This window comes from Culex quinquefasciatus, chromosome 2 (genome assembly GCF_015732765.1).
Source record: "Culex quinquefasciatus strain JHB chromosome 2, VPISU_Cqui_1.0_pri_paternal, whole genome shotgun sequence".
Lineage (NCBI taxonomy): Eukaryota > Metazoa > Arthropoda > Insecta > Diptera > Culicidae > Culex > Culex quinquefasciatus.
This window is the reverse complement of record NC_051862.1, coordinates 87,246,922-87,390,152: the sequence shown is the minus strand read 5'-3', so window position 1 is coordinate 87,390,152 and position 143,231 is coordinate 87,246,922. Positions and strand designations below refer to the sequence as shown.

Below are 143,231 nucleotides of genomic sequence, written 5' to 3'. Positions count from 1 at the left end.
TTAAAACATATTTTAGAGTTTTCATCGCACTTTTCAAAAACTAAATTTAAAATCGATAGGTAAAAGTAATTTAATCTGTAACGAAATCTTCAAAATTTTATTCAAAATCCGAACAGAAAACAAACATTTTCTTAAAATTTCCACGCGAGCCATCCTCCCAAATATTTAATTATCGTGAAAATTAAACAGGTGAAATTTTATTAAAGGTGACTTTAAAGATAAAAAAAACTGAATAGAAAAAATAACTAACTAATAAATATTAATTTAATGTTGAATAACCAAGCATGAATCTTTGATCATCTTTTAAAATTAATGAAAATATTGCTAAATTAATTTAGTTTCCTTAGTAAAATTTATGAAATATTTTTTAGAGTATCAAATAAAGAGCAATCTATTTTCTCAATATGTTTCTTTGCTCTGATGAATTAGAATTTTTCTATCTATTTTTTTGCTCCTCCGTTTACTCATTGACCGGAGGAAAAGGGAAAGACTTGGGAAAGACGACTTCTTTCACTGAATGTTACTTAAAAAAAATGTTTGCTTTTAATTGATTTCTAAAAAAAATCAATAAAATTTAAAGAAAAAAACTGTGTAATCTTTAAAAAATACCACAATTCACTTGTTTAATCGTAAAAAAATGCGTGAATTTTTTTTCCTTTACTGATTTTTGTTAACATTGTTTCAGTTTTCGCAGCATTCACTTCTTAGTAAATGTTGTGTCAATTTCATGTTAATGTTGGTTTTGCCAACATTTTTTAAATGATTCATATCACATTTTTCAATTGAAAACTAATAAAATTTAACATTTTTATGAATGAAATTTTGATTATATTATTATTTTAAAGAATTTGTTTGAGAAAAATTGATAAAATCACGGGATTTCGCGGAAATCTTCAAATTTCACGAATTTCACGCTGTCCGCGAAATCGTGAAAATTCACTAACCCTAGCAATTTGGAAAGATTTTCGCCAGAAACTGATGGAAATTTCACTTGGTCTTGTAGTAAAATTACACAGTATTTTAGCCACAAATATTTCATGTTAAACATATGTCTAATTTTACATCAGGAACTGTTGAAATTTTCATCATTTTTGTTGCAATATTTAGGTGAGAAAAGAAAAAATGGGGTGCAATTTTCTGAAGTTTGATTTTGGAAGGTTGAAAATTTACTCATTTTATATGGTTTTATGTGAATAGGTTTGTAAAAGGTAAAGTATTTAAAATTCACCAGTTTTAAGCGTAAAATAATACATTTTTGGACATAAAATCATTCAATTTGCTGAAATTTACATCAAGTCTACAGAATTTCACTTTTATATAAAAAACCGTCTTTACGAATTAATTTAATAAAAAAGAGTGTCGGCATTTGGCTTTTGCTGTAATTATATTAAGACGAATTAAATTAAATTAATTACTCAGGATTTTCGCAACATTTTTTTGCCCAAATCAATTTCAACTTCGGCAAGAAAAAATTGCATCCACCTGTCCGCAAACTGATAACAGCCCTGTGAACCTTTCAAGTATGGTGCGGTAAGACCTGAAGTTATGAAAACTTCATTATGGTCCCTTTTTTGTGTGCAACTTCCTTGACTTGACCGGGGCCCGGGTTACACTACCGTTTCGTTCCGCCACGGCACGGTGTCTTCCACCGACGATAATTTATCAATCGAAATTTATTGTTGACATACTTCCCCACGCCAGGCCCGATTGCACCACGGGGCACTCGTCCACTGAACTGTACAGAGTTTTTATTTTGTAATTTATCTCCCCAACTTCTTCCGCGACGAGCTGTCGTTACAAACTGAACTCCTCGTATAAGGATCTTAATTTGCGATGTTTTCTCAGCAAAGGTCGCCCGCGGATCCTCTGCCGCCGCCAACTTTCGATTTCGTTTTAATTTCGCTTTCCTTAACATGATTTTCCGTTTCTTTTTCGGCTTTCATCGCTGCATTTTTTTTTTTTGTTGGCCAGATCGTTGGAGCTGTCTGGTGGTACTACTTCTCCAAGGTACTGGAATTCATGGACACGTTCTTCTTCATCCTGCGCAAAAAAGAAAACCAGCTCACGTTCCTGCACGTGTACCACCACAGTACCATGTTCTCGTTCTGGTGGATCGGCATCAAGTGGGTGCCCAGCGGAAGTAGTGAGTATCTTTTTGATTATCTTACCAAAAACCACCATAATGGTATTCGTCCTAACATTATATGGCAAACACAAATCTGGTAACACGCATGCACTAAACTATCACTTTCGTCACTAACCCTTTCACTACAGGTGGTAAGTAGCACGGTCGATAGAAAGCTAATCCTAAAAATCACACCTATCTTAAACACTTAATGTAATCGGAAATAGATGGGAACTAGTCTGGTACGGGATTTATAGGACTATCAATCGTAAAAAAATGATCTGAAGTCAAATTATGCCTTAAGCTTACTTCTTAATCATGATTTTAATATCATTATGTCTTAAGGTCGTAGATGGTGTCATCCAAACTTGGAGCAATGATGGTTCTGAATTCAAGGTCCACAAATAATAAATTAAAATGAAAGATTAAACACGATATCTACAAACAATACGAAGAAACCCATATTTTGATAGATACATTTTGAATTAAGATTTGAATGTTTTTCTAAAACAAAAATTATCACCAAATGGCCAACCGGGAAAGATACCTTTCAGAAGCTTACAAAATTCTACCAATTCCAGCAAAAAAAATCGCAAAAAATAATAGTCCCTACACACACAAAAAAATCATGGTAATATTACATCTGGGAAGGGGTACATCTTTTATGTAAGAAAAAAGGTGTAATTTTACCACTTTTCTAGTGTAATGTCACTTTTTCAGTCTAAATTGAGGTAAAATTACATCATAAAAGAGGTAATATTCAACCTTCCAAAATTACAGCTTCCAAATTTACATTATTTTTTACTTTGACAATGATCAAAACAAATAGAAGAGTTTAATTTTCCATTTAATTATTGTATTTCAGAGCATTATGATCACCCTATACCGTTTTAATAAAGATTTGTATCTTTTTGTCAAATGAATGCCAACTATTCAATTGTTTGCATTTTTTAAATGACATTGTTGCATGGTCATTACGCTTTTATCCCATGTTATTATTCGTAATGGATCATTTTTAGTAATTTATTACTCAGTCGTGGCCTGGACTTTGATCTGCAAAGTTATCATTTTGGCGAATGTCGATTTTTCCCACAAAGTAGCTTAATCAAATAGTTGTAATTTATGAGAAAAAAATAATATCAATGAAATATTTGGGGTGCTGTCGTATCTAAAAAGGCAATCTTTTGTTTCATTAATCAAAAAATATAATTGAACATTAAAAAAGATAAATTTTTATTATACAAAATTCATGGCTGCTTATCAGTCAGCCTTTTGAATGACTGACCCTGATCGACAAGAAAAAAAAAATTCAATTTTGCCTTTTTGCTCTTTTTAAAATGATGTGTTTTAGAAATTTCAAAAACATTTTCAAAATGAAAGATCACATATTTTTTATTTAAAATTTGATTTGAAATCAAATATGAAAACGAATATTTTCAGACGTGAGCAACCGTGGACACTGTTGAAAAAAATCGGTAAATTGTAAAAAAAAATCTCAAAAATCAGTGTATAAGTGGATTTATTTCGAAAACGATTTTCTTATCACAAGTTATGCAAAGAACTTTTCTAATCCAATTAAAAAAAATATTAAAATATTATTTGGTCATGTTTTATAAAACGTTAAAAAATCATAATATTTTCAAAAAGAAAGGCAACGCTATCAAACCATATTTGCTCTTGATGGGCTTTTGGACAAAAAAAAATACTTTTTGTTCCTCTGTGTGTTTTAATGAACATTGTTTCATATTAATTTACTTTAACAAAGTTTACAACTTTGCCGAAGACACTAAATCAGGCGTGACCAATATATGGCCCGCGGGCCAAACGTGGCCCGCGAACCTATTTTAGATGATCATGTAAAATATCCCTAATAATATAAAACTTATGATTTATCCGCATTTCCGACTATACGACACAAATATTTTGATCAAAAATCTATCTCATTGAAACAAATTCACAAGTTGTGAGAATGTGATTCAAAATAGTAAGTTTCGCTGTCAAAAGCAAACTTATGGGAAATTGGACGAGCTTTCCGGTAAAAATATTTTCAAATAGTCAAATAGTCAAATAGAAAATGTGAAAAACCACCAAAAAAGCTGTTTTTTCGACATTTTTATTTTTAAAACCGCTGTAACTTCGCAAGGATTGGACTTAGGACAATGGTCAATATGGAGACTTTTATGTAAAATTGTTTGGAGAATCGATTCCCACTATCGGTTTTTGAAAATTTTGACGTTTAGACCACTTTAAAAAAAAAACAGGTTTAGTAAATGATTTTTGTAGTTTTTTAAGGAAAGACATACCATCCTGCATTTTTCATGAGTCTTTTTGTAACATTTTAGGCTATTTCTTCAAAAATTTCGAACGAAAAAAAATCGTGACTTCACCTTAAAATTTAACTTTTAAACATAAAAATTGAAAAATCCCATAGAAGTGGCGTGTATTTTTCTTTCAGTGTATTTTTTTCAGAAAGCCCGTCCAATTTCCTATGAGTTTGTCTTTGACCACTTTTTTGTACGATGCAACGGCTTCGAGATACAGTCATTTTAAAATTACAGAATACAAAAATATCTAAAAAATTTACGCCCTTCTCAAATGTCATTTTCGAGTGCAATTGGCTCCATATACACAAAAATGGCTTATATAGGCCTAGGATAACATGTCTACAAAGTTTCATTGAAATCGGAGAGGGTCGGGTACAAAAGTACCAGAAAAAATCCTGATTTGAGCTGGAATTGCTCAATAAAAAGCTTATGAATATTATTTTTCTGCTTTTTTGAATTTGTTGATTCAAATAAATTGCAAGATTAAATGCTTGATTGAAAAAAAAATAGTTGATAAATTTTAATTTTCTGTTTCAACATGATGAAAATTCCAAAAAATATCTGAAATATAGAAAACTTCAACTGATAGATGCTTCAATAGTCTAATAGAACTTAATGTTATTTTATTATTATAATAATCAATTTTCCACGTTTGGCCCGAAGCTCATGTGAGCTTCAAATGTGGGCCGCCATTTCAAAACTCAAAATTTCAATGCTTTTAAATTTGCATGACATTTTTTTTGACGAATCGATTATGCAGAATGACTTCTTTAGTAAAAAAATACAAAATTGTCAAATCAATTTGTTTTTCATTGGATTTAAACAGTTCTTGTGCAGGATATTGTATTTTCAATTCATTTATTTGATTAACATTTCAAGTTTAGTTTTTGCTAGCAGAGTGCTCTTTCAAGGAAAATAAATTTGCTAAAAGACCACTAACCAAATATTTAGATAGGATATTTTTATAATTGTAACTAAACATGAGCATCTTAAATGTAAAATATAAGAAAAATACGAAAAAAACATGAGATTATATGAAGAGAGAAATCTGTATCTATGTAAATCGAGCCGGGTTAGGCAAAAGAACAAATAAAAATTGATTAACATTCCAACGCCCAAGGCCCAAAAAAAGTTGGAACGGTAACTTCAACTCAATGGTTCTCGGACATAACACAACAAATCAAGATGATTCTTCTTTCCAGTGATTTGTTAGGATGTCTAGATGATTCTAGAACTTTGCAGAACTTAATTTGAACAAATCTGTAATTTATGCGATCAAAAACATCGTTCCAACTTTTTTTTCGCGTGTAAAAAAAATTCGCCAAAAATTCCGCGGAGGCAGTCTTTTTAAAAAAGGTGGAACGATGTTTTCGGTCGCAGAAATTACAGATTTGTTCAAATCAAGTTCTGCAAAATTTTAAGATCATCTAGACAATCGAACAAATCACTGGAAATAAAAATCGTCCCGATTGGTTGAGTAATGCCAGAGAACCAGCGAGTTGAAGTTACCGTTCCACCTTTTTTGGGAGGCGCGTAAAAATTGAAAAAAAAAAAATGACCAGCCAAATATTGCTGTTCCTGATCATAGATGTAAATCGACCATTATGCCATATGAGGTAGGGTAGGGTAGTCATCAATGAGACACTTTTGGTTTTCAACTTTCAACGATTTTTCTAATTTTTTCATCAGCATGTTTTAATGAGCTTTTTGTTGCATTTTATTTCTTTTAGTGTGTTCAAACATTGACCAAAATATGAGATCGAACCGACATCTACAGCCAGAGTTATTCAACTGTCTCATTGTAGACGCACTTGGCAGGAACAATGAGACAGCTGGGGAACAATGAGACACTCTACGAAAATCAATACTTTTCTAGTAAAACATCATGTTTTTGTATTGTTCCATTACAGTTGACTTGCCTTGAACATTTTAGAGCAATTTCGCCAACATGAAACTTTAATTAACAAAAGTTATACTAAAAAGTATTTAAATTTTGTAAAATCCATATATTTATACCAAATTACTTTGTATGTCTGGTTAAATGAAATTGAAACTCTATAAATATGCCAAAAATCACTTTTAATTCATGTTTTGAAAGATTTACATGGATTTTGAAATGTTTAATGAAGAAAAATCAAAGTGTCTCATTGTTACCCATTGGCTAACATGAGTGGGGAACAATGAGACAGCCCTGGATTCTGGGTATATTCTTAATTTTGGTCAAATCTAATGAAAGGACATTGTAGCCCAACTCAATCCCTATGGAACGTCGAAAGAAATTTGAAGAAATATTAGTTTTGGTGTAAATGGCAGCCTACGAGCGAAAAAGTATTTTTTGTCCATAATTTACTTTTACACCCCAGAATCAAACATTTATGAATAACTTTTCAAGGGAGCGTCCATAACCAAAGCCACTAATATGGCAGACGTGTATCCCGTAGACACACCTTTCCTCCAAATATGAGCCTGATTGGTTGAAACTACGACTTGTGAGAGCCATTTGATCATTGTTCCCCGTGTCTCATTGATGACTACTCTACCCTACACTATGTTTCTGGCATTTTTCTAAAACTCTCATGAGCCAAGGTAAATATTGAGTCTATCCCCCTCTCACCAAAAGTCAACCATCTTAAGGAAATAATATTTGTTCAAAAGTCGTTGCAAAATCATTTCAGATAGATTTAGTTCCATCATCTTTAAAATATTTAGAAAGACATATAATGTGTTTTTAATTATTTGATGAAAGCTTTCGGAAACAAATATTAAAATTGCTAGAAATTGATAATATGTAGTAGAATGCATAGAAATATGACGATTCAAATTATAACATGATTCACGTTGACGCCTTGCCATTATTTTCTCTATATTCGTGAATGAGAAAACTAAAGTGGACATCACCAACATTTTTAGTCTTCTTTTTATTACACAATCTTGCAACAAATTTTAATCAAATCAATATGGTATCTGAAATTATATGTCGTAAAGGCAACAAGAACATATAGGCTTAATCTAATTCTAATCCTCCTCAATCAGATAAATCTCATCATATCTGGAAGTGAAAGGGTTGCTCGAATGTTTTCTCTCTCTTTCTTTCCTCTTCCAGCCTTCCTTCCGGCCATGGTCAACTCGTTCATCCACGTGCTGATGTACACGTACTACGGACTGTCCGCCGTCGGACCGCACATGAACAAGTATCTCTGGTGGAAGAAGTACCTCACCATCCTGCAGCTGGTAAGTCCATTTTGAATCCTCGGTAATCCCACTCCTAATTCTTGTTAATCTTCCCCCTCAAAATCCAGATCCAGTTCACGATCGCCCTGGTGCTGGGAGTCAACGGAATCGTGACCGGCTGTGAGTTCCCGCTGTGGATGCACTACACCCTGATCGGCTACATGATCTCGTTCATCGTGCTGTTTGGCAACTTTTACGCGCAGGCCTACATTAAGGGGCACAAGATCAAGCAGTTTGAAATCAATTCCAACAGTTTGGATCTCAAGAGCAAAAACAAGGCCGAATAATCGATGCGCCCGACGACCCGAACCCCACCAGCATCGATTTTCAACCGATCGATTGTAAAAAAAATGGAAGCCGTTGGTAGAATTGTGTAAAATGCTTAGGTCTATCTTACTTGTCTATAGAGCTACTTTATATTGCACGGATGTTGGACTGGAACGAATTGATACGATAAGTAATATTAAGCCGATCGTGACAAAGATTTGTGGATTTTTTTACCATTAGTGGAAGCGTGAATGTTTATGTTAAACACTGTCAATAAAATTAATAAAATAAAAGATAACTAGTTTGATTTCTTTGCACTATCACGTCATTTGAGGACTTTTCTTAATTTTCTCAAAGAAATGGAAAGCAAACCAAACCAGTTAAAACAAAATACGATTGCACGCATCTATACATAGGCTAGGTGATAACTGCTGATAATCAGGCTTTCATTTTTTTTTTTTTTCATTTTTCTAGCTTAATCTTTGAAATAATGCGTGCGCCTTAACGGACATCGAATGCATGGAGTTTCTAGATGTTCAAATTTTGTTGAACTATTGATATCATAAAACAAGTTAAAATCTAGATTTTAAACCAAAACGAATCACACTATACTTTTGATACCACTCCAAAGTTTCACTTTTTTGGTGAAAATTGTGAAAACCTCAATACGATAATCCAAGATTCATTTTTAAGAAAAATTGAAAAATCGATTGACTCAGTCATTTTTAATTTAAAAATAGTTTTAGTGTGTGTTGCGTAAATGCAAATTTGATGATTAATTTTGACCAAGCATAGTTTTGACCTCACTATCGCGTTCCTAAAAAAAATATCTTGATTTTTTAATTTAATTATGGTAAATGTTTTTCTTTCAATTCAAAAGGTAATGAAATTTGAAGGTTGGTAATTAATTACATTGTTGGACTATTGAGTTATCCATTGTAATCCAACAACATAAACGTAACTTAATCCACCTTTAGGTAGTTGGTGCCTTCCTCGCATTCATAAAGTGTTTACACTACACAGCCTCAAAAAAGTGTATAATAAACATTTATTTTTATCAAAATATATGAAATCTGGTCTCAAAAAAGTATATAAGCAACACTTAAGTAATTATAACTTTTGATAGGGTTGTCAGATCTTCAATCTTTTGGGCTCGTTGGAAAGGTCTTTTGATTACCTATCTAACGATGGGTCGCATGATAGATCCGGACGACATCTTCATCAAAATATGTGAGATCCGGCCTGAAATTTTGAAATTAAATATGTCTTTATTGAACATTCTTATAATAATTACATTTCTTTTACATGATAAGTGGTATGGCCTAATGCTCTTCATCTTTGTTGTATTTTTCGTTTTATTAATAACTGATCACATTTATTTATTTGCTTCAAATTGTTTTCCATTATTGCATTGAATTGAATACATTTGGTTAAAAAAAGAAAAAAAAAATCACTTTAACAACTAATCCTAACCTAAAACAAAAAAAAATCCATTGAAATATTCAAAATCACTAGAACGAGTAAACTACGAACTGTATTTTAAGAAGAATGCTCCAAGAGTTCTTACTTGTTCCTGGCGAGTTTTGCACCCACGCAGAGTTGTTGTCATCTCGATGAAAATGTTCAGAAGTTCTTGTGGTGAAAACAGGTCACTACTTCCTTCACCCGTTGATGTTGGTTGATTTTCCCTTGGTTGCTGACTGAAGCCAGGAGGTGTTGTATTCTCTGCAACTTTTTGCCGTTGATTCAACGGCAATGGCTGCAGATTTGGAACCACTCGAACAGATCCCGCTCCAGGTGACGCCAAAGCAGGAAAATCCACGTCCGTGAAAGTTGGTGGTGTTTTGCGACGATTTGGTTGGTGCCTCGTCGTCGCTTGCTGCCGAATTTTTACAAACTCAGCTCGTTTTGGGCAGCTTCGATTCTTGGTCGAATGGTCGCCGCCGCAATTGAAGCATTTCGCTTCGATGTTCTCGTTGATTGTTTCGCAAGCTTGAGTTTTGTGCTCACCTCCGCAGGTTGCACAACGACTCTTGATGAAACAGTTCTTTCCACCATGCCCAAACTGCAAACAGTTCGAACATTGCGTCACGTCACGGTGCACTGGACGATAACGTTCCCAAGTCACGATGATGTTGAAAATTGCCCGAACTGCTTTCAGCTCAGACGGCGTTGTCGATCCTTTCTCGAGATGAACCAGGTACAGTTGATCACGATACTTGATGTCCTTGTTGTGTCTCGTCATCTTGAAGACTTCGATCACGTTCAGCTTAAGAGATTTGAGCTCTTCTTTCAGCACACTCACATCCATGTCGTACAAGCCACGGAGGACCTGTTTCATGGGACGTTTACCTGGATCGTCATGGCTGTAGTATTCAATCTTTGTGTTGTTCAGGAAATCCCGAACGTAGTTGTAATCCTTTCTGCCAGGTAGCAGAATTTTGAGTCCATCAGCACACAAGCGAATGGAAGCTCGTAAAGCACCAGATTTGATAAACCCGGTCAGCCACTTTCGCACCGAGTCCGATGACGATGTTTTCACAAAAATGGGTGGCGTTCAAATTCTTCCTTCTCGCTCACGTCCACAGGGAGGGTAGCGAACTGGTTTCCAGACAATTTTTGAGCGTCCTTGCTCAAACTGCCTGGCTTTGCAGGTAGCGCTTCGGCATTCTTGAGCTTCTTCAAATCTGCCGATCCTGCTGGTGAGGACCGCCTCTTTTTCTTGCCCTGAGGCATTTTGCCCTTTTTAAGCACTTTTCAGGAGCTAAAATCCAGGAGTACCTCACTGAATGATGGTCCACAAAGGAATGAAGAGATCCGGCCTCAAAAAAGTGTATAAATAACACTTAAGTGGTTATAACTTTTGATAGGTTGTCAGAACTTCAACGTTTAAGGCTCATTGGAAAGGTGTTTTAAATACCTTTCTGAAAATGTATAGCATGCATAGCACTTTTAAACAATCTTCCAAAGTTTAGCTAAAACCGTTTTTTAGCATAGAATGAGACCAAAACGGTCCAAATCGGTTCAGCCAGTCCGGAGATAATCGTGTGCATATTTTTCGATGCACGGACTTACAGGCATACACACGCACAGCCATTTCAGAATTTGATTCTGAGTCGATAGGTATACGTGAAGGTGGGTCTACGATGTCGAATAAAGAAGTTCATTTTTCGAGTTGTTGTTGTTAATTTATTTATTTCTGGCAGCTTTAACCTTCTTGGTCTTATTTTTCGAGTGATTTTATATTTAATTAATGTTAAATTTTATTAGATTGAAGACTTCGATACTTGAATAAGTTTTGCAAAAATATCATTTACATTTTCAATAGAATTTCAATTAATCTTTCTACAACAAACATCCAAAGGGTAATTCTTATGCAAAATTGGATGAACTTTCCGGAAAAAAATACTTTACCAAACACAATTGAGTTTTAAGGGTTAAAACTTCTTAAAACAGTTAAAAATGGTCAAAATCAACACTTTCTCAAAATAAAAATAAAAACAAAAAATCAGGTAACTCTTAACTCTTGTAAAACTTTGAAAAAAAACTCTGCAAAATAACAAGCAACACGTAATTTTAAAACGAAAGAATTTGATTTAAATGAAAAAATACCTCTCGGGATTATTAAAGATTTGAAAAGTAGGGGGGATTAAGGATGGACAGGCTTGATCCCCGGGACACTTGATCCCAAGCCTGTACCTCTTCAGTACGTGGGTAAAAAATAGCTTTGTTCTGGAATTTTTTGCAAAATTGACTCAAACTCATTGTAGAAAACTTTTTTCCTTGTTTTGATAGGTATAGAAAACACTTAAAAATTATTCAAAAATATGTTTAGGGACCATCCATAAACCACGTGGACACTTTAGGGGGGGGGGGGGTATGGCGATTGTCCACGCTCCATACAAAAAAGTTTTTTTTTGTATGGACAATTGTCCACGAAGGGGGGGGGGGGTGAGATTTCCAAAAAAAGTGTTCACGTGGTTTATGGATGGTCCCTTATACGTGAATTGTTTGATAAACTTATCAACTACAAAACCCTTACGCATTTGACGTTAAATTTATCGTCATACTATTGTTACAATCAATTGTTTAAAACAGTTCGTTTAGGGACACTTGATCCCTGTATTTTTACAGTCACTGGAATCAGCCTCAAGCTTAATTAATTAATTTGGTTTTTCGTACGTGGTTTCCTTTAGTATAATTGTATATGACTTACCGCAGTTGAAACCATTTTTTTTTTTGTGAACAAAAATAACCAGTAAACATGCTCAATTTTGGCCTAAAATAGGACTTCATGCAACAAAGTTACAAAAAGAAGATTTTTTCAGCACGAGTCGTAACGTCATGATTCGAAATCCGGACACTTAGTAGCATTTCATTATTGTTATAGCTGGCAAAAAAATCATGTAATAAGTTGGAAATGTAGAAACATAATCAGGATGTAGTACACTCAAACCCCGATGGTTTGACACCAACTGTTGTCAAACGAACGGGGTAACGTTTTAGTTTGACACCCCTTTTACACGGAGTTCACACACACTACCAATCGTTTGTTTTGATAGTGTGCGTGAGCGCCGTGTAAAAAGTGACAGTTCGTCACTTTTTAGTTTGACTTTGACCAACCAACGGGGTACAAACTAAAAAAGTGTCAAACGAAAAAGTGACCAACCACCGGGGGTTGAGTGTATAAACAGTTAGTTTCAAGAAAATGCTTGCAAAATATGTCTTTTCTAACAATTTTTCATCAGAATTTTAAAATTAAAATGATTTGTTGTGCTTCGAATCCCGGACACTGATAAAAGCTGATTCGAAATCCGGACACTTTTGCTTCGAATTCCGGACACTCGATTTTACTTATGAATCGCACAAATTTGGACTGAAATGTTAATGAATGGCATTCTTTAGGTTTCAAATAAGCTGTTAACATCAAAACAATCGATAGTTTATATAAAAATTTGCTCGAATTTAAGGAAATCGAAACCATAAATTTCTGCTTTGCCTTCCCGGTGTTTCGAACGCCTATGAAATATTTCAAGTGAAATGTTTCACAATTTTGGTAAACTTATAATTTTATTGTATTTAATTGTTTTGGCATTCACTACAGCGTTCAAACAAACTTAAAATGAAAGTAGATGTTGAAATTAATCAAATAACACAGTTTTGACATTCATAATTCGAACTTATATCCAAATAATTGATAAAACAAGATGAAGTTTCCGGGTTTCGAAGCGTCCGGGAATTCGAATCATGACGTTACATTCATCAAAAAAATGTTCCATACAATTGTTTTTGAAATTACATAAAACGCCCTTTGATTGAACTTATAAGTCAAATGTTCATGTATTTTGTCAGTAAATCGTTCAAATTAAAAATATGTTGAAAAAAAATACTTCCAGTGCTGAAAAGTAGAACATTTCAGCATTTATTTTGAAAAGTGTTGTTGTTTGATTCTGTTATTTTTTGGTACAGAAAAGTAGGCTTTTTCATCGTTCAAAAATGACAGGAAAAGTAAGTAGTTTCACGGCGGAATTACAAAACATACTATTTTATGTTTTTAAATATTTTACAAACTAAACTTGTTAACGTCATGATTCGAATTCCCGGACGCTTCGAAACCCGGACACTTCAACTTGTTTTATCAATTATTTGGATATAATTTCTCATTATGAATGTCAAAACGGTGTTATTTAATGAATTCTAACATCAACTTTCATTTAAAGTTTGTCTGAACGCTGTCGTTAATGCCAAAACAATTAAATAAAGAACATATAAGTTATAAGTTTATCAAAAATGTGAAACATTTCAACGGAAATATTTCAAAGGCGTCCGAAGCACCGGGAAGGCAAAGCAGAAATTTATGTTTTTGATTTTCTTAAATTCTAGCCATTTTTTGTACAAACTATCGATTGTTTTGATGTTACCAGCTTATTTGAGACCTAACAACCTTTCACTAACATTTCAGTCCAAATTTGTGCGATTCATAAGCAAAATCGAGTGTCCGGAATTCGAAGCAAATGTGTCCGGATTTCGAATCAGTTTTTAACAGTTTCCGGGATTCGAAGCACAACAAGTAGTTTTAATTTTCAAATTCTCATAAAAAATTGTTAGAAAAGACATATTTTGCATGCATTCTCTTAAAACTGACTGTTTATACTAAATCCTAAATGATATTTCTACATTTCCAACTTATTACATGATTTTTTGCCAGCTATAACAAAAATAATATGGTACTTAGTGTCCGGATTTCAAATCATGACGTTATATTTGTTATATTTGAACACAAACATAGAGGTTTTATGTGAAATTTCTGTAACTTATAGAAAATCAAAAGTTTGGATGAATGAGAAACATTTGGCTTAAGATTTCTTTAAAATGTTGAAAGGGGGATCAAGTTATTCCTAGCATTTTGAAAATACCGGTTTAAAATATTTTTTTTTCAAACGCTTGGCATACATGATTCGAAAAGTTCATCTGATTAAATACCGTTATCAGCCAAACATAGTTAAATGTTCATAGTTTTGTGACAAATTGACAGAGTTATGTGCGTTTAAAAAAAGGGGATCAAGTCTCTCCACTATCCCCTACATTAAATTTCCCCTTTAATGACATTTCACTCTTTTTTCGAAAGAAAATAGCAAGAAAATAGCATCAATTTTAAGACTTTTTTAATTTTTTTAAAGAAATATGTGTGTTTTTTTTATGTTGAGTACGTTATCAAATTGGGCTTTCAATTTTACACAAAAGTCCCTTAAACACCAAAGTTATATCCTTTCACGGTTTTAAACCACAAATCACGTAAATACTTGTCTTAGTAGAATTCCAGAAATATGAAAGTGGTCGTTTCGCCTCACCGTTAGAAGATATCTATAAAATGGACCTAAGTTTCGTGATCAAAATTATCCCATAGCGCAAACTTTTATGGAAAGCTACTTTTATTTAAATGTCAAATAAGGCCGTTGTAAATATTTTTTGAAGTTTATGTCCCTCGTTTCTGACCAAAGTCGATTAAGGGGGGCAAAAAAATAAAAAAAAAATAAAAATTTAAATAATGAGTTAAGGTTTTAACATTCAACATTCTTCTTTCCTAATGGCCAGATCGACTGCGTAAAGTTAACTGCAAAGATGTTTCGTTGAAATGGATTGAGGTTGAGTAGAAAAGTTCAAACAACAACGGTAGCTCTAAATTCTATTTTTTTTTCAGTAAACGAAAGAGTAAACTCATGAATTGATGAGTAATTCTGTAAAAAAAGTCAATCAAAATAAATTCTGAATTTGAATCAATTCATAAGAACAAGTAACAACACAAAGCCCGCTTTCACGACGCCGTACGACCTTTTCAAACTGTGATCAGTGTGTTGTGTGTGCTCGTTTTGAAATCAAAACCGGCTTCGGCTGTTTATTTGCTGCAGATTAGCCCGACTGTCCATCAGATGCTGATATGGCGCTAAACGTTCTTCAGTTGGCAAAAGAACGCCGTCGAGGGTGCTTCCAAGTTCTTGTTCTACTCTAATTTGCATTTAGCACTCTCTGGGCTGCAATCATGTTTCTGTTCTCGTTAGTTGGGTTCTGTGTCATTGTGTATTACATAATACAATTTTTAGTGTTTTACTACTTGGACTCCGATTTGGAGCTGTACTTGTTATCAAAGCTTGGCAAGCCTATCGGTGAGTTATTTTTGGAGGGTTTGCGGCGGTTCAACGACGGCTAATTGGTTGTGTTCTCAATTCGAAGATACTCTGCGGGGCAAGGTCGTCTGGATTACCGGAGCGTCCAGCGGCATCGGACGGGACTTGGCAATCGTACTGGCCAAGCATGGAGTTCGTCTGTGTCTGTCCTCGCGGAAGCAATCCGAGCTGTTCAAGGTCAAGCAGGAGTGCGTTGAGGCTTCCCGGGGATACCTGCATGCCAACGACGTTTTAGTTCTGCCCATGGATATGTTGGAAATTGACAACCATAAAAAGTGCTTTGATAAGGTCATCGATTACTTCAAAACCCTTGATATCCTGGTGAACAACGCTGGTCGGTCTCAACGTGCCGAGTGGAACACGATCCAGCTTAAGGTGGACCGGGAGCTGTTCGAGCTGGACGTGTTTGCCGTGGTGAACCTGTCGCGAATTGCGTTGAACTTTTTCCTCAAGAAAAACATCCAAGGCCACATCGCTGTCACGAGCAGCGTTACGGGGCTCGTCGGGTTCCCGAACTCGGCCACCTACACCGCGGCCAAGCACGCCCTGCACGTAAGTAAAGATCGATGGCTGGCGCGCTCGGACTTAGAACGACAGAAAAACCTGTTTGGCGCCAAAACAAACGCCGGATTTATTCAAATTTGCCTACGAGTTGTTTTCGAAATATCGATGGGCCGAACAGGTATTACAGTGATAATTGCAATTTTGGATTTTATTATGATCCAGGATGGCTTCTTGTCAGTTACCCTAATCAGGATGTTGATTCAGGGTTTTCTTTTCATGCGAAAACAAGTTTCCATATTATGATTGGCCTTGTGCTAGTTAAAGTTCTAGAGACAGTCAAAACTTGTTCAACAATTCCACATCAAAATAATCGAGAGTTCTAGGATTTCATCGAAAGGTTGTTGGGATGTTTTAAACGAACTAACCAACAAATTAGGCATCCAAAAAAACATATTGATGATTCAAGTAACAAAATTTATTCACAGGGTTACTTTGAAACACTCCAGAACGAGTGCTTCAACATTGACGTCACAATCTTTTGTCCGGGTCCAACTGCAACAAACTTCTTGCAAGAATGTTTCACAAACACGCCCGGTGAGGTAACTTAACCATATTATTACTAAGCTTAATATTTGTTTAAAACAACGCAATTTAACACTTTCAGAAATACAACAAACCGGTCAACGCGGACGATAAACGACTGACCAGCGAGCGATGCGCCGAATTGTATGCAATTGCATTGGCCAACAAAACGCCACTCAGCTGGGCTGGCACGAAACCGATGAACTTTATCTTCTACATTGGCTGTTACTACCCTAATGTTAAGAGATTGTGAGTAGGTTTGGTTCTTTATTTAATGCACAAAAATGCTCATTTGATATTTTCAATTCCCCTAGGCTTATCAAAACACTTGGAATTTCTAACATCGATAATCTACGAAATGGTCGTCCCCTTGGATCCAAATGAGAGCAATCAACAGTTAAAGTTTAAGCTATATTCTAACAAACATGTTTCGCTTTTACTAAAAGTTACCATAAATCATAGATATGTCATATTAATGTATTTTATTTAATGAAATTGACATCCCATTTTAAATTAAACCCTTTCTTTCAAAAAAATAAATAAATTTGGTCGTGTTCAGGAGGTCATTTTGTGAAAAATTTGTTTTCCTGAAAACTTGACTTCTCTTGAGTTGTATTTTCAATGTTTTCTTCGATACTATTCATCGAAATTTCACCAATACTGTCGACTAGGGCGAATCAGGACTACAGTCTGAATAGGGACAGTTTTTAGAACGTTGTTTTTGATCTTCTGTGTACCGTCAACTGGGGCGGATCGGCAAACCATTCAAACATGTTCAAACATTATGCAGTAGCAAGGCTAAAACAGCTGTCCCAATTCCCCTCAGAAGACGGTACAGTCTTCCCACATATTCGGAACACCCACAAATTCGGAACACTTTTGTGATAATTTGTCAATAGCATGCCAAATGCATTTTTTCTGTCGCCCCTGCTATTTTTAGGACCTTTATTTGGACATTCTTTTGCTATTTCACTAGTAAAAGTAGTTAATTTTGGACAAAAAACTGCATTTCGAGACTATTTTATTCAGAGCCAAAACACTGCCTCCAAATTGCCCGTTCCATAATTGTGGGATGTTATTGTGCCTCCCACAATTATGGAACACCTGGATTAAACTGATATTTTCACAAAAAAGTTATCAGACCATTCATAAAACATCACTAAGCTTGAGTTTCATTGATTTCAGTGAGTGAAGTCATTATTTTGTAAAAAATATGTACTCCAAGAGAGAATCAAAGTTTGTTTACATCCGTAAGAAAAAAGTGTTCCGAATTTGTGGTTTTCATGGGTCAATGTTTTTCTTCAAAAACTTGATAGAAAAGTTAAAATTTGCAGTTGTTCGATACAGCTTTCGAAAGATCGCAAGGATAGCTTTCAAATGAAGGTAAAAGCTAATCATTATGTTCTATTATCGATTTGTTATGATTTGCTGAACATTGGCCGATCCGTAAACTGTTCCGAATATGAGGGATGAGTGTATTAAAATAATAAACGAGTCCAAACATGCTAAATACAAAAATGACCATGAATCAAAAATGATCAGCCAATTATCGTTCACTGGTTCTAATCTAATCTAATCTAATCTAATCAGACCCTAGCGCAGCCAATCTTTCGAAGGGACCCTGGAGAGTGCCTTAGGTTAGATGACGCCTAGCACTCTTCTTGTCATTTATTAACATTTGTAGTGCGCCATTGCATCGGAATGCATTGAAACATCACAAGCGTTAAAGCGGCCAGGCCTACTGCGTAAATCCGTATCGCAGAGATGACTCGTAATTGGGTTGAGTTTGAGCACTGAGTGTTCGAACAACAACACAATTCTGAATCGACAGGGGAGAAAGAAGCGTGGGGACACACCACCATACGCTCCGAGATTTGGTTGTATTCGTTGGGAGCACCATGCTAAGAAGGTTTGGTACTCCGGGACCCTATGGGATGGGACATTGTATTTCCACGAATGCCCAGGACACTATTTGCCGTGGATATAGCGCCACAACTCGCTCTAGCCAATTATCGTTCACTAGTTCGCTGAAGATCTCTATTTGTTTTAGTCAATACCGGCGCCCTCCCAAGAAGCCTGCAATTCAACAAAAGGAAGGAATGTTAGTCCAAAACTTGAATATAAGACTCATCAGACATGGACTTTTCATAAAATTTTCAAAAGTTTTAAAAGTTAGTTAACTATAGGTAAGAAAATGTTGATGAAAGTCATTATTCAAAACCTCACAAAGTATCATGATTTTCTCAATGAACATGATTTTAAATCGGAAAACGGAATGCATTTTCGGATTCTTTTGACAATTTTCCACTAGGAGAAGGTTAAAAAAGTTGGTGAATAATAATAATATGAGAATTATGTGTTATTGAAACACAATTAAAAAAATCTCCAAATGTATAGGCAATTTCAGTTGAACAAATTTCATGTAAAATGTGAAAACTTGTGCTTCGAACTAAGTATGAAATGCAATTTAAATCGATAGTTTTATAAACAAAACTAGCTTTAAGAAATTTCAGAGAAAATTCCACTTTTTGACAATATTACCTAAAATTTAAATGTATTTTGTTAAAAAGTTTATAAACTTAGTTAAGGGGTTACATACATGTAAATCGATAAAAAAGTAAGAGGTTGGTGTAAGCACACACTTCATTTTAAATCTGTTTTCAGGGAACTAAAATATACATTTTCATCTATTATTAAAACAAATTTGAAGACATTTGGTTGTATCATTGCCGAGATATAGCTATTTGAAGTTGGTAGTTTCAAAAAACGGGTGCCACGATATCTCAACATTGCTTGGTCCAAATCGGCTCAAAGTTTTGGTGAAGCCTCGTTAATCCAGTCCTGTGTGCATGACGAGGGCCGATTTTCAAAAAAACTTATTTAAAAAAAAAATATATAAATATTTTTATTTTTGTGCTTTTCATATAAAAAATCGTCAGTTTTTGATTTTTGTATTTTTTTAAAAAGCAAAAATTTTCAATCGGGCTTCGTCATGCACACGGAATATGTCTTGAGAGTCTTCACTCCAAATTTCAGCCAATTTGGTCCATCCCATCCCGAGATATTGTGGCACCCGTTAATCAACTTTTTGTTTCGAGAAAAACGCTTTGAAAGATTGACAGTCCGCTTTGAGCACGGCAAAATGTTAAGGTTAAAATCGTCTATAATCGTTCATCAAGTCATATCATATTTTTATTGGTTTCAAAAACTTTTCTGTAATATGAAATTATGTGATTTTCTACGTGTATGTAACCCCTTAAATAATATTAAAAATTGATTTTTTTTTCTTTAAAACTATATCTACTTTAGTGATGGTACATTTAACGTACAAATAAAGTTTGAACATCTTAAATATGATTTTAACAAGAAAAACTATGACTATCAAAGTCACCCCGGAATTTAAACAAAGAATTTTTAACGTAACTATTTTTCTAAACACTATTGAAATTTTTTTTCCAAAATAGTGCATGGACTTGGTATGGCGTACCCCAGTACATGTTTTAAAAATAATAATCTTGAAAAAATTCTTTCCTGTTGGAAAATATTCTAAAAACAAATTGAAATCCTATTAAAGTCACCCAGGTTTACGGTATATGAAATAACGCATTTTAGGGTTTTTTAAATCGTATTCAACAATAAACGCAAAATTGTTTAACCCTCTATTTTTCAACCAATTGTTGATGTTTTAAAAGCATTGGAAAGAAGAACTCATCAAATTTTTAGGGTTGGAAGCAAGGGGTAGGACAGTGAGTGATTTTGAGAAAATTTGAATAGAATTGAGTAACATTGAGCCACGCAGGTTTTTCAGAGTTTCTCAATCTTCACCATGATTTTCACAAACGACGTAACAAGTTTTGACATTGACATTTCAACGATGACACTGACAACTTGCAAAACACAAAAACAGCGGGAGCGTAAATTTTTCCGGCTGTCAGAAAGGTGTTGAGGGAGGCAAGAAGGCTTGGTCACTGCCCCAAATACCGAACCGGCCAAAAAGGGATGAATGCTGCTGCTATCGGAAACGGTGCCGCTGCTGGCAAAAAGGCTCCGACAGCGGCTTTAGCCAAAATTGGCTGCTATTGCCACCGCCAAGACCAAGAACACTTAGGCCGTTTCCAAAGAGAGTGCCGTCAGTGCCGATGGTTCCAAGTATTTTCGTTCAAAACGTGGCAAAATTGACATCTTTAACGAGGTTTTGCAAAAGCAGAAAAAGAGCCCGCATCAAGAAGATACGACGAGGTGTTGGACAAATCGGTTCCCATTTACAGCTCCCAGCGGTTCAAGGCCGAAAAGGAGAAAGATTGGGTGGTAGAGGTGTGTGTGTGTGTGTGTGTGCAACCAATCAAACGGGACCACGCGGCCGCTTCTTACAAATTGAGTTGTTTCCATGTATTTTAGAATTTGACATTCTATACATGCAAATAACTCGCATAGGCATTTGAAAGGTGTTAGCTCTGCCGAGCTTCGGTGACCTATTTCTACGCTGGCTAGCCGAGCGCGAGGTACCTCAGCTTTATCGACAAGCCCCACCCTGAAGAACGTTTGCATCAATCAGATTCAAACGTTTTTTAGAACTTCCGAACCTTTGTCAAATGGACAAAGACCCAGCGCGTATATAGTTAGCAGTAACAGTATTCCTAATTCCAGTCATAGCTCATCAAGCCACGATGGACTAGTGGTTAGCCTTTTTGTTTATCAATCGAACCCCGCCTCGAGCAACTTTGATTTTTCGTTCATGTTCAGGAGTTTCACGAATTTATATTTCTTTAACTTTCTCGTTGGGAGCAGATGGGAATCGAACCCAGGACCATTCGCTTATAAAGCGAACACCGTAACCATTCAGCCACGGCCACTCCTTCTACGCTTGAAATTAAATAAGATGCAAAAAGGAAATTCCTCACCGGGTTTGAACAACATGATCTTGAACAGCCGTTCTATGCCGGAGGAAGCACACATCCAAATTACTGCCACAGGCGGCGATCCTGACGGATCCAAAAATTCAGACTTTCAGTTCCACGTAGTTGGCCAAATTCTAGTAATCCTCTTCAGACCAGAATTTGATGACTAACGCCACCCAGCACCGTCCGGTATAATTTGCGTCCGACCCGCCACGCGACCTACTTCGATCTTCGAGAAAGATTGGGTGGTAGAGGTGCCCCAGAATGCGGAACCCAACAAGGACGAAGCGATATTTGCGCATTGACAGATATGCCATGAACGAAATCGCCCGGATGAGAGCTGGTGACTGCTGCCAACGTCGCCAAGGCATCGACCGGAGAGTTCCAGGAGAAGCTGACCAACAAAGAACCACGTAATCGGCGTGAAGGAAGCAAAAGCGCGCTGCCGGGCGAGAAGAAACGCAACCTGGAGATTGTCAGCAAGGTGCTGAAAAAGAAGCCGCCAGTGACACTGGAGCTGCTGTCCACAAGAAGAAGGGAGCTGCCGGAGAAACATAGGCTGCCGCAAAGAAGCACGCCACAAAAAAGGTCGCCGCCACCGTGGGTGAGAAAAAGGCCATCGAGGCCAAGGTGCAGAAGGGTACCGCTAAGATTCATGTCATCACTCTGCCAAGGGTCTAGGTATGATTTTGGAGCAAAATAAATAAGTAAATACAAACACACAATAAAAAACGCCTCATTCGCTTAGTCTCTGGTCAAAATAAGAAAAGATCGGAGCGACTGCTTCAGATGTCCCCCTCTAGTCCCACGACAATTTTCTTCTCCTAGATCTAGAAGGGATGCAACCGGATGATACAGCAACTTTTAGAGATTTTCGTGACGACTACGATTTCGGTGTGCTGGCACTTTGCTGGCTTTTGGAACCGCTCAAACCTCCTGCTGCAAGAGCATGACCAGATCCGCCAGCGATTCGGGTCACTGCTTATCTCGACTTGCCGGAAAGACGAAAGACCTTCTCCTTGAACTCGCAAGCAATGTGAGCGGTGTGGCAATCCAGCACTAGGGTGGAGATCTGACCGGGGTGGTTCAGCACGAAGACCTGGGTGGTGAGTTCTTCGAGTCACCGGCGACGTATACACGACGCAGTTCCTTGACGGACACATTTTTGGCGTTGTCCAGCAGGGCTTCTTCGTACATTTCGACGGACTTGACCTCAGCGGTCAGGTTGCCCTGGGCGAAGACGATGGCGATACCGAGCTTTTTCACACTGGTTTCCTTTCCCGGGGGCAGATGCAGGGTTTGTCGGTGGGGTCCGTTGGGCACTTGTCGTCAGCCTGACCCTCTTGCGCTTGATGGCCTCTGCTTGAAACAAGTACATCTTGGTGGACAGTTCCAGCATGCCATCCGGAGATGGGCACGATAGTGAAGGCGGCCGGGTTGTAGCCGATCTTCTTGATGTAGGACGAAACTTCCTTGATTCCCCGAATTCACCGGTGCCGGCATCGACGATCAACAAGGCACAATCCGTATCAGGCGAAATCGACGTCGTCGTCGGGCAGAATATGTAGTTTGTTCCCGGTTTCGTTGACTGACTATACTTTAGCAGCATCGCGGCGTGAAAATATTTCTAATCTATTTGTAAACACGCTCTTCTGTCAACGTGGTCAACGTTTATTCACAAATTCCGCAACTCGGTGAAAACAAAATCATGAGGAAGATTGAGTAACTTTGAGCCACATTGAGTAATTTTGTAAAATTGAGTCACTCAGTTACTCTGTGTCCTACCCCTTGGTTGGAAGTTTGACTTGTTTTATGTGACCTTGACAATGTTTTGAAAAATTTCATGTTTTTGGGGGCCAACTTTGGCTGCGATTTTTACTAATATTTCTTATATTTTAGCTAAAAAGAAGTAAGCAGTAAATTTTAAGTGTCACAGACTATGCCTCTACGCATTTTTTTTACAATATAAATGATAATAGTGTCATTCTATAGCAAAAAATGTGGAAAACAACCAAAAAAATAGAAAAAGTGACTGTAAAAACATGAAAAAATTAAATAGGCAAAATGTAATAATAGGAGGTGGTAGAACAGGTCAAATACTACCAAAAATAAACATAAACTAAACAAGATAAATGCAAATTAAAATGTTAAAAATAAAACATGAAAAACATAAAACAAGAGTAGTCAAGTTTTTCTAGAACAAAAGATGCTCAAGGGAAAACTAAATAATTTCTTAAAAGAAATGTGGGCGTTAGAGGGTTAATTTCTATGCCCACTTAAGAAATGTTTGGTTTATTTAGGTTTATTTAGGGTTTTTCCAAGGTTTCTCGAAACTTTATAATAAAAGAAGTATTTTGGTCCAAATAACTCATAAAACGTCGCATAATTGAGCATGCGATGCATTTTAATTCAAATGTTTATTTCACCTATTTTGCAGCGAAAAAAAATGATTCGATTATCCTAAGTATATTTTTTCAGGGCCTTCGAAATATCGATTCTGGACTTATTACTAAATAAAATCTGAAAATTTAAGAATGCATCAACATTTTATTTTATTTTTTGATGGATTAGGATAACTACAGGTACGGTAAAGAGGGGAGGGGGGGATTACAGATTCCCAAAAAAGTGTCCACGTGGTTTATGGATGGTCCCTTAGAAAAAATACAGGTGTGCGCTTTTCTAAGAAATAATTTTTTTTTCAATTTTTGATCCCATTCCAAATATTTAAAATTGCAGATTTTTTTTAAGTGACGATTTTTCATATATTCTGAATAGTTTACTGTTGATTGTACATGTAATTTTTGAAAAAAAAAATTACAGTCCAGTCTCAATTATCCGAAGGTTTCGAAATTTCGGATAATCAAATCATAGACAAAAACATATTTTTCGTTTAAGGGTGCACAGCAACCAAGGAAGATGTTGTCTTCTTATACCAAAACTGTCAAACTTACGGACCCAATCCTGCAAAAATCTGAATGTAAAAATAGTCAAACTTTGTTGTAAATTACTGCACATTAGGGGATGAATCAAAAATTATATCGAAAGTTCCCGTAGTTTTGAAGATACTAAAATGGTTGTAACAAAAATCTTGGTGCAAAAGCTCTGGTTGATGTGCACCGTTAATTTCGTTTGCATTTTGTTTATTTTACTACTTTTTGCACATTTTAACGGGGAGGGGGGAATATTTGAGCTTGAAATAAAAATTGAACTGGTCCTGAATTTTTGTTTCCTAAATTTACAATTTAATCCTCTTACGCACATGGTAGCACCAGTACACCAAAACATTGCGATAGAATTTCTCGGAGATGTGTCAATATTTCCATATTATTAAAAATAAATTTAAAAACAATAAATAATGAACATGAAGAGCGCAAAAATGTTAAATCAATACAAATCATCTTTCGCATTCAGTATTATTGAAACTTTCATTTCAAAACAAAATATAGCATCACTTTCGGGCAACCCCCGTCTTCACTAATATTTTTTAAGCCAGCACTAGTGGCCAATCCCTCGTTGCGCAGCAGCAAAAATGACCGAACTCAACCAACCCTTTAAAAACACAAGCATACATCTTCATTAAAGTTGAATTAGCCACACACACAACTTATGCTGATTCATGAGATCACGCTAAACGATTCAAAGTTGTGTCATTCTAGCTACCGATTTGCTAGTAGTTATCAGTAGATTTTTGACTGTCTGCTACACCACATAGAAAACCATCGACTTGACCGGCATTCTGATTAAACCTGTACGAATACAGACGATGGTCATGACAGTGACCGTCCGTACTCATCATGCAAGAGCAACAGGTTGTTACAACTCTCTCTCCAAGCTGCGACTTATTCTCTCTCAACCAGCCTGACAGTGAGTCAGAGTCGATGATCAGGTAACTTTTCAGTATGAGCTCACCCGGCTGAGCCGAACCCTTCACCGCGTCGACGGATGCAATTCCGAAGAAAGTAACACCATTTGTAGCTGTAGACAGCCGAGACGGCGATTATATCAAAACTTCACACAGCCACGCGCTTGGGATGTGCGTTGGTATTGCTTAACTTTGATGTGTGGGAAGGTTAGGATGTCCGACATTGCTAGAGATTTGAAGATGTTTTATACAATTCGCATATAGACGGCCTTGTTTCAATTAAGTCACTAAGGATAGGAAGCAACGAGAAATTATTAAGCATACGGCTTGTTTTTTGGTAGGAAAAAACCTTGCTTACCAACCAATATCAACTCTGTGACAGTATTTGACGAATCAATGGAATTATGTCAATAATGATCCCCGTCGTTTCACAGAGATTTCACGAGATCGTATAGTCAAACTTTGTCAAGTTTCTGCCAAATTTGGTCTCAAAACCAGTTTTTCGGGTACCCTAACGCAACTGTTCATGTTATCTACGGTATTCGTCTACACACTTGTGGCTTAAGTCGTAAACATGTGTGCACGTTTTAATACGCATCAACCAGCAGCCGCAGCACCTTATTGTTATTGATAGTGTCGCTGCTTTCGCGTTCGTTCGTTTTGGGTCAGTTGGAACGTTGTCGTCGGTCGTCGTTTGTCGTCGCAGATTTTGAGAGTCGCTGTCGCGTCAGCTGAATCGCTGGGCTTGGAATTCTGTCGCCAGATTGGGGCGTGTACGGCCGCGCGCGATCATCATGGCGTTCTTCTTCAACTTTGTGGCCATCTGTACGATTTTGTACTTCCTGGTCCAGTTTATTCTGTGGTTCGTGCTGGACTCGGACATTGAACTGTTCCTTCGGTCCAAATTGGGAAAGCCAATTTGTAAGTTTGTGTCGAAAGTAGCGGATGGTCGTGGAAAGTTTTGAACTAATTTCTGCTCTCGTTTTATGGCGATCAACCAGCCTCTCTCAAAGGAAAGGTAGTATGGATTACGGGGGCCTCCAGTGGAATCGGTCGTGAGTTGGCACTCGCCCTGGCCAAAAACGGCGTTCGACTGTGCTTATCTGCGCGCAACATTTCGGAGCTGCTCAAGGTTAAGCAAGACTGCATCAGTAAGTACCTTAATGCGAGATACACCTCCGACCTCCCACCATGGGAACTAATCTCCAACTCCTCCCGCATCAATCTCAAAACAATAGCCCAGTCCAATGGAGCTCTCGGCCCGAACGACGTGTACGTGCTCCAGATGGATATGCTGGACATTAACCACCACAATGACTACTTCAACATGGTCATAGATCACTTCAAGTCGCTGGACATCCTGGTCAACAACGCCGGACGATCGCAGCGGGCAGCCTGGAATGCGATCAACGTCAAGGTCGATCGTGAACTGTTCGAGCTGGACGTTTTTGCCGTCGTTCATCTATCCCGGATTGCGCTCAACTTTTTCGTCCGAAATTCGATCAAAGGCCACCTGGCGGTCACGAGCAGTACTGCGGGGTTGATTGGGGCTCCCAACTCGGCGAGTTACACCGGAGCGAAGCACGCGCTGCACGTAAGTTGTTGGCACACTGCGGTGTGTACTTTTAATAGGAGATAAGAAAAAACGCTTGAAGAAGCTGTGCGCCGCTTAATAGGCGATAATAATGATAAACATCCGATATTGCGCGCCTAATTAGCTTCTGAATGTGCACTTTGGATTAGGTGATGGGAGATGATCTAAGGATCTAGAGGAACAAACGTAAACCATGCCAAAGCTTAAAATTTGTCAGCCATTGTGAAAGTTAATTTTAGGATTTTCAGAATGTTATACTGGGGATCTTAAATAATCTGAGCATTAAATTAAATGTAGGACGTTGCAAGCGATTTTGTGATCTTCGACAAAATTGTAGGTAACGATAAAGAATTTACAGAAAAATAAGTAACGGAGAATATCCGTAGTATAGGCCATTTTGGATGTTAAAAAATCATATTTTTTAGCTTTCTAGGTGTTTTGAATATGCCTGACTCAAGGCAATTTCAGAAAAATTTTAAAAAAGCAAAATATTAAAATATTGTTCATTTGGCCTTTTAAAAATTGTCCACAGTTTTTCTCAGTGTCATCTAATTAGCCCTCATTTTTCAACTAGCGATATTACTATTGGTTCATTTTTGAATGAAAAAAAAATAAATGTACAGGTTGCGAGCTAAATCTGGGTATGCTAAATTTTTTAAGTGTCAGCTTGAATAAAATAATTCAAAAATATGTTGAATTTTTATGAATTTTGGATACAAAAGTTTTTTGATCAGTGCATAATTGACAAAGGGAGCGCGTGGTCGTAAACAAAATTCGGAGTGAAAAGTGATTTCTTTTTGTGTGCCTTTTGTTTCGCATTTTTGTCGTGTATTGTGTGTTGCGAGGAGATTTCAAATTTGCTCGCGTTATCTAAATTGTAGAAACAGTAAAAATATACTGATAAGTCCAGCCCATAGCACTACCGCTCGGTTGGCACGCGTTCGATTAAAACAAACTTTTTAAATAATCAATTATTTATCTTTCCGCAGCCGGCTGCCTAAGATTTAAAATTTCAACCGATAAACAAAATGCTCATGGTCACATCACTGCCACTCGTGAATCCTGACCTCATACCCATCTACTAACCCCTCAAAACTCATGTGATACTTTGTCGGAGAAGCAGTCGATTGGGCGGTCTCTATCACTCAAGTATCGGACTAACATTCCCATCCACTTCCCCGTGACCCTACCACTGGTCGTGGCCGGCGCCGGTATTGATCAGCATGATAGGGGCCTTTGAGAAGTTGCGAAGCGAGGAAAGATAGCACCCACTCATCTTCCACGGCTCGTGGATGTAACTTCTGGAGGTCCTGGTCAATAACGGAGTAGCAACTGCGGGTGGGCACCTATGCTTATGCTTATGCTTATGCTTATTTTGGATACAAAAGTTTTTTCGCTAAAAATGACGTTTTTTCCTAATCTTTCATATCAACTGAACGGGTGGATAATGCATTTTCCAATGATTTTTTTCATTGAACTGATGACATTCTTGTAATTTCAATTATCATATTTTTTATAATTTTGTTGTCACCAAACCATGATGCATTAATATTTTTTTATGAAACTTTTATCTCATGCGCTACTAAAAATGTATGTATAAAACTGAACATATTTTTGAAGTTTGTTTCAATAACAATTAAAACTAGTAACTTAAAAACTAATTTAAACTGTTTTTAGTGTTAAGTTGTTACCGATGACATAGTCTTTTTTTATATTCATGTTAATATAAACACAAGTATAAACATTAAATTGAATAAAATGTTTGAATCTGCTTTGTGAATGCGGTACTGATACTCTTCATGGGTCACGGGAAAAAAAATTACTTTACTTTACAGAATACATCATGAAATATATATTTTTTTAATCATTACAAATATGTCAAATAAACAAGTCAAATTAAGTTTAGAACGCAATTTTGTGCCTCACCAAATGCCTCACCTTTTGATCTTCACAGATCCCCAAAATTTGATTTCAATCCTGAACAGAAAAAAAAATCCGTGCATTGTTGTCAGTTTTCATATGAAAGAAGTTTAAGTCTTGTCTTGCTATCTGGACACAGCCTTAAAATTGATGTAAGTGCGACAATTAACCAAAGGAATTTCAGGTCAGAACGCGTTTGACACAAGTACGAGATCGACAACCGTAGTTATTTTCAACTCGGGCCTTCGGCCACCAAATTAAACCAAACTTAAAGACAATTCGCAGAATGGTCAACCAAACAAAACGTGTTTGTTATTGTTTACATTGCGGGCTTTTTTTTTTGTTTATTCAAGGTCAAACATAAAAACGCGTTTTTCTCGAAACGTCAAAAAGCGACATACGACAAGATAGCACGACAGCGTCGAAGTACAGGTAGTTATTCTTGTGTAAAAATAACTGATTCTTCCGATAAAAATATTTTCAGATTCTCAAAACGTGACCTAAAATATGAAAACGTCCAAAAATGCTATTTAGAAGAATTGGAAATAAATGGGCCTTAAATAATTTGTTCCGTGCATGGGGTTATTTTTACTGGATTGCTGGACATTTTTACAAAAGATTAGTGCATTCCGGATGGCCGTATAAATCCTTCTTTATAAGCGAGTTTCAAGAAAAATTGTTGATAGATGAAGATTTGGAGCAAAATGGAACTTTTGCCGTGGATAAAACCATCACCAATCAATTTCCCTGATTTTTTAACATAAGAGACTATTTTTCATAGATAGGAACCAGCCCCGTTTAACTGAATGCGTAGAAACAATAGCTCAAACTCGGATAATCGAGTCTTGACTGTATTGTAAGCAGGCCAAATAAATGTGTTATTAAAATATAAGAAAATCTGTATTGGTTTTGATTTGGTTTCGTTATAACTTGGGAGAAAAGCATGTATGGTATAAGCTCGGACGGCGCTCGATTATAACGCACCAAAATTAATTGCAATTTTTTTCAAGTTTTTGTAATTTCGCTACCGATTAGCCATTTTTGGGCATTATTTTATTTTAGATGTTCTTAATTTTAAAATTTCATGTGAAGTGATCTTAGACTGTTTATAATATTTCCTAAAATATTTTCATTTCCCTCTCACCAGGGCTACTTCGAAACTCTTCGCAACGAACCTTTCGAGTGCAATGTTACGATCTTCTGTCCAGGACCAACGGCCACTAACTTCCTGCAGGAATGCTTCACCGACACTCCGGGAGCCGTAAGCATCCATTACAACTTGAAGCTATTTTTATTTATAAAAAACAAACCCTTTTTCCAGAAATACAACCAATCCGTCCAGCCGGAGGACAAACGCATGACCAGCGCGCGGTGCGGCTATCTGTACGCGGTGGCCCTGGCCAACAAGACCCACCTCAGCTGGGTCGGCAACTTCCCGATCAACGCGATCTGCTACATCGGCTGTTACTACCCGAACGTGAAGAAGCTGTAAGTGTGAAGAATTGTTCATAATTGGCCACAAACTTAATTATCATTCTTCTCTCGCTCTTCTCCTGTCCCGCACAGTGCGCTGAAAATTGTTGGCATGAGGCGTCTCAACCAGGTGCGAGATAGTCGATGATCGCGCTGTTTCACACTTTCAACTTCACCTACACTCCATGGAACGGAAGAAGCTGCGGGTTCGACGCCACGTGGCACGAGTGGAAGCTATACCGTTCGACTCGAGCACAACAACACTGCAAACAGCATGATTGCGTGTTTAACTAGAAGCGATTTATAGTTATTAGATAGCACACTTAAAAGGCACTCGATCGCCGTTTGTTATTAGAGTTCGAGATAATTTATATTGAGAGTAGTTCAGCTTAGAGAATCCGTCACTAATTAATTAATTGTTAATTGCTTAAACAATGCCATATTAAAACAAACAAAAATGCATTTTGTCCCAACTCATAAGCATTGAATGTAGAAACATCATCAACCAGCGTTATTGTAAAGAATGTAAGGTTTTAATAATTTGAGAGTATTTATTTTTGGAGCACCAAATAAATTGTAGTCAAGAAGCAGTCGCAAAAAAAACTTGTCTTTTTGCCTTTCATACTAAAGAAAGGTATGGGGTTTTCCATGGACATCATTTCCATCTTCATTATCAGATTCAGAATAAATCGTCGAGTAAATTTCGTCGAAAAAAAATGCAGGGTTGTTACGGACGGCGCGGATCTGGCGCGGATTTGCTGGCTAATTTTGCTCAAGCGCGGATTTCGCGCGGATAGAGTTCGTTTCGCGGTGCCTGTCCGTCGGGACGCATTTTTTTTTTTTCGCGTTCCGTTTTCGTCGATCGTCGTCGGTGTGTATTTCGGGAGAGTTCGTGCGTGTTTGTGTGAAGGTGCGGCTAGCTCTGGTTGTCATGATAACAGCAGAGCTGAGCCAGTTCATTTCGAGGTGCCTGTCCGTCGGGACGCATTTTTTTCGCGTTCCGTTTTCGTCCATCGTCGTCGGTGTTTTTCTCGTTAGTCATGTATTTGATACACATCACAGTCGGATTTCTTTGTTCTATGATTTGCAATTATTTCACGGGAAGATTCTTTTTAAATTGCGTCAGCAAAATATAAATTATCATTCAAATCGACCATTCGTTTCCCGCGAATCACGGCGACAAATATTGTTTCAACGCGATTGTTCAAGTCCTCCAGCTAACATCATAACTCTTCAGTCATTAATTGGTCGCTCATCTTATAATAATTTAAAAGTATAAATAGTCTCAGGGCAACTCTACGTAAATATGTTACGCTGAGTTTAATATTTCACCTTTTAATCACACATAATTTTGATTCTATCTTTCCACAGCCGGCTGTCTAAGATTGAATAATTTATGTTAAACTCAACACCAAATAACCGGGAACGGTCTCATCTGCATCATCCGATTGTTTGCCTTGAGAATACATAATACATCACCCTATTCAACAAAATTCATTGATTATTGGGCCACATCATCATCCTCTATGATGAATCCTGGCCATTACCCTTCCCCACTAACAAAATCCCAAGTAGAAGTAGTTTTCCGGCACACGCGGGGGTGTGGATATCGTATAGAACCCACCCTTGGTAGCAGCCTGTGCTAACTAACATTCCCGTCCCATCCCCTCGAGATCTACAAACTGACATGGCGGGCGCCGTTGGTGGCCAACGACTGTTTCCTATTCGCACCGGCTCTAGTTTTGATGATCGTGATGTTTTATCTTTTCAGCGCATTCATGCATGCTGTTGATAAGGGAAACATCATTTGATCGTTGAAGCGTGTGACCAGTTGTGCTGATGGGATATTACGGTCCTGTTCAGCAACGGAGAAGGACAACCATGGGTGGTCTCCCATGCTCATGCTCATGCTCAAGCGCGGATTTCGCGCGGATAGCTATTTTGATAAACAAAATAATTGAGAACGATAGAATTTCTTTCAAATTACAAAGAAAAATATTATTAGGAATTAGATAAATTCAATATTTTTCGTTGAGTGCGAAAACATCAATTTCAAGTTGTTAATGTAGAAAATTTTCTTTTAAAAATTATTGATTGTTTTTTTTTCATACGAAACTTTGAAATAATCTTCAAGGAGCGATGTTTTTCAATGTATTGAGATTTGTTATATTAATTTAACATAACATTAAAACTCATTATTTTTAAAATATCTGCTTAACAATTCAAATAAATACAAATTTATTAAAATCAAAATAACAAAATTCGAAAAATTGCAGAATTTAAAAAATGAAGCTATGAAACTTTTCAGATTTTTATGTTTTTTCAATAAAAAATTTAAATTTTTGGTTTATTGAAAAAATTAAAAATTCTGTTGCCACTCTGATTCAGGTAGAATTGATTCTAATCCCAATTATCACAACATGACGAAATGCACTTAGAAATCTGCTAAAAGCTCCGTTTAAAAGCGAAATGTAATGTTAAAATTAAAAAATAAGAAATCTGGAAATCAACAATTTGAAATTAAAAAAAAACAACAGAATTCATAACTTGAAATTGTCAAAACTTACAGACTCAAAAAACGTAAAAAAGTACAATTTTTAAATTGAAAAATTACGAAAATATTACAATTGATTTTTTTGGTAATTTTTAATTTTTTAAGAAAGTTTTTAAGTTATCAAATTATTAAATTTTTAAATTTTTAAATCATCAAATTATTTAATTATTAAATTATGAAATTATGAAATTATGAAATTATGAAATCATTCTGCGTGTATCTTTCAGAGCAAGCAGCAGTTAAGTGCTCAGAGCTCTAAAAGTTTTTTCGAATTTTCCGCCGTAATCGACTTTGATTACCCGCGAGTTTGCTCCACCAGCATGCCGAAGGCCGGCCGTGGCCGTGGCAGTTCGAGTGCGGCCTCGAAAAAACCCGCGAAGTTCGTCTACCGGCCGAGTGCAAAAAAGGTAAACAACACAACGCCGCCGCGTCGTCCGCCATCGCGCAGGGGAGCGTGTGTGCTGATGGATTCAATCCGGAGTTATTACACGCTAATTACCGTGTCCAGGATCGCAGCCCTATAAGAAGCAGACTCCGCTCAGGTACTTCCGGCAATCTGTCGACCGGTGGCGCATCAACATCCGCCAACATTCCCACCAGTAACAAGTTCGCGAGACTGAGTGACGAGGAAACCAACAACAACAACACCGACGGTAGCAGCACTACCGACGACGACGACGACGATGGACGTGCACGCAAAAAAGGTAGTACGACAAAAAAAGATAATTCTCCGAAGGAACGGCGACCACCTCCAATTTTTGTTTTGGATACGTTGGCGGACGATGTTGACGAGTTGCTGGAAGGCCTCCAATCTAATCTAATCTAATCTAATCAAACACAAGCGCAGCCAGTCCGAAGAAAGCATCCTGGAAGAACATGTGATTAGATTACGCCACATGTTCTTTCTTGTCAATATTAATGATTGTAGTACATTCGAGCATCCCCGAAACGTATTACACTCATAAAAGCGGCCAGGCCTACTGCGTTGCATTAACCGCAGAGAGGATTCTGTGAACGGATCACATTTCACAGAATCTACAGGGGGAGGAAGGATGCGTGGACATACCGTACCAAACGCTCCGGATCAGTTTTGATGTGGTGTGTGTTTTGTATGTGCAGTTTTTGTAAGTGTCGTGAGATTTTGCAATTTGATCATATGTAGTATAGGGGAAGGGTAGGATAAAGGAATCGTATTATGATTAAAATGAATCATATAGTGAAAAGTTATATACAATTGAGCATTGAATTTAAAAATAATTCCAGGAAGCTGCAAAATAATTCACTATTATTAAAAATCAAGTACTCCAGACGGTCCCATTACTGAAGTTGTAATTTTAATTAGATTATGCAATTTGATTATATTGATATTGAGGAATTGTAGGATAAAGGAAAAGGAGTAGGAGAGGAAATATGAAAATTATAGTAGAAAAATAAATACAAATAAGTAGTAAATTTAAAGTAGATTCCAGGAAGCTGTAAAATAAATAACATTGTTTTAATGGACAAATGTTTCATATGGTTCCATTGCTGAAATTGTAAAAGTCATTAGTTTATGCAATTTGATCGTTTATGGTATGGGTGAATGGTGGGATGAAGGAAAAAGTATTGGATAATGATTTATATGGAAATTACAATAAAAGGATTTATAGTGAATAGTGAATAAATATTAAGTGAAATAAGCATAAATAAGCATAACAATGTTTTTCAATTTACCATGAGTTATATAATAGATTACCTTCATACCATGCTGAAACATAAAAAAACAAACGTAAACAATAATAAGAAGGAAGGGAGAAAGGAATAGGGGCAGGAAGGGGATGCAAACGACGGCGACCAATCGAAAGTCTACAGACTTTTTTCAAAAGTCTGTACAAGCCAATTGTGCCCTTACACAAAATGACCTTTCGTCATTTCCTTCTGTCAAAAACCAACAGCAGAATCCCCCTCCTTCGCATGCGCATCAGCGCTACCACTACACTCAAATTTGTAGCGAAGCCTGCTTTGATAGCAGCGCGCTGAGATCGAACACAAATAGCCCGGGCCTCGTCCGTGGATGCTTCCTCCCACACCCGGCTCCGTTGCACTCGGAAAAACATTTGGGGAATCTGATTTTTTTCTTGGGAGAGAGCACAACTCCACAAACACTTTCACCGGCAAGCGGCCCATCGTCAAGCCGGTGGAACGTCAGAAGACGGCGCCCGTCCTAGTCTTTCTTTTTCTGTTCCTGTCACATCACTTCACCAATACCAAACCAGCGCACGCAAGCCGAAAAATAAATCGGCCGCCATGACATCACCGCGGCCGGCTCATCTACAGCGATCTCGAATCAAAATCACTTCAAAACAAATTTAAACGCGAATAAACACTGAAACTTCACAATCCCCTGTTTATCCATGATAAAACCAATCGATCGAAACCAAAATTGTAATTTTTGTTCAAAAAATCACGCAGAAAATGTATAAAAAGCACGGAGCGCGACGCGACAACGACCGAGTCTGCTGGCAGCGTTGCCAGCTCCTTGCTGGAAGGCCTCCAATATAGTCTGAAAATTGGAAAATCGAAAGTACAAGTGATTACTTTCAACAAAAAGAATTTCGACCTGGTGGTGAAAGAACTGAAGTGTAGCAACTTCAAGTTCTACACATTCGATCCAGTTGAGAAGACCGCGGTTAAGGTAGTCCTGCAGGGCTACCAAGACCGCCCAATCGCCGACCTGAAGGGACACCTCTCGGGTGCCGGAATAACGCCACGGGAGATAAAAGTGCTCTCGCGCAAGACAACAGTCACAGGTACGCACACTTTGTACCTGTTGTACTTCGACCGCGGCACCGTCAAAATCCAAGACCTGCGACGGACTAAGGCGTTGGACGGTTTTTGGGTAAACTGGCGGTTTTACTCCAAAAACCCAATGGACGTAGCGCAATGCCACCGTTGCCAGAAGTTCGGCCACGGCTCGCGGAACTGCAACCTCTCGCCCCGCTGCGTGAAGTGTGGTGAAACACACCTCTCAGAGAAGTGTGCACTGCCGTGCAAAGCGGACTTGGGGGACAATGCAGAGCACACCAAGGCGCGCATTAAGTGCGCCAACTGTGACGGCAACCATACCGGTAATTACCGCGGATGCGTCGCGCGCAAGGCGTACCTCGAGGAGCAGGAAAAGAGGAAGAAGAAAGCAGCAGCATCCCACCCTTCTCAGCGCAATACGAGCGCAACCGTTCCTGCAGCTGGACAGCGTACGGTTCCCGTAAACAACTCAGCGTTCCCTCCTGGATGGGGCGATCGTTCGCCAGCGTGGTCGCTGCCGGTAGCGGTGATGCGGCCCAGCAAGAAGTAACCGGGGAAGATCTATTCACCTTGCCAGAGTTTTTTGCTCTAGCGGGTGAGATGATGACGCGGTTCCAGACCTGCCGTAACAAGGCGGAGCAATTTCTGGCCCTCGGGGAGCTAATGATTAAGCACATCTACAATAGATAAAAAAAAACTGTGATCTAGTTTAAGCTTTTTCTATTTCTATCCCCTTTCCTTTGCAATTTCAGTAAGTTTCTAAATTTTTTCTTACTTTTGGTAATCTCTTAGTCATAAGCAATAATCGTTCCAAAATGGATTGAGATTTGACACACAGTTGAAAGGAACTCCAAAACTCTGTTATGTACTGCGAATGAACTAATTGTAACATGATTATTCACTAATAAAACCGAATTGAAAAATTGAAATTGAAATTATGAAATCATTAAAAACTTTAATTATTAAATTATTAAATTATTAAATTATCAAATTATTAAATTATTAAATTATTAAATTATTAAATTATTAAATTATTAAATTATTAAATTATTAAATTATTAAATTATTAAATTATTAAATTATTAAATTATTAAATTATTAAATTATTAAATTATTAAATTATTAAATTATTAAATTATTAAATTATTAAATTATTAAATTATTAAATTATTAAATTATTAAATTATTAAATTATTAAATTATTAAATTATTAAATTATTAAATTATTAAATTATTAAATTATTAAATTATTAAATTATTAAATTATTAAATTATTAAATTATTAAATTATTAAATTATTAAATTATTAAATTATTAAATTATTAAATTATTAAATTATTAAATTATTAAATTATTAAATTATTAAATTATTAAATTATTAAATTATTAAATTATTAAATTATTAAATTATTAAATTATTAAATTATTAAATTATTAAATTATTAAATTATTAAATTATTAAATTATTAAATTATTAAATTATTAAATTATTAAATTATTAAATTATTAAATTATTAAATTATTAAATTATTAAATTATTAAATTATTAAATTATTAAATTATTAAATTATTAAATTATTAAATTATTAAATTATTAAATTATTAAATTATTAAATTATTAAATTATTAAATTATTAAATTATTAAATTATTAAATTATTAAATTATTAAATTATTAAATTATTAAATTATTAAATTATTAAATTATTAAATTATCAAATAATAAAATTATTCAATTATTAAATAATCAAATTATTAAATTATTAAATAATTAAATAATTAAATTATTAAATTATTAAATTATTAAATTATTAAATTATTAAATTATTAAATTATTAAATTATTAAATTATGAAACTATTAAATTATTAAATTATTATATTATTAAATTATTAAACTATTAAATTATTAAATTATTAAATTATTAAATTTTTCAATTATTTGTTGCTTTATTGGATACGAAAACTTGTACTTTTCGTCAAGTCAAGGAAGGAACTGTAGGATTTTACAATAGGACCGTTTTCTTAGTTCGGATCATTTTCGGAGTCATATTTTTGTTTAGAGAAATTTAGAGAAGAAAATAATAGAAATTTCGTGTTTTGATTTTCCAGAGTAAAGTTTTGGCGCGAATTATCAAGTACTAAATCCCTAGATTTTATAATTTGGTGATGTATTTCATGGTTTTTATTTTTTTTAATTTTCCAATTTTTTTTTTCCAGAATTTGTTTTTAAAACAACGATATTAAAAGTGTTGCAAAAAATGCTAATATTGTTTCAGAAATGGTAAAAAATGGTTCCGTAGACCAAGGATTGATACCTAAGAGCATGCAATGGCATTGACCTTGTTGCGTGCTCTTCGGTTGACGTCCACGTAAGGAACATCCTGGAAGGAGCGCAACTAACTTCATCCGTAGTTCTGTTAGATCATCCGAATTATCTTGATCAGAACAGTATAGCTCTGGTTCCTTGCGAGTGTCCTATTTTCTTACCTCCACGTTGGCTTGGTTTTCATGATGACCTAGCTGGTGGCCTGTGGAAACGGATCGTAAACCTTTGACCACCGCGGGTCAGAGTCGAGACGGTTGAAAGAAAGGGCGCGACAATGTGGGAAAGGGAAGTAATTGTGATTGTAGACGGTATTGTTTTGATTCGCAGTATGTTGAATCAACTGCTGTGGATGTACCTGAGCATCGCAGAACGGGGTTTCTCTTCTCTTCATTCTCAGCTACCACCTATCTTCTATTTTTATTTTGCTCTACTGATTCTCAATTCCTAAAAATATACTTTTCCTTATTGTACTAGTAATATCAAGTCTATTTATCATTTGTCTAATCTTTTTTGATTTTATTGCGAATTTATTTATTTGAATAATTCTTTATCTGTCCTATAAAATATCATTACTATAATCTAAGCTTGTTTTGTATCTCTATTTATTAACTATTGTCTAATTTAACATCTAATACATCTAGCTTCTCATTTTTATTCTTCAAAATACGCTCATCATTCTCTTACTATTGATACTTGATTTTTATAAAATAAATTCTCTTTTACTGTCTATTGTTTTCAATCTTCACCCTTTTTTCAAACAAGTGAGGTTTGAGCCCTTACTCAATTTATGGAATGGTTAAAGGATTAACACAAATATTACTATTGTATTTTTGGTAAACTTTTATAACATGCTTAGGACCAAACATTGTAACAAAACACCGCGACAAAAGAAATAGCAACAGATAAACAGACTCAACAATAGGGAAGATTTCAGGAGAAAACAACACACAGTAAATAACAATAAGTTTTTGAATTCAAACTAAAAATAAAACAGTTTTTGCTTTAATGAAAGTCGATAGGCACACTGTAAATGGTTAGGCGCTGGGTGATGAATAGAGAGAATGCGTAACGTAATTTTCGAATGGTCCCACTTTGTTTACATCCACAAAGTAGGAAGCTGTTAAAGCACAAGCATGACTTTTTTCTTACTGGAAAATGAGCTGTTTTATAATCAGTAGCTTGTGTTTCATTTTTTCTAATATTTTACACATTTTCTGGAAAATAGTGTGTATTTTCAAATATCGATCGGTTAGAAGAGGTTTCTCTTTTTTACGGGTGACGAAGAACTGCGGCGAGAGTGTCATTCTGCGATGTTGCAGATAAATTCCCTGGTTGATTTTTTAATCCTGCAGATCTTTCTGGTCCAGCGAAAAAACATCGCTAATTCTAGCGAAACTGATCCAGCAAACAGAGAAGATTTTCAGTTTACCAGGTTTTCAAACGGAATCAAGCAATAAAGACAACTTTTGGATGGATAAAACCGCATCGACTCCATTAATAACTTCCATTCATAATTATAAAAAATGACGATCTCGCCTGTAACTTTCTCAAGATTTCTTGACTTAAACTCCAGGTCCTCAAAAGCCACACATTTTTTTCATTCTTCCAAAAAAAAAAACAAGCATTTTTTTATGATCGATAACAATACTCTTTACTTTTGGCGAACAGTAAATTGGTTCCACTTTGACAGTTCCAAATTGAGGCCGTTTTGCGAACCACTATTCCGCACCCAGATCAAACCCTACGTAATGTACCACCCCCGGCCGAGTTAAAATGCGTAACCGGAAAAGAAGGTGTGCATGCCTGGCACGAACACTCAAAGCGTGTTCTAGCGTGCTGCTCGTACTGACTCAGAGCAAGGGTGAGATGTAGGTGTAAGGGCAGTGCGTGTTCGTCGGGAACCTGGTGCATAAGATCGGTCAAGGCCCGTTCTTACACTGAAAATTGCTAATTGCGAATTGCGAGAAATGGTAAAAATGGTTCCATTTGGTACAGGCGGGATATGAATCCACAACTGATCATCGGTGCTGATCCAAATGCCTTGTGTATTATTCTTTTTTCGTTTAAAATTTCATTTATTATGTTACTCTCTTCTTAGTTGTCGCGATTTTTTTTATATGGCGCGGATTTCGCGCGGATTGGGTTTTGGGGTCGGCGCGGATCTGGCGCGGATTTTTTCTCGACTTTTCCGTAACAACCCTGAAAATGCAAACAATCACACTTCATTGATATTAGATATTAGATTGATATTAGTTGCACGTAAAAATTAGAACCCCAAATCGTGAACAAGCGTTGAACTTAGGAACCAAGAACAAAGAGTTCAATTTTGATGATTGTTGTTTATTTATTTTATTCTAGCCTTGATTCTGGCAGTTTTAATCACTAGCGTGCACAGGGTGGGGCAACATGGGGCATCTGCCCCATCATCCTTAGAAATTTGTTCTAAATTTGGTCAGGGGGTGTCCACAAATGACGTATTTTTCAAAACGTCCATATTATTGCCCCACCTTCCTCAAAGAGCTGGGCACGCTAGTGGTTTTAATCTTCTTAGTTATTCGCTGCCCTTATTTCATTGTTATCGATCTTTTCGAAAAATATACTTTTAAAATTTTTGAATCAAGACCAACATTTCAAAAGGGCAAAACATTGAATATTACGCCCTTTTACAAAGTTAGTCTTGATTTAAAAAAATGAGATATGTTTGTTTCTTTTTCTTTAAGCCGCTACATCTTAGCAACCAGAGGTCCAATCTTCAATGTCTCTTAGACAATTTTATAAAAAAAAAATTTGAACTTTGAAAAAAATATTTTTAGAAATGGTCACCCATGGTCTCTATTTTACAAAATTGAAAAACTGCAAATATTGCGCTAAAATCAAAATTTTCGGTAGCTATATATCTTGGAAACGGAGAACTTTCGCAATTCGCAATTTTCAGTGTAAGAACGGGCCGTGACCGATCTTATGCACTGATCGGTGATTTTTTATTTAACTTTTTGTCACTTAAACTTGATTTGCAAAACATTACAATTTTTCAGAAATTTCCAGGTTGTGCCAAAAATCTTTGACCGAGTTATGAATTTTTGAATCAATACTGATTTTTTTCAATAATCGGAAAATTGAACGCAAAAATTTTTCAACATTTTTTGATGTAAAATCAAAATTTGCAATCAAAAAGTACTTTAGTGAAATTTTGATAAAGTGCACCGTTTTCAAGTTAAATCCATTTTTAGGTGACTTTTTAAAAAATAGTCGCAGTTTTTCATGTTTTTAGATTAGTCACATGTTTGCCCAACTTTGAAAAAATATTTTTGAAAAGCTGAGAAAATTCTCTATATTTTGCATTTTTGAACTTTGCTGATACGACCCTTAGTTGCTGAGATATTGCCACGCAAAGGTTTAAAAACAGGAAAATTGATGTCTTCTAAGTCCCACCCAAACAACACATCATTTTCTAATGTCGATATCTCAGCAACTGATGGTCCGATTTTCAATGTTAAAATATGAAACATTCGTAAAATTTCCGATCCTCTCGAAAAAAATATTTTCAAAATTTTAAGACTAACATTTCAAAAAGGCCAAACATTCAATATTACGCCTGCATAGATCAAATTTGTTTTTGCATAACTTTTGAAGTACTTAACTAAACTGCATAATTTTTAATAGCGACTTATAAGACCCCAAGATGGATCGAATGACGCCAAAACGGACAAAATCGGTTTAGCCAATGTCGAGATAATCGAGTGACAATTTTTTGATCAACATCCCACCACACACACAGACATTTGCTCAGAATTTGATTCTGAGTCGATAGGTATATATGAAGGTGGGTCTAGGAGGTCTAATTGAGATGTTCATTTTTCGAGTGATTTTATAGCCTTTCCTCAGTAACGTGAGGAAGGCAAAAAGTAAAATCGAAATCAAATGGAGAATAATAATAAAAAACCGTGTTAAAAAAACAGTGAAACAAAATGAACAGAAGATAGGTGGTAGCTGAAATGGAAAGAAGAGAAAACCCCGTTTTGTAATGTTCAGGTACATCCACAACAGTTGACTTAACATGTTGCGAATCAAAACAATACCGTCTACAATCACAAATTACTTCCCTTTCCCACATTGACGCGTCCCTTTCTTCTAGCCGTCTCGACTCTGACCCACGCTGGTAAAAGGTTTACGAGCCGTTTTCACAGGTCGCATGTTCGTGATCAGATTTCGATTTGAACATCACCGTCAATATAGTTGTTGATTTCGGATCTACTTGCTGGTATCGTTGTCTGCCGTTACCAACAGTCAATTTTCTATCCACGGCCGACTACATGCCTTCTGGTTGGCGAAGCTAAGGAAAGGACTGCCAAAATCAGAAGCAACGGAAGTCAATCAGCACTCAAGGAATTTCTTTCACAGTGAGTCAACACTCGCACATTATTTCTTAAACTATTCACTTTTTATTTAGCATTTCTCTCTGTCGTAATTGTAATTGTATTTTTTGTTGTTTTCATATGTTGGTTTTTTTTTTTCTAGAAGAAGCAATACTACAAATTTAAAATTACTCACATTCGAAAAATGTAAATGACGACCAAATGAACTCGTGTAAGTTGTAGTAATCGGTAGTCGTTCCGGAACTAGTAATTCTGTGTAATTATAGTGTTGTAGTAGGTGCTGCTTCTTTTTTTTTTAGTGTGGGGTTAGTTTAATGTATTGCGCCTGAATTGCGTTTTAAAGAGTACTTTTTTGTTTGCGATTTCTGCGCTTTCCTACTGGATAATGTTCAAGCGCGAGGGTGGATTTGTTTTTTTTGTTCCTTAATATTTGCACAAGTTGCTCCAGTAAGAGAGTACGATCGTGATTCGGAGGAAGCATCAGAGGTTTTTGTTTCAGCAAGGGCGACACGATAGAAGGTGCTTGCCGAGGTTGTAACATTTGTTGTTAGTGTCAGGTAGATTTTAATTGGAGAACCTTACACTGACGACAATATGTGTGTGTGTGTGTTATCTTAAAGAGACATCGATCTCTACAATTAGCACAATCTAATCAACTTACATTTAACTCTAATAATTTGTTGTATATTCAATAAATATTTAATCGTGATAATTATTATAAATACCCTTTTTACTACAACTTCTTCTTCTTCTTTTCTCCATCTGTCGAGTGTATCAACTTTTAACACAATATTATGAGTGAAATTGATGCGTGATCATGTGTGTTTGTGTTGTCTCTAGATTTTGTTTACTTATCCTGTTGCTTACAACATAACTTAGCGTTACACATTCGGTAAGGAATTCCTTTTCAAAGTATTCTTTCTGCTTAAATTATACTTTTTCAGAATTTGTTCAATCAGTAAAATTATCATATTCGCATCTGTTTGCCACATTCCCACAACTACTAGAAAAGAAGAAGGAGAAACAAATCTCCACAAATCGGCGCGATTCCAATACATGCAAACTACGTTCTTTTCACTCAAAATCCTTACCTGTTCTCTCTCGCTCACTCTCACTCACTCAGGACACCTTTTCTATCCACCATAATTGGATATCTGTGGTGCGTCGTGCTCTTAGATGATCATCGGGTTGATGTTGACGCCGGGCAGTCCAACGGGACCGCCACCGCCGCCACCACCACCACCGGCACCGCCCTTCTTGGCGAGGCGCCGCCGGGCCCGCACCTTGTGAACGTACGCCTTGATGAGCTTCTGGATCTTGATCGGGTTGATCTCGCCCGTTCGGCTGTGGCAAATCTGTGGGAAAGGAGGGGAATTGTAGACCTAGACTTAGGAAACTCTTCGTAGTGGCGATGCTACATAGCATTGATGCTTGGGTGGCACGTCGGTGGTTTATAAAAAACAATCAAGCTTAACAATTTGATAAGGAAAGGAATAGAAATAGAAAAGCTTGAAACTAAATCACAGTTTGTTGTGATCTATTGACTTCCAAAAACACCACAGCACGAGCCAGCTTTGCAATTGTACTTCACCATCAACTAACTTAGAACCTGGAAATGTTGCAGCAGGAACGAAAGCCCGTCAGCAAGAACCAAAACCTCGGGAAGCATGGAGAGATCATCATTGCTCACATAAATTTGTCTTGAGGGATTACCGATGCCAGAAGCGGCCAACCTAGGCGTACGAGCCTGTCTTAGCTAATTGGTTCAATCACCAAAGCCACCAAAGATCACCCTAAGCACTCGCCGTTCGAAAACTTCAAGCGCTTGTAGGTCCTCCTCGAGCATCGTCCACGTCTCGTGCCCGTAGTGGACGACCGGTCTTATCAGCGTTTCGTACATGGTGCACTTTGTACGCCGGGAAAGATGACCAGACCCTAGGGTCTTGTGGAGTCCATAGGCACGACTACCGGTGATAGTGCGCCTCCGAATTTCTCTACTGCAGTTGTTGATCGACGTCACCAATGATCCGAGCTACACAAACTCCTCCACGACCTCGAACTCGTCCCCGTCGATCGTCACGCTCGGTCCTATGCGAGTCCTGAGGGACTCGGTTCCTCCTGCCAGCAGAAACATCGTCTTCGCAACATTCACCTTCAATCCAACCTTATCCGCTTCCCGCGTACTTCCTAACCACCTCCTCGAACGTCCTGCCGACAACGTCCATGTCGTCGGCATAGCAGATGAACTGGCTGGCATAACACCTTCAAGCGCAATGTTGAAACAGAGGCCGGAGATACCGTCGCCTTGTCGCAGTCTTTTACGCGATTCGATCGAGTCGGAAATAGCACCGGAAATCTTCACGCTGCACCGTGCTCCATCCATCGTTGATTTCACCAGTCTGATCAGCTTCCCGGGAAAGCCGTTCTCGTACACGATCTTCCATAGCTCTTCGCGATCAACCGAGTCGTACGCTGCTTTAAAACCAATGAACATGTGGTGCGTCGGGATATGATACTCGCGACATTTTTGGAGAATTTGGCGTAGCAGAAAGATTTGATCCGTCGTCGATTTCCCCTCCACGAAACCGACTTGGTAGGTCCCTACGAAATCCTTTGCTCGCTCCGACAGACGACAGAAGATGATCTGAGACAGCACTTTGTAGGCCGCGTTGAGAATAGTGATAGCTCGATAGTTCTCACATTCCAACTTGTCCCACTTCTTGTAGATCGGGCATATAACTGCCTCTTTCCACTTCTCCGGTAGCTGTTCTGTGTCCCAGACCTTGACTTTCAGCTGATGAAGACATCCTCACCCGCTGCTTTGTTGTTCTTCAGCTTCATGATGGCATCCTTAACTTCCCTCATCGTGGGTGCTGGCTCGCCCTCGCCGTCCACCGTTGGATCGATACAGCTGTTCCATGTCCTGGCACTCCAACTCTTCCCAGCGGCGCTTCTTATCCCGGAAGCGATGGGTTTGCTATCTTCGCAACTGTTTGTACGACTCCTTGTTTCCACGGGTGTTACACATTTTGATCAAAATTTATCGATCCACGATCGTAATTTTTCGGTGGAAGATCGAATCATATTATAGACAAATCTCGATCGAGAGTCGATAAATTACGAACAAGCGCAACAAACACCACGTTTATCTTTGGAGGCTTAACGAAGACGTCCGCAAGGTGTTTCTCCAGGTCGGAGACCGTACGGTCTTTGTATCCTATACGTACGATCTTCGCTGGGATCTTCTGTGCAGGATCAAATGTTTTCAGTGCAATCACTTGCAGTGACGATTTACCGATTTTCAGACAATGTTCGAGGACTTCAAGCAACTCGTCAACATCGTCGACACCCTGTTACTCACCTTCGGAACCGCGCGCCGCAGAATGTCTTTGTATTCCTCCTTGTTGATTTGCTTCTTGTTGTAGAACGGCTTGATGACAAGTTTCACCTCCTCCACGACCCGCTCCAAACGGTTCAACTTCCTCATAAACTGCAAGAAAAAGTAAACAAAAATCGTCACATTCTGAAGTGCAACTCCGAGTTGAGGGCTGAAACCCTCCCTCCCTACCCTCTCCTTCGTGGACAGCTTGGACACGTCTTCCTCGTCGTCTCCTCCTTTGGGTTTGCCTGCGAAATTGAAGAATTAATTAGCCAACTGAAAATCCACAAAAATAACTTCCCCACATACCTCTTCGCTTGTGACCGCCCTTCTTGCGTTTGCCAAAGTTGTTGGCCGGCGAGCCGCCAAACAGGTTGTCGAAGTTACCTCCGCCTCCGCCACCCTTCTTGGCGCCCTTGGTCGGGATCTTGGTCGGCTTGTAGGACTGCTTGGTCGGGGCCGGCGGTGGCGAGTCCAGTTCACCACCCGGCTCGAACAGGTCGTCAAAGTCGCTAGCCCCCGGCGAGTACGGCGAGTCGGTTGGGTTGATAAAGTCGCTGAACTTTTGACCGCCGGCGGCTCCCGGCGGCAGTGGCAGTTTCGAGATCAGACTCGACGAGTTGGCCGCCGTGCTGTACGACTTGATGGGATTCGCCGAGCTGGACGTGCTGTAGCCGACGTTGTTGCTGGGGGCGGGGGCGGACGATGAGACAAAGTCGTCAAAGATGACGTCCGAGTCGTCGCCGGTGCTGTTCAGCTGCTGGTTGGCGGACGACACGCCGGAACCGCTGACCACGCCCTGGCCGCTGTTCGAGGGCTGGCTGATGACAATGTTGCTGAGGATGGTGATTTTGCTTCCGCGGGTTGGCGGCGGTTCCTGGTCGCCGTTCATGGACTCGTCCGCGTTCTGGGAGTCGGCTTTGGGGTCACCGCCGGCACCCGAGTCGGGCCCATCCACTTTGCCGCTGCTCGAGGGCAGGACGGCATCGTCCAGGTCGGAGAGGCGTTCGATGGAGGCGTTGTCTCGGCGTGAGGGTGAAGGTGAGGGAGATTTGGTCGGTTCGAACGGGTCGTACACGTCCGGGGAGGGTGATTGGGGGGCCGGTTCCGGAGGGGTGTTTGGTCCGACCATGTTGTAGTTGGAGCTCTCGGCGTTGTCCATTCGCTCGGGCGTTTTGCCCTCGTCGAGTTCGCCCGGTTCGTAGAGTGGGTTCAGCGGGCGGAGGTTCGTCGACTTGGACTTGACTTGCATTGTGAACTTTGGCGCCGCGGGTTTGCCCTGCGAGGGTTGCGGTTGGCTCGGGAATCCGGGCGGTGTCTTCGGTCCGAACATGTCCTCGTCGTGTCGTTCTGCGGGTGATTTACGCTGGGAGGTTGACGCACCGCCGGTGGCATTCGCCTCCGCTGTGGATTGACCGCCGTTGGCAACTCCGGATGTGCCTTCGCGACGTTCCTTCTCCTTTTCGACGTCACTGTCGCTGAGTACGATGACCGCTCGAGGGGACGGGGTAATTACGCGGAACGGTGACCGGTCCAGGTCGATAATGACCACCGGTTTGGGCGCTTCACCGCGGGTCTTCTTGAGCCGCTCCAGCCGTTTGCGTTTGGCTTTTTCCGCTTCGGCGCGCTTCTTCGCAATGTCCTTCATCCGTTTTTGTGCCGCCGCGGACGAAACTTCTCCGCCCTCGCCGCCGGCAGCCTGCTGGTTCTCCTTATTCAAGTTTTTGTCGTTAAAACTAACACTAACTAATATATTATCACCTGATGTAAATACTTCCTTCGAGGGCAGATTTTTGTCCCGGGCCCGGTCTCGACGTCTCGCTTCCTTCCGCTTCCGCTCGCGCTCCTTGGCTTGCTTGGCCAGGGCTTCCTCGTTGGTTAGGATCACCGTCAGATTGGTGCCGTTGGTTTTGGGCCTGGTTGGCGGCGGTGGAGTCCACGAGTTCTGCTGTCGTACCTTGGCGAACCGCTCGGTCAGAACTCCCGTTGTCTGGCCCGGAATCGGCGAACCGGAGCGGGACCGCGAAGGTGACAACATCGGCGAAGTCGACCTTCTACGACTCTTCTTCTTCTTCTGTGCTGAACCTGCCGCCCCAGACGGCGAACCCCCGCGATGCTTGTTCTTCTTCTTGCGACTCTTCTTGCCCTTCTTCTTGCCGCCACGACCCTCGCTCGGACTGCGACTTCTGCTCGGCGATGCCGCCTGACGTCCCTTCTTCTTCTTGGGCTTCTTCGCCTTACCCCGTCCCAGCTGGGGCGACTCGGGCGCCATTACCGGAACCCGTCCGCCGTGACGACCCGGCGGAGACGCCGAACGCGAAACCGATCTCGACGGGCGATGCCGATGTACGATCGGTGACCGCGAACGACTGACCGACCTCATCCGAACCGGGCGACCTCCAGGCGGCGCTTCGGGCGATCGCGACCGTCTGAAGAATGTCGGCGGTGTTCGGTTCCGGGCACGGTTGAACCTCGGCGATACCGATCGGCGTCTGTTGAAGCGACGAGGCGGCTCCGGACTCAACGAAATTGACATCTCGCGGCGCCGCTCGGCTGGAGAACGACTGCGCGTCTTCGAAACCGGCTTCGGCGTAACATCTCGCCCAAACGGATCTTTCACCACCTTCGGACGCTTCTCGGCAATCACCGTGCGGACGTCGTAACGGGGCAGTTCCTTCCGCCGGGGACGACGGGACGACCGGTTTCGATCGCGATCTCTGTCACGATCCCGCGAACGCCGCGAATCGTTCTCCTTGTTGTCGCTACGATCCTTCTTCTTGCCGCTGTTGTCCTTGTCCTTGTCGCCGCGATAGTTGCGCTCTTTGCCCCTTTTGTTTACCTTCTTGAAGGTAGCGTCTTTCCTGCGGGCGGCGCCGGACGAGGTGGCCTTCGACGTGGACGCCGCTGCCGTTTCGTCTTCTTTGAAGGTATCTTCATCCTCCTCGGAGATTAGCTCCGTGTCCATGCCATCAATACCTACGGAAAAAAATGCTGTGAAGTTTACAAAACCAACACCAAAAAATCTACAAAACAAACCTTCTTTCGGCGAACCCGCCGGCGGCAGATCCGGAGTGTTTCCGCTGCGGTCGTGCTCGCGCCGTGCTTCCTGATACTTTTCGTCCAGGCAGGGTGTGTAGCTGCGATCTTCTTCGCCACCCTGGGCGGAACTGGCAATGGGACCGTTGCCTTCGTCGACGGAGGACGCCACCGAGGCAACCGTCGTTACGGCCGTGCTGGAAGTGACCATGGATGCCGCGACTGTCGTTGTTAGCGGAGGGGTAAGGGCTTCCAGCTCGGTCGATGGTTCCGGTTCGGGTCCTTCGACTTCTTCGATCTGCTTGAGCTCATCCTCCGAGTCGGAATCGAACGCATCGTGGTCGGGATCTCCGGTTGGCAGCTTGTCCGTTCCGTTGGGGATGCCTTCCTGCTGGTCGTGAGGTTTGGCCGGAGATGACTGCTCAACGGGATCTTCGTCGTCTAGCTGAACCAGATCCTCGTCCCGTTCGCCTCCCTCGTCGTCCGTCTTTTGTTCGCTGTCCAACGGGTCGTACGGATCTTCGCCGCCACCCGTATTCTTCGTGTACTCGAGCGTTTCCGACGAGTACATGGACATGTTTGGGCAGTTGTCGTTGTCGGGTTCGCTAGTCATCGTAAACTTGAACTTGCCGAATCCGCGGGAAGGTCCCGGCTCGGCCCCATCCGGTGTGGTCGTCGTGGAGATTTCCGGTGCCGGATTCAACGGTACTTGGGAAGTGGGCGGTCGCTGTGGCAGTGGAATTGGACTTTCTTTTCCAAACATGTCGAATTCGTCGTTCTTCTTCTTCTTATCCTTATCTGGCGCTCCAATCGGAGGAAGATCTACGAAAATGGACGTGTCCATCGGATCCTCAGTTTCGTCCTTTTTCTTCTGCGCTTCCTTTTCGTTCTCCTTGCCCTTCAACGGCGGAAGATCAACAAAGATGGACGTGTCCAGTGGGTCAAACAAATCGTTGCCCCGACCATTTCCCCCACTTTCACCGGCTCCTCCGGAAGAGGAACTGGCAACCGACGCCCCAGCCGACGACGAACTCGGCCCAGCCGTGCTTCCACTGCCACCAGCAGCGTTGGAACTGGTAGAATCAGCCGTACCAGCGCTGCTCGTCTCCGGCAGTGCAGCATTTCCACTCGAGTTCTGCCCCAGCCCGGCTTGTGACGTTCCCGGCACCTGGTTCGTCTTCTTCGAGGGAACTTCCGCTTGGAATATAATCTTGCCATTGTCAATCTTGATGTCCTTCGTGCCCTGCTTCGAATGCCAACGGGCCTGATCCTGCATGATGCTCCCCAGCAGATCCACCGGCCCGCTGCTCGAACTCGGCTCAAACCCACTCTTCAGCGCTCGTCTTCTGCCCAACGGATTGCGAATCGCGGCACGGGCACTCTGCAAGGCCGTCTCACCCCGACCTCCAATCGAAACATCCGCCTCCAAATCATCCCCGCCTTCCTCGTCCGAAAAGTAGTCCAGATCGTTCGCTCCGCCAAACAGCTTCAGCGTCGGAATGCCGGTGCTAAAGCGTTGCTGCTGCAAATCCGCCACCGCCCCCTCCATGCCGGACGAAACGCCGGCGGCCGACTTTCGCGTGCTGCGACTGCCACGAGACGTGCGTTTGCGCTTGGACCGCTTCTTGCTTAACCGCTTCAGCGTCTTGTAGATCTTCTTGCGGCGCACGGCAAACTTTTCGTCGTCGTTGTTGACGTCGTACTCGGAGATGATCATGTGCAGGATCTTTCTCCGGGTGCGACGCTTTCGCCGCTTGCGGACACTCCTCGAAGGAGCAGCCGCTGCCGCCGCCGTTGTCGGTGCTCTGGCAGTTCTTCGCGATGACGGACCCGGCTGCTGGTCGTCCTGGACCACGTTCAGCCGGACGGCCGTGCTCGTTCGGGTTAGGATCGTCGAACGGATGCGCTCGCTCTGGCGCGTACGGACAATCCGCGGCGGGCTGTACATTCGTTGGCGCAGCCGCGTCTGACGCAATCCACCCATCTCGTTGTCCAGATCGTTCAGCAGATCGTTGACCTCTTCGTCGTCCTCCTCGGAGGCGGACGCAAAGCAGCAGTCGCAGTACCACGACCCAACCGGAACGATCTCCAACGGTGGACTGAGGCACTCCATGTGGAAGCCCAGATTGCACGCGTCGCACAGCAGCATCGTGTCCTCGCGATCCGGACGTCGGCACACCTCACAATAAGTGAGCTCGTGGTCCTCCAGCACCGGCACTTCATCGGCGGGTTTGGTTTGGACCTGATTCTTGCGAACCAGCTGCTTCCGGTCGACGCTCTTGTACACGTTGATCGCGTCAAAGTTCTTCCGGTCAATCGGACACGTGGTCACGTTTTTGGCCCACTCTTCGATGCAGGGCGCGCAGAACATGTGGTCGCACACCTCCGGAACGCCCACCTCCTGGTCGTTCAGCGAGAGCAAACAGATCGGACATTTGTCGCCGTCGCCGCTGCTCGTGGACGAATCCGACGCGTAGCCTAGCTTGCTGACCAGGGCGGCCGCAGCCTCCTGGCCACCCTGCTTGAGCAGCTTCTCCTCGTCGCTGTTCCAGTCCGATTCCCACGCGGAGCTGTCGTTGTCGCTGGCTGCATTCTGCGAAGGGGGAGAGCAAAGGAAAAGATTATTGGTTGAGATCGGTTCTTCTTCACAGCTTTAACATTCTTGTAAATTAGATTTAAGAATTTCCAGAGTACCAAGGAGATTTCGGATAGTGCAAATTCCTAAATTACGTATTTGGCACTTTGAAAACATTGACGTTGGATAATGTTTTTCTTAAAAATGGGATGCCATAACCAAAAAACCAGAGGCCAGAGAATAATGCCTCAGATTTCATACGATTTTATATCTCTTTAAACAATTCAAAACGCCACGATTTTACACTATTCGATTGAAAAGTAAATCAGCAGTTTTCTATCAAACTTCCAACATCACCCCAATAGACTACTAGTGGTAGAAAAGACAGTTTTCCCATAAGGAATACATTGTTGTCTACAATTTGTAGATACCATTTGGCGAAGTGTCGTTTTAACCTTTTAAACCTCCACAAACCTCGCGTAACGTGGTCATGACCTTATCCCGGCAAATTTCGGCTTGCGGCATAAAGCCCTTCCGAGATTGACAGAGTATCTTGTATGTTTTTTTTTATTATTATTATTATTCTTTATTATAGAGTTTTTCAGCCGGAAACTGGTTCAACTCTTTTATCTTGTATGTCGTGGCACTCCAACTCTTCCAGGCGGCGCTACTTATCATAAGGGATGGGTTTACTGTCTTCGCAACTGTTTGTACGACTCCTTGCTTCCACGGGTGTTATGCAGCAGCCCAAAACGAAAGACATCCCTCGTCGAACCATTAGTTTAGTCGAACTCGGTCCGGGTTCACGAGCTCACTCTCGTATCCAGTTTTTGTAGTAAGGAAGATTTTCGAGCAGATATCTTTCGATAATTCTTCGTTCGAGTTTAGAGAGCGTCCTGTAATCTTTCTCCACTTCCGTGTATGCCCATCCGGACTCTCGTCTCAAGGCGCTCTTACAAATCCTATGTAGAGTTTTTTATCACTCAGATTGCATGAGCGCATAGGTTACTTTTGATCAGGTTTATCAAATGCGGCCCAAAGTGATCCCATGCGAATGCGTACCGATAATGAAGATGGCCGACCGTCATAACGTGCTCTTCCTCACAGTACCATCGTTGATCAGCACTTCTACGTCCGTTGCCGTACGAACTTCTTGCCGCTTCGTTTAAACTCGTGGTATTCTCATTCTCTGGAAGCTGGCTGTAAAGTTTAAATCCTTTGTAAAACAGCGAGTTTTGCGTGCATGCCTTTTTCCAGTTCTGCAATCTGAGATCGTCCGCTTCTCTTGGGTCATGCTCATGGATATCCCTTCCGCATGCCATGGCTTCCGTCAAGTATTGTGGCGCCATCCCTAATAGTCAAAGTGAGAAGCGATGAGCGAATTGTACACCTGAACTTTCATATCTGCCGTCAAGTAGCGATTGATCCTACACAAAACACCAAACTTCCGTGCTGCCTTCCGAGAAGTATAGTCAATATGTTCGTTGAAGTTCAATTTTTCGTCCAACATGACTCCGAGGTACTTCATCGTCTTATCCCGCTTCACAACTACTTCATCCTTCTATATCCATATCACAGCATCATGTCCGAGAAGTGCCGACCATCGATGAGAACATGGTCGATTTGCGTCTCCGTGACATTTGGTGATCTCCAGGTGTACTTGTAGAGGAGGATGTGCTGGAAGAAGACACTACGTACGACCGTGTTTCGGGAGGTAGCGAAGTCGATTAGTTGTAGGCCGTTCTCGGTAGTCTGCTGGTGAGCGCCGAACCTTCCAATAACCGGGCTGAACTCCTCATCCTGGCCGACTTGAGCGTTTAAGGCGCCGACGAGAATAGGTCGAAAAGCTTAGTCTGGCTATAATTTCCCTACCACATTGATGACACAAAAAACTGTGGTAGAAAAGTATTCATCGCGATTATTTTATACAGTTCTACCACGGTTGATCCAAAACAGTTAAACAGGCAGTTTTTTTTTGTAGATTTTGTTCGGTTTGTTCTGTAGATTCAGAAATCTAGAGTTTTTTCCTATAAGTATGTGTGTATGGGACCTATTAAAAAAAACTCTTGAAATGTATTGTTGTTTGAATATTCGTGCTCAACCCTAATCCACTTCAACGAGTCATCTTTGCGGTTAACTTTACGCAGTTGGCCTGGCTGTTTAGCAAAGAAGGAAGTAATCAGGGTTGTTACGGAGAAGTCGAAAAAAATCCGCGACGTCCCAAAACTCAATCCGCGCGAAATCAGCTCCATATTACAAAAAATGTTTCGCGACACATCACATACGTTCGAATAATGTAATGTAATGTAATAATAATACAATTTAAAATCCAGAATAGCCTCATGAGGCCGAATCTCAGAACGCATTATCTTGAAATGTCAAAATGTATGTGGACAAATTTGTTTTTGCTTGAATGAAGTAAACCAGAGCCATGAAAATAACTTTGAAAAAAGAAATCAAAACATTTGGAAATTTGTTTAGATATAAAAACTAAGAAAATTTTAATTGCAGACTCGCTTATCCGAAGGCCTTGGAAAAATTTCACTTCGGATAATCGAATCACCACTAAAGTGCCGTTCTACGCATAACTGTCCCATGTCATTTTTGAACGATTCTGACTTTTTCTGTCACGAATTCATGAGTCTTACGAAGCATTCTATCTTGTTTACCTGGAAGAAGATTACAAATAGGAGTGATAAAATGTTAACCGGGGTGATTTGGGACTTATAGGGTGAACAGGAACCCACGGCACAATCACAATGTCTGTGTCTGGACTGTATTCAATCATAGGTAATTCTCCACCAACTCACACAGCAGTTGCCCCGATCCCTCATCGACTTGCGTGAAACTTTGTCCTGAGGGGTAACTTTTGTCCCTGATCACGAATCCGAGGTCCGTTTTTTATATCTCGTGACGGAGGGGCGGAACGGCCCCTTTCATTTTTGAACATGCGAAAAAAGAGGTGTTTTCCAATAATTTGCAGCCTGCAACGGTGATGAGATAGAAATTTGGTGTGAAACGGACTTTTATGTAAAATTAAACGCCCGATTGGATGGCGTACTCAGAATTCCGAAAATAAAGTATTTTTCATCTAGAAAAACACTAAAAGAGTTTTAAAACTCTCCCATTTTCCGTTACTCGACTGTAAATTTTTTTGGATCATGTCATTTTAAGGGAAATTCAATGTACTTTTTAAATCTGTGTGTGAGTCGGTAGAGAATTAAAAAAAATCAAAAGTCTGGGTTTTTTTACATTTAAATATAGTTCGTACTCGATGATCCTCACAAAGTGACACTCTTAAAAATCGAAACACGCAGTTTGTTTTATTTTCTTCTCTAAATTTCTTTAACCTAAAATATGACTTCTGTATTTTTTTAATGGTCAAAAATTCAAGAATTTGAGATCTTAAGAATTTTTAAATTTTAGCAATTCAGAAATTATTTTTTTATTCTCTTGATGGTGTTAAATTTTCAATATTTTGATTATTAAAATTTGGACTTTTGAAATTTTTTATACCTTTGTATTTTAAAATTTAGGTCAATTGGTTAAAATTAGGTTGTTGGAGTTTTGATTTTTTTTTATTTTTTTTTTATTTTTATTTTTTTTTTTTTTGAAATAAGAAATAAGATTTTTTGAATTCTTGGAATTAAAAAACTATAAAAAAACCCCAAAAAGTTTTGATTTTTTTTTCAATTCCGAAATTTGGAATGCATTTATTTAGGAACCCTGCGCATCTCGTTCAGCTGTGGTTTGGCGCGCCGTTAACGGCGGATGGAAGGTTCGAGAAAGCAAGCAAAAAAAGGAAGGTTCAAGAAGAAGAAAAATCGGCGTTCATCAGCATCAGTCTTACTTTAACACGCGAAGCAAAAGGAAGAATAAAAGCGGAAGTTAGTTAGTTATTCCGGCGTGTTTTATTTCGTGTCCGTTCCGGGTTCAGCGACCAAGTCCAAGTTCTACGTTAAACATATGGTCCTTCAAGTCCGGATAGTCGGGAACCGGTGAACATGGACAAACTGGAACGGGTCCGAAATGCGCAGCTTGCGCAGGTGAAAAGGGAGCTTGCAGCGGCCGAAAAGCTCGGCGAACGGAAAGCGTCCATTGGAGAAGCGACGGATCGGCTGGAGCTGCTCAAAGAACTCGCCGGAAAGTTCCGGCAGACACAGGAGAGCATCGAACAGGAGCAAGAGAATCCGGAGGTCATTGCCTCAGTCCACGACTATCGGGAGGAATTTTACGAATCGTACTACGCCGCACGGAATCTTTTGGAAAAGTACATCGTTGACAACAATCCGGATGAAACAGGTTCTACGGATAGTGGCCACACGGTGATCGATGGAAACGGCGAACTGCGCGAAGCGATGCGACTACACTCAACCCCCGGTGGTTGGTCACTTTTTCGTTTGACACTTTTTTAGTTTGTACCCCGTTGGTTGGTCAAAGTCAAACTAAAAAGTGACGAACTGTCACTTTTTACACGACGCTCACACACACTATCAAAACAAACGTTTGGTAGTGTGTGTGAATTCCGTGTAAAAGGGGTGTCAAACTAAAAAGTGACCCCGTTCGTTTGACAACAGTAGGTGTCAAACCATCGGGGTTTGAGTGTACTGCTGAACACTCAGCGTACCATGATGGAGCGTTCGGGGAATGCAGGTGGAAATCTGGAGCCGGCGGGGAACAACGTACCGAATGTTAGACTTCCGGCGATCGACGTGCCAAAGTTCAGCGGGGAACGGAAGCACTGGAGCTCTTTCAAAGATATCTACACCACGACCATTCACAACCGGAACGATTTGAGACCGTCGCTGAAGATGCAGTACTTGGTCTCGTATGTGGACGGGTTCGCGCAGCAGCTAGTAGGCCGGTACTCGATCTCCGATGCCCACTACGAGGAGGCATGGACAGCGCTCACGGACTACTACGACAAGAAAAAGTTCACCGTATTTGCCTTGGTTCGAGAGTTCGTGGAACAACCGGCGGTGGAAGAAGCAGTTTCTGGCGAACTTCGAAAGCTCGCCACGACTTCCGATGAGGTCGTGCGTCAACTCAACGCACTTGGAGCTGAGTTCAACACACGAGATCCGTGGCTTATCCACATTCTGCTGGAAAAGCTCGACGACGAAACGCGTTCACTGTGGGCGCAACGTATTGTCGAAGTGGACAACCCCTCGTTGGACGACTTCCTGAAATTTTTGGGCAACCGGTGCGATGCGCTGGAAACCTGCTCAGCGTTTTCGAGGAAGGTGTCGCCGAACGTTCCCAAGAAGGAGACCACGAAGAAACCGCCGTCGGAGAAGAAAGTGCAGTCGTTATACTCGGCGGCGGTGGAGGAAAAGTGCGCGAAATGTTCCAAAGAACATCCGTTGTACCAGTGTGACGAATTTAGGAAGATGGACCTGCAGTGCAAACGGGATCTGGTGGCACAGGAAAAGTTGTGTTACAACTGTTTGCGATCGTCACACATTGCCAAGTCCTGCAGTTCGAAATCAGTGTGCCGGAATGCGGACTGCAAACAGCGTCACCACACGTTGTTGTGCCCGAAAAGTACGGTGAGACAAGTGGTGAACGAGAGCGCAACGGAAGAAAACTCCACGATCGATCCTGTCGTCACGATGGTGGCGCAAGTGCCAGCGGATGTGCCACGGAAAGCGTTCATTCTGCCCACAGCCATCATCCGCATTCGGGGAGTTGACGGCCGTCTGATTCAAGCACGGGCACTCGTCGATTCCGGTTCAGAAGCATCGTTGATCTCGGAGGCCTGCGTTAGCAAACTCGGACTGCCACGTGCCAACGGAAAGGTGGCGGTCACCGGTATGGGGCAACAAGCTGCTGGAACAACGCGAGGAGTGGTGAAGCTCGAAATTGCCAACCGGTTCGACGACACAAGTGTGCTACAGACGATGGCCTACGTCATGGGGAAACTGACGTCCACACTCCCAACGCAGCTCTGCCAGGTGCATCCAAGCCTCTTGGACAGAGATGTTCAAGATTTCCTCGCTGATCCGGCGTACCAGCGGCCGGGGCCGATTGATTTGATCCTGGGATGTGATGTCTTTCTTGCTCTATTGCGGCCGGGGCAAGTCAAGGACGACGGAGGGGTTCCTGTTGCGCAGAATACAATCTTCGGGTGGATTGTGTCCGGGAATCAAGCCATCTACACGCATCGTATCCAAGCCAACGTCTCGATAGTCAATCTTCACGCAGAGTTAGACATCAATCGCACCTTGCGGATGTTTTGGGAGCAGGAAGAGATTCCGAAACCGGCGCAACTTACTCCATCTGAAGAAGCTGCCGCCGAGTTTTTCAAGTCCACGCTTTCACGGGAGAAAGATGGACGTTTCATCGTACGATTGCCGTTTGACGAGTCGAAACCGGCGCTTGGGGAATCACTGGGTCCAGCCATCAAACGATTGCGATCAATGGAAAGGCGTTTCCGGAGTGATTCGGAGTTCCACAAGCTTTACTCCGATTTCCTCACCGAGTACCAGGCCCTGGGGCACATGGAAGAGGTGCCAGCGAACGAGGTGGAAGTAGAAGCTGGAAAGTGTTGCTATCTACCTCACCACGCCGTCGTCAAGGACAGCACGACAACAAAATTGCGAGTGGTTTTCGACGCCTCCTGTGAAACGTCGACCGGAGTGTCCCTCAATGACAGGCTGCTTGCAGGACCCAACGTGAACCAGGAGCTGTTCTCTGTGTTTCTGCGCTTTCGAACCTACAAGGTGGCGTTTACGGCAGATGCTGAAAAGATGTACCGACAGATGTGGGTGCATCCAGCGGACCGGGACTATCAGCGGATCGTGTTCCGCGAAACGGAGGACCAACCCATCAAGCACTACCGGCTGTGCACCGTTACTTACGGCACGAAGTGCGCTCCGTACTTAGCAATCGAATCGATGAAGCAAGCAGCCAGCGAGTTCAAACTCAAGTATCCGGAGGCGGCCCAGAAGATCGAGTTGGACACGTACGTCGACGATTTTCTCTCCGGAGCACAAACGGTGCAGCGGGCGAAGGAGTTAAAGAGCCAAGTCGTGGAGATTCTGGAGTCCGCTGGTTTCCACCTGCGGAAATGGACCACGAACTGCCCGGAGCTACTTCAACACGCGGCGGAGACAGACCAGACGCCGGTTGAGGTGAAACTGGACGAACGAGCGAACGCGGTCAAGGCACTTGGAATTTTGTGGCATCCCAAGGAGGACGAATTCTCGTTCAAGGTCAACCTCAGCCCGAACAGTGTCAACACCAAACGACAACTACTTTCGGATTCTTCCAAGTTGTTTGACCCGTTTGGATGGCTGGCACCGTGACCATCAAAATCAAGATTTTGTACCAGCACTTGTGGCTCTGCGAACTCTCTTGGGACGATGGTCTGCCTGCTACTGTTGAACCAGCGTGGAAGGAGATCAAGGAGACGCTACACCTCCTGGAACAAATACGCATCAGGCGATTCGCACCCAACAAGGACGGCAAGATCGAGTTGCACGGGTTTTCGGATGCATCGGAAGCGGCGTACTCGGCGGTGGTGTATGCGAGGGAACCTGACGAAACTGGTCAAGCGGAGATGAACCTACTGGCAGCTAAGACGAAGGTGGCGCCGATACGCCAAGTGTGCGTACCCAGACTGGAGTTAAACGGTGGGACTCTTCTGGCAAATCTGATGCTGGCGATAGTTGCGGCGCTTTCGCATCTCGAGGTGGAACTCTACGCATACACGGACAGCAGCATTGTTCTTCACTGGCTATCTGCGCACCCACGCAAGTGGAAGACGTATGTGGCCAATCGTACGTCGGCCATTCTCGAAGTGCTGCCACGTGATCGCTGGAGCCACGTGCGAAGCGAGAACAACCCGGCAGACTGCGCCTCTCGTGGGCTCACCCCAGCTGAGCTTGTAGCGCACCCAATGTGGCCCCATGGACCCAAGGAGATGAACTCGAAGGATGACAGCTGGAAGAACGTGCCACTCGAACCGATAGACGACGAGGACCTGTTGGAAACCCGCCAGCTCAAGGTGTTGCACAGTACTGCAATGGTCATCCGAACGGACTACAGCATCGAGTCACGGCTGTTGGCACGGCGGTCGAGCTACACGCTCATTGTACGTACACTGGCGTACGTCAATCGTTTTCTGTTGGCACTCAAGTCTGAAGATGCAAACTTGGAACCAGGTCTGTCCCCAAACGAAATTTACGATGCGAAAGCTCAGTTGGCTCGATTTGCACAACACGGCGCGTACGAGAAGAAAATTCAGCTGCTACTGAAAGGCGAAGAACTCCCGGCTAAGGACAAGCTGTCTGCTCTTCATCCGTTTCTTGATGGCCAAGGCACAATGCGAGTAGGAGGGCGGCTTCAGAACTCCTCGCATCCGTACGATGTCAAGCACCCCATCATCTTGCCGGGCAGCCACAAGGTGACGGAGCTGTTGCTGCGAGAACTACATTTGCGAAACCTGCACGCCGGACCTACACTTCTCACAGCTACGGTCAACCAACAGTACTGGGTGATTGGACTCCAAGCAGCTGTTCGTCAAGCGGTTCAAGGTTGCGCCCGGTGCGTGCGGCTCAAGGGAAAGACGGCTTCGCAACTCATGGGCAGCCTGCCTGTGACTCGAGTGATGGGGACTAGAGCATTTGCGCACGTCGGCGTGGATTACGCAGGTCCAGTGAAGGTTCACGCATCCTGCGTGCGAGGCGTAAAGACCACAAAGGGATACATCGTAGTTTTCGTGTGCATGGCCACAAAGGCCGTCCATTTGGAACTCGCCAGTGATTTATCTACCAACACCTTCATTGGCGCACTGAAGCGGTTCGTATCGAGGCGTTCGCACCCGAACGAGATGTGGTCCGACTGCGGCACAAACTTCGTGGGAGCAGACACGTGGCTGAAGGAGATCCGAGGTGCGCTGGAGAAGCACAACGTAGCTGCTAACCGGTTCCTGACTAATTTGGGCATCAAATGGGTGTTCAATCCACCATCAGCACCGCACCGTGGTGGGCTCTGGGAGGCCGCGGTAAAGAGTGCAAAGAAGCATCTGGTCGCGGTGCTAGGATCCGACGCAGCTACATTTGAGGAACTTTCAACGGTGCTGACGCAAGTAGAGGCATGCCTCAATTCACGTCCGTTGTGCCCACTTTCAGCGGACCCGGATAGCTACGAAGCATTGACACCTGGTCACTTCTTAGTTGGACAACCGCTAAACCTCATCCCGGAACCAGGTGTGCAGCACCTCCCGATGAATCGCTTGGACAAGTGGCAATTGGTACACATACGACGGATATTTGGAGCCGTTGGCGGGATGAATATCTCGTTCACCTGCAGCCAAGAACGAAATGGAGGACGACCGAGACCAACGTAAAGGAGGATCAGCTGGTGCTGGTCAAAAACGACAACGCACCGCCGACTCAGTGGGAGTTGGCCAGGATTGTGAAGCTGCACCCGGACGCATCTGGAGTTGTCCGGACGGTAAAGCTGCGACGAGGTCAAGCGGAGTACTTGCGCCCCGTTCAAAAGATCTGTGTACTACCAACTGATTGAGGCACAGGTGCCTCAAGGTGGGGGAGTATGTTCTGGTTGCACTGCCATATTTCCCCAACCAGCGTGATGCACAACCCTGCGCATCTCGTTCAGCTGTGGTTTGACGCGCCGTTAACGGCGGATGGAAGGTTCGAGAAAGCAAGCAAAAAAAGGAAGGTTCAAGAAGAAGAAAAATCGGCGTTCATCAGCATCAGTCTTACTTTAACACGCGAAGCAAAAGGAAGAATAAAAGCGGAAGTTAGTTAGTTATTCCGGCGTGTTTTATTTCGTGTCCGTTCCGGGTTCAGCGACCAAGTCCAAGTTCTACGTTAAACATATAGGTTAAATCACATCTTAAATTCAAAGGAGGAGAGTCTTGTAAAGTTGTTATGAGTTTGATTAGGCGCTACAGAAGCTAGGATTAAAGTTACATTGAAATTACATTCACAAGAATCAAAATTGAGTGGTGAGGTTTCAAAAAATTACTCAAAAGAAATTAAATATTCAGAGCCGATACGCAGATGATAAAAATTAAGTTGAGTGCAGCAATTTATTTATTAAAGAAGTCCTCAACAATACATTTTTAAAAAATAATCACTTCTTGAAGATTTTTTCCCCGTTTCTTTATAGGAAAAGAAACACAAAAAAAAATCGGAAGAAAATTCAATTCCGTTTCAGTCATAACTTCTGAGAATTTGAAGATTTTGTACTCAACTAAAAAAAAAAATCTAATTACCCTTATTCCTGATTATAATTTTCTTTATAACTTGAAAGTAATTCTGTCTCTCTGAACAATTTTATTTGTCAAATTTGCCATCCGCGCGAAATCCGAGCCATAGCAAAATTAGCCAGCAAATCCGCGCGATCCACACCGTCCGTAACAACCCTGGAAGTTGATAGAATCCGACACCGACATTCTCCAAGATGCCTCCGAAAGGATGGCTGCGCTGGGGTTAGTTTAGATTAGACATGAGATGAGCTCAAGCCAAATATGAGCCCTCTACGCCAAATTATGTTATTCCTCAAACTTACTCAGCTACTAAACACCCTAAACCAGTCACTAACAGAAGCTTCTCTCATTGATGCAATTGTCGTATCAACGCAACGAGCCCGATATCGCATCACCCAGAAAGAAAGAAAAAGGCAAAACGGCACGCACCGACCAGTCCGGCGGATCGCCGCGCGCACGTTCGGCGAGCCGTCAAAAAACGAGCCACGCGCACACATTCGAGCCGCAGCCGTTTCGATGATCGATATCAAAGCTCCTCAACACCCAGCAGAAGCCAACATTCTCTTTTACACACTTCAGAAATAAGCAAAAGAAAATAAAAGTATAGCAAACAACCCCGAAGAAGACAACTCCCGTGTTTGCATACAGAAATGTTGCGGGGCACCAACGTACCTGCTGCACTCCACTGGGACCGGCCTCGTCCTCTTCCGCCGGCAGCGGAATCTTTTTCCCCTTCTTCGGGCGGGCCTGCTCGATTTCGCTGCCGCTGTCCTCCTCAGAATCCTCGTCCCGAAGGCGTCTTCCGGCACCTGTTCCAGCTCCGGCCGCTCCTGCTCTTCGTCTCAGCTGGCGCCGTGTCCCGATGCCACTGCCGCCACCGGCCAAAATCTCATCATCCGAGTCCGAACTCATCGTCGTCGTCGTCGTACCGGTTCCGGGATTCCGCTTTATTTACTTGCCGCGGCCACCATCGAAGCCCTCCCGGCCAAGTGACCCCGCGGAATTAACACGCACCGCACACACACGGAATGTTCTTGATACTGGTCCGTCGCCGCCGCTCCGTAACTCTCTCCGCCCCCGTCCTCCTTCTCCTGCTCCACAAAAAAAAAACTTCCGAACCAACTTTTTTTTTCTTTCTTTTTTTTCCACTCGACAAAGCCGCTCCAAATTCCGGCCGATTTCGGCGCTCCTGCGCGTCCACTCGGCACTCCAACGCTGGCGGACAGTTCCGCGCCCCGTAACGCACTGTTTGCGGTCCGAATCCGGCACTTTAAATCCGTTTTGCAGGGTCAAAAAAAGGCTTGACGTGACCGACCGCGAAGAGGCAGGCAGGACAAAAATGGCGACTTTGAGATCGGCTCAGAGAGACAGACAGAGAGAGAGAGAGAGAGGCCGATGATGAGCTGCGGCGACGGCGGCCGAGAGAGAGAAAGCCGCACTGCAGTGATGCCAGGCGCAGCGCCGCGAGGAGAAAGCGACATCGCGCGGTGACGTTTGACAGTAGAGGCTGCGAGATGCGGATGGAAAGTGACAGATTGCACTGGGAAAAGTTCGCTTTGTGATTTTGCATTTCAGAAATGAAAAATTATTTTTAATAAAAAATCCCAAAATCGAGAAATAATTCCGTGCTTCGTGTAAGTCGCGGCGCGAGTCTTTTCGCAGCTCAACTGGCGACATTTCAGTTTGGTGCCGCGGCGAAATTTTGTTTTGGTTTTGCGTGTAAGATACACTCAGAAAAGATCAACAGAAAATTGCTTCGCGAGATGAAAAGCACTCGTGCTGTTATTTCGATTTATTTCAAAAACCACAGTAAAAAAAATCGATCACAGCAGATTGACAGAAAGTTTAACTGCAAGTCTCACTTTTAATTAGTTAAACTTTCTGTCAATCTGCTGTGATCTATTTTTTTACTGTGGTTTTTGAAATCAATCGAAATAACAGCACGAGTGCTTTTCATCTCGCGAAGCAATTTTCTGTTGATCTTTTCTGAGTTTATCTCAAATGTCACATGTAAAACCAAAACAAAATTTCGCCGCGGCACCAAACTGAAATGTCGCCAGTTGAGCTGCGAAAAGACAAGCGCCGCGACTTACACGGAGCACGGATTCGTTCACGAAGATCTACCGGAAATCGTTCTGTGAGCGTGGATTCGATCAACCAGAGGGACCATTTCATCGACGATTCATGATGTCTAACTTGGAGAGGACAATTACGGCGCTTTTGATTTTCAAATTAGTGGCTAGATCTTTCCATTTTGACTCTAGAGCTTACTCAATCGGCACCCGTAACAACCCGCATCAGCAAAACTCTCCCGGACACAACGGACCGGATTGAGGCCCTCGACAATGATGGCCACTTGTTTTTGTTTTATTCAGACGGAATCCATCCGCAATCAGCAACTTTACCAAGACTTTTTTTCCATTTTGCTTCTTTTTCTGAAGCTGAAAGCCGACTGACCTTCAAAAATTACCCCAATTGAAACAGTTCTAGTGGTAGCAGAAGAAAAAACCAAGATTTTAAACAATAATTTATTCTTAAGTGTTCCATTTCCTCGGCAAATCAGAAAAGATCAGCCACGTATTTCTCAACATCTGAAGCCATCAAAACAAAAAAAAGCAAACACACTGATTCAAAATCACCTAAACATGCTTGACAGATATTTCGCGACAGAAAATCGTCACGAGAGTTAAACCTGCTCAATTCGGTTTAGATTATAGGTTCTATAAACAGTTTATTCATTCGATAAACATGCATGTTTGTTGAACCATCCCTCATGATAGTTGTTCGATTAAAAATTTCCTTTTCGACATAACAAACATGTTTGTTGGATCCACAAAATTGTTGATTTGAATTGGTCAAACATGTTTGCAGGCCCTGAGATGACTATCATGTTTGTGGAGTACACCCAACATTTTGCTGGGTGTACAATCGGATTTTTCTGCGTGTATCATGCATTTCTGCATTTCAAACTCGTTGTATCGGCAAAAGTTTTTTACTTTTAATATAAGAAGAAACTTGTTACGGCAAGAAAAAATAACTTCTAACATTATCGAGAAATTAAAAGTGCATCATGGAGTTAAACTGTCTGTGCAGTTGCTGTGAAGCATAACATGACTTTTCAAAAAGTTTAACTCCATGTTACCGGCTCACATCTCTCTTTTTAATTTCTCGATTGCGCAATTGGGTACTAAAGCCCTATGTCAATTTTTATGTACAACGGTATAAAACACGATTAAAAACCATTTCTGATCACTTTTTTTCATTTTAATGCAAAATTTTTTTTTGACAAGACAACATTTTTTCGATGGATCAACTATGGTCCCCTTGGAACGAGCTGTCAAGTAGGAACTTTGCTGTCAAGAAGGACCGCGAGGTTAATTTTTCAAAATTGATTTAAAAATCCATTTTAAACTCTTTGTGGTCGTACAAAGGTTCATTGTACTCAGAAAAATAAGCTTTATCGCTGTAAACAATAATATCAGCAATCTAAGCTTCATTTTAGGACCCAATTCCCACTAACTTGGACTTCGCACTAAATTATTGCTATCGATCGCACTATTGCGACTTGTCAAACTGCCTTGGGAAAATTTAAATTTCCTAAAAAATGATCAAAGTGCTTTCAGCTGTCAATCGCAATTTTAAAGTGCGAATGTCCAGTTTGGTGGAAGCTGCGACTGGCAGTGTAAACAAACAACTACTGGTTGCCTAGTTTTTCGAATTCTTGTTGTCAAAAGTGCGACAAAAAACTGCGGACAAAATCCAAGTTACAGTGCAAGGGTCAATACAGTGATCAATTTCGTAAAATCGACGCCAACATTTCAAAAAGCATCATGTACAAACCGCGACTTAAATAAATAGTTTTCTAAATTCTTCAACTGGTCTTGAAAACGCTTTTTATGATTTAGTTTAGAAAAATCATGAAGTTTGACATGCATCTTGCCTAGCATCTTGCCCTTTTTACCGGTCACAGTAGGTCAGAATTGATTGCTTTACTAATTAAACAGGGTGTACCCCATTTGGCATAATGGACATTTGGCATAACGGGTTTTCAAGATGGACGTTTGGCATAATGGACGTTTGGCATAATTGGTCCAAGGCATCAGGGACGTTTGGCATAATGGACATTTGGCATAATGGACATTTGGCATAATTCGTTCGAAACCCATGAAGGACGTTTGGCATAATGGACGTTTGGCATAATTTTTGCTAGCTTTTTTTTTGTTCAATTAGTATTTATTTTTTGTAAAGAATAATAATTTATAGGTTTTTTCCCCTTTTTTCTAAGCAGATAACTTTACTTTAAAAATGATTTTTTTTTTCAAGAAATCTAGTATCTTTGTCATTTTCTCCCAATAGATGTGTTTTTTCCTTTTTTTTCTTAATAAAGCTTGAAAATGCAATTTTTCATAAATATAAAATGCATTTTTTTCATAAATATATTATATTGAGATTTGTCTTCTTTTGAAATATTTTGCAGCTAATTTTTTGTATTCAATTATTCCTTCTTTTATTTTAAATTCAACCTAACAAAGTGATGTAAGTTTTGCCAGTCTTTGAAATTTAGCAATAAAGATTTTATACTGTTTACCCTTTTCCCTCCTTTTTCAAATTCAACCTAAAGAATGTATGTACATTTTGCTCTTCTTTAACGAAATTTTTTTAAATTTAAATTTTTTAAAGCAATTTGCTCTTCTTTTATTTTAAAGCTAAAATAAGGTAAAATCTCTAAAAAAATTCGCAGCTTGTTTTTTTTCAAAATTTTCAATCATTGTTTCTATGCAATGTTTTCTTCTTTAATATTCATCCTTAATAAGGGATGTACATTTTTTCTTTCTCTAAATATTTGACAAATGAGTTATGAAATTTTCCCTTCTTTTATTTCAAATTGGCAGTTGTCCCTTCTTTAAGATTAGTATTGAATAAATAAAAGAAGGGAAAATTCCATAAACAACTTTATTTTTCACCTACCTCTCTTAAAATAAACCAACAGAGAAAAAATGTGCAGAAATTATATAAATGTTTAAAGACAACATCTATAAGAGAATATCCCTTCTTCAAGTTAAATATAAAAAAATGATGGGAAAATTGAATAAAAAAAAACTTAATTGCAAAATATTTCAAGAAAAGCAACATCGACATCCATTCACCCAAAATACAGGATCGAGAGTATAATTCCATCAAAATTTATAGAGAGCTCAATGCTAAACTCGATAGAATAATGGTACCAACTCACACCTGCAAAACAATTAATTTAATTAATTAATACTGTTTCAATCTGCAACAAGAGTCATACATCGAAATCTGACTACTCTTGTGTCACCAAGCTGCTGTGACCAAGGCAGTTTAGTCATTGAGTTAGTCTATTAAAGGTCTCTGGTTCAGTTCCCGTAGAGAACACTTTTTGTTTTGAAGGATGAACTTTTTCTTGAAAATGGACTCGAGGGCATAATTCTCTCGGTCATCTAGAACTGTGTTCTCTGTGTCTGTGAATCTTTCCGCTAGTCTCGTGTCGGATGAGTGCTGCCCAGTTCTGGGGTTTCTTTAGATTAAATTCGAAAAAGAAGGGAAAATGTGAATTTATTTAGAGATTTCCTTCTTCAAGTAAAATTTTGATCAAAAGAAGGGAAAATTGCATTATAAAAGCTCAATTGTCGAAAATTTGAAGAGGTTTTTCTCATCATGAATTTCATATAAAAGGGAAAATTTCATTTAAAAAATTACTGCTAATTATATTGAAAGGGGAAAAATCTTAAGCTAACAAGATATATTTTCTTCTTTATACTAATTATTTAATAAAAATATCAAAATTTCATTGAAAAGATTTATTGTGAATTATTCAAAAAGGAAAGAATTGAATATTGGGGAAAAAATATAGAGATACCTATTTTTTTATAGAAAAAAATGATAATCTCTTAAAGTAATATGAAAAAGGTAAAAATATACATTTTCGTTCGTGAAAATGACATAAAAACAAGCTAGTAATAATTATGCCAAACGTCCATTATGCCAAACGTCCTTGATGGTTTTTGAACGAATTATGCCAAACGTCCATTATGCCAAATGTCCATTATGCCAAACGTCCCTGATGTCTTGGACCAATTATGCCAAACGTCCATTATGCCAAACGTCCATCTTGAAAACCCGTTATGCCAAATGTCCATTATGCCAAATGGGGTACACCCAATTAAACACTAGTAGTAGGCTACTCTGTTGAAATCATGATATTTGAAATGCATCATGCCAAAATTACTGGACCTTCCTGGTCAATCTTCCACCGGAGTCCCGGAACATGGTTCTTGTGGCCAATTCTGTACTGTCTACTGTTTGTCAAAAGCAAAATATTTTGTTGATATTTGGCCAAAGGGGTTTTTTTTTTATATCGTCGGAATAAAAGTTCCGGTAAAAATCCAGCCATATCTCGGTTCCCCGTGGTGATTTTCAGTGTGCAAATATAAGGCTTCCCGCATAGTCATGAACTATATAACTACTTTATGACAAATAGTTACTCAACTATTTATCAAATGGTCTCTACTATTCATTAAATTGTAACCCAACTATATATGTACGATATATCAAACCATTAATTCCATTCCCAAAATAGTTTTGGTCGATTTTACTATATGAGAAATTAGTTGTTAGGCAGAAAACTATATGAGGTTTTCATACATATGTAAATATTTTTATAAACTTGGATTTTACGTCAAATAGTCATTGCCCAAAAAATTGACTATTCCTATAAAGTTTCTGAAAAACTACTTTACCGACACTACTTTGCCGACACTTTAAAAAGACCGCAAAATGAACCCTACAATTGTTGTGATAACTACTTCGGATATAATCAAATTTGATTTTTAAGTTCTATCGATAGTTGGTGAATGTTTACCGCCATTATATGTGATGTTATTTACGTTGCTGCCGAACTGCTGCCGCCTTATCCGATTGATCTATATCTGTTGGTGGTTTTTCAGTGGTTTTGGTGACATGTTGTGTTAGAAGGAGCAAGCTCGGGGGCAAGTATTTTTCGATAAGTCCAAGTAGTCCAAACAATTGACTCATTTTATAGTGAACAGTAATAGTCCACCATGTAGTACACATATTTTTGGTGTATGGTAAGAACAGCATGCCTACTTTTTCTGGAATAGTGAAAGTCAATTTCATGAGCCCTCGTAACATTTTTCTTCTTTTGGGGAGTTTTCTGATAATCTGAGGAGAAGTGAGAGTGTTGAAGGTTCTCTATCATCCAGAGGAATCGACTGTGATTAATTTACTTGATAAAAGTTGAAATTTTTGTACCAATCGTTTAACATATAGTTGGATTATATAACAAACTGTAATTGTACTCCATACTGTTGAAATATTGTTTGAACTATTTGGACTTATAGAAATTTTTAATTCAAAATAGTATGGTGTATAGTAATTTTACTTCATGTAAGTTGACAAATTATTTGGATTATACAAACTTATCGAAAAAATGTGGCCGCCATCAATTGTGATCTACTATAGCATTTATAGTAGGTTTTAGTTCTTACAGGTTCTGACTATAAAAATCTAAAATCTGTGGAATTTTGCTATATTGTTCTCAATAAAGTTGATAAATTGTTTGAACTATTTGGACTTGTACATTTTTTCGTTGAGTCACGTTGTCTAAACAATCCGAACTGTTTAGTGTAAGGTTATTGTACCCCAAATAGTTCAAAAATAGTTAGAATCATTAGATTTACTTCAATAAAAACGTCATCATTTAACGATCAGTTTCGTTATGGTTTTGTATAGTGCCGTAACTATATGATAATGGTTAAGTATGTGGTAACTACATCTCTTTAGTAGTAATATAGTTTGGACTATTCCCCGATGGTTTTTGATTATGCGGGTTTCTAGTCAGAAATTTACCAACACATTCAAAGTATGTTTGCATGACAGCTGGACGTTTGTTTGCATCAGGTTTCCTATCTCTTTCCAGCATTTTTTTTGTCAAGCGACTTATAGCTGGTTTATTTGACTGACTGCCCGATATGTCAGCCAACATACTTCGCAGGGCTGTGACAGCTACAGCTCGATCATTGTTTACATCAGGACACTGTGACGAGGATTTCGTCATTTTTAAGTTAAATTATATTTTTTTCACTGGGCCCGGAAAGCCTTATTTTGTGTGCAGTTATTATTTGCACAGGTGGAGAAATTGGTGCAATGCTAGGTGCAATGTTTGTATTAAAAAAGTTTTTTTAATTTCTCAATAATAAAAAAATGCTACGTTTTTATTTCAGTGCATTTGATTTCCTTCAAACGGCTCACATCTCTATTTTGAAAATGTTTGTTTATCGTGACCCCATTCGTGAATGCTTCCCTCCGCAGACGTCACTGGCCGATTGAATTGACAGTTCTCGGCCGCCGAACATGCCGTCTTCAAAACACGCTGTTTGCAGTTCGATCGCGGTTTCAAACTAATTTTTGTTTCAAATTCAGCGAAAAATAATTGTGTAAGCAGTGCTCCCACGATGGCGGCATCGATTGCGCGTCGGTTCTCCCGCGACGGCAAGCTGTTTGCGTTCGTCAACAGCCAGGGCAAGTTCGTGACGTACGACGTCGAGAAGAGCAGCGTCGCGCAGATTTACACGCCGAACCTGCACCTGAACGTTCCGTGCACCTGCTTCACGTGGGTCCAGGTCCAGGCAGGTGGGGAGGGCAAAGTGCCAAAAGAAAAAGCGGTCCAGTAGTGGTGGCGGTGGGGCAGGTCAGACGATGGTGGCGTTCGGCACGAGTAAAGGCGGGATCGCGCTGTACAATCCGGCCACGGCCCAGATCGAGAAGAGCTTCAAGGGGGCGGGTCACACGGGGGCGATTACGGGAATCTGCAGCGAGGGGGGTGCGCTTTTCACGTCCGGGAACGATGGCAAGGTGATCGAGTGGAGTGTGGCGGATTGTGAGCAGAAAAAGGTTCACAATGTGGGCTTTGAAAAGCTGACCAGTTTGGCCGCGACTCATCAGGGGGAAACGATCCTCGCAGGTTCGAAGCAGCTTAAGCTGTGGGACACTGCGAAGGGAAAGATGGTTCGCCAGCTGGTTGGCCACACGTCCAACATTGTCCTGGTGGAGGTCGTTAATGATTTGGATGGGGCGATTTACGCGCTGACCGGGTCGACCAACGATCGGAACGTTTCGTTGTGGGCGCTGGAAGGCGATGAGAAGATTCCGGCTGGGCTGTTTGCACTGGATGATGCCCCGGAGAGTATTTCCGCGCGGATGGAGGAGAACACGCTGCATCTGCTGGTGGTGGCCAAGTCCGGGATTGCGCACTATTTTGCGAAGGATTTGAACAAGTAAGTTTTATTTTGTAGAATTGGGCGCAGAGAAATTTTCTAGGACTTTGAATATTAATTATTTTCAAACACTTTTATCTTTGACGAAACATTGTAAGTGCTTTCTCTAAGGCCAGAGATGCATTTTTGCATCATTTAATGATTTAGTTCTTCCATACAAAACTTTATACAATTTTGCCAGCCGTTCTTACAACCAGTGTTACAGACTTAATAGAGGTACCGTAAACCGGGGTGACTTTGATAGGATTTCAATTTGTTTTGGAACATTTTCGAACAGGTAAGGTTTTTCTCAAAATTATTATTTTTAAAACATGTACTGGGGTAGGCCACACAAAGTCCATGCACTATTTCAGAAAAAAAGTTTTTTCAATAATGTTTAGAAAAATATTTACGTTAAAAAATTTTAGTTTTAATTCCGGGGTGACTTTGATAGTCATAGTTTTTCTTGTTAAAATCATATTTAAGATGTTCAAACTTTATTTGTACGCTAAATGTACCATCACTAAAGTAGCTGATATAGTTTTAAGAAAAAAAAAATCAATGTTTATATTTAGTTAACTAAGTATATAAGCTTTACAGCAAAATACATATAAATTTTAGGTAAATCATGACACTTTGAGAAGTTAAAAATAATGACTTTCATCAACATTTTCTTAACTATACTTAACTAACTTTTTAAACTTGTCAAAATTTAATGAAAAGTTCTTGTTGAGGTACTTCGAACACTTCTCTACCACGGTCAGTATCAAAGTCACCCCGTTTTACGGTAGTAGTTTTTAAAGCACTTTTTAACATTAATTCTGAAAATGGACGGCCACATGTTTGGAGCAACATTTAAAAGAAACGGTAAGACTTTGCTCTTACGACCTTTCTTCACATTTAAACACGTGTAATGAAAGGCCGTAAGAGCATTTATGTGTTTCTCTAAAAGTATAGGTCAAACTAAACTTAAAAATGTTAAAATCGTCGAAAAAACACAAAGGACAATTATACGTAGAAGGGCAGTGGAAATGTAACAAAAACGGTAAAGGAGCCATTACACTACGGCAAACAAACAAACAAACTCGCACTTTTTGACAGTTTCTACGCTTTGTTTGTTTGTCGGGATTTGTAAAGCGAGTTGTGACGCTATAACCAGCACGTAATATGATGTCCTAGGCATTTGTGGAAATACAATGTACCATCCCTGAATGTCCCGGAGCACCAAAACTTATTAGCATGGTGGCTTCCAACGATTTATTGCCTAAACAAACAGGAACGTGCGCGGGGGATCCCCACGTTTCTTCCTCCCCTGTAGATTCAGAAATGTATTGTTGTTTGACCATTCGTGCTCAAACTCAATCCACTTCAACGAATCATCTTTGCGGTTAACTTTACGCAGTTGGCCTGGCCGCTTTAACGTTTGTGATGTTTCAAAGCAATCTGATGCATTGGGGCACTGCAAGTGTTAATAATGACAAGAGGATGCTAGGCGTTGATCAACCTAAGGCATTTTCCAGGATGCCCTCGAATGACTGGCTGCGCTAGGGTTAGATTAGATTAGATTTGTTTGTTTGCCTGGATTTGTGTATACAAACATCAGCCTGCATACATTTAGCCTTGTTTGCGAGTTTGCCGCAATCAAGTTTGTGAGTTTGAAAACTGGCAAACAGCGCCGTACCTAGGGGTCGGCGCAGTTGGCGACCGCCAAGGGCGCCAGCCCTTGGGGGGCGCCGAAATCGATGATAGTACAAAATTTTCATGTCAGTTATAAAATTCTCATTTGGTATTTGCAACAGAATGGGTGCCAAATTATAAAGTAGAACTATAAATAACTGATAATTTGGTTTAAATTAAAATCGTTAAAATCAATTATATGAATATTTCTACCGAAGTGTTTTTGAAAATTTATTTTTTTATTTTTTGCTCAAGTGGCAGAAAGTTCAAGGAGTTCTAAAAGAGCTTCTCAAAATGAATACAGCATTAAAGTTTGGAACATTGTATAAAGGAGTTTAAGTAATACCTTCCAGACTACAAAAATTTACAACTATATGTTATTTTAATTTGGATGTAAATCACAATCAGCCAAAAATGATGGTCATATTTCGAGCTTCTTTGAAATTGGAATTATTTTTACATTTTAGGCCGTTGCAAATATTTTTCAAAGTTTATGTCGCAAATTCGTGCATTGAAATTTGCCTACGCTGTTTTTCAAAATACTAGTGTTTTGAAATAGGAAAACTGCTTTAAATTTTCACTAATAAGACCAACATTATTTTTTTCAAGAAAAAAATATTTTACAGAGCACACAAAATGTAAACATCACTTTTTCAGTTTTAGCTTAACCGGTGTTGTTTACTTTTTTAATCGTAATGAGAAACGATTCAAACTTGTTTTTTCAGTTAAAAACAAAAAAAATATATTTTTTCAAGGTTTGAAAACATTGATATAGCTTTGCTTAAAAAAATAATTTTCTGAAACATAAAATTTAATAACACGAATTAAAAATATACCGATCAAAAAAAATCAATGCAAAATATAATTATAAATATAAAATTCTGATAAATATTCTCAAGCCTCGTATGGGCGAATCACTTTAAATGAATAAAAATTTCTTATCTTGATATTTTTGCCCAAATATTAAAATAAGTTTCATCATGAATTGCGCTGGATTTTGAATGATCTTTAATTGATTTTGACGAAATATGGTTTTGCCGCTGCATGTTGAAAAATTATACTTCGATGCCGGTTTGCTCTTTTGTACTAAGCTTGCTGGGATCTAGATAAAACAAAAGAGGACACGGGCATCGACCAATTATTTTTTTATTTTGAAGAAAGATTTTTTTCTTTTTTCTAATTGCACTAAAATGAAATCCAAAGCCAAATCAACTAATTATTTTACGAATCCGGTTAAGTTCTTTGCTTATACATTAAATTTAATACTAGATCAGATTTATACAGGCTTAGAAAAAAAGATCAAATTTGCCAACAAATTAAAGCAACATTTATAGTTCAATTCTGTGCATTTATCTGAAAAATAAATTAATAAAAAACAAAACCTAGCTTTCATTATCGTGTTATGAAATCTGAGAAAGATTCCGCCAACGCAATTCCCACAATGAATTTTTAAATCAACCTAATATTATTTAAAAATTAAACATAAAAATAAATAAATAACTGTGTTTCTGGATTTAACCATATTAAGGTCTCCAACTGCAATTATTAAATCAAAACTCATTGAAGCAATCATTGAAAATTAACCTCAATTTCAAATTTCTTGTAAATTTGGGAGGGGCGCCAAATTGATGCTTCGCCAAGGGCGCCGTGGACCCAAGGTACGGCTCTGCTGGCAAACTATCAGAAAGTAAAATTTTGTTTGTTTGTTTGCGGTAGTCTTAACGCTTCTTCACTAAAAAATATATAAAAAAAAATTAATTTTGGTATATATTTTAAGGATATAAAATGTAATCTTTTTAGAAAATAGCAGGATAGTCAAAAAAAATTACCAAACTATATTTTAAAAGGCATTTACCTTTTTAAAAAAATCTTGAAAGACTTATAGTCGAAAGTCAAATGTTCAACCAAAAAATTAAAAAAAAAACATTTCAAGTTTTCAGGTAACTGTTTTGAAAAAAAAACTCGCTGTTTTTAGTTTTTTTTACGTTGTCGCCCAATTTGCCTTGCAGGCCAAGGATGAATGATGCTGATGATACCTCTATGTTGAGTCAACTGCTTGAGGTATCGGTCAAGGCCCGTTCTTACACTGAAAATTGCGAATTGCGAATAAAATTTCATTCCGAAACAAATTGAATTTCTAATATTTGAAATATTTTCTTCTAAAAAACTAAGAATTTAAGGATTTAAGAATTTAGGAATTAAAAAATCAAGCAATTTTAGGATTTAAGAATTTGGGATTTTAAGAATCTAAGAATTTTAATTATGTTTGAGATTTTTTAGATTGTCGTTTTTTTGTTTTCAAAATTGTTTTAAATTTAATACTTTTTAGTTTTTAAATTTAGATTTTTTTTATTTTTTTTTAAGTTTTGATTATTTTAAATTTTAATTTTTTCTTTAAATGTTGAATTTTTGATTTTTTAGTTTTTTGGAGTTTTGAATTTCAGATTTTTAAAACTCTGAATTTAGAAATTTGGTTTTTTAATTACAATTTCAAAATCCGAAAAATTTAATTTGAATTTTAAAAAATTTATTAAAAAGCTATTAAAATATAAAAAAGTTTCGAATTTTTGAAATTTGAATTTTGAATGATGGAGCATTAATTTTTGAATGTTCAGATCTTTTTATTTTTCGCCAAGAATGTTTAAATTTAGAAAAAAATATTTCTACGGGTGAATCCCATCATAAATTCAAAGGCAAGTTGAATATATCCACTATAAAATTAAAAATAAATAAGGTTAAAAAAACATTACTCAAAACTCAAAAGAAATTACATATTCAGAGCGGATATATTAAGAAATGAGTTAAGTGTAGTAATAATTTTATTTAAGAAATTCTCAACCATACATTTAAAAAATAATCTCTACATAATCTTCATCTTAATTTTTGGACGGTTCGTATTAAGAAAATACAAACAAACTTTTTCAAAAAATAAAGTCTATTAATGAGAAATTGAAATTGCACTCAATGGAAAAAAGACAAATTCTCGTAATTCTTAATAATAATTTTCTTAATAACTTGAAAGTCATTCTATCTAATTATTTATCAAAATGGCCATCCGCGCGAAATCTGCGCCAAATCCTCGAAATACGCGCCGTCCGTATAACCCTGTACATACAGCCAAACACACAGACATTTGCTCAGCTGGTGATTCTGAGTCGATATGTATAAATGACGGTAGGTCTAGGAGGTTTAATTAAAAAAGTTCAGATTTTATAGCCTTTCCTTAGTAAGGTGAGGAAGGCAAAAATACAAAAATAATAAAAAAAATTTAGGCAAAGTACAACATAAACCTAGAGTTTATTTTTTTTTTCAAGAAAAGGTCAAATAAACAAAATTGTCTTTTTTTTGGCTTTTTGAGTGTTTTTGAGGTTTTTGAGTACACTCAACCCCCGGTGGTTGGTCACTTTTTCGTTTGACACTTTTTTTTTGTTTGTACCCCGTTGGTTCGTCAAAGTCAAACTAAAAATTGACGAACTGTCACTTTTTACACGGCCCTCACGAACACTATCAAAACAAACGTTTGATAGTGTGTGTGAACTCCGTGTAAAGGGGGTGTCAAACTAAAAAGTGACCCCGTTCGTTTGACAACAGTTGGTGTCAACCTATCGGGGTTTGAGTGTACTCCTGACTCAAGGTGTTTCAAAAACTAAATAAAATAGAATGTTGTTTATAGGACCTTTCAAATTAAAAAAAAAATAAAAATTAAAAAAAAAATTTCCACAAATTCGAAGAATTCAAAAGTTTTAAAATTTAACATTCTAAACATTTAATTTGAAGTTTTAATGTTTTTAAATTATAAATTTTTTAGGCTGTTTTTGTCCTTAAACATTGGATTGAAAGTTTATCTATTTTTTTTTGTTTCTAAATTGGTGGTAAATTTGGCTACTCAAGGGTATGTAGCTCATCTTAAAAGTCTTTAAAAACTGCTAATTAGGTTTTACACCGTGCCGTCATTTGACAGCTCGTGTGCACTGTTTACATGGTTTTCGTCGATTTTCAACGAATTTCCCCGAACAAAATCGACGACCGCATCGAACTGTGCAGAGTCCATGTAAACAGTGCACTCCTTTCTAACCTCCAAATCGAGTCGGCGTAAAACCTAATTAGGTTTTACGCCGACTCGATTTTGAGGTTAGAAATTTGATAGCTTGGCTGCACTGCAACCCTCTGGCACCACTGTAAATGGCTAGAACGTTTGACAGTCACCAAAACCTCGAAGAGCCCACGTAGTAGTATTAGTGAAGAGCCCACGTTGTTTATCGTGGGCTCTTCACTAATACTGCTGCGTGGGCTCTGTGAGTGTAGCAGTATTGGTGTTGTCTGTTTGTTTACACCAAATCTTCAAGAAACATCACTTTTTGTGTGTGCAAATCTGTTACGAAAAAAGGTGAGAACTGTTGCTTCCGATTGACCGGGAAGTAGTACTGGACCGGGGACTGGCCAAGTCCCGCTGTAGATCCTTCCGAACAACTCGCTACAATCTCCGGCGGGGATTAACCGACCAAGTGCAGAAACATCCGTGATTCCGGCGATTGTAGCGGAGCTGGTCTTTCCGAGCATCCTTCGATAACCTTCTCCGAGGACTGGCCCACTCCCGCTGTCGACTCACACAGGGAATCGAAGGAATCGCGTGCTTGTGTAGAATCCGACCTTTTGTGGACTCACAAGAATTTCATCGCGAAGTAGTCCGAAAAAATCTGAACTTTGAACTTGCAAAACCGTTTTTATCGCAATTTCGCGGGGCATTTATCCATAGTCTCTGGCGGATTGAGTCCTTCGGGAACTTGTGTTTGGAAATCCGTCCCGTGTCGTTATTTTTCATGGAAATCATTTCAACATTATGAAATTATGCTTTTTTTACCACGTGGTTTGTTTATTTTCAAATTTTGACAGCAAATGCGTTCTTCATATTCTTTGTTGTCTTCATGTTCGCGTCGAACATTTAGGTTTCATAAACATGGCCGGCGTGACAGAGGGCTGCTGCACTGTTTACATTTTTTGCACGTGTGTCTCTGTAAAAATAAGTGTGCGTGTGCGCTCGTGACGTGACGCTGTAAAACCTAATTGTATATTCTGAAAGTACTCCTCCACCAAAAATTTTAATTAGCAAAAGTAAGTTCATTAAAGTCTGTTTTATATTGATTTTAAATAAAGTAACATAAAAAAAATTTCTGGTATCCGCAGTGCCCGTCAACCTGTCAAACAAAAGACTACATAAACCTCGTGACGATAAAAAGCATCATGAAAAAGGCGCCATGTACATTTGGCGAAGGAAAACGAATTATAACAAAGCTTCCCCTCCAACAGGCTTGCCACAAATACAGATTTTTCAGCACAGGCCCGAAACACAAATGAATTTTTTTTTACAGTTAAAATAAATTTGAGCAGTTTTTGTTAAATTGGCCAAAAAGATAAACATTGTTAGCATCTTTTGGCATGTTCAGTTTTTGGTAAGAATATTATTCTTTAAAGTTATACTCGATTGAGTGTTTGGTATGTGCCAAAAAAATCTGTATTTGTGGCAAGCCTGCCCTCCAATGACAGCAGGGTGATATAAACGTTGGTGATTTCAAAAGAACCATTTTGTAGGCACACACATCCACACGCAAGATGAAATGTTAACTGCTTAACGAAAGCCGCCATCAATATCTTTTCACTTGCGCTAACGATTTCAAAGCACTTAAGATATGAAATTGCTTCCAACTACCGGCAACATGTTCTTTTGCCATAAAAACAACAAACACGCCAAGTCTTTTGACGTTTGACTTTTGACGACCCATTCCAATCGAAGGCTGAAGAAAACCGAGCGAGAAGCGAAGGCGAATAAAGAACAAAGGGTGGCTACCAAGACCAGCAGCAGTGTCTGTTGGAGTGATCCAGTGATGCCAGTAAACTTTCTCTATAAATGCTACTTTTCGTGAGTGTTCGCTGAAAATTTCATCACAATTGGCAGCACTAAGCAGACCCAAAAGAGCGCTGGAAGAAAAGAAGAACTAAGGCTGATAATAGGAAAATGGGCGTGGCCCAATGCATTTCAGATTAGAATAAATTTGGGAAATATTTTTATTAAATGCTTGTAAAAGGAATTGATTAACTTTTAGTAAAAGTGAAAATAAACAGAAATGTTCACAAAAAGTTGCTCTACTCGTTGGTGTACTTGGTTTTAGTAAATTTCAAGGCACACTCCACATTATCCAGCATCATTCAAACTCGACCGCTTATTAGGCTTAAAATGGGTATATTTTCCCTACCTCATGTATAAATTAGATTAAAAAAACGAACCGCCTAAAATATTCTAAATTATTCACATTAATTCTATCTTTTGATCCTGACTGGGAATGATAAAACAATTAAATTATCTAATGAAACCCCCCGCTTCCTTCCCCAGAATCAACGCCTCCAAGCCGGTCAAGCCGACGCACACGTTCGAGGTGGCGCAGGACACCAAGGGAACGGGCACCAAGGTGGTCGGCCGCCTGCCCATCTTCGCCGCCAGCCTGGAATTCTCCCCGAACCTGCCGGAAGTGCTGCTCGCGTACGGCTCCGAGCTCGGTCTCAAGTTCGAACAGCTCCAGGAGGACACGGTGCGGGGCCAGAAGCAGGTCGTGATTGTGCGCGAACCGGCCGCCTCGTTCCAGCGCAAGGAGCAGGAAGAGCTGCAGCTGAAGACGCGCACGCCGACGGTGGACAGCGCGTCGGTGGAGTTTCTGAACCCGGTCAACGCGGGCAAGAAAGCGCTCAAGACGGTGGAGATTCCGATGGAGGATCGGCTGGAGAACTTGGCGCTGACGGGGGATGGCGGGGACGGGGGGAAGTCTTCGGGGATTAGTCAGAAGAATATGGCCCATTTGCTGCTGCAGGGACTTCACAGCAAGGACGCGGAGATTCTGCGCAGCGTGTTCGGCCGGAACGAGCCGGAGCTGATTCAGCGGACGGCGGAGCGCATTCCGGCGCAGTACATCTCGGCGCTGCTGGCGGAGATTTCCACGCTGATGCAGCAGAAAACTGTGCAGTAAGTTTGAAGAGATAGATGGCAGACAGCATGTGAAAACTTCGTTTTTGTTTACAGTGTCGCAACGGCTGTTTGCTGGCTGAAGGCCCTCATCCACAGCCACACGAGCCAGCTGATGGCGCTGGGCTCGGAGAATCTGCTGGCTAACTTCAGCACCTGTCTGGGCATCATCGAGTACCGGGTGCAGCATGCCAACTCGCTGTCCAAGTAAGTGTTCAAGCGCCTAGCTTCAAGTCCAGCGCGTTAACAGCGATCCCATTACAGACTCAGTGGCCGGTTGGACCTGCTCGTGAACCAGCTGGATCGTACCGAGCGGTTGGCCAAGAATCCGGAGGAGCTGGTGAACGCGCAAGCTCTCGTCTACCACGAGGACGACGAGTCGGACGTGGATTCGGTGCTGGGGAAGGTTGGCGATGGTGGCCAGGGTGGGTCATCGTCGGTCGATGATGATTCCGATGACGTTGACGGGGACGACGATGATGATGGCGAGGCGGACGAAACGGTCGGAAGCATTCTGCGGTTGCGGAATGGAAGCATGGAAGATGATGATGATGAGGAGGAGGAGGAAGAAGCTGGAGCGGAACAAAGTGCCGAAGGATCGTCGAGTGAGGACGACGATGATGACGAAGAAATGGACGTTTCGGATTAGTGCCGGCGTGGTGAAAAGTGTGTTGTATATCTGGTGTGTACAATGAATAAAGTTAGATTGAAAATGTTTAAGAAGCACTTTTGTAGTTGATTCGATAATCTTAAACAGAATTGTATTTCATTTATAATTAAGAGTAGTACAAAGATTCCGGACGGAACTAGCTCGCAGAGCTCGACGGTGACCTTCGACACCGGTAAAATCGAACGTTACAAACAGAAGCGTAACAGAACACAAGAGTATTTTGAAACAAGGAACACGAATAAAACGAAAACTTGAACAATCATCAGGTAACTCAAATCATAGTAATACTGAACGGACTTTGTCCTAAACTTCCGGCTGCCAGTCCTTGTCGCTGTTGGTCGGCTCCGGCACCGGAATACTGTCGGCGGTATCGCTCTTGGCCAGCTTTACCACCACGTCCGTGTCCTGCTTGGGCACCCAGACCTTCTTGGCCCGGCGCGGTCTGTAGCGATAGCCGCTGGTGAGATCCAGCTCCGGTTTCGGCTTCTTCGCCGGTGGTTTGATCGCCTCGAGCGCTTCGTCCTCGGACAGCGTTCGCTTGCGGAGCGCCTTCAGGTGAATCTCCTGGCAGAGATTGCCGAGTGCTGCGCTGCGTTCGCCGCCGTCAATTTGGGCGAAGATTTCGTCGAGCTTGCCGTCGACGGCCGTCGGGTCCATGTTTTGGCCGGACTCGAGCTGCTGCCGGTGGTATTCGACCGCGTGCTGGGTGTCGGCATCGCCGAGACTCTTCTTGACGATCGCTTTGTCGAGTTGGGTTTTGCGCTGGGAGTGGCCGTACACGGCTTCGTCGACCGTGCCCAGGATGACGAAGCGGAACACGTGGACCTGCTTGAGCTGACCGATTCGGTGGGCTCGGTCCTCGGCTTGAAAGTCCGCCTGGGGGTTCCAGTCCAGGTCGTAGAAGATGACGGTGTCGGCGGTGGGCAGGTTGATGCCGAGTCCGCCGGAACGCGTTGTGATCATGAAGATGAACGTTTCCGACCCGGGGGAGTTGAACTCGTCGATCATCTGTTGGCGCGATTCCTGCGGGGTCGTGCCGGTAAGTCGTGAGTACTTGTAACCCTTCCAGACGAGATAGTCCTCGAGGGGTGTACCCCATTTGGCATAATGGACATTTGGCATAACGGGTTTTCAAGATGGACGTTTGGCATAATGGACGTTTGGCATAATTGGTCCAAGGCATCAGGGACGTTTGGCATAATGGACATTTGGCATAATGGACATTTGGCATAATTCGTTCGAAACCCATGAAGGACGTTTGGCATAATGGACGTTTGGCATAATTTTTGCTAGCTTTTTTTGTTCAATTAGTATTTATTTTTGTAAAGAATAATAATTTATAGGTTTTTCCCCTTTTTCTAAGCAGATAACTTTACTTTAAAAATGATTTTTTTCAAGAAATCTAGTATCTTTGTCATTTTCTCCCAATAGATGTGTTTTTTCCTTTTTTTTCTTAATAAAGCTTGAAAATGCAATTTTTCATAAATATAAAATGCATTTTTTTCATAAATATATTATATTGAGATTTGTCTTCTTTTGAAATATTTTGCAGCTAATTTTTTGTATTCAATTATTCCTTCTTTTATTTTAAATTCAACCTAACAAAGTGATGTAAGTTTTGCCAGTCTTTGAAATTTAGCAATAAAGATTTTATACTGTTTACCCTTTTCCCTCCTTTTTCAAATTCAACCTAAAGAATGTATGTACATTTTGCTCTTCTTTAACGAAATTTTTTAAATTTAAATTTTTTAAAGCAATTTGCTCTTCTTTTATTTTAAAGCTAAAATAAGGTAAAATCTCTAAAAAATTCGCAGCTTGTTTTTTCAAAATTTTCAATCATTGTTTCTATGCAATGTTTTCTTCTTTAATATTCATCCTTAATAAGGGATGTACATTTTTCTTTCTCTAAATATTTGACAAATGAGTTATGAAATTTTCCTTCTTTTATTTCAAATTGGCAGTTGTCCCTTCTTTAAGATTAGTATTGAATAAATAAAAGAAGGGAAAATTCCATAAACAACTTTATTTTTCACCTACCTCTCTTAAAATAAACCAACAGAGAAAAAATGTGCAGAAATTATATAAATGTTTAAAGACAACATCTATAAGAGAATATCCCTTCTTCAAGTTAAATATAAAAAATGATGGGAAAATTGAATAAAAAAACTTAATTGCAAAATATTTCAAGAAAAGCAACATCGACATCCATTCACCCAAAATACAGGATCGAGAGTATAATTCCATCAAAATTTATAGAGAGCTCAATGCTAAACTCGATAGAATAATGGTACCAACTCACACCTGCAAAACAATTAATTTAATTAATTAATACTGTTTCAATCTGCAACAAGAGTCATACATCGAAATCTGACTACTCTTGTGTCACCAAGCTGCTGTGACCAAGGCAGTTTAGTCATTGAGTTAGTCTATTAAAGGTCTCTGGTTCAGTTCCCGTAGAGAACACTTTTTGTTTTGAAGGATGAACTTTTTCTTGAAAATGGACTCGAGGGCATAATTCTCTCGGTCATCTAGAACTGTGTTCTCTGTGTCTGTGAATCTTTCCGCTAGTCTCGTGTCGGATGAGTGCTGCCCAGTTCTGGGGTTTCTTTAGATTAAATTCGAAAAAGAAGGGAAAATGTGAATTTATTTAGAGATTTCCTTCTTCAAGTAAAATTTTGATCAAAAGAAGGGAAAATTGCATTATAAAAGCTCAATTGTCGAAAATTTGAAGAGGTTTTCTCATCATGAATTTCATATAAAAGGGAAAATTTCATTTAAAAAATTACTGCTAATTATATTGAAAGGGGAAAAATCTTAAGCTAACAAGATATATTTTCTTCTTTATACTAATTATTTAATAAAAATATCAAAATTTCATTGAAAAGATTTATTGTGAATTATTCAAAAAGGAAAGAATTGAATATTGGGGAAAAAATATAGAGATACCTATTTTTTTATAGAAAAAAATGATAATCTCTTAAAGTAATATGAAAAAGGTAAAAAATATACATTTTCGTTCGTGAAAATGACATAAAAAAACAAGCTAGTAATAATTATGCCAAACGTCCATTATGCCAAACGTCCTTGATGGTTTTTGAACGAATTATGCCAAACGTCCATTATGCCAAATGTCCATTATGCCAAACGTCCCTGATGTCTTGGACCAATTATGCCAAACGTCCATTATGCCAAACGTCCATCTTGAAAACCCGTTATGCCAAATGTCCATTATGCCAAATGGGGTACACCCGTCCTCGAGGATGTTGAGCATCAGGACGAACTGAGAGAAAAGCAGCACGCGTGAGCCACGTGCCTTCAGCCTGGTCAGCAGCTTGTCCAGAACGATCATCCGAGAGCACGAGTCGACCAGGTGTTGACCGAGCGAGTTGGAGTCCGGGTCTGCCGGCGGAATCATGTACGGATGGATGGTGATCTCTCGCAGGTACACAAACAGCATGCCCATTGTCATGCCGACGTAGGTCCCGTCTCCTTTGAGCAGCGGAACGTCCCGGCAGAGTACCCGCTTGGACCAGTACCGTTGAGTGCGCGTTTGCGGCATAAAAGCGTTGTCTTCATCTTGGGCAGCAAGCCAGCCTCGACGTCGGCCTTGATCCGGCGCAGCATGATCGGTTCCAGGATCGATTTCAGCCTGACGGCCCGCTCGTGGTTCGGATCGATGCAGTCTTCCATCTTGAACCACGAGTCGAAATCGTCCGCGTTCTGGAAGAACTCCGGCAGCAGCAAGTTCAGCAACGCCCACAACTCGTGAAGGTTGTTGTTGACGGGCGTTCCGGTGAGAAACAGCATGTTCCGGTGAGTGAGCTGTCGCATGAACCGCGCCAGCCGGGTATGCTCGTTCTTGCTGCGCTGAGCCTCGTCCAGAATCACGTACTGATAGTTGATCTGTTTGAACTTGTTAAACGACGATACGAAAAAGTCGTAATTCGTAACGACCACGTCCCACTTGTTCGAGGCAAGATTTTCGAAGAACGCTTTCTTGTCCGGCTTGTAGCAGTGACCTCGCAGGATGCGCAATTCCGGCAGAAAACGCGCAAACTCTCGCATCCAGTTGTCGATCGTCGTCAGCGGAACAATCACAATGTGCTTCCCTTTAATGTTCCTGGAAGAATCAGAACCTAATCAAAATCCCCTCAACAAACTCCAAACGCAACACTCACTTGTGATTCTTCAAATAGCCCAGAATCGAAATGCTCTGCAGCGTCTTTCCCAGGCCCATCTCGTCCGCCAAAATCCCGTTGATTCCCCGCTCGTACAACGAAATCAACCAGTTCAAGCCCTGAACCTGGTACGGCCTCATCACCCCGTTCTTGATAAACGGCGGCGACTCCGTAAAATAAGGCAACGCCTCAACCTCCGCCTCCTCCTTGTTCCGGCTTACGTGCCGCCTGGTCCGCTTCTTCTCGCCGTTGTTATTGTTCTCATCCAACGGGGCCAACGGCTTCCTGGCAGGCGCCTTCGGCTCCCCGTTGCGTCGCTCCTTGATAAACTCGTTAAACACGGAAAACTGCGTCTCCAGAAACGCTAACCGATTTAACCGATCGCGCTCCAGGCCATCCCGGTACTCGCGTTCCTCCTCCGTTTCAAACGCCACCGCAGAAACATCGCCGGGGTCCTGCAAAAAGAAACAAGCCATGAAGGGTGCAATCGAAGCAAGCGCCGCGCCGAAACTCCTCTCTTACTTGAAGTTGTGAAATACCGATCAAGGTAGGCTCGCTGACGGCCGGGGCCGGGTCGATGACCGCCGGAACGTTCGGACTGTCGGTGGAGTTCATACTCACGGAAAACCGCTTTTTGAAGGCTACGAAACTGTAAAGCTTTTTTAAACATTAAAAATCAGTGTTAAAAAGTCGTACAACAACAAAAATAACAAACAGTTTTTCACCAGACGACGCAGACGACGAAAACGCACATGAAAACGAGCACGATGTGACCTGTCCGCGGGCAGATGGTCAAACTGGTTTTGAGCAAAAATTGCGCGCGCCTTCTGCGATCACGCGAGCTTTGGCCAAAAGGATTTGAAAGCTTTTGTTAACAGTAGCGGCTCCACGCGTGGGGGGAGAGCTTTTGCACTCTTGTTGTAAAATCATCACGTTTTCCCAAGTAACCACCCAGCACTAAAAGAAATCATAAATTGCCTGCTCAACAGCATTGAAAAGCATATAAGTCATAAAACAACTAAACTCAATACATATCAGCTCTAGGACAAATGCTCTAAATGAAGCTGAAATAGAGCTCATTTGATGCTGTCACTGGCAACACTGCAACACAATATTTCATCAAACTGGCAACACGTGGTTTTTTCGTGTAAGAGCGAAAGAGAAAGCACCATGAAATAAAACCAAATATATTTCCTACTCTTTCATCCGTTCAACCAAAATAAATCGAGCCAGGAGCAAAATTCAGACAGCTTGGAAGAAATATCTTTGAGTGAAGAAATTGTACGCTGTTTTCACCATAGTACGGTATGCTGATCGGAAGGAACGCGGTCAAGAAATGTTGCGTGTTTTTTTCGTGACCCCCCCAAGAAAAGTTGACAGTTCGGTATGAGCGCGATTGACGGTGTGCGCGCTTGACGTTCTTTCGAGGAAAAAATTAAAAGATTAAAAATATTCAAAAGTTAAAATTAAATAGATTAAACATAGACTAATAAAAGACTACACAGTGGACTCTGAACTATGACTCAACCTTTTTATGACCCCTCGGCAGGACCGGTTCACTGTCAAAAATGACGGATCGATATGTCATCAACTGGCAGCTCTGACTTTGACATGACATTTTGCGCAATGTTATTGTTTATGTTTTTGTTTTGATTCAAACGGAACAAGTTCCGGATGAGGACGATGATTACTAGAGTGAACCATCGTCCGGGGGGAATCTCGAGGGTGGTCGAATTTCTAGCGATTCACATTCCGCGTGTCTGCTGAAAGATGGACGCGCCTCGCTAGAAGGTCATTCCGGGATTTTGCAACAAGCAGCTCCCGATCGATTTCGGACTTTCAGTCATATCCTCCCAGAAAACGATCACGTGAACACCGTCGGGTTTGCCAAGCGGGCCGCCTCCGGTTAATACCGCTGGGGCAAAACCGACTTCCTCCAACCCGGAATCTTCGCCCTGAGAGGCTAGAAAGTTCTTGGAGACGCTATCTAGACCTCGACGTACTGCACCTACTTTAAAAACCTCAACACGGCCAAGATCTTTGCCCCTAGCTTTTCCCTTAACTGCCAACTTGGCATTCCCAATCCCAGCGATAACGTCATCAAATGAAAATTTGTCCCCGAACCAATTTTATCGACAAAGAGTACGACCTCCCCTTGCACCGATATGGGCGAGCTGTACGCGGGGGCAACAACTGGAACTGGCAACGAGGAAGACGATCAACCTTCCGCTCAGATTGTCAGCAAGCAGGGACAGGGCATGCGCATCCTTGAAGTTACCAGCGGAGTTCAGCACCGTTTTTCCATGTGTAGAAGGACTCTCAAAAGAGGGCCCGGAACCAAAACCCGCCGAAACAAAAACGCGGATACTTTGTATCATGTACTTGAGGGTTTATTTATGAAAGTTATTAAAATAATTCACATAGTTCTTCTTGACAACTCCTCGTCCTTCTGGATGGTTTTCTTCAGCTCCAGAATGGCCTTTTTCAGAAGCTCCTTCTCGTAGGCGTTCACCTTGGGTTGACCAATTTTCTTCTCGAGATTGTGTTACCCAGCAGCAGCGGCATGGAGAAGTAAATGTCCTCGAAAATATCCGAGCGTACGTACGCACACTCGATCACGTTCTTTTCGTCATTCATGGCACGGTCCAGGGCGAGGGCAAAACGGGCCTGGCGTAGGCCATCGAGAACGTGGCCGAACCGGCATCGGCCTCCTGAATGTGTTCCGTCAGGGCGGCAATCTTATCCTGGGGAAGCTCTGGGATGCACTGGGATGATAGTGTCGCCGGAGTGACCACTAGTAAATCCCGCTCTTTCACCAAACAAATATTGCTGCACAGCTGATTGACTTCTTCGCAAGCTGCTACCTTGATTGCAAAGCAAAACAAAAATAAACAAGATGCGCGCGTAAATCAGCACAAAACGAAATCGAAAAAGTCAGCGCTGCCAGGTCGATCTGTCATACGAGGGGCTAGCCGATGCGGTTCACCGTGGTACCCGCGGTTCACAGCTTATGAGTCATACTTTTTTGAAAATTTTGTTCGGAGTGTTTAGTCTTTAATTAGTCTATGATATAGCTCTGAAATCGATCTATGAAATTCATTCCTCATTTAGCTGTGAGGATACAGTCACAGGAATCCTCAAGACAAACATCAACATCCAGCATCGAATCGTCAAAATCGCTAGTTCAAGCAAATAACTTCAACTTCCCAACCCAGTCAGCTGAGTCGGCAAAGTAGTAAAACAACCCGAAAATAGAATTGAGAGAAGCAGAAGATTGAAAGCAAGAGACAACAACATTTTTGCCTCTCCATTTTTTTGACATTTTGCAGGGTTGAAACAACAACAGTAGGGGTCCAGCTGGAAATCAGAAATATAAAGTCCAAATTTGGTTGCAAATCTGCTGCAAAAGCGCTGTTAGTGCAGATATGAAAACTGTTTAGCCTTTGCTCGCAGCTGTTAAGGCGCTGTTAGTGCTGTACAATGACATGATTTAGTGCTATTTGGTTACTTGGGGTGCCACGACGTCAATACCAGGCAATTAATATTTATTTACAGTATTTTTAAAATTTCTATTTATTTATAATTTTATGTATTTATTCAATAATTTTCTGTATTTAAATCAATGAAAAGCAAGAGATTTCAATTCTACCCAAAACTGGGTACATCTCATACCAAGCACTTCCACCATCCATCGCTGGCATCACTGCCGAAAAAGCTCCGCGCTCGCACGCAAGCTGTCAACGGCAGCGGCGAGAGGGAGAGAGAGAGAGCGCTACGTTTTCGGCGCAGCCAACGTCAAGAAAATAAAAGTGCGAGAAAAAGCATTCGCCGCGCTCTTTTTCCGAACCCCGAACAGAGTGTTTGTGTAAAATTTGTGACTGCCGTAAAAATCGCTGTTTTTCGCTGATAATTCCCGCGGATTGTGGTTTAAAGTGCGCGTAAACGATGTCCAAGGAGGAGGAGCCCATGGAGACGGCGGACACGAATGAAAATTCGGTGAGTTTGGTGGGGAAATTTGCTTCGCAAAAATGGCCGATTGTGAAATGGGTCTCTTTTTTGTCTTTCTTTTTTGTTGGAGGGTGGCAAAGGACGCTTCTCTTCGGCTTGTGGGCCGAGTTTGTGGGCGGGAGGGGTAACGGCGCCCGCCGGCGGTCAGGCCAGCTGATTCTGACTTTGTTTGTTTACATGGGGTTTTTTGTTTGTTTGTTTGCAGAACGAGTCCACCTCGGACACGACGTCGTCCCACACCAAGGAACCGGACTACGATGCCACCCTGGAGACGGATCGCAGCAAGCGGTTCGAGTTTCTGCTCAAGCAGACGGAAATTTTTGCCCATTTCATGACGGCGGCGCCGACGAAGAGTGCCGCGAGTCCACCGGCCAAGGCCAGCGGAAGCAAGAGCAAGAAAAAGGGGGATAAAAAGGAGGAGAGGACAAGGACAAGAAGGCGTCGACGGGGAAGGAGATCCGGGAGAGTAAGTGGAAAACGGGGGGATGATGGTGGGAGGGTGGAACTTCATGACATTGGATTACGTCTCACTCGAAGGTTGCTAAACTTCATTTTTTGTGTTTTTTGAATTTCCAATTTTAAATTTTTGGACGTTTTGGAATATTTCTTGCTAAAGATGTATTCAAAAACCAAAAATTAGTTCTTTGAAGTAGTAACTGTTCAAAAGGGCGAAACCTTGGATGTAAACAAGCAGCCTATTCCTTTCTTACTGAAGGTGAACTGTAACTAGAGCAAGTGGGATAGATTGTTTGTTTACATAGAATGAAGATTTACTACGGGAATATACCGCAAACATGCGCTTCCCGAACACAGATATGAATTTCAAGTACATAGAAACCTTATGATATACGCGGTTGGGTGTCCCCTTGGTCATTTGCTGTGAGTTATGGATTGCCTAGACCTCTTTCGCAGAGACGCCGCGAAATTTTCGAGCGTGTTCACGCTAGAAGATCTGCGACCAGAACAAGTCACCGCCGCCGCCAGCCATGTCCCTTTAAACGGTCTGGCCCTGAACAGCATTACAATCGATCGCTCCAAGATTCTGGAAGCCGTTGCCAAGCTCAAATTATCCAACACGTCAGGCCCGGACGGAGTCCCATCGATTGTCCTGCAAAAAATGCATCGACGGACTTCTGGAGCCTCTCCATCTCCTCTTCAATCTATCCCTCACTAGTGGACCATTTCCGAAGCTCTGGAAGCACGCATTCATGTTTCCGGTACACAAGAAAGGCGATAAACGAAACGTGGACAACTATCATGGAATATCAGCACTGTACGCCGTTTCGAAACTTTTCAATCTAGCATTTTCAATCTAGATCAATCAACAATTCAATCTAGAAAGGATAGAAATCGGTGGGACTCTCCTTCGCTGGTTCCAGTCCTATCTGGCCGGCCGGAAGATCAACGTCAAGATTGGAGACTGCTTGCAGGGTTGTTACGGACGGCGCGGATCGCGCGGATGGCGCGTTTCGCGCGGATAGCGCGGATCTGGCGCGGATTTGCTGGCTAATTTTGCTCAGGCGCGGATTTCGCGCGGATGGCAATTTTGATAAATAAATTAATTAAGAGAGATAGAATTACTTTCAAGTTATTAAGAAAAATATTATCAGGAATTACGATAATTTGTTTTTTTCCTTTGAGTGCAAGAATTTCATAATTTTTATTAATTAATTTTTCTTCTGAAAATGTTTGTTTGTATTTTCTTAGTACGAAACGTCGAAAAATGAAGATGAAGATTATGTAGAAATTATTTTTTATATGTTTCTTTTAATTTCTTAACATCTCCGGCTCTGAATATTTAATTTCTTTTGAGTTTTGAGTAATGATTTTTAACCTTATTTATTTTTAATTTTATACTGGATTTATTCAATTTTTAATTTTGTAAATCAAATATTACAAACTTTTCCCGAAGATATAGACATTAGAATGTGTAACAAAAACTATTATTGGGGCTTGTTCTGGTGGGCGCCAAATATGAGCTTGATAGGACGCAACAGAAGCTGGCCTCCACTTACGAATTTTGGAATGGAATTTAATCGGTAGAAATATTTTTTTTTCTAAATTTAAACATTCTTGGCGAAAATAAAAAGATCAGAACATTCCAAATTCAAAGCTTTAGAAATTGAAAAATTCGAAAAAAAAATTGTTTGAATAGTTTTTATTATAACAAAAAAAAAAAAAAAACAAAATACATATCAATTTTTTTTCGATATTTCTAAAATCGTAGTTCAAAAAATCTGAAATTTCGAAATTCAAAATTTTGGCAATCTGAAATTCAAAATACCAAAAATTTGGGTAATCGAAAATTTGAAGATTTAAAAAAAATCAAAATTAAAAAGTCAAAACTTTCAAATTTAAACAATATAGAAAAAAATCTCAAATCTAAAATAATTTTAGTATTTTTAAGCTTATTCTAAAATTCTTAAATTTCTAAATTCTAAAACCTTAGATTAAATTCTTAAATTCTCAAATTCTTAAATTCTTAAATTCTTAAATTCTTAAGTTCTTAAATTCTTAAATTCTTAAATTCTTAAATTCTTAAATTCTTAAATTCTTAAATTCTTAAATTCTTAAATTATTAAATTATTAAATTCTTAAATTCTTAAATTCTTAAATTCTTAAATTCTTAAATTCTTAAATTCTTAAATTCTTAAATTCTTAAATTCTTAAATTCTTAAATTCTTAAATTCTTAAATTCTTAAATTCTTAAATTCTTAAATTCTTAAATTCTTAAATTCTTAAATTCTTAAATTCTTAAATTCTTAAATTCTTAAATTCTTAAATTCTTAAATTCTTAAATTCTTATATTCTTAAATTCTTAAATTCGTTAATTCTTAAATGTTTTTATTTTTAAATTCTTAGTTCTTAAATTATTAAATTCTTGAGTTCCACAATTTTTGAAGTCCTATTTTATGTAAGACTTTCGAAATTTAAAATTTTATCATATTATTATTTTAGATTTGGATTTTATTTTGAGGTTACATTTTTGAAGCTAAATTTTTAGGTTTTTAAATATTGTATTTTCTTTTTTTGAAGATTTTTTTTTCATGACCCTTGCCTTGACCGTCTCTTGAGGATTTTTTTCAATGGATATTTTGCTTTCATTCTTTTGGAGCCTTTAAACATAAAACAAGTTTTTTAATCAAATACTTTCTGAATTATTTTTTCTTCATTAAAAAATAAAATTTCCTCAATGTTGGTCGCGATAATTTTTTATATGGTGTGGATTTCGCGCAGTTTCGGATTTTAGGTCGGCGCGGATTTGGCGCGGATTTTTTTTCGACTCTCCCGTAACTACCCTGAATTTGGATATTTTTTTTTAATTGTGTTTTGAAAACGCATATTATTTATTATTTATAAACTTTTTTAACCTTCTCCTAGTGGAAAATTGTCCAAAGAATCCGAAAATGCATTCCGTTTTCCGATTAAAAATCATGTTCATTGAGAAAATCAAGACACTTTGAGAAGTTTAAAAAAATGACTTTTATCAACATTTTCTTAACTATATTTAACTAACTTTTTAAACTTGTCAAAATTTTATGAAATGTTCTTCTTGAGGTACTTTGAACACATCTCTACCACGGTCAGTATGTTTCTAAACCATTCCTCCTTACGTATTTTAATTGTACTCTTCATTTTGCGGAAAAATCGTAAACCTATCAAAGTCACCCCGGCTATCAAAGTCACCCCGTTTTACGGTACTAGTCACTTTAAGTCTATATATCATTAGCCTAATCTTTTTTGAGTTTATTGCGAATTTATTTATTTGAATAATTCTTTATCTGTCCATTAAATTATCATTACTACAATCTAAGCTTGTTTTTTTTTATCTTTATTTATTAACTATTGTCTAATTTTACATGTACTACATCCTGCTTCTCATTTTTATTCTCTAAAATACAATCATCATTCTCTTACTATTGATTCTTGATTTTTATTTATAAAATATATTCTCTTTTACTGTCTATTGTTTTCAATCTTCACCCTTTTCTTCTAACAAGTGAGGTTTGAGCCCTTACTCAATTTAACACAAACATTACTATTGTACTTTTGGTAAACTTTATAACATGCTTAGGAACAAAAATTGTAACAAAACACCGCGGCAAAAGAAATAGCAACATATAATCACGACTCAACACTAGGAAAGATTTTAGGAGAAAACAATACAATGCAAGCTGTTAGACACACTTTAAATGGTTAGGCGCTTATACTTGCATCAAACCCTACTTAATGTACCACCCCGGCCGAGTTAAAATGCGTAACCGGAAAAGAAGGTGTGCATGCCTGGCACGAACACTCAAAGCGTGTTCTAGCGTGTTGCTCGTACTGACTCAGAGCAAGGGTGAGATGTAGGTGTAAGGGCAGTGCGTGTTCGTCGGGAACCTGGTGCATAAGATCGGTTAAGGCCCGTTCTTACACTGAAAATTGCGAAATTGCGAAGTTTCTCTACTCGTTGGTGTACTTGGTTCAAGAAACACTCCAGATTATCCAGCATCATTCAAACACGACCACTTATAAGGCTTTAAATAGGTATATTTCCAATAATTTTTTTCTTCTTTTACAGCCACCGCCATCGCAAGACCGAACAAGAGGAAGATGAGGAGCTGCTCGCCGAGACGAACGCCAAGGCCAAGACGGTGTTCCGCTTTGAGGCGTCCCCGCCGTACATCAAGTTTGGCGAGATGCGCGACTACCAGATTCGGGGGCTGAACTGGATGATTTCGCTGTACGAGAACGGCATCAACGGAATTTTGGCCGATGAGATGGGTCTGGGAAAGACGCTGCAGACGATTTCGCTGCTGGGGTACTTGAAGAACTTCCGGAACAATCCGGGGCCGCACATTGTGATCGTGCCCAAGTCGACGCTGCAGAACTGGGTGAACGAGTTTGGGCGGTGGTGTCCGTCGCTGCGGGCGGTTTGCCTGATTGGTGATCAGGAGACGAGGAATGCGTTCATTCGGGATGTGTTGATGCCCGGGGAGTGGGACGTTTGTATTACGTCGTATGAGATGTGTATTCGGGAGAAGGCGGTGTTTAAGAAGTTCAACTGGAGATATATGGTGATTGACGAGGCGCATCGTATCAAGAACGAAAAGTCGAAGTTGTCGGAGATTTTGAGGGAGTTTAAGACGGCGAATCGGCTGCTGTTGACGGGAACGCCGCTGCAGAACAACTTGCACGAGCTGTGGGCGTTGTTGAACTTTTTGCTGCCGGATATCTTCAACAGCGCTGAGGACTTCGACTCGTGGTTCGACGCGAACGAGTGCATCGGGGACAACACGTTGATCCAGCGGCTGCATGAGGTGTTGAAGCCGTTCCTGTTGCGTCGGTTGAAGAGCGAGGTGGAGAAGCGGCTGCTGCCGAAGAAGGAGGTCAAGATCTTTGTGGGGTTGTCCAAGATGCAGCGCGAGTGGTACACGAAAATCCTGATGAAGGACATTGACATTGTGAACGGTGCGGGGAAGATGGAGAAGATGCGTCTGCAGAACATTCTGATGCAGCTGCGGAAGTGTACCAACCACCCGTACCTGTTTGACGGAGCGGAACCCGGTCCACCGTACACGACGGATTGGCATTTGGTCGAGAACAGCGGCAAGATGATCATTTTGGAGAAGCTGCTGAACAAGCTGCAGGAGCAGGGCTCGCGAGTGCTGATTTTCAGCCAGATGACGCGCATGTTGGACATTCTGGAGGATTACTGCCACTGGCGGGGTACAACTACTGTCGGTTGGACGGTCAGACGCCGCACGAGGATCGTACCAAGATGATTGACGAGTACAACGCCGAAGGCAGCCAGAAGTTCATCTTCATGTTGTCGACCCGCGCCGGTGGGTTGGGTATCAATTTGGCCACGGCCGACGTGGTCATCATCTACGACTCGGATTGGAACCCGCAGATGGATCTGCAGGCCATGGATCGTGCCCATCGTATCGGCCAGAAGAAGCAGGTTCGCGTGTTCCGTCTCATTACGGAGAACACCATCGAGGAGAAGATTGTGGAGCGGGCGGAGATCAAGCTGAAGCTGGACAAGCTGGTTATCCAGCAGGGTCGCCTCGTGGACAACAAGGTCAACCAGCTGAACAAGGACGAAATGCTCAACATTATCCGGTTCGGCGCGAATCACGTGTTCCAGTCGAAGGACTCGGAAATCACCGACGAAGACATCGACCACATCCTGCAAAAGGGTGAAGCCAAGACGCAGGAGCAAAACGAGAAACTCGACAAACTGGGCGAATCTTCGCTGCGCAGCTTCACCCTGGACACGGAAAACCTCGAAAACCGTTCCGTGTACCAGTTCGAGGGAGAAGATTACCGCGAGAAGCAAAAGCTGCACACGCTCGGCTCGTGGATCGAACCGCCCAAGCGTGAACGTAAGGCCAACTACGCCGTCGATGCGTACTTCAAGGAAGCCCTGCGCGTCGCTGAACCAAAGGCCCCGAAAGCCCCGCGTCCCCCCAAACAACCCATCGTCCAGGACTTCCAGTTCTTCCCGCCGAGACTGTTCGAGCTGCTCGACCAGGAAATCTACCACTACCGCAAGACGGTCAACTACAAAGTCCCCAAGAACATGGACCTCGGCCAGGAAGCGACCAAAGTTCAACGCGAAGAGCAACGCAAGATCGACGACGCCGAACCACTCTCCGAGGACGAAATCGCCGAGAAGGAATCTCTCCTGACGCAGGGCTTCACCAACTGGAACAAGCGCGACTTCAACCAGTTCATCAAAGCGAACGAAAAGTACGGCCGCGAAGACATCGAAAACATCGCCAAAGAGGTCGAGGGCAAAACGCCCGAAGAGGTCATGGAGTACAGCGCCGTCTTCTGGGAGCGCTGCCACGAACTCCAGGACATCGAACGCCTGATGGGCCAGATCGAGCGCGGCGAGGCGAAAATCCAACGCCGTGCCTCCATCAAGAAGGCCCTCGACAGCAAAATGTCCCGCTACCGGGCCCCGTTCCACCAGCTCCGCATCGCGTACGGCAACAACAAGGGCAAAAACTACACCGAAGAGGAGGACCGCTTCCTCGTGTGCATGCTCCACAAGCTCGGCTTCGACAAGGAGAACGTCTACGAAGAACTGCGCACCGCCGTCCGGTCCGCGCCCCAGTTCCGTTTCGACTGGTTCCTCAAGTCGCGGACGGCGCTCGAACTTCAGCGGCGCTGCAACACCCTCATCACGCTGATCGAGCGCGAAAACCAGGAACTCGAGGAAAAGGAACGGCTCGAGAAGAAGAAAAAGACGGGCGGCGGCGGTGGCGCCGGTGGAGGTGCGCAAAAGGCCGCCGCCGGCAAGCGGAAGGCCGAAACGGCGACCACGCCCAGCGACACCAACAAGAACAGCAAGAAGAAGAAAAAAACTTAAGCTAACCTTTTACCTTTTATCACTGTGACAAACATTCGTCGTCGGTTATCATTGAGATTGAGGCGCGCGCGCGCGCTGCACGTTGCATTCACTTTTGTTTGTATGGTTCTTCTTTTTTTTATACAAAACACACAAAAAATACAGCAAACATACAAAATGAGCGTGCACGCGCAGTAATTTATTCCCCCTCGCCGCGAGTATTATTACTTATTTGATGTATGAAATTGTGTCTGCGAAATATTATCTCATGGTCTGAACAGATTTTAAGGTTAGAAAGTTTGATTGAGCAAACACTTGACAGAGCAAAGCGGAACATGAATCTTGATGCTTCGTCTTCAGGTCGATTATATCCTAAACATACACCTATCACTATCATAATGTGGCTCCATGAATAACCGATTTGAAAAGCTAATAAAGTATCCAATTGCAACCAAAAAATCGTAATTTATTGTTTTTGTTTCTTTGAAAAGTCCCTTGAATCTCACAACTGCGTTCCCAACACGCCTCTAGAACGTATTCGCGGCGTGATGTTTTCTTTCTCTAGCGCATCACCTTCCTTCTGGATTTCGGTTTTCCAGATTTCCAGCACTTTTTTTTTATCCTAGGTAGCACGCCCATTAACGGCAGTCTCAGAAGATTCTTGCGATCCTGCTTTAGTTTCCATCTGTATTGCAATCGTTGTGGAACATGTGTGGAAGTGCAAAGCGGCTCAGCAAGGCAGTCGCACTTACTAGTCTTTCATCGCTGACCGGAGTTATCAGTGTTGGGCGAGATGAAAAATGAAAGAAAAGAAGGTAATTCGCTCCGCTAACCTTTCGCCGTTATCCTGGTTTGAAGGCTGCCAGATTCTCTAGCTTTTTTCCGGTAGGTTATTCTTTAAATGGAAAGTAGGCTTAGATTTCATTCGTAAATTCGGTTCAATCTAAAACAAAAAAAAAAGACCAAAAAGGATTTTGTTTCCTGGTTTCTTGTTGTTTGAGGAATATATGTTTTGAACATTTCTTTCACCGAGCTCCAAAGAGTCTGCCGATTTCTTGGTAGGAATTTACAGACGAGTACTGTGCCATGGTGTATATTGAGTAGCTTATGCTTATCGACTGAGGTAATCATTTAGTAACGTCATTCGGCTAGCAGTCAAAAATTTGCTAAGTATAAGATTCTTGAATCTGATTAATGTGTTCGGGAAAGGCTGCGCTGAGCCAATCAGCATTAGCTATTCTTCAGTAGTTTTATGTTGAATTTTGGTGCTTAAATAAATAAGTGCTATAATAAACATGTTTTAAGATGATTATTAAAGTCTTCCCCTTTCTTTTGGTAGGTTAAACGTTCGATGTGACTTTAGATAGGGCTTTAGAATGGGTTTAGACCAACTATAAGGCAAAGGCAAGGGAAAAGGTCTTATAAAAGACGTCAAATAACATCACCATACTGAAAACGACGTTTGAATTCATTGTTCATTGTTTTTTTTTTACTACCCAGGTTACTATACTACACTGAAAAAATATTATGTTTTCAGTTATGAGCAATGTAATTAGCTTATATCTGTAAGCCAATCCAATTGAAATGTGGTCAAAGACAACATTATGGGAAATCGGACGAGCATTCCGGTAAAAATATTTTCGAGGCAGAAAAATTAAGTCTGTCATATAGAAATCGCCAAAACCACCAAAAACCTATTTTTTCAACATTTTTATTTTTAAATCCGCTGTAACTTACGACAATAGTCAATATGGAGACTTTTATGTAAAATTGTCTGGAAAATCGACTCTCGTGTTCGGTTTTTGAAAATTTTGACGTTTAGAGCACTTTTGAAAAAAAAGTTTCAGAAAATGATTTTTGTACTTTTTAGGTGAGTTGCTCCATGCTGCATTTTTCGTGAGTCTTTTTGTAACATCTTAAACTGATTTCACAAAAATTTTGAACAAAAAAAAAATCGTGGGCTCATCTTCAAATTTGACTTTTAAACTTAAAAATAAAAAAATCTCAATAAAGTGGGTTTTTTTTCTTTCAGTGTATTTTTTTCGGAAAGCCCGTCAAATTTCCTACAAGTTTGTCTTTAACCAATTTTTGATACGATGCAACGGTTTAGAGTTACAGCAATATTTGAATTACGAAATACAAAAATACTTAAGACACTTACGCCGTTCTCAAATGTCACTATCGAGTGTAAATGACTCTATATATACAAAAATGGCTTATATAAGCGTAGGATAACATGTCTACAAAGTTTCATTGAAATCGGAGAGGGTTGAGAAAAAGTACCTAAAAATCCTGTTTTAGGCGTTTTGGACTGAAATTGCTCGTTTGAAAAGGAGCTATTACGAAGGTAAACAAACAGCAACGGAACCTTCAAATCATTTAGAGGCTTGGTCAAGGCTTGGTGGTGGAAGTTTTAAAATAAAATTCATTTGGGGCAGAATGGACCACCCTTTTTCTGCCTTATAAAAACAATCAAAAGTTATGAAATTTGGATTAAATGGATTATTTCACTCCTGATAGCAGCACAAATCACGCTTAATGCAACATTAGTTCGTTTTTTAGTAGTTTTGTTAAGTCTTTTTTTTTATAAAAGTGATCAAACTTTATGAAAACTATGTTGGAAAGGTTACTTCAGTCATTCTCCCTTCAACGTTGTATTACACACAAAAAAAAAATCCGAATGTTACATCATTTATGATGTAACACTTTTGCACGTCATTAAACATTTAAATTTAAATGAAATTTGATGTAAATTTGCAACAAATTATACGTAAAAACATGATTTTACGTGTGATTCAACCGTTTACATCGAATCTCAAGTTTACATCAACTGAGTTTACATGTGATTCATTTTTTCCGTGTCGAGCAAATTCACATATTTTTTTCTGTGTAGACAAAATGGTTTGTTTTCTTAAAAAAGTAAAAAAAAGTTTAAAATTGAATTTACGAGCCATGGTTTCAACATTTGAATGAAAAAAGTGTTTTAAAATGCATTATACACCTGTCCAGTTTGTTTTGCAATCATTAGTTTCCAAAATATCTAAATATTGACGAAATATTTATTTTTTTCGAAAAAAAAAGTTTTGCGGTGCTGTGCATTGGAATTTCATTAAAATTCAAAATAATTTTAATCCCGTCCAAACATGCTAAATATGACCAATGCAGAAAAATGTATTTTTGGTTGTTTTCAGTTGATTTAGGCCGATGCAAATATTTAAAAAAGATTTTGTCCTTCGGCCCTGGCCGAGGTCAAGGAGGGGGCAAAAATAAAAAATATAAAAATTTAAATAACAAGACATAGTCTTCACATTTAAATGAAAAAGTGTTTAAAAAAGCATTTTACACTAGTTCAGTTGTTTTGCAATCATTAGTTTTCAAAAAATCTAAGATCTGTCAAAAACAAAAATTGTATCGAAAAAAAAGATTTTGCATCGAAATTTTCAAAAAATCTTAAGATTTTTTAATAAACCCAAACATGATTTTAAACGCAGGAGAATGTATTTTAATTAGATTTCAGCGGGTTGCACTTGAATTTTCATTGAAATTTTGAAGTTTATTGTTAAATTTTTTTTTTGCCCCCTGATTTTTCGGGCCTATTTTGAAGGGGGGGGGGGGGGGACAAAAACTTTTAAAAATATTTGTACCAGCCTTAACTTTTATTTTCATTAAAATTTTGAACTTTTTTGAAATTATTTTTTTCCCCTTTGATTTTTCGACATAAACTTTAAAAAATATTTGCAACGGTCTAACTGAAGTTGAACAATTTTTGCGACCAATATTTCGATTTTTTGAAAAATTCGAATCGATCAAAAAAATCCTACCAAAGAGACAGATTTTCGAATTTTCATAAATCATTTTTTTATGGACAGCTGCCAAATTTCTATGGAAAATTATATGGACAAACTAATGATGCAAAATGGCTTCTTTTGGCATACCGAAGGCACCAAAAAAGTTTCAGCCGGATTAAAAAATACAAAAAAAAAATCGAATGATCGAAATCTTAGAGAATTGCTCATATCCAAAAATTATTCGGAATCGGAGATATGATTTTTTGAACATAAAAACTGAGTATTTTCGACGCACCGCGCGCACAAAAGCGGGAAAATGACGAAAACGGGTAAAAATCAACTTTTTTCACAAAAACATCGATAACATGAAAATTTAAGGGATGACCTATCGAGAAATTAAAATTGAGAGTGTGTGCTTGCAACATAGAGTTAAACTTTTCGAAGTGCCATGGGAACCTTCACAGCAACTGCACAGAAAGTTTAACTCCATGTTGCACACACTCTCACTTTTAATGTCTCGATACATGTTTGGGTACCAAAAGTTGCGTCTTTCAATTATGAAAATTTTGCTACCCAAACATGTATAGGTCATCGCTGAAATTTTCATGTTACCGTAGTTTTAGTGAAAAAATAATATTTTTACCTGTTTTCCAAAAGCGTATTTCCAAAAGCAAACCTTAAAAAATCATGAAGTTAAAACAACAAAATATTTTTTTGATTCAAACCAGCTTGATTTTTCTGCGTGAATAAGCGCAGAGCTTATGTTTATAACGCTTATTAAAATGGATTGGATATTGGATAATCAAGGCATTGAGATTTTTTTTTTATGGAAAATTGTTCACACGTGGTTTATGAATGGTCCCTAGTAACTGCAACGTTAAAAACATGGCATAACAATACATCACAAAAGTATCACAAGATAGCACAGCTGCCTAGAAAAAGGGTAAATCATGACATGTTATAAACAATGTTGTTCATTCTCAACCAAAAACAAACCGCCAATCGATTTCAAACTTATCACCGTCACAGACAACGATTGGCCTGATGTTCGGAGGATTTAAAAATCAAAATTATCTTAGCCATGCGCGGACACCCCAGATGTGTCCACTTATTTGCGGAGATTGTCGTTCGCCTGATTCAGTTGATTCAGTAGCCAGATTGAACCCGTTTGTGCAACATCGCAGACTGTGATAGTTGGTATAATATATTATGTCAAAGATTGAGATTTTATGATCGAGGGAAATTAAGCATGAATTCTTCGTTGGAAAAGCTGGAAGAAGTTCGATCAGATGGGTAAGTAACGATTTAATGTTAAAAGTGGCGCATTCTGCTGCAAACGAATTTAAAAAAAATGGCTGCTCATGAAACTTGTTTATTTCAACCTGTTTCGAGAGGATAATAAGAGGGTTGGATCATTCAAGGTTCGTTCCATGCAGAAAAGCTTGGTGTACAATTTGAGGAAGGTGAATGAGGACAACGTTAAAGTTATTGTTTTATTTTTAGCAACATTGCCACAAATGATGAGGATGATTATGATCCATTCAAACACCGGCAAACTCGGAAGCCCAACACGTAAGTATAATTTTAACCGATCTGTTGGTTTGAAACTCTTATGCAATGGGCCTCCAATGCCAAGCGTTTTAATTATGTTTTTGAAAAATAATTGTTTAAATTTCACTGGAAAAGGACATCGATTGAAAGTCACTATCTACTCTGCCGATTTTTTACTGTGGAATTGACTTAAAACTCAATGTTAGAAACTGTCCATACAAATATGCTTTATTAAAATAATCTTTGATCTAATTGTTCAAAAATCTTTATTCTGAGAACAATTTACACCCTGGATTAAACGACAGATTTGGTATCTCTGGCAAAATTGTAGGTTATCAATGTCTTTTTGAAAAAAGTTATTTACACTCTCAAATTTAAATTTTGATTTGACTAACTAACTAACTTTTTGATTAAGTAGGTTTAAAATAGATGTAAAAACAATACTTTTTTTGGGTTTATCTCAAAATCGCCCAAAATACATATGGGACGGACTAGATAAGAGCGGCAGCTTAGGTCATTGAAAATTTGGTTTCGAGTCGTTGTTCCCTCCTTTAAAATTTCCTCGAAAAATCAGAGTGCAAAAATTATTAGTGCTAAATTTATATTTTAATTCGAAAAAACTTGCACAATCGATTCGAAATTATTTTGAGCTTTTTATTTATTTTTGTTCTGGAGCCACATATCAAAAGTAAACACTTCAAAAATATATTTCCACGAATTTATTAATATTTAAAAAAGAAAAAAACATCATTGCTGTTACAGCATTTTGCGTTCTTTTTGTTTCAAAAATATAAAAGGCTTGAAAATTGCATCGACATGAACAGGATTGTGAATTATGAATTTTGAAACAAAAATGTCAGAGTTTGTTAAATTAATGGAGCATAAGGTACCGTCATCTGGGGCGAATCGGAACTACAGTCTGAATAGGGACAGCAGTGTTTGATTTTGACAATAGTTTGGTTTATAAAATTATTGATTCATATTGCATTTTAAGCTGAATTCGAAGCACGAATCAAAAGTTTTCACATTTTATGTGAAATTTGTACTGAAAATGCCTTTTAATTTGAAGATTTTTTAAATTATATTTCATAAATACATAATCTTTATTATTTGGGTAATTCTCTACCAACTCACACGAAATCGGGAAAAGTTGCCCCGACCCCTCTTCGATTTGCGTGAAACTTTGTTCTAAGGGGAAACTTTTGTCCTTTATCACGAATCTGAGGTCAGTTTTTTTTTTATATCTCGTGACGGAGGGGCGGTACGACCCCTTTAATTTTTGAACATGCGAAAAAAGAGGTTTCTATAATTTGCAGCCTAAAACGGTAATGAGATAGAAATTTGGTGTTAAAGGGACATTTATGTAAAATTGTACGCCCGATTTAATGGCGTACTCAGAATTCCGAAAAAAAACGTATTTTTCAACGAAAAAAACACCATTTTTTTTTAAACTCTGCCATTTTCCGTTACTTGACTGTAAAAAAAATTTGGAACATCTCGTGTTAAGGAAATTTAGTGTACTTTTCGTCATTTTTGTGAATTTTGCATTTGTGTGTGTGTGTGTGTGGTCCAATCCAATACCCGCTGGCAGGCAGCGAAATTATTGGAAAGTATAGTTTGTATCAGACTTGGTTTATACAACATATCTCAGTCCCGGGTGACCCAATGACCCATTTCAGAATGGCAGAGATCCTAGCGGCCCAATTCCGAGGTCATTGGGCATTGTCTGCCCCCCCCCTGAACATAGAGCAAGAACCAGACGGGTTCTCGAACTATCTTTAAACTTCCAATCCCATAAGGCAAAACAGGGATCAGCGCGTAAATAAATAAATGGCATTTGTATAACACTTCATTATTTTTTCCTCCTCCTACGAAGCTCGCACACAAACTGGCCCCGACGCCCGACCAACTCGTTGGATTTTCTTCTTTTTTTCACTCCTTTTTTTCACCAGAGCATGCGCAGGCTTAATCCTGTCATCCTCCGACGAAGCTCGCACACAAACTCATTTTTTGTCAATTTTTCATTTAGAACAAAAATTTTCATTTTAAAATTTCGTGTTTTTTCTAACTTTCCATGGTTATTTTTTAGAGTGTAATAATGTTCTGCAAAGTTGTAGAGCAGACAATTATAAAAAATGATATATAAACAACAACAATTATAAAAATGATGTATAAACATTAGGGTTTGCTCATAAACATCACGAGTTATCGCGATTTTACGAAAAAAGTTTTGAAAATGTTGGTCGTCGTTGATCATGGCCGTTCATGGTCACCCGCGACAGACACGGACGACGAAACAAAGAGAAACGCAAAAAGTAACTTTTTCAAAACTTTTTTTTGTAAAATCGCCATAACTCGTGATGTTTATAAGCAAACCCCTTATGTCTATAATATATATTAAAATTGTTGTAATTGTCTGCTCTACAACTTTGTAGAACCTTGTTACACTCTAAGAAATAACCCTGCAAAGTAAGATAAAACACGAAATTTTAAAATGAAAAAATGTTCGAAATGTAAAAATGACCCTTCTGGGTCAATGTAGATTCGAAAAGTACATTAAATTTCCCTTAAAATGACAAGTTCTAATTTTCTTTACAGTCGAGTAATGGAAAATGGGAGAAATTTTTAAACCTTTTTAGTGTTTTTTTCGATGAAAAATACGTTTTTTCGGAATCCTGAGTACGCTATCAAATCGGACGTCTAATTTTCAATAAAAGTCCCTTTGACACCAAATTTCTATCTCATCACCGTTTCAGGCTGCAAATTATTGAAAAACACCTCTTTTTTCGCATGTTCAAAAATGGAAGGGGTCGTACCGCCCCTCCGTCACGAGATATCAAAATAAGGACCTCGGATTTGTGATCAGGGACAAAAGTTACCCCTTAGGACAAAGTTTCACGCAAATCGAAGAGGGGTCGGGGCAACTGCTGTGTGAGTTGGCGGAGAATTAGCCATTTACAAACTTATTTTACCTCCTCCTACTGGAAAATTGCCAAAAGAATCCGAAAATGTGTTCCGTTTTTCTATTCGAAATCAAGTTCATTGAGAAAATCATGACATTTTGAGAATATTAAAATAATGCCATTCATCAACATTTTCATTATAATAATTTTACGAAAACTTCCACAAAGTACTTTGAACACTTCTCTACCATGGTTAGTATTATTCCAAAGCTTTCAATACGTATTAAATTTGTACTCTTGAGTTTACGGAAAAATCTCAAACCAATCAAAGTCACACCGTTTTACAGTACCTCGCGTCTCCAGGAAAATGAACTGGGATCTCGATTCTATGGAGAAGCATGGTACTTTTAGTTCGAATTACGAACCGAAATCCGATATTTATTTTCATAGAAACATATTCTCAGCTTTGCGCTCTTATGTCCTGAGGCCTTTAAATCAGCAAACAATGTTTTCATTTGATCTGTAAGTGTCTTATGATATGTTTTGATAATGTCTTAGTATTTTTCATTGATAAAACAAACAAATCACTAGAGATGATTTTTGAAAAAATGTAATATTTGTGAAAATTTTCCTAAAACGTCACATTTTGGATCACTTTATTTTGTATAGGACCACCCTAATAGTAAAAGTTATAATTATTTTGGTCAAGGAACTCCGATGCCAAATCGGAGCACTTTTGATCTGGATCCTGCTGGTTTAACATCAAATAAGTTGGTCTAACAATTTTGATCCTTTTGAACCATAGCTACAAATATTGCTTGTTTGGTAAGTGAATTATTTATTTTTTTTTAAGTGAAATTAAATAGTGGAATATTTGTTTTCGAGAGTAATAATCGATTTTATTTTTATTTTTTTATTATAGAAACTTTACCACTTTTGTGGCATTCATGTCTTAATAATCGAATTCATATTAGCTACAACTTTGCTGAAGACACCAAATCGATTAAAAAAATTGCCAGACTTATAGCATTTTTGTATGACCACCCCTCGAATTTGTATGAACATTTGTATGGACGAATAGCGCTGAAAAATTAATTTTCCCAAAACAGCTCAACCGAAACGCTAATCCACTTCATAAAGGGAGCACTTGGAACGGGAATCCTGGCTATGCCATTGGCTTTCAAAAATGGCGGTTTGATATTTGGAGTAGTGGGAACCATCTTTTCTACCATTGTTTACACACATATCGTTCATTTATTGGTAAGAGTTAGGTTAAATGGTTAAACTTCTGAAGATCTTTTGAAGTCAATATGAAAAATTTTAGGCCGGCACCTCACAAAGAGCATGCAAAAGAAGCAAAATACCCGTTTTAGACTTTTCGGAAACGGCTGAGCAAGTCTTAGCTGGAGGACCTCTGAGATTCCGAAGATATGCTGGCACGGCCAAGTATTGCACACTTTTCTAATTTTTTTTGCTGTTTTAAAGTATACCGACTTTATCATTTCCAGAATCTACGTTGACTACATGCTACTGATCGTGAGATTTCTCTCGGTCTCCGTGTACTTGGTGTTCATTGGAACCGCCCTGCGGGACGTGGTCAACTACGAGCTGCAGATCAGCTGGGATACCCGGGTATACATCGGCCTAACCACGATCGTCATCGCTGCGATCACGCAGGTTCGCGAGCTCAAGTACCTGGTTCCGTTCTCGCTGATCGCCAACGTCTTCATGGTGGTTGCGTTTGCGATCTGTCTGTACTATATCTTCAGTGAACCCGTTTCGCTGGAGAACCGCGATCACTGGCCCGAACTGAGCGCCCTGCCAACGTTCTTCAGCATCGTGGTGTACGCGATCGATGCCATAGCGAACGTGCTGCCGGTGGAGAACAAGATGAAAGATCCGCAGCATTACCTGCACGCGTGTGGGGTGGTCAACTGGGCAAATGGAACCGTGACGATCATGTACATCGTGATCGGATTCTTCGGGTATGCGAGGTATGGAGAGGATACGAAGGGATCCGTCCCGCTGAATCTTCCCAGTGATGAGTTGTAAGTTACTTGAGGAACATTTGGGACAAGTTTCTAATTTTGTTAATTTTTAGGTTGGCCAAATCGGCCCAACTGCTGGCAGCACTGGCGATCCTCTTTACGATCGGTCTCTTTTTCTACGTCCCGATCGAGATCTTGTGGAGCATGATCAACGCCAAAATCGATCCGAAACGGCACAATGTGGCCCAAGTCACCCTGAGGTTAGGAGTTGTAGCGGTAATGGCCATTCTGGCGTTGACCGTGCCCCAGTTGGAGCCGTTTATCGGACTGGCTGGAGCGTTGGGATCAGGATCGCTTACGTTGCTGGTTCCGGTGCTGTTGGATACGTTGTTTCGGTGGCCAAACGACTTCGGCTGGATGAAGTGGAAGCTGGTGAAGAACGTGGGGCTGGGGGTTTTTGGGACGTTTGTTCTTGTTGCGGGGACGTGGTTTAGTGTGTTGGACATTGTAGAGATTTATAAATAAATTTGTTGAAATATTTTATGATCGATATTTTTTCTAATCATTACTTACGTTTATATTTTTCTTTAAGTTTGTATAGAAATTTTAACCAAAATTAATAAAATCTTATTAATTTCATTTAAGTACTGACAACCAGGGTTTCCAGATTAACAACAATATTTTTTTTCAACCTGAATTCAACCCAATTGAAAATAATGATTAACGTTAAAGTATAACGTAATGTAATGAAGCACTGAGAAACAATTTATTATTTTTACTCGTTTAATTATTTAAGTATATGGATATGTTTTATTTGTACTACCTAAACCTTGATTAAGTTTCTACCGATTTACCGAACAAACAAATACCACAATATGTCCGAGTATTGGTCCCGCTCTCGTGTCAATTTTGGAACAGACTAATCTAACTCTGAGATAGCGAAGTACCTCATTGTTCTGTGATAGCCGCGTAATAATTGGTTGGTAAACTCTAGACTAGATAAGATGTACTCTGTCTGGTTTGATTAGCTTTTTAGACCTGGAACAGACCCGTTCACTCCCAAACTTGATTAGCCAAGTTAAGTTCTGTGAGTTAAGCTTTTACTTCCACAAACGCGTATTAGTTCAGCACAACCTAAGTAGGCCGTAAACCACCGTGACGCTAACTTGTACGATTGCACCTGCCTACTACAACTGCCACCACAATCAGCAAATGGAACTGTGAGCTACTGAACGTACGAACTTGTGAGCAGAGAGAGAAAACACTCTGATCAGACTTTAGAGGTGCACTCGTCGGGTAGACTGCATGGTGTCTGGAGTTTACTCAGCTAATTTGAAACTCAAATTCATTGCGTTGTGTGGTTCATGTGTAAACTAAAATGAATTCTGAGCAAGAGAAAGTACCCAGCTTCCATATGGTTGCTGGTCGTGTGTGAGTATTATCAGATGTTGCATGGATTATCGGTTTTGGCAATCAATGATATTCATATAAATTTCCGTTTTGATTTTAGGCCATATTCCGATCAAAGTGAAGATGAAGATTATGCACCATTTGAGCATCGCAAAGTCAGTAAGGCTAATTCGTAAGTATTAAATATTTAACTATGGATTTTGTGCCTGTTGTGGCTCCTGTCTCCCAAGCAAGAGGTTCAGGGATCAATTCTCAGTCGGTACCCTTGAAATTTTGAATCAGGAATTAAAATTTGAATATGAACAAAAACGGTAACGAATCATCGAGGTCACACTCACACTTTGAGCTTAAACTCAACTTACTTTAACGAATCATCTCTGCGGTGAACTTTACACAGTAGGCCTGACCTATTTAAAGTTTTTGTGATATTTTAAGTTATGTTATTGCTATGGTGCAAAAATTGAAGATTTTGAAAAATATTGTCCACAGCCTAACACGCAGAAAAATGTTTTGTAGAATCAGCCTGTACGAGGTTTGAATCAACAAAATTTTTGTTGAATATAATATAATCAACGCCGACTTTGCGCTGAAACAAACCTTGATTTTCTCAATTCCAGAAAAGTCTTTTGTTGTTTTGAAAAAGCTGCTTTGACGTTTAGCGTTAATTCAACAAAAATCATGATTTTCAAATCAACAAAACGTTTTGTTGATTCAAATATGCCTTATTTTTCTGCGTGAATATAAAATTTGAGTTCAGCAACTCCATTTTAGCCAAATGGTTGATTGCTACTAAATTACCAAATGCATCTTCAAAATATATTTCATCACCCCAATTATGGTCGCCATCTTGGATCTAATAATTCTAAAGCCTGGTCTACAACGGCAAATGTTGTATCCGACACTTTTGTCCCTGTTTATTTTGCTACTTCGATGTCGGACACAAGTCAGACAGGGATCGCAGTAAGCGATGGCCGATACTTGACAGGCATCTTAGCTGAAAATTGATTGTTTTCGCAAGAGTTTGCGTAAATTTGATTGTTGATGAGGTTAACCTGTTTAAGGGTCACATTCAGACTTAATAATCTGAAATAAGACAAGACATCAAATCTCACGACAATGATAAAAGACAAAAAACATTAAATTAAACATCTATCGCCTAATTCGAGTAAAAATTGCTTTTCACAGCTCTCTGGGCACCCTAATCCACCTGGTGAAGGGCTCGCTCGGCACCGGCATCTTGGCCATGCCGCTGGCGTTCAAAAATGGTGGCCTAGTGTTTGGCTTGCTGGGAATGGTCCTGGTGGCCACCATCTACGCCCACTGTGTTCACATGCTGGTCGGAACAGCGCAGAAAGCCTGCAAGCGGAGTCGCATTCCGGTGCTGGGTTTCGCCGAAACGGCGGAGAATGTGTTCGCCAACGGACCTCCGGGGGTGCGAAGGTTTGCCGGATTCGCTGCGTAAGATTTTCGAATATAGTTTTTAAATTGTACTACTAATCACTAGACTTTCAGCGCCTATATCGATTACATACTCCTGATCGTGAGCTTCTTCTCGATCTGCGTCTACCTCGTGTTCATTTCAACAACCCTGCGAGACGTGCTCAACTATGAGTTCAAGCTCGACTGGAGCATCCGGATCTACATCCTGCTAACGTCAGCCGCGATCGCGATTATCACCCAAGTTCGAGAGCTGAAGTACCTGGTTCCGTTCTCATTGATCGCGAACACCTCGATCATCGTTGTATTTGTCATCACGATGGTTTACGTGTTCAAGGAACCGATCACCTTCGACGATCGACGTCTGTGGCCAGAGGCCACAAATCTTCCGGCGTTTTTCGGGTAATTTTGAGGATATGATCATCATCTAGACTGGCTTACATTCATTTTCATTCTAGTACAGCAGTTTACGCCATTGAAGGCATCGGTATCGTGCTACCCGTGGAGAACAAGATGAAACACCCGCAGCACTTCTTGCACCGCTTTGGAGTCCTGAACATCGCGATCTGCTCGATCACCATCTTGTACAACATAACCGGCTTTTTCGGGTACGCCCTGTACGGAGAGGAAACGAAGGGCTCTATCACGTTGAATCTCCCGAATGATCAAATGTGAGATTCTTCAAACTGCCAACTTCTCAATACAAATACTACCCTAAATCTTCAGATTAGCCAAATCAACCCAACTCCTGGCGGCCGGCGCCATCATCTTCACGACCGGCCTCTACTACTACGTCCCGATGGAGATCCTATGGCGTAAGATCGGACACCGGATTCCGGAGGCGCGCTACAACCTGGCCCAGGCCGGTATCCGGTTTGCCATTCTGGTGGCGAACGTGGGTCTGGCGATGTTGGTGCCCCAGCTGGAACCGTTCATTGGGTTTGTGGGCTCGATCGGGTCGGCTACGCTGGCGCTGATGACCCCGGTGGTGCTGGACACGATCTTCCGGTGGCCGCACGATTTCGGGTGGCTGAGGTGGCAGCTGGTGAAGAATGCGGTGCTGGGACTGTTTGCGCTGCTGATTTTGGGCGTGGGGACGTACTTTAGCATGCTGGATATTATAGCGATCTATGAGTGATGACAAGGTTTAAATAAAATGTTAATGGTAGATGCTAGATTCTATTTACTTTTGTAATTTGACAAATTTATGGTTTTGCTTTTCAATTGTGGAATTCAGTTGAATTGCAATTTTGGACTAGCCACTAATCACTGATACAATTGTTCCTTCCTTTACGAAATCCCCTACAGACCCCACACAACATTATATCTATAAATATCTCAGAGTGTTTGATACGGTAAGTCCACGCCTATTTCCTTCCCTTTCAGAATTATCATTGACAGACCCTAATAATTATAGATTATAAGAAAGAACTAAGTGTTGGCGGTTCAGCAATAAAATAGTCACGTGATGCTAAAGAATGATCGGAGAATTACAGTTTTAACCTTTTTGTATTGTTACGTCTAGTTGTTACAAAGTCTAATGCGCGAATGATTCAGTTTTTTTTTTGAATTAAATATACTTTATTGAATCTTTCTTATAATAATTACATTTGGTTTACATAATAAGTGGTCAGCTGTGGCTCTTCAGCTTTAGTTTGCTTTTCGTGATTTAAACACTGTTCATTTTTATAACTTTAAAAGTATATGATTTATCATTTTTGTAACACTAGGTACAAAGAGGAAAAAAAAAATGTTAAGAAAACATAACCTAACCTACAACTAACTTAAACTTACAATAAACTAAACCAATCCTTGAATCAAGGGGTATTCAGAAATAGCACATTTTTCCCTGAATTTCAAACATTTTTCTTGAATCTTCTGATCCAACATTTTTACTTCTGCTAATTCATGAACCTCACTTGATCTTGTCCAGCCAGGAACATTCAAAACCATTTTGAGTACCTTGTTTTGGACACGCTGGAGCTTCAATTTATGAGTTCTAGCGCAACACTCCCAAACAGGTACTGCATACTCAATAACGGGGTAAATTATTTGTTTGTAAACTGCTAGCTTATTTTTCAAAGATAGCTTTGATTTTCTGTTAATTAAAGGATACAAACACCTGATGAGAATGCTGCACTTGTTCAATATTTTATCTACATGCTGCCGAAACAAAAGTTTCGAGTCAAGTATGAGACCTAAATAGACAACTTCCTTTGACCAGGGTATTGAAACATCATTCATTTTAATCAAAACATCATCCTTTGGGACAAATCTGGCCGATTTGGAAAGTGGAAAAATGATGGTTTGAGTTTTGGCTGCATTTATGCGAATTTTCCAGTCGCCAAAGTATTCGGAAAGAACGTCAAGACCCTTCTGAAGACGGCCAACTAAATATCTGGTTATTTTACCCTTATAAATAACGGCAGTGTCATCAGCAAAAAGTGACAACACACCATTACCAGGAAGAGTAGGCAAATCAGATGTAAAAATATTGTACAGAAGTGGGCCAAGAATACTTCCTTGGGGAACCCCAGCATCAATGTTGAATAATCCAGAAGCAATCCCATTCAGAAAAACCCTGAACGATCTCTCCGAAAGATAGTGCTGGATAATTTTGATAAGATACATTGGAAAACCGTATAAATACAGTTTATGTATCAAACCATCATGCCAAACATTGTCAAAAGCCTTCTCAACATCCAACAAAGCCATAGCAGTTGATTTAGACTCAAGCTTGTTCTGCTTGATGATTTTAGTTACTCTCGTAAGCTGATGAGCAGTATTATGTCCCTTTCGGAAGCCAAACTGTTCATTCAAAATTATATTATTATCGTTGGTAAAATCCAAAAGCCTTGAATAGATGACCTTCTCAAAGAGTTTGGACAGACTACTCAAAAGACTAATGGGACGATAACTTGTTGGCGATGTTGGATCTTTTGAGGCTTCAAAATTGGTATGACTTTGCCCAGCTTCCAATTGGTGGGGAAGTAACCAAGTTGCAAACATTTATTGAAAATATTGGCTAGATGTTGAAAGAACTGATCACTCTGTTTTTTCAACACCAGATTAAAAATGTTATCAAAGCCAGGAGCTTTCATATTTTTCATTTGTTTTACTGCAACTTTGACTTCCTCACCAGAAACATGGGAATCTGCAGGAAATTCAAAGGTAGAGTCATTGATTGTTGAAATACTATTGGCAACTGATGTTTCTTTACGGCTGGTCATGGAAGCGCCAAGATTATGTGAACTAACAAAATGAAGCCCAAGTGCATTTGCCTTTTCCTCGGATGTAATCAAAGGAGAATCCTCAACAATAAGAGGAGGAATAGGCTTTGGTTTGTTTTTAAGAACTTTTGAAAGTTTCCAAAATGGTTTTGAATAATTCCCAAGCTGGCTTACATGTTTTGAAAATTCTTGATTTCTGATATTGTCAAGTCGGTCTTGTATGATTTTGTTCAAATTGTTCACTGAAATCTTTTGTCATAGTCCCCAGTCCGTTGATATTGTCTCCTATAAACATTCCTAAGTCTAATCAAGTGTTTAGTATCTACGTCAATATCAGTTACCTTAAAATTAACAGGAACCTCCCGAACGTTGGCAGCCTCTGCTTGGTTGATAGCCTGCTGGATCACCTCCAGCGAACGATCAATATCGGCAGAAGTTTCCGGGTGTTGATCATAGTCGATGTTGCTGTCGACCACTTGCTGAAACTGCTGCCAGTCAACGTTGTGGTAATCTTTCCGGGTTGGTTGCCGCTGCGGAGTAACGGAAGCTCCAACCTCCACAACCACCGGATAGTGATCAGAACTCAACTCTTCAAACACCTCAGGATGAGCCACGTTCTCAGCCATATTGGTAATGAAGAAGTCGATGATTGAGTGATTCCCAGACCGAGCCACCCTCGTTGGACGATCCGGACTCACAACGTTGTAGTATCCGTTTTGCAGATCGTTGTGCAGAATCACTCCGTTCCGATTCCTCCTGCTGTTGCCCCAAACTTCATGCTTCGCGTTGAGGTCACCAGCGATGATGTACTTTGCGCTCCGCCGTGTCAGCTTCTGGATATCGCTCTTCAGTTTTGCTGCTGAACCATCTCTGGAATTCACCTGACGTGGGCAGTATGCAGCAATGAAGAGTACTGGGCCAACCGAAGTGGGAATTTCCACCCCAACGGCCTCGATGATGTCCAGCTTGAAGTGTGGCAGCCGGCGTGGCTTGAGATCACGATGAACAGCGACAAGCACACCTCCTCCTCCAGAGGTGGTCCTATCGAGCTGCGTCGCGATCTTGTAGTTTTGCAGATAAACTTTTTCACCGGGCTTCAGATGAGTTTCCGTGATGGCAGCTACGTCGATCTCCTTCTCGCGAAGAAAATCCACCAGCTCTAAATTCTTCCTCCTAATGGAGCAAGCGTTCCAATTCAGCAGCTTGAGGGACCTACGATCCATACTGGATGACGAACGAGGTCAGCACTTCAATCTGCTGGGTCTTGGTTTTGCATCCACGCAGTGCAGCGGACATCTGTTTGAAAATATTGAGGAGTTCGGTTGAGGTGTAAAGATCATTACCATTTTCCTCAACTGCTGGTTCTTGGGTTGGTCTTGGCTCCTGGCTGAAGCCCGGTGGTGGCGGTCTCGGCTCCTGGCTGGAACCCGGCCGTGGATGATTCATCTCAGCTCTCTTCCTGGGATCCAACGGCAACGGTGCCAAGTTCGGGACCTGGCGTCGCGGTTGAAGAGGTGGAAAATTTTGCTCCACCAGGGCTGGAGGAGTTCTACGACGCTGAGGCTGATTCTTCGTCGATGCTTGCTGCCGAATTTTCACGAACTCAGCTCTCTTGGGGCACTTTCGGTCGGTTGACGAGTGCTCACCGTTGCAGTTGAGGCACTTCACCAGCGAATCTTGGATGCACTGGGATGTGATGTGCGCATCGGTACCACATTTGGCGCAACGACGCTTCAGGTGGCAGTTCTTACCTCCGTGCCCGAAACCCAGGCAGTTGAAGCATTGTGTGACGTCACGGTGCACTGGTCGGTATCGCTCCCACGACACGATAATGTTGAAAACCGCTCGAATTGCCTTCAGCTCAGGAAGCGTCGTCGATCCCTTAGCCAAATGCAGCAGGTAGAGCTGGTCACGGTACTTGATGTCTTTGTTGCGTCGGCTCATTTTGTGCACGGCCAACACATCCAGTTTCAAAACTTTTAGCTCGGCAGCTAATTCCTCCACTGGCATGTCGTACAGACCTCTGACGACGATTTTGTACGGCTTATCCATGACGACATCATGGGTAAAGTACTCCGCCTCGTTTTCGGTCAAGTAATCCTTGACCAGTTGATAGTGCTGCCTGGATTGCACCAGCACCTTAAATCCGTCCTGACACAGACGAATGTTGCCTTGGACTTTCCCAGACTTGATGAGTTCAACCAGCCATGCACGAAAGTCGATCGTTGCTGCTGATTGCCGTACAAAAAAAGGAGGCAGTTTCTCCTTTCGCTGTTTCACTTCATTCTCCTTTGCTTCCGCTACCTGGTCCTCGTCAGGCAGTCCAGCAAACTTGTTGTTCTTCAAAAGCTGCTCCTCGTGCGACGAAGAGTTCTCCTCCTCCTCATCCATCGGTACAGTACCGTCGCTCTTTTTCGTCTTTTTGCTGTTCGATGTCACTTCCAAAAGCACCTTCCTTTTGGAAATCCCCGGTTTTTGGCCATCAGTTGAGGCCTCAACCTTCCTTTTGGAAATTCCCACTTTTTTGCCTGCTTGAGCCGCAGGTAGGGCAATATTGCCGGCGTTTTGCGCCGGGACGCGACGAGTCATGTTGATTCAGACAACCTTCACTAACGAATGCTCGGATAACAATGAATGATTCAGTCAAGAACAGGAAATGGTAAAATTTACCAGGTAAATGTCAATAAAACGTCACTCGCTTGTGACAGCAACTGCTATCAACGCTTGACAGCACGTGTACACAGTGTTCTTCGCACCGTACGGTGTAAAATCTAACCACAAGTCCTTTCAAGATGCTTTCTTCGGACTGGCAGCGCTTGTGTTTGTTTATTATAGATGGTTTGAAATCACAGTTATATAAAAACTAAACGAGTTTTATTTCAATATTTTATCATTTTATTAAATTGTATCGCCTACATAACTTACACGGATTATTTTAAAAAGGTTTTGTTCGTCATTTAACACTTTGTACAAATAAAATAGTGTCTCACTGCACCTAAAATCCTCCTAAAAATCAATCACTTTACAAAAAGCCCTGCATTCAGTTGCTGAAATCATTCGTTCGGTTGCACCCCCCGCTGTATACGGCCCCGTTGTGTTCTCCACGGATGGTCACCCTCCGCCAAGCGTATCTTAATGTAAGATGGCATTCACAACGTGGCCGCGCACGTACTTTGTACTAACATCTACTCGGTGTGGTTATCGTTGGTGTAAATCTTGATGATCTCCTCGATGCTGACGAACGATCCGGCGACCAGGGCAAAGATCGAGAACGCGCCAAAGATGACGTTCTTGATGAGGACCCACTTGAAGGTGCCCAGTTCGTTGGGCCACCGGAAGACGGTTTCGACGACGCACGGCACCAGCAGACCGAGGCTGGAGAAGAAGATCGCTCCCACTAGACCGATGAAGGGTTCCAGGTCGGGCACGGCCAGGGCCACGCCGGCCATCACGATCATGATTCCGGTGCGCAGACCAATCTGGGCAATGTTGTGCTTGTCCTTGGGGATCTTGGTGTGGACCTTGCGCCAGAGGATGTCCATCGGGACGTAAAACTGCAGGCCGAAGGTGAACAGGATGGCGGCCGCGATCAGCAGCTGGGCAATCTTGGCGAGACTGTTGTGGGGGGAAAGAAGTGATCGTCAAAATCTCGTTGGAAAGCAACGCTTCAGGTGACTTACAGATCTTCAGCTGGCAGGTTCAGGGTCACACTACCGGCGGACTCGTCTCCATACCGAACATAACCGAAGAATCCAATTACGGCGTACAGCGTAATGACGGTTCCCATGGCGGTGTTCAGCACTCCGGGACATCCCAGGAACTGCTGTGGCTTGGCCATCGAGTTTTCGACGGGCATCACAACGCCGATTCCTTCCATGGCGAAGATCACGGTACTGTTGGAGAGACATGATCAGTACACGAACCTTCAGTATTTCAAGAGGGAACCTACCTGAAGAAAAGCGGAAGTGTGGCGAGCGAGGCAAAGTTCGGTTTGTCGTCAAACACGAGCGGGTCCTTGAAGATGTAGTACAGCGTGATGCCGAACGTGACCACGATAAACATGTTGGCGAGGAAGGAAAACGGCACCAGGAACTTAAGCTCGCGGATCTGACCGATCAGCAGGACGGGAAGCATCGTCAGCAGGATGTAGATTCGCACGCTCCAGTCCAGGTCGGCCGCCGTGTTGATAACCTTCTCCAGCGAGCTGCCGATGAAGACTATGTAGACACAGCCTGCGCTAAAGTACGTCGCCATGAGGCCGTAGTCCACGAAGAGTCTGGAAGAAAAAAAAATATTGATATTTTTTTTACAAAATACTCAAATTAACACAACATTTTAAAAAATTTGATTTTTAGTGTTTAACATGGTCATAGATTCGACACAAAATACAGTATAACAGAACATGGATTAATCTGAGTTCATGATGCATTTAATGAGTGTCGAAACCTCTCACACGCGCATCAGCAAAACAATGTGTTCATTCGTTCGTTACTGGCACTGCTTTTTGTTTTTCGGTGAACTTTTCTTAAGATGAACACGAGAGTAAAAAGCCCTCGGTGTTGTGAAATATCCTCTCATTTCGATCTCTGTACCTTTCTACTCTCTTCCCAAGTGATCATTTTTTTTTAAATATATTAAATATATTCAAATTAGCATATTTCGGTTACTTAAGCTCGATTTTATAAATGATTAAACGTGAATGGTTTTATTGATTTTAAAATATAATATCCCTGTTCTAAAAATATACATATCTTGAATGTTCATGGTCATGTAGATCAACGAACTACTGTTTCATCTAAATATACATCGCAAATTTCATTCAAAACAGCTATCGAATAATTTATTACCTCATGATTACGCATCTGTCGAAAAAGATGCAAAAATCCAATGCCAATCAAGATATTTCCGGATTGGCGAAAATGCTTAAATTTGCATTCATCATTCAAATCATTCCAACTATAGTCAAAGTAGTTTATCTTCTCTGTCCATAATTTGTGAATGTCAGCCCCCCACCAATGTCAATGCCAACTAGATTCATCGACCAGACATACCCCCGCAGAAGAATCTATCTGCCAGCTAGATGGAAACAGAGGTGACTGGGACAAGATTTGCCATCGCCGTCATCGTTGTCACGGCACACTTGATTAGTGCTAGTTGTTCCGAGCCAAAAGTTGAATGCCGGGGCTGCACTAGGAAAGCAACTTTTTTTTTGCAGTCTAACCCCCTAAACGCCACTTGATCCTGACTCGGCACATGGCGTTGCCATCGTGCTATCTTGACGCATGTGTTTTTTTACGTTTTCTGAAAATTGCATTTTCAAAAACAGCTAGTTTTTTTACAACAGGTTAAAATCGATTCACTTTTATCACAAAAATCTCCTCGAGGCAAGAAAGCACGACAGGCGTTCATTTGACAGCTGGCGGATTGCATCAAGGTGAGACACGCGTCGAGCCGCGATCAGCCGTTTAGGGGGAAGTGTGAAGATTGCGATGTCTTTGCCGGTCGGTGTGTTGATAAAAGTCGTGATAGCTTCTGAAAGTTTCTGTTTTTTTTCGCGCTCAGGTTAACGCCAGGCCTTGTCATGTCACCGCGCTCACGCATCTAATTTGACAGCGCGTGTGTGATTAATCACGCTTTGATCGGAAGCGTCATTTATATTGAGGGAACTGATCGTGGAAGATGTTGTTGAAATTGGGATTTTATTATTTTTTGAAATAATCCTTTACTGTCATGTTTTTCCTTTTCTCTTTTTTGCGATATGTAATAAAAGAACGCTCCAAAAGACTAAAAAAGTAAATTGTAGCTAATTTGCTCATATTTTGGTTTTTTTGCAGAGTTCCTTTTTTATGAAACATTTTTAAAATGAGCTAAAATGCCAAAGACTACGAAATGGTGCTCTTTATAAAAAATAAGTTTTTTTTAATGATAATTTTGATTTTGCATAAAAAAATGCATTTTAGATTTTTTTGTTTAAATTTTAAAAATATAGCATGAGCATGAGCATGAGAGATCACCCATGGTTGCCCCTCCGTTGCTGAACAGAACCGTAATATCCTTTCAGCACTACTGATTATAGGCTTCGACGATCTAGTGGTGTTTCCCTTATCAACAGCATGTATGAATGCGCTGAAAAGATAAAACACCATGATTGCTAAAGCTAGATCAGTTGCGAATAGGTAACAGTCATTGGCCACCAACGGCGCCCGCCATGTCAGTTTGTAGACCTCGATTTTAAGGGACGGGAATGTTAGTTAGCGCAGGTTGCTACTAGGGCAGCTGATTTACTCTGTGCTTACACCCCACGAGCGCCAGGAACCTGAAAACTTGTTAGTAGGATAGGGTGTTTGGTCAGGATTCATCATAGAAGATGATGATGCGACCCAAAATCATAGTGTTTGTTGAACGGTATTTTGTATTATTCTCAAGGCAAGCAATCGGAGGCTGCGGATGAGACATTTCCCGTTTATCTGTTGTTAAATTTTAAATGAAATGGTCTAGTCTTAGACAGCCGGCTGTGGAAAGATAGAACCAAAATCATTTGTAATTAAAACTGAAGGGTTAAACAGTGTAATTTTTAACTTGAGATGATTTCACGAGTTTTGAATGATTGATGTTTAGTGAGGTACTGATTAACTTTGCGAACGACGAGTTACGATGTTTATCGAGATGAAATGGTATGATAGGGTTTTGTTGTTGTTGCACACCGACAACGGACGCGAAAAATTTACCGACCCGACGAAAAGGCATCGCAAATCGAGCTGGCTAACTGTCATCGGGACAGCCAAAGCCAGCCGCACCTTCACACGCACACATGCACGCGAAAAAAAAACGAAAAACACACTGCGACGGACGCGAAAAATTTTGCGACCCAACGAAAAGGCATCGCAAATCGAACTGGCTAACTGTCATCGGGACAGCCAAAGCCAGCCGCACCTTCACACGCACACACGCACGCGAAAAAAAAACGAAAAACACACTGCGACGGACGCCAAAAATTTTGCGACCCAACGAAAAGGCATCGCAAATCGAACTGGCTAACTGTCATCGGGACAGTCAAAGCCAGCCGCACCTTCACACGCACACACGCACGCGAAAAAAAAAAAACGAAAAACACACTGCGACGGACGCGAAAAATTTTGCGACCCAACGAAAAGGCATCGCAAATTGTTTAAATTTTAAAAATATACTCCACAAAGCATATTGTAACATATATTGATGTTTCCAAAATCCCGGGATTTTTTTGCAAAAATTGTACTTGCAGTGTGTAATATTAAGTGTTTATTTTGACCAAGGTGATGTGATTTTTATTTATCTCTTTATATTATTAAAAGACTGGTTATTACATTTTTGAATATTAGTAATTCCAAAAATTGGATAGAATATATTGAACTATTCAGACTTTAGTCCCGGTTTTCTCCAATTGGCCAAAGCAGAATAAAAAACAAAATTTATTAAATCCACTTGAAAGATGATTACTCCTGAAAGTTTCATGAAGATATTTCATTATTAAACTGAGTAAGAGACGATTTAAGCACAAAATTTTGCCATGCGCAAAGCAAACTTTGTGAACATTTTTTTCTCAAGATTGGATGGACCAAATTGGCTAAAATTGGGGAGAAGACTCACAAGACCTCTCGTGTACATGACGATGCCTCATTTTTGAATTTTGCATATCTGAAAAATGCAAGAATCAAAAGCTCTCAAGCTTTTATGTGAAAAACATAAAAATATTTTTATCTTATTTAAAAATAAACGGAACAAGTTTAACGAGTGTTCACCGAAATTATGAGCCGATTTGGTCAAAGCAGTGTTGAGATATCGTGGCACCCATTTTTTGAAACTGCCAACTTCAAATTGTTATATTTTGGCAATAGTACAACCAAAAGTTTTCAAATTTATTTTGTTGATAGACGAAAATATATATTTTAATGTCTTGAAAATAGATTTAAAAAAGTTTAAATGTGTTCTCATACCAACCTCTGACATTTATGCCGATTTACATTTATATAACCCCTTAACTGCCCATGTTCGCATAAATGTCCCATATGCAAAAACAGCAAGCTGAGAAATACGCATTTGAAGTTTGTCCCATACATAAGGCTACGTGTTAAGTTTTCGCGAAAAAACTGGATTTCCTCCTGATTTCTAGAACAAAGTACTGGATGTTATAGGCTCTTTAGAAAGAGCACACAATTTTGAACCAAACTGCATCAATAACTCGAAATCGATGAAAATGCATATGGGACATTTATGCGATCAGGGGCAGTTAAGCTATTTAAAAGCTGTCGTCTATGTTTAGATTGAAGTGTAGATTATCACCAATTAATATAACTAAGCTGATTCTATGATTTTAAGTTTGAACACAAAGCAAATATAATAAAAATATAGATTCTATGACTGTTTGAAAAAATACCGGTATCCCGGGAATTCCCGAGATTTCAAAAAATATGTTTCCCGTTTCCCGGGAAATTCAAAACCCGGGAAAATTAAATATATATCTGCACATATAAAACATAAAAAAATATTTTTGACAATTTATGTTGTACTTACTTAAAAATAAATTTTCAAAAAAATTTCTAGCGAAACAATGTAATTGGGCCAATGTCAAAGTGTAAACAAAGAGTCGATCCTGCTCGTTCCTAAGGTAAACATCTCAGGGCGGTGCAAAATCAAGTTTCTGACTTATGATTTTTTTTTTTGAAAAAGTAGTTTTTGGAAAGAAATTTGCAATGCATATTTTTTCGACTTTTTTATAACAATAACGTTTGTTTTTGTAGCAATTAAATAACCATTTTTAGCTTTTTACCACAGACTTTTTTTTAGAATTTCTTTGATATATTGTGAAATCCTAACAGTATCGCAACTGTAACAAGACATGTAAAAAATTATGTCACAAATATGTGTAATTTTACGTCTACAAATGTGTAAATTCACCACTATTTTAGTGTTTTGCTACTTTTTAAGTCTGAATTTAGGTAATAATACATCATTAAAGTGGCATTATTACACGTACAAATTTTACCCCTTCCAAATTTACATATTTTTTACTGTGAATGTCATTATACATTTTGTGACATTTTTTGTTTAAACATTTTGATAATTAGGCTTGGAGTTCAGAAATTAGCTATGACAGGAAATGACAGGAAAATTTTAGACAAATATATTGCAGTTTTTATAAATTTCCCAAAAGAAAGCCACAACTGAAAAATAGAGCGTCCAATTTCCCGGGGTTACAAATTTCCCGGGAAACGGGAAATTTTCAGCCAATTTCCCGGGAAATCCCGGGAATTCCTGGGAAATTTTAAATTTTTTGAAAATTGTTATGATTTTGGTTTTAATTAATATTATGCAACAAAATTGTATAGGACATCAACATTTATGTTTTAAATAAGTGTGAAAATCAATTAACAGCTTGACTGCATGTAAAAAATCATTCAACTACAAGAAAATTTATATCGGTAGTTTTTGATAAGATATATTTTTTATCAATGTGTTTAAACTGTGAGTAAAATGAATCCATAATCCACAATCATAAAATTTCTTGTGGTTTGGTTGAGCGTTTTAGCAGAATGCATTAATATGAATTCAAAGAGACGAGTTGTTGCTTCTAATTCCGCTATATATTTTTAATATCTTGATAGATACGTATTTCGTTTATTACTTGCAGACTTCATAAGTGTTCTGTTCTCGAGTCTTAGTCTTAGTTCTTAGTCGAGAACAGAACACTGATGAAGTCTGCAAGTAGTAGACGAAATATGTATCTGTCAAGATATAACAAATGGTAAAGCTTTTTAGTGTTGGTTTTACTCCAAACAACCCAATGTTTTCAAATATTTGAAGCAAGCTTTGAATATGTTTTTGCATTTTTTGAGAACAAACAATAGAAAGTAATTTTTCAATGTTTTTTTGTTGTATTATTATGCAACATGATTTAAATTATACGATAAATTAACTTCATTAGCATAGCATAGCATTGGTGTCTACCCGTAGCTGCTACTTCGTTATTGACCAGGACCCCCAAAAATTGCTCCGTGGACCACAGATGAAAAGTAGGAACCAATCATCACCCCTTCGCAATTTTCAAAGGTCCCTATCGTGCTGATCAATACCGACGCCGGCCACGACCAGTGGTAAGACACGGGGAAGTGGATGGGAATGTTAGTCCGATACTTGAGTGATGGGACCGCCAAATCGACTGCGTCTCCGACAAAGTATCACATGAGTTTTGAGGGGTTAGTAAGATGGGTATGAGGTCAGGATTCACTGTGGTAGGTGATGCGACCATGAGCAATTTGTTTATCGGTTGAAATTTCAAAATCTTAGGCAGCCGGCTGCGGAAAGATACACAATCATTGATTTAGAAATAGTTTTAATTCAAACGCGGCGCGTCGGCGTGCCTTCCGAGCAACGACGCTGTGAGAAGGGTTCCTCCTTTTACTATTTAAGCAATATATTAAATTGTATTTTATGTGGTTTCGAAATGAATTATATCAAAAATTTATAGTGAGGTTTGCAATGATTTCATCGTGTTGCAGGATTTTATGACGGAAAGGTCCGAAAATAGTAATCTACGAGACCGACAGAATTGCGAAAAATAGTAACTGAAAGTTTTCGTTTCGAGCAGTTATTAATAAAGTGACACTATCACGAATGGTACATTATTACGAATGGTACATTTTAAGCCGAAGTCGTTATAGGTGGTTTTATCTTTTACGTTATATTTATAATTATCGGAAAAATAAGATCAGAGTAAGATGAGAACGAATCCGTAAAAACGACGCATGAACTCGAGTTAGACATTCTCGTTTAACGACCGGTATTTTATTATTTACGCGACTTGAAAGAAGGAATGAAGAAAAAGAAAAGGGAAAGTGGGGAAAAATATGTAAAATATAAGATACATACAGAGATAAATTAAGCATAAGCATAGGTGCCTTTTCTAGAAAGGCAACAAAAATCAAGCGCGACGCCCGCGACGTTTTTTTTTTTTTTTTTTTTTTTTAATTAAATATACTTTATTGAATCTTTCTTATAATAATTACATTTGGTTTACATAATAAGTGGTCAGCTGTGGCTCTTCAGCTTTAGTTTGCTTTTCGTGATTTAAACACTGTTCATATTCATAACTTTAAAAGTATATGATTTATCATTTTTGTAACACTAGGTACAATGAAGTAAAAAAAAAATTAAGAAAACATAACCTAACCTAAAACTAACTTAATCTTACCATAAACTAAACCAATCCTTGAATCAAGGGGTATTCAGATATAGCACATTTTTCCCTGAATTTCAAACATTTTTCTTGAATCTTCTGATCCAACATTTTTACTTCTGCTAATTCATGAACCTCACTTGATCTAGTCCAGCCAGGAACATTCAAAACCATTTTGAGTACCTTGTTTTGGACACGCTGGAGCTTCAATTTATGAGTTCTAGCGCAACACTCCCAAACAGGTACTGCATACTCAATAACGGGGTAAATTATTTGTTTGTAAACTGCTAACTTGTTTTTCAAAGATAGCTTTGATTTTCTGTTAATTAAAGGATACAAACACCTGATGAGAATGCTGCACTTTTTCAATATTTTATCTACATGCTGTCGAAACAATAGTTTCGAGTCAAGTATGAGACCTAAATATACAACTTCCTTTGACCAGGGTATTGAAACATCATTCATTTTAATCAAAACATCATCCTTTGGGACAAATCGGGCCGATTTGGAAAGTGGAAAAATGATTGTTTGAGTTTTGGCTGCATTTATGCGAATTTTCCAGTCGCCAAAGTATTCGGAAAGAACGTCAAGACCCTTCTGAAGACGGCCGACTAAATATCTGGTTATTTTACCCTTATAAATAACGGCAGTGTCATCAGCAAAAGTGACAACACACCATTACCAGGAAGAGTAGGCAAATCAGATGTAAAAATATTGTACAGAAGTGGGCCAAGAATACTTCCTTGGGGAACCCCAGCATCAATGTTGAATAATCCAGAAGCAATCCCATTCAGAAAAACCCTGAACGATCTCTCCGAAAGATAGTGCTGGATAATTTTGATAAGATACATTGGAAAACCGTATAAATACAGTTTATGTATCAAACCATCATGCCAAACATTGTCAAAAGCCTTCTCAACATCCAACAAAGCCATAGCAGTTGATTTAGACTCAAGCTTGTTCTGCTTGATGATTTTAGTTACTCTCGTAAGCTGATGAGCAGTATTATGCCCCTTTCGGAAGCCAAACTGCTCATTCAAAATTATATTATTATCGTTGGTAAAATCCAAAAGCCTTGAATAGATGACCTTCTCAAAGAGTTTGGACAGACTACTCAAAAGACTAATGGGACGATAACTTGTTGGCGATGTTGGATCTTTTGAGGCTTCAAAATTGGTATGACTTTGCCCAGTTTCCAATTGGTGGGGAAGTAACCAAGTTGCAAACATTTATTGAAAATATTGGCTAGATGTTGAAAGAACTGATCACTCTGTTTTTTCAACACTAGATTAAAATGTTATCAAAGCCAGGAGCTTTCATATTTTTCATTTGTTTAACTGCAACTTTGACTTCCTCACCAGAAACATGGGAATCTGCAGGAAATTCAAAGGTAGAGTCATTGATTGTTGAAATACTATTGGCAACTGATGTTTCTTTACGGCTGGTCATGGAAGCGCCAAGATTATGTGAACTAACAAAATGAAGCCCAAGTGCATTTGCCTTTTCCTCGGATGTAATCAAAGGAGAATCCTCAACAATAAGAGGAGGAATAGGCTTTGGTTTGTTTTTAAGAACTTTTGAAAGTTTCCAAAATGGTTTTGAATAATTCCCAAGCTGGCTTACATGTTTTGAAAATTCTTGATTTCTAATATTGTCAAGTCGGTCTTGTATGATTTTGTTCAAATTGTTAACTGAAATCTTTTTGTCATAGTCCCCAGTCCGTTGATATTGTCTCCTATAAACATTCCTAAGTCTAATCAAGTGTTTAGTATCTACGTCAATATCAGTTACCTTAAAATTAACAGGAACCTCCCGAACGTTGGCAGCCTCTGCTTGGTTGATAGCCTGCTGGATCACCTCCAGCGAACGATCAATATCAGCAGAAGTTTCCGGGTGTTGATCATAGTCGATGTTGCTGTCTACCACTTGCTGAAACTGCTGCCAGTCAACGTTGTGGTAATCTTTCCGGGTTGGTTGCCGCTGCGGAGTAACGGAAGCTCCAACCTCCACAACCACCGGATAGTGATCAGAACTCAACTCTTCAAACACCTCAGGATGAGCCACGTTCTCAGCCATATTGGTAATGAAGAAATCGATGATTGAGTGATTCCCAGACCGAGCCACCCTCGTTGGACGATCCGGACTCACAACGTTGTAGTATCCGTTTTGCAGATCGTTGTGCAGAATCACTCCGTTCCGATTCCTCCTGCTGTTGCCCCAAACTTCATGCTTCGCGTTGAGGTCACCAGCGATGATGTACTTTGCGCTCCGCCGTGTCAGCTTCTGGATATCGCCCTTCAGTTTTGCTGCTGAACCATCTCTGGCATTCACCTGACGTGGGCAGTATGCAGCAATGAAGAGTACTGGGCCAACCGAAGTGGGAATTTCCACTCCAACGGCCTCGATGATGTCCAGCTTAAAGTGTGGCAGCCGGCGTGGCTTGAGATCACGATGAACAGCGACAAGCACACCTCCTCCTCCAGACGTGGTCCTGTCGAGCTGCGTCGCAATCTTGTAGTTTTGCAGATAAACTTTTTCACCGGGCTTCAGATGAGTTTCCGTGATGGCAGCTACGTCGATCTCCTTCTCGCGAAGAAAATCCACCAGCTCTAAGTTCTTCCTCCTAATGGAGCAAGCGTTCCAATTCAGCAGCTTGAGGGACCTACGATCCATACTGGATGACGAACGAGGTCAGCACTTCAATCTGCTGGGTCTTGGTTTTGCATCCACGCAGTGCAGCGGACATCTGTTTGAAAATATTGAGGAGTTCGGTTGAGGTGTAAAGATCATTACCATTTTCCTCAACTGCTGGTTCTTGGGTTGGTCTTGGCTCCTGGCTGAAGCCCGGTGGTGGCGGTCTCGGCTCCTGGCTGGAACCCGGCCGTGGATGATTCATCTCAGCTCTCTTCCTGGGATCCAACGGTAACGGTGCCAAGTTCGGGACCTGGCGTCGCGGTTGAAGAGGTGGAAAATTTTGCTCCACCAGGGCTGGAGGAGTTCTACGACGCTGAGGCTGATTCTTCGTCGATGCTTGCTGCCGAATTTTCACGAACTCAGCTCTCTTGGGGCACTTTCGGTCGGTTGACGAATGCTCACCGTTGCAGTTGAGGCACTTCACCAGCGAATCTTGGATGCACTGGGACGTGATGTGCGCATCAGTACCACATTTGGCGCAACGACGCTTCAGGTGGCAGTTCTTACCTCCGTGCCCGAAGCCCAGGCAGTTGAAGCATTGTGTGACGTCACGATGCACTGGTCGGTATCGCTCCCACGACACGATAATGTTGAAAACCGCTCGGATTGCCTTCAGCTCAGGAAGCGTCGTCGATCCCTTAGCCAAATGCAGCAGGTAGAGCTGGTCACGGTACTTGATGTCTTTGTTGCGTCGGCTCATTTTGTGCACGGCCAACACATCCAGTTTCAAAACTTTTAGCTCGGCAGCTAATTCCTCCACTGGCATGTCGTACAGACCTCTGACGACGATTTTGTACGGCTTATCCATGACGACATCATGGGTAAAGTACTCCGCCTCGTTTTCGGTCAAGTAATCCTTGACCAGTTGATAGTGCTGCCTGGATTGCACCAGCACCTTAAATCCGTCCTGACACAGACGAATGTTGCCTTGGACTTTCCCAGACTTGATGAGTTCAACAAGCCCCGCACGAAAGTCGATCGTTGCTGCTGATTGCCTCACATAAAAAGGAGGCAGTTTCTCCTTTCGCTGTTTCACTTCATTCTCCTTTGCTTCCGCTACCTGGTCCTCGTCAGGCAGTCCAGCGAACTTGTTGTTCTTCAAAAGCTGCTCCTCGTGCGATGAAGAGTTCTCCTCCTCCTCATCCATCGGTACAGTACCGTCGCTCTTTTTCGTCTTTTTGCTGTTCGATGTCACTTCCAAAAGCACCTTCCTTTTGGAAATCCCCGTTTTTGGCCATCAGTTGAGGCCTCAACCTTCCTTTTGGAAATTCCCACTTTTTTGCCTGCTTGAGCCACAGGTAGGGCAATATTGCCGGCGTTTTGCGCCGGGACGCGACGAGTCATGTTGATTCAGACAACCTTCACCAACGAATGCTCGGATAACAATGACGCCCGCGACGTAAATCGGCAGAGAGCACAGAACTAAATATTTCCCTCCACCACACCACCGCATGCAAACAAACACTGCCACTGAACTGATGATGGAATATTTTAAATTGATATCCCTCCACCACACCACCTCATGCACACAAACACGTCACAACGACAACAGAATTATGCGACCAGAAAACTAACAAAAAATAAAAATAACTAATAAAAAATTTACGAAAACGTTTCTGGAAATACTAGGTTACACACCAAGGGTTACTTTGAGACTTAAATCCAGGACCATCCACAAACCACGTGGACACTTTTTGGAAATCTCAACCCCCCTCCTCCTCGTGGTCAATTGTCCATACAAAAAAAAATATAACCCCTCTCCCCCTAAACTGTCTACGTGGTTTATGGATGGTCCCTAAATCCCATACATTGTCAAACATCCTCAAACATAGAGTTATCTACGTGCGCATGTATTGCGTGTACGTACACGATGGATTTCTAGGTTAAAATTTGTACCCGCCAGCAAAAACAAATGGTAAGCTAGTGTGCGTGAGATCGGGCTTAGATAACTCTATTATCACAGCGAGATTAGATAAAAGAAGACAAACAAGACCCGAAAGAGAATAAACACTCATGAAAAAAAAGAGAGTAAACACTCATACAAACACATTTACTCTCTCGAACATGCACTCACTCAAACTCATTCGTAGGATATTCAAGAACGGCACACACACAACATGCAAAGAACGCTCTCACCCGGGTCACAGCAGGCCGTGTGTCGCGTTTCCTTTGCTCGATCGATCTCGCCTTCACCTCTCCGGGTGACGGACGAGCGTTGAACCGTCGTCCAGCACCTCGTTACAGGCGCTGAAGTCACAGGGCTGAAATAGCAGTCTCTTCTCCGCAAAACAAATGCAGCTGCCAACACAAGCACAAAAAGGGGAGCTGCCTCTCTTCATGCTCCCTGCTTCCATCCATCAAAAATCAACCAAAACTCGCTGTATAATTTTGAACAAAATAAGCAAAAACTCACCTTTTTAAGCCCACCGTTCAATGCACGTACACACGTGCATAGACGGTAACGAGCTTACCTGAAGGCACAATACATTGATGACTTTCCCACTCTCAGCTCCCTCAACATCAACTGGTTGATTTGAGAGCGTTGTCTCCGAGCTGAACCATAGAGTTATCTACGTGTGCATGTATTGCGTGTACGTACACGAAAAAAAGTGAGGTTAAATTTTGTACCGGCCAGCAAAACAAATGGTGTGCTAGTGTGTGTGAGATCGGGCTTAGATAACTCTATGCTCGAGAAACAGCAGCATTAAACAGCATACAACCGTGGGTTAGTTCTCTCTTACTCTCGTAACATAGGTCGCATCTTCTAACAACCCCAAAACCATCCGTCTGACCATGGGGGGTGCCCACGACGCCGACGGCCTTCAGAGCACCGGTCAAATGCTACACGCTTTCCGCGCAAATCATGCTGCATATCCACGAAAACAAAAAAAAAATTGCGAGCCTAATGCACAAACACAACAGCAATCTCTCTCTCAAACCCAAAGAGAAACTCAAACTCCCGTGGTGAAACCACAAGCACTTTACACCAGGCAGAGCGCATTTTTTCTTTCTCTCTTCCGGCGAGTTAACCACTACACTCTTACACGTTCCATGACTGTATTTGTGATGTTTTCGCTACAACACATGTTGAAGGAGAAATGCCTTTCTGCTTTCAGAAAACTTCAACGAAAAATCGAAATATTTGCGTGAAACCCGGCAATCGACCAAAACCTCCAGCGGATAAACGATCTAGGACACTTTCGGCACAAGGCCAGCTACACTTTGACCGGAAACGTCTTTAAAATCACTAGCAAATTTGTAAAAAAGTAAGCGCGCGACCCGCAACCAACCGACCGATCCCTGTTAGTTAGTTGCTAAGGATTGTTTAAATAAACTTTCAAACTGTTCTAAACCGTAACCCACGCTAGACGTGTTTTATTCCACCTCTGCCCCAAGAGTTTTGCTGACCGGTTCAAAATTTAACCTCAATCTTTTCCATGTACGTACACGCAATACATACACACGTAGATAACTCTGTTGACCGTCGTGTCTCTTACCTTCTCTGCTGCAATCAATCAGACACACACATACACATGAATACCACCTGCAAGATTTCCGTCTTTGTGATGAAATCACAATTTCTATTATTTCTTCCTATAAAACTACACTAAACCTGCCGAACTGCGCCATGTGGTGACGGAACAAAACATTTTTATTTTATTTTATTTTTTTGAAAATCCGTAACACGAACTCTCGCACATCCTTCACTTATCGCGTTCGTCATTTAATGACCATTATACGATAAATTAACTTCATTCCACAAAAAGTCTTCTATTTTTTCACATCCAACTCTCTAACACCTGGAGTTGCACCAGTGCTCCATAATTCTTTTACTTCAAATTGTAATTTGTTTAGTACTAGGTATTCAACCAATTGAATTAATTCTTTTGCACAAATTCGATTTTCATCTCATTTGATCATGGTAAACAAAATCGTAAAAATCTCAATTTTAATTTGGAGGTAAGGAGTTAATATTGTTTAAATGAAATAACATCGATCTGTTAAAAGCCTAACTAATTGTAATAATTTAATACTCACTAAGCGAGATCAATTCCCAGTTGCTTCAAAATTGATATAATCAGGAATAATTCTGATATCATAATTTCTGATAATCTGATTAATTATATATAAGCCAAACAATACATTTCATTGAACAAAATCATGTTGAGTTTGTTGATTCATTATTTTATCAGAGCATTTTCAAAAAATGGTTCCAAAAATTTAAGAAAATGTATACTTCCGCTTGAATTTCGGGAATTCCCGGGAAATTTACAAATTTCCCGGGAAACGGGAAATATTTTTTTTCGGGAAATCCCGGGAATTCCCGGGAAATTTTTTCCCGGGACGGGAAATTGGACGCTCTACTGAAAAATAAAAACCTGAGAAAATGCCAGAGAAGAGGGACATGAACATGAAAATAAATGTATTTTCAACGGTCTAACTGTACGGCCCAGAAAAGTTTAGATATTTCACCGGGAATTTACTGCAAATTGTCGTTATTATTGATGTTAAAATCAGCTTAAGACACTTTTAAAATTATGTTATACTCAATTTGAGGGATTTTTTTTTCATAAAAAATCTCCAAAAAATCTTTAAAAATGCATTTTTTTAAGTAAGTGTTTGAAAAATAAATCTCATACATTTTCTTCAACTTCAACCTAATACTCACTTTGAAAAGTTGGCCATCTTCCGAAGCTTCACCGGTCCGTACTGGAACACACGTTCGGCGGTTTCGGCAAAGCCCAGCACCGGTATCCGCGTCTTTTGCACACATCGTGCGACGTTTTGACCTGAAGGACAGAGCGAGTAATAAAGCATATGAGCAGATGATCAAACGGGTTATCAACTATTTATAGCGAAACGGCGCGTTTCAACCGGGGGGCGGCGTGAAGGTCACTTCCTGGAGGCAGGAGTCAGGTTCAACGCCCCCCTCGGAAGTTGTGTGATTAAGGAAGAGGCAATCAAAGTCTAGTCGATGGCGATCTTGAACCTGGGCGGTATGCTAATGAGGGATGAGTACTACATACACTGAATGGCTACTATGAAGTACAGTTACTTAAGGGGGTTGAGGGTGGGGGGATTTCGACGCGACATGTGCTCAAACGTGGATCGTCGTGTGTCGTCGGTTATTGCTTTGACCACGCAAAGGTGAACGTGACGATAAATGTTATCATTGTTTTGACTTCTTTTTTTGTCGAGCTTTTGAGCTACGATGAGTCGTAGCAGGTTTTTTTTGCGGAGATTCAAATCTCATTTCCGGTAGAGTAGAAGCTTGAAGTGAATTGTCTATGGAGTCGCATCAATCATTATCAATGTTGATTCTTAGCTGAGCCGAGTACCTACTGCAATTTTTAGAATCTGCTTCGAATTCGGGTTATCTCAATGTCAAATCTCTCTTTAAAACACGCAATAAAACTAGAGCAGCAACGGTTTTGCCATTTTGGCGCGAAATTGCCAAGCCTGCGAAGAAATATAGTGCCCAAGGGTGTAAATACTTTTTTACATACTGTATAAATCATGCATCTTTTATACTGTACAATCATCTGTATAAGTTTAATAACCAAAAAACTAAATTTACTTGACTCGCCCGCAATACCTTTCGGGGTATATCCTAGGGTTCTACCTCTCCTACTAACATTGAGTCCAAAACCTCCCTACAAACATCTATACCACTAAGGTGACGTAGGGGTCCCTGCGCACTTTAGATAGGTGTTTACTAACATTCCTTCATTTCCCCGAGGATAGCTTGGACCCGGCGTGGACCCCCTTATGCCCTGGGCTGTATTACACACTCATCAAAAGATGAAGACATGGTATCTCCCGTGTTGGATTATTGTTCCGGATGAGGGTCTAACACAACCAGACCAAACAGTGGGATAAGCGTTGTGGAGCCTTCCGGTGGTGGGGCGTCCTCCAAATGCTAATGCTAATGCTAATGCTAATTCAAATCTCATTTCCGGTAGAGTAGAAGCTTGAAGTGAATTGTCTATGGAGTCGCATCAATCATTATCAATGTTGATTCTTAGCTGAGCCGAGTACCTACTGCAATTTTTAGAATCTGCTTCGAATTCGGGTTATCTCAATGTCAAATCTCTCTTTAAAAACACGCAATAAAACTAGAGCAGCAACGGTTTTGCCATTTTGGCGCGAAATTGCCAAGCCTGCGAAGAAATATGTTTCTTCATTTTATCACGTGAGTCGGCGTGGCGCGGCGTAAAAGGCCAACGCCGGTCATAAAATACGACAATTCGCCACTTTACCGTGATTTGTGATGACTCCTCGTTGTCTTCGTTGTGATGATCGTAATAGATTGTACGCGCGTAGCTACTTTATAGCAGATATGCTGCCGGTGAGAATGTGATCGGAAGTGCTGGATCTTTTGTTTGTTTGTTATGATTTGCGTTACTCTTTTGCACGGAATATAATTCGGCAATTGGTATTCAGAGCGGACCAGGGGTGAGTGTTGAGTGTTTCCGTAGTTCTAGGAAGAGTGACTTGTCAATTTAAAAGACAATTGAGTCATGTAAAAAAAAATAAAAAAAATGTGCGTGAAAATTTGTTTTTTTTTTGCATAAATAATAACTGAAATTGCGTGAAACTTTTACCAAGTGATTGAAAAACACAATTAGTTACTTTTTATGAATATGGAATTATTTGATTACAGTACAGACACGATTATCCGAAGTTCGATTATACGAATGTGTCTAAGGAAATTCTGAAAACCGACATGGACATGGACATTTTTATCGTAATTTTTATTTTCTTACTGTTGTTACAAGATTCGAATTTCGCGACCCAATTTTAGTCAATATTTCATTATTCTGGCCATAATTTTGGATTTGAAATTTCCAAACCACTTTAGAGAGCACTTTTGAGGTCATATTTGAACTAAACAATCCATCATAAGGCAACGCATTTATTCGATTATCTGAAGTTCGAAACTATTTCAAGCATCGCATATAAAATTCAAATCAAATCAGAAATTTGTATTTTGAATTGTTTTCAGCTAAATTAAATAATATTTCTATTCAGTTTTTTTTATTTTGCCCCTAGATTCAATTCATCAATCAGCAATTTAACAGTCTTTTTGAATCATTGATGAAAAATGACTCTTGACTCTTGAAAAATGTGATTGCTAGATGTTTAGTAAAAATGTTCAATAACTAACAATTTAACAACTTTGTAGCAAAACTCATAATTAATTGTTAAATTTGTTTTGAAGTACCGATTCTAATTAAAAGAGCAATTCTCTGAGATTTTGGTCATTCGTTTTTTTTGTATTTTTTAATCCAGCTGTAACTTTTTTGGTGCCTTCGGTATGCCCACAAAGCCATTTTGCATCATTAGTTTGTCCATATAATTTTCCATAAACATTTGACAGCTGTCCATACAAAAATGATATGTGAAAATTCAAAAATCTGTGTCTTTTGAAGGAATTTTTTGGTCGATTTGGTGTCTTGGGCAATGTTGTAGGTATGGATATGGACTACACTGAAAAAAAATGATACACGGTAAAATTTTTTTGGTGATTTTTAATTTCACTTTTTGTCACTAAAACTTAATTTGAAAAAAACACTATTTTTAATTTTTTTTATTTTTTCATTAAACATTAAACATGACATTAAATGCCAACTTTTCAGAAATTTCCAGAATGGGCAAAAAATCTTTGACAAAGTTATGATTTTTTAAACAATACAATTTAAAAAAATAGCCAGAAATTAAATATATAATAAAAAACAGATATACTAGCTCTGTTTCAATCTGCATTTTTAATTTAATTTGAATATCTGATATCAAGAAAAAACATCCATGTGCGTAATATTAGCTTTTATGGAAGTTTTCTGGAGCACATATTAAGATCGTAGGCAGAGCTGAAAATGTCAGGGGTCCTGACGCAAAACCGTGACATAAACAAACCCGACTCAGTCGTGAGTGCCCTAGCTCACTGAGCAGCTGCAATGCGAGGCAGTAGTCGACCAACGCTCATTCGACGTTGCACGCACACACATGAAGAAACAAGTTTTTACACAAAAAGTTGGTATTTATGCGTGGAAATGTAATTTTGAACATAAGTTATGGTTGTTTTAAGTGTTTTGCACAGTATAGAACCATTCAGTTGTTTAAAAATAGTCAAAATAGTGTTTAGAGAGGATTTTACGAGTCAGTCATACGACACGAATTGAGTGAGTGTAACTCATTTTTCACGTATCTCATTCTCCAGCAGCCGACCGGCACGAGTCAGGCGGCAGTGGTTGAACAGACACAGTAGGCTTACAGTCAGATGCTAGCAGTGAACTGACATTTTGGTTTGCTTCAGGTGTACGCAGGGTTGGAAACATTTTGCAGGCCTGATTGTAGGTATTTCTTATACTACATTGTTATTTCATTGGGAAAACTTAATATTATATTATAAAATAAGTCCAAATTATATTCTAGATTAGGATACAATAAAGGATATTTTTTTTAAATTTTAGCTTTAAAAAAGATTGTGATCAATATTCTAACTAACTGAAATATTAATAGCAAAAAGATACATATTGCATAAACATACATTTAAACTTTGTATTTATGCATTTGTTCTAATTAAAACAACGACATCTTAATTTGTTTTAATAACCAACGAATTAAGCCTATGTCAGTTGAAATATCTTGTAGATTTCAATCATCAAAAATGCCACATATGTCATGTTTGAAAAGTACGTAGTAAATTCTTTTAGAAAAAAAAAGATTTGGCTGAAATACAGTAGTTGTTCGGTAACTGGGCGTTGTTTAACTGGGCTGCTTTTTAATTGGGCGTTCGATAACTGGGCCTTAGCCCAGTTAAAAAGCAGACAAACGTCAAAAAACCAAACAAACCGAAACGACCGAGGGGTTAACGGATGCAATAATCATGTTCTATAAATAAAAAAAACTTTTTTCAAACATTTATTTAATTTCAAGGCACAATTGAAGACATATGATTGGACACATATGATTGGCATTGGAAATACATTTGAGTAACTTTTATTTTAATATTTCATCAGGAAAATGTTATGAATCGGTGATCCCCTCGTTATTTTTCGTTCAGCCCAGTTAGCGAGCAGCATTCGGTGAGTGGGCTACGTTCTCAGCCCAGTTACCGAACAAGTACTGTAACTAGATTTTAAAAAGAATATGTTTGACATACAACTAGTCATAAAACAATTAAAAACAATTTGTTGAAAGTGAGTTTGAAGGAAAGTTTTTGCATTCAGAAATATTAGAGAAACCAGAATACATTACTTTCAAAGAACATAAATTTCATTTAAAAAACAAATTTGAATTCAAGACAGCTCATGTTAGTAAGATTGAATAAACTCATAGAAATACTACAGAAACTTTTTATAGAACTGTTCATGTTTGAAACATAAATATTATCACAATCACATAAATATTTCAGAAAGATGACCTTTTTGCCTTTCTTACTAAAGAAAAGTATAGGTTTTACTTTATGGCTGGACATCATTTTCATGTTCGTACATATGATGATTCAGCATGAATTTTTTTGAAAGACTATGAAATTATCTCAAATATTTTTGATTTTAGACTTTTCTCATAAAACTTTGTAAAGAACTACTGATGTTGAAAAATATACATTAAATATCGAAGATATTATTAAAATCAGAATAAATTATGTTGATAAGAAATTAGCGAACTTTTTAATGAACTGTTTGCAAGCATGATTAATATCGAAACAAAAATGAATGATTTATTTTTAAAAAAGATATAAATTCTCTTCAATATGTGGGGATTCTCATCCAACTTTATAAAGAAATGTTCATGTTTGAAAGAATGGAAAAACTCATATTTGCCCTTGTGGCCATTTACAACGAATTCAAGGTTTTTATAAATTTCATCAAATTTTGGAAATCAAGAAACTTTGGTTGAAAAATATGAAACGAAAAAAAGTGAATTATATCAGAGTCATCAACTCAGCTGCAAATTTGCAAACAGCGAACAATTCCTCGATTTTGCTGACAAAACAACCCTTGCGCTAAGGTTCATTTGCGGTTGATTATCCTCAATCATTCCGCCATAATCGACACGGCGATATTAAGCTACTGACGATGGAACAGTCCCGTCTGCGTGTGAGCAGTTTATACCTAAAAGTGATTACAATAGAAATTGTCTGCTTGATAGGCAAATTTTTGCTCAAACCGTTCTCGGTTCAAATGTGACAATTCAGTCGATTTTTTTCGCATAATGTTTTTGTTTTGATATGAATCAATGAACTGATATTATATTAAGTTTCAAGTGTAAACAATTATTATTTCGTCACACAATCTAATAGATCACAAAGACAATAGATAATGACTTTCGTCAATTGCTCAAATGATTTGTTTTGAAACTTTTTACATTTTTTTACAATCCAGTAGATACACACGGTAGCAAACCTTCCTATCAACTACTATAAACGATTGATTGGCAGAGACCACACACAGGCGGTTCAGGTCGCAAGATTGCGCGAGCCATAAATCGAAATGATAATAGAAGCCATTGAAGTCACAAATTGGTTTTCAATGGCCCATTGTGGGACTTTTGGGCTCAACTCGAAAATTGATTAGTAGTGCTATGAATCAGAACTGGAACGGGTTGACCGGTTTCAAGGGGAACGTCGCCGTCGTGCTGTCTTGTCGTAGGTTTGAGGAATGTTGTGTCAACGTGGGTGGAGATGGTACAACGGTGACGAAATGACGTCGAATCGATAAGATTTGACAGGAAGATTTGTGCGAGTGTTCAAGTGACGAACCGCGTTTACCGCTTGAAGTTCGCATTTTTATGGCTTTATTGACAAGCTTATCAAACAAGAACGTGGTCGGCATGAAGTGATGACAGGTATTTATGATTGATTGCGGGGGTCTCTTGTTATCGGTAGCTCACAATAAAATTGTTGCAAAAGATTTGTGGATTAACTCTAATTACGGATCAAGGCTGACCGAATGCAAGGCTTTATTGGAATTGAAAAACTGGCAACACTGTTACGATGTTAAAACTAAGTTTTGAGAGTTATTGACATACCAGAATATGCACACAGTGCGTACAGATGAGACCGATTATCACGGTACCGATGGCACCAAACAGGAGACCAGCATTTTTGAAGGCCACGGGCATGGCCAGGATGCCGGTTCCCAAGGAACTTTTGAGTAGATGGATTAGAGAGCCACTCGTGCTAAAAAAATAAATAAGACAACACAATTTTAGGACATTTATGCTTGCTGACGTAGTCGCTCCTTATCGACGCTTTCACTGATTCGATTGTGCGACTGTCAATTTGGCTCTTATCAGTGTGCGGTCGTCGTCAGTGGGACACTCTTATGGGAAATACCTGTTTGGTTTATCAATCTGGCGGTGTTCGAACGGGTTGTACTCTTCATCGTCGACGGGATTATCGGCGAGTTTGGTGCTGAAATTGTGAGGGGGGAGATTGATTCGTTTTGGCTTAATTGGAATTATATTATTGAGTGTATACTAAAGGGCGAGAGATAAGGTGACATTTTTTGCGAACGCATGATGACCTAACGTAGGTACGAATTTGAGGCGACAGCCATCAATTACGAAAGTGTCTAATTGTTTTATTGGACGATATATTAATCGATCAATTTTGTCAGCTGAAGTTGACAGCGCGTCTGAAGTAACATTCAAACAGGGTTGTATCATTGCAGATTCTTCGAGTTAAATTCTTAATTTTTTAAATCTGAAAAACTGTATTTTTATCAATCTTAAAGTTTGGTTATAATGTTGCTTTTTGAAAAGTATGCCAGCATGATTTTGTTTGTAAATATTAAGGTTGTTCCGCAAAACTCAAATTTTTTGAAGTTGATGTCAGTAAACGCTTCAGTTTCAGTTTCATAGATTTGAGCTCCCTGAACTCGCTCCAATCAACTGGATTGAATTTTAGTGAATTTTCGGCGAAAAAATAAAGTTGAAAGTTTGAAATTTGATTCAATGAAACACTCTCAGAAACCAAGCGCCTCAAACGAAAAAAATTGCGATGCCTGGCTTATAAGGCCGGAATTACATCATTTGAGCCCGAAATTTCAAACTTTATTTTTTGGCAAAAAATCACTAAAATTCAATTCTGTCGATTAGAGGGTGTTCAGTTGGAGTCTCTCTATAATACCTTGACGAAACTGAAGCGTTTACTATGTATTTGACGAATACATGAAAAATTAAGCGAGCTAATTTGTCAGAACTTTTGTGAAACTCTGAAAAGTTCGTGTGAAACACAAAAAAAAAATTAGAAAAAGTACAGAGTATTCAAGAAATTATGAGTTGAAGAATTGAATAATTGATGAAAAGAAGAAAGGAGGAATTGAAGAATTAAAGAATTGAAGAATTGAAGATTGAAGAATTGACGAATTGACGAATTGACGAATTGACGAATTGACGAATTGACGAATTGACGAATTGACGAATTGAAGAATTGAAAAATTGAAGAATTGAAGAATTCCAGATTAAATTTTCAAACAACCTATGCAGTTTCCTATGCAGATAGACCTTTTGAAAATTTAATCAAGAATTGAAGAATTGAAGAATTCTCGGGTGAGTTTTCAAAAAGCCGTAAGAGCCACCGTGACCTACGGTCCTTATTTTTGTTTTTATTTAAATTGAAACAATATTTCATTTGTTTTAAGTTTAGGACGTTTGAAGGACGTGTAGATGAAAAATTCCAAGCATTTTTAAATTGGTTTTCGTAAGTACACGGAGAAAACAGAGTTCCCAAAATCGTGAACAAGCGTTCATGAAAATGTGAACCTCGAACAAAGTTTTCAAAACACATGGTACCATGAAATTTGAACACTTTGTTCGTGGTTCCCATTTTCATGAACGCTTGTTCACGATTTTGGGAACTCTTTTTTCTCCGTGTAGGTCGAATAATTATGCAAAAAGTGCTTTGTTTACCAATGGCTCTTATGTCTTTTTGAAAACTAATCAGAGAATTGAAGAATTCCAGATTAAATTTTATAAACAACCTATCCATCATGGGTTTCCTATGCAGATAGACCTTTTGAAAATTTAATCTAGAATTGAAGAATTATTGAAGAAATGAAGAATTGAAGAATTGAAGAATAAAAAAAATGAAGGCTTCATTTTTGAAAAATTAAAGAATTTACGAATTGAAGAACTGAACAAATAAAGAATTGTAAACATTAAAAATTAAAATTGAAAAAAAAATAAGAATTGATTAGAAACTTAAAAAATTGAAAAGCTTAAAAATAATTTTGGCAGTCAGCGGAAAATTCATACAAGAATGATGTTCGGAATAAATTAAATATAAAAAATATGAATTAAGCAAATAAATGTTACTCACGTGGAATTAAAATCGCTGGCCACAAATTGCGCCGGCGGCGCGGGCTCCGGGTTGGATCTCACATTATCTTCCGTCATTGTGCTGGGATACGATTTGCGCCCGGCAATCTGTGCAGACACGAAAAAGGAGAGGTTTTGAGGTAAACATGTTTACTTGAGAAATTCACATTTATATATCGACTGATTTTGTAGATTGAACATCTGTTACCACATGAATTCGTTTGCAGTTATTTTCAAAAGTAAGGATTGTTTTTCGAACACCAATAAAATTCTCACGTGTTTTTGAGCGTGAAATCGACGACCTGTCCTTTTCATCGCATAAACAATGTAAAATAATAAAGACACTACTGTTGAACTTGCACTTGAAATCGCTACTTCAAACACTTGAATTTTACTGTAGTGTCTGCGAAAAACACCATGTTATTGGCCAGAGGTTGATCAACTCAACCGAAGCTGTTGTTCCCGAGTTGTTCCACTTATTACGGGCACTTGAAACTTGGTACATTAGTTAGCAATAGTGAATTTAGTACACTAAAACCCCGGTTTACGCTCAGGCGTTACGCTTTGTATTTCGTCAATTTCTTTGGAACGACGCAATATTTTTGCAAACTTGTTGAAGCGATTTATACGTCTTGTGCAGATCTACAAATTCCTTTCAAAAGAATGTAGAAACATTACACTGTTTTCGAGAAATCAACCAAACAAAAAGCGTAACGCCTGCGCGTAAACGGGGGTTTTAGTGTAAAAGGTTCAATTTACACCAGTATTTAAATTATTCAGCATTCTTTAGACTAAAGTTTCAAATATTCACCTTTAAAATTCACTATTAAACACCGGTTAAGACCAAAAGCTCAAACAAAAAGAAAGGAGATTTTCCGAACCGTTCGCGGCCAGATTGCGCGAACAACTGAACGTAAAATTTGTCAACCGTCTGGTCGTACCGGCCTGTCCTCTGCTTGCTACCGTACCGCTCTGATATACTGGCCAGATAGCGCTAATCGTGCCAGGTGGAGTACGTCGAGTCCTCCCCTAATCTAAGTATTCACTGACACAGTAGGCGATGAGTGTGTGTGCTTTAGTATACTATCGGTACGGCCGACCGATGCATCATCCTTTATACCTTCCCCGGCCTACTATAATCTTCACAGTCAACAACAACAACAACTGCAGACAAGGAGGAAGGACTTACTTTAAGTGGGGGGAAGAGCATGGTATTCTTTGGGGCGGTTGTTAGAACGTTCAAGTGTTTTGGAATTGAGTCGCGTTTTTTCCACCTTGCGCGCACGAGCTTGCGTGCGTTAAAGACGCGTGATTATTGGAAATGGCAGTCTTTTTATCTGTATCCAGGAAAGTATTGCGAAAATGCGAAAATAGATTTGCATTCTTTGATGTACTCAAATGGCATGATTTTTTATCAATAATTTAAGGTGCTAGCTTTTTAACTTTTAAGTTTATTTTCAAAAAGTCACATTTTTTTTATAATTTTATGTCAAGTTCTTCGTTACACTGAAACGCTCGGGTAGTAATTTTAACTCTACTTTTTCTTAAAAATTTCTTACTGTTGATATAACTGACCAAATTTTCGCCTCCGGTTGTAAACCTTTGGGGTCCTCAACCCTCCAATGTGGGTTTTTTGGGTGATATAACGAAAATTAGACGTTTCTGCAAACATATTTAGGCAAACTGCCAAACTGAAAAAAATGCGAGTTTGTTTATTTGGTTGTTTGTCATAGTCTAATACCTGCTTTAGAATTTGAGGGCGTGCGCTTTTGTGAGTTGAGTGCGCGGTCGGATTGATCCACACAGGTGCATGCAATTTAGAAAACAGTTGCCTTGAACCATGGAGTGAGATAGTAAGGAGATATAAAAAAACAAGTTTGGAACTCTTTTCCTGTCTAGACTGCAAAGTTCATCGTTCATCGGCGGTTTTAATTTTGAACGAATGCAGAAATTGTATTATGCCTCACCCACACGCCAAAAACAAGATCGCGCATTTTATTGATCATTATCGATTCCAAACAAACGACGCATTGATACGAAGTCGCCGCTGAATGAATGACGCAAATTTCCACCAGTTTTTCGTCGGATATCGTAAAAGAAAAAAAAGTCGCACGCCACATATCATAAAACCTGTTCAAAACCAAAACAAATTCAGCTGGAGGTGTGTCGTGTCGGCTCACGATCACTCTAGGCTAGAGAGAGAGAGAGGTGTGCCATTGATCTTGAACTGATTTCTGGCGCGCGACGAACATGGCGAACAGGGGCGATCTTGATAGGTGTCAGTAAACCAGCAGCAGGTTTTGTTGATTAACTTTTTTTTTTGCTGTGGTTTTAGCGTGTTTATACCTTCCTTGCCATTTACTAACATCCGATGGAAATATTGCAATGTTTAGAATGGGTGAATGGAGGAATTCGAAGCACTTGTGGGGTTGTTTAGATAAAGTCATGTATCATTTATAGTGCAAATGATGCAGATATTCATTGAAACACCCCCCCCCCTCGACTTTGTACAGAGTCAAGGGACATAAACTTCAAAAATATTTGCAACTGCCTGATTTTTGAAAAAAAAAAAATCGAAATTTCATGCAGAAACAAATTTGATTGATATGTACAATTGAATTTGCAATCGAAAAGTATTTTACAGATTTTGTGATAAAGAGCTCCGTTCTCAAAGAGCAATTCTCTCAGATTTCGGTCATTCGATTTTTTTTTGTATTTTTTAATCCGGCTGAAACTTTTATGGTGCCTTCGGTATGCCCAAAGAAGCCATTTTGCATCATTAGTTTGTCCAAATAAATTTCCATACTAATTTGGCAGCTGTCCATACAAAAATGATATATGAAAATTCAAAAATCTGCATCTTTTGAAGGAATTTTTTGATCGATTTGGTGTCTTGGGCAAAGTTGTAGGTATGGATAAGGACTACACTATTTTTAATTTTTTATTATTTTTTGATATGTTTTAGGGGACATAAAATGCCAACTTTTCAGAAATTTCCAGGTTGTGCAAAAATTCTTTGACTGAGTTATGAATTTTTGAATCAATACTGATTTTTTCAAAAAATCGAAATATTGGTCGCAAAAAATTTAAACTTCATGTTTCGATGTAAAATCAAATTTGCAATCATTAAGTGAAATTTTGATATAGTGCACCGTTTTCAAGTTATAGCCATTTTTAAGCAACTTGTTTGAAAGTAGTCGCAGTTTCCCATGTTTTTAATTGCTGCCAAATTTGTATGGAAATTTATATGGGGTTCTCTACCAACTCACACGAAATCGGGAAAAGTTGCCCCAACCCCTCTTCGTTTTGTGTGAAACTTTGTTTCCCTTAACGTTTGTCCCTGATCACGCATCCGAGGTCCGTTTTTTTATATCTTGTGACGGAGAGGCGGTACGACCCCTTCCATTTTTGAACACGCGAAAAAAGAGGTATTTTTCAATAATTTGCAGCCTGAAACGGTGATGAGATAGAAACTTGGTGTCAAAGGAACTTTTATGTAAAATTAGACGCCCGATGGCGTACTCAGAATTTCGCAAAACACATATTTTTCATCGAAAAAAACACTAAAAAAGTTTCCCATTTTCCGTTACCCGAATGTAAATTTTTTTTGAACATTTCATTTTAAGGGAAATTTAATGTACTTTTTGAATCTACATTGACCCAGAAGGGTCATTTTTCATTTAGAACAATTTTTTTCATTTAAAAATTTCATGTTTTTTCAAACTTAGCAGGGTTATTTTTTAGAGTGCAGACAATTACAAAAAAATGATA

General features: G+C 39.9%; 11 protein-coding genes, 1 long non-coding RNA gene and 1 pseudogene across 14 annotated transcripts in view; 8 read left to right on the top strand and 5 right to left on the bottom strand.

Annotated features, from left to right (window-relative positions):
• Window positions 1–8,240, top strand: part of LOC6043662 (elongation of very long chain fatty acids protein 4) — a 50,907-nt gene extending 42,667 nt beyond the window's left edge. For both annotated transcript variants that reach the window (XM_038257328.1, XM_038257329.1), the window contains exons 4-6: window positions 1,972–2,143; window positions 7,553–7,680; window positions 7,749–8,240. In XM_038257328.1, the coding sequence (XP_038113256.1) occupies window positions 1,972–2,143; window positions 7,553–7,680; window positions 7,749–7,967 (519 nt within the window). In that variant the 3' untranslated portion in view covers window positions 7,968–8,240. The remainder of the gene's footprint in view (window positions 1–1,971; window positions 2,144–7,552; window positions 7,681–7,748) is intronic.
• A 7,114-nt stretch (window positions 8,241–15,354) lies between these two features.
• LOC6043663 (dehydrogenase/reductase SDR family member 7) lies at window positions 15,355–17,214 on the top strand. Its single transcript, XM_001861257.2, has 5 exons — window positions 15,355–15,611; window positions 15,679–16,184; window positions 16,622–16,735; window positions 16,801–16,967; window positions 17,033–17,214. The coding sequence occupies exons 1-5, from the start codon at window positions 15,488–15,490 to the stop codon at window positions 17,100–17,102; spliced, it is 981 nt and encodes a 326-aa protein (XP_001861292.2). The 5' UTR covers window positions 15,355–15,487; the 3' UTR covers window positions 17,103–17,214.
• A 5,384-nt stretch (window positions 17,215–22,598) lies between these two features.
• Window positions 22,599–23,225, bottom strand: LOC119766086 (annotated as a pseudogene).
• A 2,793-nt stretch (window positions 23,226–26,018) lies between these two features.
• Window positions 26,019–31,068, top strand: LOC6043665 (dehydrogenase/reductase SDR family member 7). The gene is made up of 6 exons (XM_038255177.1): window positions 26,019–26,399; window positions 26,480–26,629; window positions 26,717–27,072; window positions 30,140–30,253; window positions 30,314–30,480; window positions 30,559–31,068. The coding sequence occupies exons 1-6, from the start codon at window positions 26,273–26,275 to the stop codon at window positions 30,611–30,613; spliced, it is 969 nt and encodes a 322-aa protein (XP_038111105.1). The 5' UTR covers window positions 26,019–26,272; the 3' UTR covers window positions 30,614–31,068.
• An 11,480-nt stretch (window positions 31,069–42,548) lies between these two features.
• LOC119767815 (PHD and RING finger domain-containing protein 1-like) lies at window positions 42,549–63,116 on the bottom strand. Of its 2 annotated transcripts, XM_038257380.1 has the most exons (7): window positions 62,408–63,116; window positions 50,515–51,513; window positions 48,921–50,484; window positions 46,194–48,860; window positions 46,074–46,132; window positions 45,867–45,995; window positions 42,549–43,860 (listed from the first exon to the last, which is right to left on the bottom strand). In XM_038257380.1, exons 1-7 carry the CDS (start codon window positions 62,645–62,647, stop codon window positions 43,678–43,680), a joined length of 5,841 nt encoding a protein of 1,946 aa, XP_038113308.1. In that variant the 5' UTR covers window positions 62,648–63,116; the 3' UTR covers window positions 42,549–43,677. The 2 variants fall into 2 exon arrangements, with proteins under 2 accessions (XP_038113308.1, XP_038113307.1); XM_038257379.1 differs by having other exon boundaries at window positions 48,921–51,513.
• A 6,983-nt stretch (window positions 63,117–70,099) lies between these two features.
• LOC6043669 (WD repeat-containing protein 43) lies at window positions 70,100–80,474 on the top strand. Its single transcript, XM_038253741.1, is given in 5 exon segments — window positions 70,100–70,425; window positions 70,427–71,052; window positions 79,097–79,720; window positions 79,778–79,927; window positions 79,985–80,474. Coding segments are annotated over 5 exon segments (1,980 nt in total). The 5' UTR covers window positions 70,100–70,230; the 3' UTR covers window positions 80,370–80,474.
• On the bottom strand, window positions 80,460–85,384 carry LOC6043670 (probable global transcription activator SNF2L1). The gene is given in 6 exon segments (XM_038253740.1): window positions 80,460–81,476; window positions 83,650–83,954; window positions 83,957–84,510; window positions 84,569–85,023; window positions 85,091–85,225; window positions 85,284–85,384. Coding segments are annotated over 5 exon segments (2,190 nt in total). The 5' UTR covers window positions 85,184–85,225; window positions 85,284–85,384; the 3' UTR covers window positions 80,460–80,693.
• A 3,129-nt stretch (window positions 85,385–88,513) lies between these two features.
• On the top strand, window positions 88,514–89,813 carry LOC6043673 (chromatin-remodeling complex ATPase chain Iswi). Its single transcript, XM_001861267.2, has 3 exons — window positions 88,514–88,564; window positions 88,782–89,042; window positions 89,751–89,813. Exons 1-3 carry the CDS (start codon window positions 88,514–88,516, stop codon window positions 89,811–89,813), a joined length of 375 nt encoding a protein of 124 aa, XP_001861302.2.
• Window positions 88,905–96,380, top strand: LOC6043675 (chromatin-remodeling complex ATPase chain Iswi). Its single transcript, XM_038253258.1, is given in 3 exon segments — window positions 88,905–89,042; window positions 93,141–94,285; window positions 94,288–96,380. Coding segments are annotated over 2 exon segments (2,679 nt in total). The 5' UTR covers window positions 88,905–89,042; window positions 93,141–93,258; the 3' UTR covers window positions 95,940–96,380.
• Window positions 96,381–100,805: 4,425 nt separating this feature from the next.
• On the top strand, window positions 100,806–106,699 carry LOC6043676 (proton-coupled amino acid transporter-like protein pathetic). Its single transcript, XM_001861270.2, has 6 exons — window positions 100,806–100,999; window positions 101,210–101,278; window positions 105,270–105,420; window positions 105,485–105,606; window positions 105,669–106,208; window positions 106,262–106,699. The coding sequence occupies exons 1-6, from the start codon at window positions 100,956–100,958 to the stop codon at window positions 106,671–106,673; spliced, it is 1,338 nt and encodes a 445-aa protein (XP_001861305.2). The 5' UTR covers window positions 100,806–100,955; the 3' UTR covers window positions 106,674–106,699.
• Window positions 106,700–106,966: 267 nt separating this feature from the next.
• LOC6043677 (proton-coupled amino acid transporter-like protein CG1139) lies at window positions 106,967–110,163 on the top strand. The gene is made up of 6 exons (XM_001861271.2): window positions 106,967–107,579; window positions 107,659–107,730; window positions 108,744–109,016; window positions 109,071–109,397; window positions 109,454–109,666; window positions 109,722–110,163. The coding sequence occupies exons 1-6, from the start codon at window positions 107,527–107,529 to the stop codon at window positions 110,131–110,133; spliced, it is 1,350 nt and encodes a 449-aa protein (XP_001861306.2). The 5' UTR covers window positions 106,967–107,526; the 3' UTR covers window positions 110,134–110,163.
• Window positions 108,930–110,537, bottom strand: LOC119767801. Its single transcript, XR_005277713.1, has 3 exons — window positions 110,183–110,537; window positions 109,091–110,123; window positions 108,930–109,012 (listed from the first exon to the last, which is right to left on the bottom strand). It is a non-coding gene; the product is annotated as an uncharacterized LOC119767801 (long non-coding RNA).
• Window positions 110,538–115,097: 4,560 nt separating this feature from the next.
• Window positions 115,098–140,544, bottom strand: LOC6043678 (proton-coupled amino acid transporter-like protein pathetic). The gene is given in 9 exon segments (XM_001861272.2): window positions 115,098–115,840; window positions 115,906–116,118; window positions 116,175–116,501; window positions 130,801–130,894; window positions 130,897–130,921; window positions 137,169–137,319; window positions 137,476–137,553; window positions 139,462–139,568; window positions 140,272–140,544. Coding segments are annotated over 8 exon segments (1,395 nt in total). The 5' UTR covers window positions 139,539–139,568; window positions 140,272–140,544; the 3' UTR covers window positions 115,098–115,410.
• Window positions 140,545–143,231: the final 2,687 nt, after the last annotated feature.

Coding starts and splice junctions, on each gene's coding strand:
- LOC119767815 (XM_038257379.1), bottom strand. CDS start 62,647: ATGAGTTCGGACTCGGATGATGAGATTTTGGCCGGTGGCGGCAGTGGC. Junction 51,514..62,407: donor GTCCCAGTGGAGTGCAGCAG/GTACGTTGGTGC, acceptor CCCCCTTCGCAG/AATGCAGCCAGCGACAACGA. Junction 46,133..46,193: donor GGGCGGTCACAAGCGAAGAG/GTATGTGGGGAA, acceptor TCAATTTCGCAG/GCAAACCCAAAGGAGGAGAC.
- LOC6043663 (XM_001861257.2), top strand. CDS start 15,488: ATGTTTCTGTTCTCGTTAGTTGGGTTCTGTGTCATTGTGTATTACATA. Junction 16,185..16,621: donor CGGCCAAGCACGCCCTGCAC/GTAAGTAAAGAT, acceptor ATTTATTCACAG/GGTTACTTTGAAACACTCCA. Junction 16,968..17,032: donor TACCCTAATGTTAAGAGATT/GTGAGTAGGTTT, acceptor CAATTCCCCTAG/GCTTATCAAAACACTTGGAA.
- LOC6043676 (XM_001861270.2), top strand. CDS start 100,956: ATGAATTCTTCGTTGGAAAAGCTGGAAGAAGTTCGATCAGATGG. Junction 101,279..105,269: donor CAAACTCGGAAGCCCAACAC/GTAAGTATAATT, acceptor TTCCCAAAACAG/CTCAACCGAAACGCTAATCC. Junction 105,607..105,668: donor AGATATGCTGGCACGGCCAA/GTATTGCACACT, acceptor TATCATTTCCAG/AATCTACGTTGACTACATGC.
- LOC6043677 (XM_001861271.2), top strand. CDS start 107,527: ATGAATTCTGAGCAAGAGAAAGTACCCAGCTTCCATATGGTTGCTGGT. Junction 107,731..108,743: donor AAAGTCAGTAAGGCTAATTC/GTAAGTATTAAA, acceptor TGCTTTTCACAG/CTCTCTGGGCACCCTAATCC. Junction 109,398..109,453: donor AATCTTCCGGCGTTTTTCGG/GTAATTTTGAGG, acceptor TTTTCATTCTAG/TACAGCAGTTTACGCCATTG.
- LOC6043665 (XM_038255177.1), top strand. CDS start 26,273: ATGGCGTTCTTCTTCAACTTTGTGGCCATCTGTACGATTTTGTACTTC. Junction 27,073..30,139: donor GAGCGAAGCACGCGCTGCAC/GTAAGTTGTTGG, acceptor CCCTCTCACCAG/GGCTACTTCGAAACTCTTCG. Junction 30,481..30,558: donor TACCCGAACGTGAAGAAGCT/GTAAGTGTGAAG, acceptor TGTCCCGCACAG/TGCGCTGAAAATTGTTGGCA.
- LOC6043673 (XM_001861267.2), top strand. CDS start 88,514: ATGTCCAAGGAGGAGGAGCCCATGGAGACGGCGGACACGAATGAAAAT. Junction 88,565..88,781: donor CGGACACGAATGAAAATTCG/GTGAGTTTGGTG, acceptor GTTTGTTTGCAG/AACGAGTCCACCTCGGACAC. Junction 89,043..89,750: donor GGGGAAGGAGATCCGGGAGA/GTAAGTGGAAAA, acceptor ATCCCTCACTAG/TGGACCATTTCCGAAGCTCT.